The sequence below is a fragment of the Delphinus delphis genome, chromosome X (genome assembly GCF_949987515.2).
Source record: "Delphinus delphis chromosome X, mDelDel1.2, whole genome shotgun sequence".
Lineage (NCBI taxonomy): Eukaryota > Metazoa > Chordata > Mammalia > Artiodactyla > Delphinidae > Delphinus > Delphinus delphis.
This window is the reverse complement of record NC_082704.1, coordinates 38,938,922-39,083,100: the sequence shown is the minus strand read 5'-3', so window position 1 is coordinate 39,083,100 and position 144,179 is coordinate 38,938,922. Positions and strand designations below refer to the sequence as shown.

The 144,179-nt window shown below is 40.5% G+C and overlaps 3 protein-coding genes and 1 long non-coding RNA gene across 9 annotated transcripts; 2 read left to right on the top strand and 2 right to left on the bottom strand.

Annotated features, from left to right (window-relative positions):
* Positions 1 to 38,640: 38,640 nt before the first annotated feature.
* Positions 38,641 to 69,087, bottom strand: LOC132418921 (thymosin beta-15A). 4 transcript variants are annotated; one of them, XM_060002997.1, is made up of 3 exons: positions 69,004 to 69,045; positions 39,982 to 40,094; positions 38,641 to 39,056 (listed from the first exon to the last, which is right to left on the bottom strand). In XM_060002997.1, the coding sequence occupies exons 2-3, from the start codon at positions 40,079 to 40,081 to the stop codon at positions 39,019 to 39,021; spliced, it is 138 nt and encodes a 45-aa protein (XP_059858980.1). In that variant the 5' UTR covers positions 40,082 to 40,094; positions 69,004 to 69,045; the 3' UTR covers positions 38,641 to 39,018. The 4 variants fall into 4 exon arrangements, with proteins under 4 accessions (XP_059858980.1, XP_059858981.1, XP_059858982.1 ...); XM_060002998.1 differs by lacking the exon at positions 69,004 to 69,045 and adding an exon at positions 41,767 to 41,871; XM_060002999.1 differs by lacking the exon at positions 69,004 to 69,045 and adding an exon at positions 41,681 to 41,793.
* A 1,433-nt stretch (positions 69,088 to 70,520) lies between these two features.
* On the top strand, positions 70,521 to 72,400 carry ZCCHC18 (zinc finger CCHC-type containing 18). The gene has a single exon (XM_060001686.1). It carries the CDS (start codon positions 70,711 to 70,713, stop codon positions 71,917 to 71,919), a length of 1,209 nt encoding a protein of 402 aa, XP_059857669.1. The 5' UTR covers positions 70,521 to 70,710; the 3' UTR covers positions 71,920 to 72,400.
* A 6,200-nt stretch (positions 72,401 to 78,600) lies between these two features.
* On the bottom strand, positions 78,601 to 98,851 carry LOC132418044 (uncharacterized). 2 transcript variants are annotated; one of them, XR_009517967.1, is made up of 4 exons: positions 98,694 to 98,851; positions 84,372 to 84,599; positions 80,685 to 80,734; positions 78,601 to 78,905 (listed from the first exon to the last, which is right to left on the bottom strand). It is a non-coding gene; the product is annotated as an uncharacterized lncRNA (long non-coding RNA). The 2 variants fall into 2 exon arrangements; XR_009517968.1 differs by having other exon boundaries at positions 80,685 to 80,731.
* A 13,276-nt stretch (positions 98,852 to 112,127) lies between these two features.
* Positions 112,128 to 140,977, top strand: FAM199X (family with sequence similarity 199, X-linked). Of its 2 annotated transcripts, none has more exons than XM_060002955.1 (6): positions 112,128 to 112,625; positions 120,888 to 121,107; positions 130,982 to 131,131; positions 131,518 to 131,679; positions 132,769 to 132,906; positions 134,319 to 140,977. In XM_060002955.1, the coding sequence occupies exons 1-6, from the start codon at positions 112,429 to 112,431 to the stop codon at positions 134,487 to 134,489; spliced, it is 1,038 nt and encodes a 345-aa protein (XP_059858938.1). In that variant the 5' UTR covers positions 112,128 to 112,428; the 3' UTR covers positions 134,490 to 140,977. The 2 variants fall into 2 exon arrangements, with proteins under 2 accessions (XP_059858938.1, XP_059858937.1); XM_060002954.1 differs by having other exon boundaries at positions 132,769 to 133,035.
* The last annotated feature ends 3,202 nt before the right edge of the window (positions 140,978 to 144,179 follow it).

The window sequence follows — 144,179 nt, the reverse complement described above, 5'->3', positions numbered from 1 at the left end:
AGGTAGATATTACTATTAACCTTATTTTACAGGTGTGAAAATATGAGGCAAGGAGAGGTTAAGTAACTTCTCTGAGGACCTTCTGACTCTGGGGATTAGGCTTCTATACATGTTATTTTTTTTCCCACTCCAGTAATATCCCTGCATCCAGGCTCTAAGCCATCTGATACACTATGGCCAGATTATTCCTCCTAAAGCATTCATGTAAGGCCCTCTAAGATCTGGCTCCTATCTACCTTTTATCTCCCCTATACTTTCCCTCTGTACAAGCCTTCCAATCAAGTTAAACTGGACTCTTCAGTTTTCCCCAAACATATGATATTAGTCCTACTTTATCATTCTACTCATAAGGTATCCCAAGCCTACTCTCCTCAACCCCATTCTATCTCCTTCTATGGTAGTTTCCCTCTTCCCTTTCCTTTAGGCCCAGCTGAAATTCTCCATTCTCCATAGAGTCTGGCTAATCCCAGTCTTGCCACTTTCTATTTAGGTGACCTTCAGTGAGTCATGCTAACTTCTTTGAGTCAGTGTCCTTAACTGTGAAATTCATATCAGTTGCTGGTCTACTGATCTCAAAATACTTACTAATACTAACTGATCTCAAAGTGGCTCAGCAATGAGGCCACCCAACCTAGGAACCCTTTTCTTCCGTAGCTTAATCAAGATTTTCACAAGTGATGTCTTACGCTGAATATTTGCCAATCATTTTATGGTTGCATAGCATCTGAACCCCCTTCATGTATGGGGGAGTTGTCTATTGTGTGTATCTTGGTGGAAGAAAGTGCCCTGTCTCTCACTACAGAGCTCAAGAGGGGCCAAACATTCTTACTTCCTGCTCTCAACAGCTAGGATACAGATATATGACCTAGGCTCAGCCACATGACCTAGGTGTTTAGCTCCTTCCCAAGACTTTTTTTTTAACTTTCTATTTTATATTGGAGAATAGTTGATTAACAATGTTGTGCTAGTTTCAGTTGTACAACAAAGTGATTCAGTTATATATATACATGTATTTATTCTTTTTTAAATTCTTTCCCCAATTAGGTTGTTACATAATATTGAGCAGAGTTCCCTGTGCTATACAGTAGGTCCTTGTTGGTTATCCATTTTAAATACAGCAGTGACTTTTAATATGGAGGAAGTGGATACAGAGGCACTTGGAAATTTTTCACTAGCCATAGTTTCACCATTCTTCCTAGGCTACAGCATGGTTTAGTGGTTCTCAAAGTTTAGTGTACATCAGAAACTCAGTGTGATGTATGTGTGCGTGTAGGGGGGCGGTGTTCTTGTTAAAGTGCATTCTCTCCTGGCTCCTATATAGCTCTGCTACATCAGTATCCTTCAGAGGGGGGTCCAGGATTCTTCATTTTCATAAACTCCTTAGAGCTTGGTGATTCTAATACACACTAAAGTTTGAAAATCACAGCTCTATAAGGTCTGTAGGTAATACATTATCCTTGCCTTACACATTCTTCCCTTCTTCATCTGTAGATTTCCGAGATCCCTCAATTTGCTTCTACAGAAGAGAAGATCTATTTTCTCTTTAGACTTTGACTTTACTTTTTCCCTGAAAATAATCTTTTTATTGACCACGCACACACACATACATTAAATACCACACACACACACACACACACACACTCACTGTTTGGACACCTTGAAAGATGAACAGGATTTATATGTCATCAGTTATTCCTTTTTACAATATTTCTAATTCCTCTAAGAGTAGGAATTCACTTAACCTCTATACATCTTTTCCAACTTTGTAATCTTTTCAGGAATTAATTTAGGTTCTTTCCACAGCATGATAAGAAGTGATGACATCTTTCACTTCATTTTGCATGACTTCTATTTTTTCTTTCACTTAAGTCCTATCAATTTTATGGCATCTTTCATTTTCTTTTGGTTAAGTGTAAACTGGACAGATGGTATGAATTTATCTCAATCAGTTCTTCTAATCTTTTATCTTACTAATGTTAACTATTTGGCTTCATAACTCATTTTGATTACTTCTCTTTCTCCACCCCATTTGAAAATTCCTCTCTAACTCTTGGCATTTTTATATATTGGAGGAATATATTACTTTCCCTGTCATAGATCTTTTCAAGGGCATATATATTCATAAATTGGATCTCTTATCTTTTCAAATACATACATAGCTATGTTATATCTTATGTCTTTTTTGACATTACTGTCTTGGGTAAGTTAAGAATTAACTTACTCAAGATTTGTCTTTCTGTACACTGAAATTTTTTCTAAGAGGGTAGATCTTACATTGTGTTTTTACCACACACACATGCCCACACAGATAATAATAAAGGAGTGAGAGGAATCTTTGGGTGGTGATGGATATGTCTATGGCTTTGATAGTGTTGATGGTTTCATGGGTGAATAGTTATCTCCAAACTCACAGAGTTGTATACATTAAGTATGTACAGTGTTAAGATGTCAATTATACACCAGTAAAGCATTAAAAAAGAGAATATCCTTAGAAGGTTGTTTTTAAAATGCTGATTCTCAGCACTCCTCTGCCTCCAGAGATCTTTGTTCAGTAGGTTTGAGATCAGGACTAGAAATTTATGTTTTAAACAAGCACCCCAAGTGATTCTCATGATCAGGCAAGTTTAGGAGACTCTGCTAAAAGGATGGAAGATGCTGAAGGGTTTGGTTTAGAGTAAGCTTTTTTTATTTTAATTGAAGTATAACACACAGAAAAGTGCACAAATTGATCCATGAATTTTTCACAAAGTGAACACATTGGTGCAAGTAACACCAAAATCAAGAAACAGAACATTAGCAGGACCATAGAAGCTCTCCAATGTGCCCTCTCCCAATTATTACTTCATCTAACGGGAACCATAAACCTCATTTCTAACAGCATTGATTATTTTAGTCCGTTTTTGAACTTTATGTAAATGGAATGAAACCCTGTGTACTCCTTTTTACCTGGATTCTTTCACTCAACATTATTTTTGTGAGATTCATTTGTGTTGCTGTCTGAATGAAAATTGGTCTTTTTTATTGCCACTCTATTAGGAGAACATACCACAATTTTTTATCCATCTTACTGTTGCATTGCTTTCAATTTGGGGCTATCATGAGCAGTGTGGCTATAAACTTTCTTGTGCATGTCTTTTTGTGCACATATACACTCATTTCTTAGTTAGGTATATACTCAGGAGTAGAATTTCTGGATCACTGGACACATATATTCTTAGCTTTAGTACATACTGCTAAACAGTTTTCCAAAGTGATTGTTCCAATTTGCACTCCCACCTGCAGTGTTTGAGAGTTCCAGTTTTTCCACATCCTTGCCAACACATGGTGTTCTCGGTCTTTTTGATTTTAGGCATTTTGTTGGGTGTGTAATGATATTTAATTGTATTTAATTTTTATTTCCCTCATGACTAACGAAGTAGATGCTGTAGGATTTTGAGGCCTGAAGAAACTAACTAGGATGATGGCTTGATAAGCATGCCACTAATTAAACTTTGTTTACTTGACAGTTGCTGGCAGAGTATATGCCATATATGAGGTGTTAAATGAATATTTGTTATTGAATGAACCTCTGTTTGTAATTCTTCAGTTGTCTTCAGCAAGCCTTCAGAGGTTTTTGTAGGAAACAGTTGTGGAAAACCATTCTTTTTTCTTAAAAATAAATAAATAAATAATTTGTTTATTTATTTATTTATGTCTGTGTTGGGTCTTCACTGCTGCACGCAGGCTTTCTCTAGTTGCAGCGAGTGGGGTTACTCTTCGTTGTGGTGCACAGGCTTCTCATTGCGGTGGCTTCTCTTGTTGCGGAGCATGGGCTCTAGGCACGCAGGCTTCAGTAGTTGTGGTGCACAGGCTCCAGAGAGCAGGCTCAGTAGTTGTGGCACATGGGATTAGTTGCTCTGTGGTGTGTGGGACCTTCCCGGACCAGGGCTCGAACCCGAGTCCTCTTCATTGGCAGGCAGATTCTTAACCACTGCGCCACCAGGGAAGCCTGGAAAACCATTCTTTAATGATGTAAGGGATCACAGTTCTTCAGCAATTGAGAATTATTGACATGGAGGAGCCCGGTACATGTCAAGGTGAATTACCAAATAATTAAAAGACCAGATTAGGTAGTGACGGATCAGTTGAGGATTGCAGTTGAGGATTAATAAGTAGGTACAAAAAATTTTAATCTTTTTTTTTATACTTCTTTAAATTGTTCTATGTAGTGTGCATATGTAATATGTATAATTAGAGGATAGTGGGTGCTAGTGCTTTAGTCATTCATTCAACAAATATTTCTTGAACATCTACTAGATGGCAGGCATTGTGCTAAATCATGGTATAATAAAAAGAGTATGGGCTTTGTACATTAATATACCTGTCTTTCAATCCCTGATCTTCTGCAAGTTATTTAGCCTCTCTAAGTCTCAATTTCCTCATTTGTAAAATGTAATTATAATGCTTATCTTTCAGGTTGTATGAGGATTAAATAAAGGAATGCCTTTAAAGTTCCTGGTACATAGAAGGCAGGCAATAGCTTAATTCGCCACAGAACTTATCATAGTGTGATTTATATTATAATTGTATACATTCTACCTCCCCCTTTAGATTGTGAGTTCCTTAAGTAACTCACAGGGAGAATCCCATTCATCCTTGTACCTTTCAAACCCTAACAGAGTGTCTGGCATGCATTGGGCATTAAATCAGTGTTTGCTGAATTAAAGATATACTCTCTTCCCTCCAGAAATTTATAAGCCAAAGGCGAGCTAAGAGATTCACATAACTAACTGTACTAGAAGGCAGTATATAATGAATAGCATAAGAAAGGTCCAAAGTGCTTTGGGGATTCAGAAGAAAGAAACTATCACTTCTGGTTCTGTAGATCATAGAAGCCTTCATGGAAGTGGAACCATAAGGGCTGGACTTTGAAAGATAGGTAGGATTTTTAATAGGCAAATATAACAAGAAAGATATTTCAGACAGTGGGGTCATTGTTAGCAAAGAGTGTGTTAGGATGAAATATAGGTTAACTTAAAAAAATAAACTTTCTATTTTAAAAGTTTTAGATTTACATAAAAATTACAAAGATAGTACAGAGTTCCTATATACCCTGCACCCAGTGTTTCCTATTATTAATATCTTACATCAGTATGGTACATTTGTCAGAAGTAATGGACAAATACTGATGCATTATTATTAAATAAAGTCCATACTTTATTCAGATTTCTATGGTTTTGCCTAATGTTCATTTTCTGTTTCAGTATACCATCCAGGATATCACAGTACATTTAGCTGTTATGTCTTCTTAGTCTCCTCTTGGCTGTGATATTTTTCTCAGATTTTAATTGTTATTGATGACCTTGACAGTTTTGAGGAGTACTGGTCAGGTATTTTGTAGAATATCTCTCAACTTAGATTTGTCTAATGTGTTTCTCATGATTAGATTGGGGTTATGTGTTTTGGGGAAGAAGACCACAGAGGTAAAGTGCCATTTTCATCACAACATATTAAAGGTGTATAGTATCACGACTTACTCCTGTTGATGTTAACCTTGATCGCCTGGCTGAGTTATTATGTATCAGGTTTCTTCACTGTAAAGTTATACTTTTTACCCTCTTTCTATACTGTACAATTTGGAAGGAAGTCACTATGCACATCCCATACTTAAGTCATAGGGAGATATGCTTCACTTCTTTGAGGGAAGAGTATCTAAACTATCTGGATTCCTCAACATGGGAGATTTATCTCTTCTTCCCAATTATTTATTTTCATCATTTATTTATAGTAGTATGGACTCCTGGATAGTTATTTTATACTTTGAGTTATAATCCAATACTGTGTTCTTTATTTTCTTGCTCAAATTACTCTAGCTCTGGCCATTGGGAACTCTTTCAGTTGACTCCTGTATCCCTTTGACATACACTAAATTTTGTGGGATTTTTTGAGCACCTTATTACTTACTGGCACTACAAGATACTCCGGGATCATCTTGTATATTTTCTGCTCCAATTCTAGAATCAACGCTTTGTCTAAGGAGTCCTGGGTCCTTTCATTGGAAAATGGTTTTAGAAATCAAGATCTGGGCACTAGGTGTGCTCATTGTTATGGAGATATTAGGTTAAGTTGTACATAATTTCCTAGAAGCCGAATAGCTTTCTACTTTCTCTTCTTGTCGGGTGAGAGTTTCTTGATGTCATATTTTCTTTTTTCTTAATCCATGATCTTTGATGCCACTCTTCCTTTATCTAGGTAATAAGCCTCATGGCCTAGGCCTAGTGATTTCAGGGTAGCAGAAGAAGGATTGATATTAACAACCCCTACTTACCCTCATGCATACATATGTGTCTCATCCTTGTTTGCCATTTTCCAATCATGTAAGAGGGATTTTTCTGAATGCCAGCAACTATGTTATTTAACCTCCCTTCCCAACAGATAGGCACCAAAAAGCTATTTTATTATTTGCAATTTTGTAACCTATACCATAATACAGATCTCTTATAAACCAGTTTTGAAAATACCATACTAACTTGTTCAACTTGCCTATTTTCCTTTTAGAAGCACATTTTAACTCAGCAGTCGCCAACCTTTTTGGCAGCAGGGACCAGTTTTGTGGAAGACAATTTTTTCCATGAACCGGCTGGGGGGATGGTTTTGGGATGATACAAGTGCATTACATTTATTGTGCACTTTATTTCTATTATTATTACATTGTAATATATAATTAAATAATTATACAACTCACCATAATGCAGAATCAGTGGGAGCCCTAAACTTGTTTTCACTTGCCACTCACTGTTAGGGTTTTGATATAAATCTGCAAGCAATTGATTTATTATGGTCTCTGTGCAGTCAAACCTCTCTGCTAATGATAATCTGAATTTGCAGCCACTCCCCAGCACTAGTATCACCATCTCAGCTCCACATCAGATCATCAAGCATTAGATTCTCATAAGGAGCACGCAACCTAGATCACTCCCATGTGCAGTTCACAGTAGGTTCACACTCCTATGAGAATCTAATGCCGCCACTGATCTGACAGGAGGCAGAGCTCAGGCCTTAATGCAAGTGATGGGGAGTGGATGTAAATATAGATGAAGCTTCGCTCTCTCACCGAACACTCACCGCCAGTTCTGAGGCCCAGTTCTAAACAGGCCATGGGCCAGTGCTGGTCTGTGGCCTGGGGATTGAGGACCATGTTTTAACTGACCATCAGACATAGTGGATTTCCTATAGATTCAAAATAACTCCTCTCTGCACTGTTGGTGAGAATATAAATTGGTGCAGCCATTATGGAAAATAGTACAGAAGATCCTTAAAAAACTAAAAATAAAACTGAATTATGAGCCAGCAATTTCACTCCTGGGTATACATCTGGAAAAAATAAAAGCATTAAGCAAAAAGATACATGCACCACAATTATCATAGCAGCATTATTTACAATAGCCAATACATGGAAGCACCCAAATGTCCATCAACAGATGAATGGATAGAGAAGTTGTGGTATATATGTGTGTATATATATATATATATATATATATGTATATACACAGAAGGTGATTAAGGAGAAAGGGCACCTAGTGTGCAATCATGATCTAACAGTGTGCTTTATTGAAATGATAAATTAAGGGAAAGAACTTTACTGCATAAATAAAAAATGATAAGCATCAACTCTGAGTTATAAGGACAAACATACCCCATTCAAACGTTTTCAACATGACTAGTGTCAGGGAAATCATTTAAAAGCAGAATCGAGGACCCAAAAACAGCACAGGAATAATTAAAACAAAATGTCCAGGAAAAAATACCTATCTAAGGTGGAAGAAACTGAAGTTACTAATCGGACTGGTTCAGATAAATTGTAGGTGGTTTCTAACCCCAAGAGTGCATTCCCGTGTTTTTGAAAATAGAAACTTTCTTGACATGCCCTTTGGCATCTTGGGGGGATGCTGGAAGCACTGAATCAGAGCAGCCTAAGCACCACTCTGGATCGGCTCAGCCAGTGAAAAGCCTGCAACTCCTGAGGCATGGCCATCAACTCAAAGTGTGAAGAGTTGTCCTGGGCTTGAAGCAAAAAGAGTCTTCACGGCACGTTCAGATTTTGACATTGAGCGGGGAAAGGGATGTGATTTCTTGCCAATGGGCCAAAATACTACACTGTGACACAGGGTAAACCAATAAGGGCCTTCTTGGGAGATGTGGGCTTTAGAGATGATGGAGTATACTGGAAAGTTTCATTCACCCCGGTTTACTTTGCTGGCTGGTTGTTAATCACGGTGATTTAATGATATGAATTCAGAGACTGTACCGGATATGTTTTTGGCTCTTCCATCAAAATACGGCAAGATTCATTACGAGCATTTCAAGTAAGATTTTTATATCCTCATTTGTAAAAGGAACTCTTCAGATATTTGAAATAGTAAGCGATTTTCACTGGTTGTATCATTCCATTCCATTTTCTAGTAATAAAAATTGTCTTTTTCCCCTTCATGATTGACACCATTTTCTTAGCAGTAGGATAGCTGTCCCTTAAAATTCCAAGAGGAAACGTTATTGGAAGCCTGGTTATTGGGGATGAAACCACAATGATGACCCACATTTCCTCAATTCTTCTGAAGTCGCTTTTTGATTCAATTACTGTAACTTATTTCTCCATGAATACCTATTTTTTTTTTTTTTTTTTTTTTTTTTTTGCGTTACGCAGGCCTCTCACTGTTGTGGCCTCTCCCGTTGCGGAGCACAGGCTCCGGACGCGCAGGCTCAGCGGCCATGGCTCACGGGCCCAGTCGCTCTGCGGCATGTGGGATCTTCCCAGACCGGGGCACGAACCCGTGTCCCCTGCATCAGCAGGTGGACTCTCAACCACTGCACCACCAGGGAAGTCCTCCATGAATACCTTTAAGTATGCCTTTGATTGAATTATCTTAGGCTCTTGAAAGTAGTTTGATTTTAATTTTTAAGTATTTCCAATTTTTTTAATCCTATTCTCTCCTCTGGAGGTTTCTGAAAGAATAGGGAAATTGTTGAGTGCTTTTTTCACTTTTTTTTCCCAACCAACCTCTCTTACATACATCATCCATGCAAGGTATTTTAGGAAATCAAATAATGTTTAAAAAAAGAATTTTAAATTTGTGAAAGATTAATTATTTTAATCGTTTTATGAGTAACCATTTTTCATTTGTGTTCTCGGTGTGAGGACTCTGATATTGCCATTTCTTCCACCTGTATATAGCAGTATCATCCGGAGATTCTTATGTGGGATATGGTAGCCGATAAAATGCAGAAACAGATATAAAAACCGAACCTACCCGTTTATTCTCCTTCGACATATCTCAAATCCTAATTCAGTTAAATACATAAAATAGGACTCCAAAGCAGTGTAAACTGAGAGAAAACTGATTTTCTAGAGTCAAGCTTGTGACAATAATTGTGAAATTTCTTTGTACCTAATTCAGATTTCTCTGAATCCTTTTTTTTTATTTTTAATTTTTACAGTCTTTACCTTTTCGGTTTTCATCCAAAAATCATGACTGAACTGCAGTTGTGCATGGATGAAGGGATCATCCACTGGCAATAGCTGTAACCAGTATCTCCAGAACAGCAACCCACGAGGGACTGGCAGACCGTGAGCCAAAGCAATTGGCCCAGAGTGTGGTGGGATGTCCACAGCTGATCTAATAACAGCGTTCCTGTAATATTCAACAAGGAGATCAAGTTGGAAAGATGTGTGATACTTCATTTGTTGTTTTTCCCACCAAGTAGCTGCTTTTAAACATGGTGATGTAAGTACAGTCATCCAGATCTGGTAGTGGGACATCTATCTCCTTGCATGAAAATAAGAGGAGGGTGTTCAGCAATTAAGATAACTAAGAAGACTCCTTCCTCTACCTCAAGTAATTTCAATGTTAATGCTTCTAATAATATTTATTGAAGTTAATATACACTGTGTTTTCTTCTTGGTGATTGAATTTTCTTGTTCTATAAATATGTTGCTGATTTTCAAAGGATTTGCTGATTTTTCTATTCTTTTTTTCAAAAACTGTATTTCTGGCTTCCCACATCGCTGGAGAGAGAGAAGGCACTCCATGATTGCAGACCTTTGTAATTTACTATGGTTTTTAATTAGAGATTAATATTTCATATTTTACAACTATTCACTTGGTATTTGAAAATAAGTCACAAGGATATGCTGTACAGCAGAGGGAAATATAACAGTTCTTTAATAATCACTTCAAAAAAGTATAATATATAAAACTTTTGAATCACTTGTTATAAAACTGAACAGGTATAATATGATAACTCGCATATACTTGGAGAAAACATCGGAAAATTAAACTAAATTCTCAGTACCCCTGGAGTAGGATGTACCAAACTGTGAAGGATGTCACTCTCAGCCACACAAAGAGAGAAAAGCTAGGTAAACTACAATATTCCAACCTTTTCTTGAGCCCAGTTTTAGTGCTTTCTCTATGTCGGGCTTCATAGAGTTTTGTGAGGCCAAACTCATTTTCCTATGAATGTCATCTCCCAGTTTATTCTCATCCTCCCGTGAGCGTATGATGGAATTTTTCACAAGTATGTTATGTGTGACATGGAATAGAAAATGTGGAGGAGCAGTTATATACATCAACTACCCCTATTACACAGTTTCAACATATCCCAGTTTAAGCACACATCTAAATATATAAATGGGGACTGATGATAGCTTACAGAAGTGGCAAAACAGAATGTTCACAAACATTTCACTTTTCTGATTACCTGGTTTTTGGAACTATTTAAAGAATTCCCACAGATGCATCTAATAAGCTCTTCCCTAGCAGAGAATCTTTCCATCTTTAAAAGGAAAACTTTCATGACCTGCAATTTTTCATCCTTTGGAGAATGTCCAGTGAGAGCAGCTCATGCTCCGGTCTCCACTGGGGGTCTGGCAGCCTGTGAGCTACAGCCATTGGCTCGAAATGGTGTCCAGTGACCAGGGCTGAACAGATGATAGCTTTTGTATGATAGTCAACCTGGAGATTAAGGGGAAAGGAACTGTGGTAATTTACCCTATTTTATTTTTATTTTTTATTTTTTTGGTTCCTTACTTATGTTTAATCAGGGGGATCTAAGGAGTTAAATCCAGAGGAAGTCATTTCTTGCATCAGTCAGCCCCTTGCGTCCATTTAGAGGAGGTTTATCAGCAATAGAAGACCTATTATGTCTGCTTTTACCTCAAGTGGTTTGAATGTTAAGGTTCATATCTGTTCTTTTCCATTGTTTTATCTTTGTGGCCCAGGAAGCTTTCTATTTGTGTCATTTTTCTCTAAGTGTATTGCCAAATTACAAAGAAGTTGCCAATTTACTATGTTTTCGAAAGAGATTTCTAGCTTCCTACGACTGCTGAGAGGACGAACTGTGGGATTTCAGTCTTGTGCAGTATATTCTGATTTGCTTTAAAGCCCAATACTGCATCATGATTGTGCAGTGTTTCATTTGAACATGTAAAATAAGTTGTAAATAACCCTTTTGACTAGGATGTAGAAGCTGGTAAAGGTTGTGTCTCTCAGGCAAACATTGAGACAAAAGACATATAAACTACAAAATTCAAAAAATATTTTGAGGTCATTCTGTGGAGAGACCAGAAACCAAATATTCCAGCTTGGACAGAGCACCACTTGCTGAAGAGTCAAATGTGGGGGCAGGACAGGACACTAGAGAGAGTTCACGCACAATTGCAAGTAAGAAGGGGGCCAATCTTGCCTCCAGCGATCTCTTTGAGATCTCTACAAACAGGATTTAAGCAAATAAGCCCCCTCATGAAGCTCATTACTTATTATTATTCAGGAAAGGTGAAACTTAAAAGGGTTTCGAAAAAGGAGCACTTGCTGCACAACTTGCCATTAAAATCTACCGTGAAATCAAGTGCATACCTTCCTCTGTGTAGGAACTACAAATTGTTGTACACACTGGGAACACAAAATTTCAGAACTCCAAACTCTTGGTAGAGCCAGGTGCCTTTTCTGAGAAGCAAGCGTGGACCACTTTGGAAAGAGCTGACCACAGAAAATCACGTAATGTCTGTCATGGTAATGGTTGCTGCATCAAAATGCCAGTTTCTCTCCATATGAAACAGAGATGCATCACCTAGGTTATTTTAGCGTGCTGGTCTCAAGGCTGTGGTCTCTGTAAAAGCATTCTAAGTGATCTAATACACCAGGACACTGCTACTGTGCTTTGCATGTTTTGCATTTGTGGATTCAGTAATGAAATAGGGTCATTTTCGTAACATATTACAAATTCAGCATAATAGAGCTGAAGAGTGAAGACTGGGCGTGCAAGGGTGAACAACACGTGGGAAATCGAGAAAGGAACCAAGATGGTGGGAATGTAGTTATTTATGCCGTTGAATTTGGGAAGCGGGAGTGAGCGATTGTGATTATCCACTTCAGTGGGTGCTTGAGGAAAGAAGGGCACCTAGTGAGCCGTCGCGATCTAACGGTGTGGTTTACTGTCAAGACAAACTGAGGGAGAGCCTTCACTGCCTAATCAACTAATTAGAACCATCAACGTGTGGATCATAGTATTGCTAGGACAAAAATACCGCATTCAGACTCTTTTCTCCACTACCCGTGTTATGGAATTCATTTAAAGCGTGGATCCAAACATGGTAAACGAATAACTAAATGCGAAAGTTCCAGGAAGAAAATCGATCGCAGATCCCAATCTCCCCGGAAAAAATTTAATCTTGGAACTGAAGGGTCTGCTCCAACTTGTTCAGGTAATCTGTTTCTATTCTTTTCGGTCTTTACTCTTGTTAAAAACCACCTTGTTGATACAGGGCTCAGAGGATGGGAGGCCCAATCAGAGAAGCTGAAGCACCACTCGTCTCTGAGTCAGCCAGTGAGAGGCCAGCAACGGTGAGCCACAACCCTGGGTCCTAAGTTCAAGCTGATTTCTGCGCTGAAGGGGTAAGTGCCTTCGTGGATGTTCAGCCTGGGTAGCAAAGAGGGTATCAGGTGTGATTATTTGCTTGCTCTTTGCTTGCTTCGTTGTATGTTTCTAATCGTGCTGGTTCCCTGGGGCTGACGTACAAAATGCCAGAGATTGGTTTCCTTGAAGGACACACGTACATAATATCTCACATTTCTGGAGATCGGAAGTCGAAATCACGAGGTCAGCGGGTTTGGTTCTTTCAGACTGGTGTGAAGGAAGCCTGTGTTCCAGGCCTCTCTCCTTGGCTTGTGGAGATGGCAGACACACCCCTCCATCTGTTCCCAGTTTTCTCCCTCTATGAGGGTGTCTATGCCCATATTTCCCCTTTTAATGTGGATACAGGTCATTTTGTATTCGGGGTCATCCTAATGAAGGCAGTTTAAGTTGATTTCTTCTGTCGAGATCCTATCTCTGTATAGAATCACTCGTCAGGTGCCAAGATTTAGGACATCAACATAGGAGCTTTAGGCAGAAAGCATTCAACCCGCAAAGACGTGAATTTTGAGATATAGGTGGGCATGTCTCCTGATTCTTCCATTCTCTTAAGAGGACACTGGTTCTGTTCACACATAAATGCTGGTTTGATGCTTACGAGGTGGTATAGTAACAGATTTGAGTTCTTCCAACACATGTAAGCATAGAATGTTGATGGAAAGTCTTACTTAAGCAGATCTTTATGGTGAATTAATGCATTCAAATCCCTGAGTTTGTGGGAAAAAGTGAATCTTTTCATCATAGTGCATCATTTACCAATTTCTGCGTTGTAAATTACTTCAATACTTAGTGGACTAAAGCAGCCATTATTTATTATTTCTCATGTATCTATGGGCCAGCTGAATGCTTCTGCTGTTATGGGTGGTACTTGTCAGGATTTTTGTGTAGCCCTCCTTTCTTTTCTCATCATCCCGGGTACGGTTCATCTCCCATTGCTTCAAATTTAATAGTGTATCGAAAGGACTTTTCTCTGTGTGCTAAAATTGATGTTTGATTGTAAGCAGTGTTTTGTCGATACTCCTATAACCATAATAATAAAAAGGAGAACACTGCTGACTGCGTATGGGAAAATCAGGTGACACATTCCACGTAATTTTCCTCAAGAATTTGAAGAGTGAATGGTTTTTAATCACCTTTTCAAAGTTTCTGACTTTCCACCACTGTGAAGAGGGAAGATATTCTATCATTTCAGTCCTTGTAAGTGCTTAAAAATGTGAATTGTGATTTGTTTTAGACACCAGTGTTTCTTCAGTTATGTTTGGCCTTCGTTTTATACTCTGAAAATAATTTGTAAAATTCCCTGTTGATTAGCATGTGAAAACATGAAAAGTACGTCACGCACCCAGTGAGATATATTATGGACAACCTACTGAAATCAGGCCCTGAGAAAAGAGACAGCACCATCGGGGTGGGACAAAACAGAAAATGTTTTTTTAATGTTTTCAGAAACCCACAAACTCAGGAGAAAGAATTGGGCAAGGCAGGATACTAGAGGGAGCGTGACCACTCTGAGGTGTGTGGCTATGCAGGGGGCCAGTGCCTGATCGAGGAGAGCTCTAAAACTCTTTTTTCTCTGGTCCAGTGGAGGAGAACTCTGTCGGGCCATTAGCCCTGAGAAACTGTCCTTGGGGCCATCAGATGAAGGATTTATGATAAATGAGTAACCGGTATGAGAATCTTATTTTTTTGCATTCTTGTATATGATAAGGATCGTAGGAAAATATTTCAAAGAACCAAAAGGATTAGACTCCCAAGGAGACCAGGACAAACTACCACCAAAGGACCTGCAGGTAAATCCCTCTCTGTGGTACCTCAGGATGATCTTACACACGGGAAACAAAATTTTGGATGAGAAGAGCTCTAGGAAAAGCACGAGGACGACTGACACACAGGAAATGTAAGAAAGAGAGGAATACAGGGGTATGATGTTCAAGAGGCTAAGACCAAAGAAGTACATGTGTGATTACTGATTTCCAAAGGTGATTAAGGAGAAAGGGCACCCCGTGAGTAAACATGATCTAACAGTGTGGTTTACTGCAATGGTAAACTAAGGGAAAGAGCTTTACTGCTTAAACAACTAATGATAAGCGTCAACTCTGAGAAAATAGTATTATAAGGACAAACATAACCCATTCAACCTTTTTCAACATGACTAGTGTCAGGGAAGTCATTTAAAAGCAGAATCGAGGACCCAAACACAGCAGGGAAATAATGAAAGCAAAATGTCCAGGAAAAAATACCTATCCAAGGTGGAAGAACCTGAAGTTACTAATCTGACTGGTTCAGATGGATGGTACTTGGTATTTTTCCCCCAAGAGTGCCTTCTCCTGTTCTTGGAAACGGAAACCTTTTTGACATGCACCGCAGCACCCTGGGGAGGATGCTGGAAGCATCCAATCAGAGCAGCCCAAGCACCACTCTGGATCGGCTCAGCCAATGTAAAGCCAGTGAAAAGCAGGGAACTCACGGTAGGCCTATACCAGGCACTGCACCTGTCATGCTACGTCTATTCTCTCATTCAGTCCTAATCACAGCCCTTCTGAAATGGCGTTGTAAATAGTACACCCATTTCAAAGTTGAAGGTCCTGAGGCTCAAGGAGAGAGAAGTCACTGTAGGCTGGGATGGTCAAGTCATCTTCACAGAGAAGGTAGGATTTGAGCCAAGACTGGGAATGTGAATAGGATTAGGAAAGGGAGAGGGTGAGGGGCCGAGGCTTCACGGGAGTGAGGAGGAACAGCTGGTCCACAAAGCGCTGAGTCGGCCATTCCCAAAGCCAGCGAAGTAACGAGGCACTTTCCACCTGCTCCCTAGCAACTTCCCATCACAACTCGGAGCTGCGTTATCTCTGCCACTTCACTAACGTGAGGCTCTGGAGGGAAAAGTCATCCAGCCTTATCTCGCTGTCAGCCCTAAGCAAACTGATGGGGCCAAGGCAGCCAGGAGAGCGTGTCCATACAGCTGTCTGGGAGCAAGTCTCACCCCCACCCCTCCGGTTGCCTGAGGGCTTGAATCTCAGGCCTGAGAATAAGTATAACCTCCATTCGCTGGGCACTCCATCGGCATTGTCTCACTGAGTCCTCACAACAGTCTTGTAGACCCTATTCAACAGAGGAGGAAACTGAGGTCCAGAGAGGCCAAGTCACTTACCCAAAGCACCACATCTAGTAAGAGGGACAGCTGGAGTTTCAACCCAGGTCTAATCTGACTCCAAAACCTGTGTCCTTAATCACTCTTGCTGTGGAGCCTGGTGCTACTAGCTCACAGCAGCTCCAGGACCCAAACAGACACCGTCACCATGTTGTGTGCCTTTTCCTTGTTAACGCAGCTTCGCAACTCTATTTGTCTCCAGAAAACAAAGGCACCAGAATTCTGAGGAGAACAAATCAAGAAAAGGTGATGCATTCTCATTTTCCCACTCACCGTTGTGCTCTCCAAATCCCCAAGCCCCAAGAGATGTTCTTACTCTTTCCCCAGGTCTTTTCCCTTAAAGGGTGTCCACACACCCTGATTTTCCCTGTTGTCCCAGCACAATTATTTGTAGTGGGCCTTTTATTCTCAAAAGTGTCTGCATTAATTGGACAAGAAATTACAAGGCCACTGTCCTTATGAAGAGGCGAAGCAGCCTCACACATCATGTCCTTTTGTAACCCTGACACACCTGCCAGGCAGTGATCTGCAGCTCCCCTGAGTGAGTGTGGAGTCTGACCTTGGCAGAGTAGCCAGCCTCTCCATGAGGATGGAATAAGGAATAAACAAATTATAAATGTGCCTTTTGAGGGCTTTCTGAGTACATTCCAGCTTGCTGGTCCTAGAGTGGTCAAGAAACAGGGGTAGAAGACTGCCTGGAATGCAGAAATTGCCCTAGTTGGGGGCCAGTGGGGTTGAGCACAGTGGCCCTCTCAGCACAGCTGTGCGGCAAGCATGTGGAGCATAGAGAGTTGAGGACTCAAACAAAAACACGTGAAGGAAAGACTAATTAAGGGGTCAAGCCCACTCTCCTAGCCCACTCTGCTTTGCCTTAAAGCAGAGTCCAGCTAAGCCCTGGGTGTGGGCGGCTACAGGGAAACTGAAGCCCCCAGGACACAATCGGACTTCGGGTCACCTTGAAGAAGCACATGGCCAAGGGTGCAGAAGTCATGAGAAATCAGAGCTCTGACATGCTGGTGACCATGCTCGTGAGACCGCATGGGAAAGGACCTATTTCCTTCCCAGAATGCTAACGTGATTTAATAGTGGAAAATTTATTAATGTGATTTATATGAATAAGCAGAAAGATAAAAGACATGTTAAGCTCAAAAGTTGCTACATTGCTTTGAGTGAATGTTTGATAACTGCTAGATACCTAACATGCTCAGAAACCAAAGAAAGATGGTACTGTGAGAACATGGACCTCAAATGAAAACCCAATATGATGTTTGCTGATGAAATGCTACTGTCATTCCTATTGAGAGTTAGTAAGGTGACAAGATAATTTCCTGGCAGCACTATGATTTGGAAGTTTTGATGAACAATAGGCATTGAAATTTTACAACTCTAGATGATACTGCTGTACTAGGTGGCAGAATGAGACTAAAACAAGTAAATGAAGTTATTAGGAAAATAATTTTGACAATAAAGACCCCTAAAAAGGCTGACCTAGAGATGTAACTAATAGAAACGACCATTTAGAAGATTGGTGAAATAAAATATGGTTAAGTAAAATCCATGATCTTCCTTGGAAAAAACTGCTCTAGAGACATATATTCATGTAGATTTGATAATGTTTGATAGTGTTTCCTTTACCATAAAAGGGTTTTTAAAAGAGGAAGAATGGCACAGGTCCAAAAACTAGAGCACATCCCACTTTTGTGAGCTACAAGTCTTTTCCCGCCAAGTGAGTGGCTCTGAAAAGGGCCTTTGGTGTGTGATGCTCAGGTGGTCCGGAGGCAGCTCATTTGCTGGTGGTGTATCTGCTGACGGCCTTGGTGGCCTCAGACACGGCGTGCTTGCCCATCTCCCAAGGCAGCAGCAGGTGCATGGACGTCTGGATCTCTCTGGAGCTGAGGGTGGAGCACTTGGTAGAGTGGGCCAGTAGGGAAGCATAGCCTCAAATGCACTTAATGATATCTTTAAAAATAATTCACGATGAACATAACGTTCAATTAAATTCCAAAATTAGTGAGAAAGTGCTTCACAACCTGGTAGACACAGGTGGACATGGGAGTGCAAAGTCTGCTCCTCGTAGACATAGGGGTGCTCCTGGAAATCAAGGGAATAATTGGCCAACCATTGTCTCCAGGTATGAGCAAAACCCTCAGGGCATCAGAAAATGAAAAATGGCAAAATCACAGCCTCCACAGAGAGAATACAAATGGAAATATATTACTCACAAAATTATTTAATATCTACCAAATTTAAAAATTGGTTTTTTAACATTAATTATGCTCTGAAAATACCCCACATGCTGAATATATATAATACCTGTTGGTTGAAAAACAAAACAAAACAAAACATTACCCTATTCTTTAAGAAACCAACATAGGGAGAAAAAATGGAATCAGTAAATGGGAAATATTTAAAAATGAAAATCAAATTACTTTCAAGAGTCTAGGTTAATACAATCAAAGGCATACTTAAATGTATTTATGTAGAAATAAATTACAGAAGTTGAACCAAAATGGGACTTTAGAAAAATTGAAGAAATGGAGGTCATCAGTGTGGTTTCATGCACAGTGACTAGGCGTCTAATCATGTTTCCTCTTGGACATTTAAGGGACAGCTAATTCTACTGCCAATAAAATGGTTTCAGTCATGAATGAGGAAAAGCTAATTTTTATTATTAGAAAATGTAACGGAATGATACAAGCAGTGAAGAAAGCTTACTATTCCAATTTCTGAAGAGCTCCATTTACAAATGAAGATATAAAAATCTTACTTGAAATATTAGTAATCAACCTCTTGCCATATTTGATGCAAGGGACAAAAGACATGTCCAGCGCAGTCTCTGAATTCATATCATTAAATCACCATGATTAAACACCAGCCAGCAAACAAACCACAGGGAATGAAACGTTCCACTATACTCCATAATCTCTAAAGGCCAAATCTCCCAGGAAGGCTGTTACTGGATTACACTGTGTCACATTGTAACATTTGGCCCAATGGCAAAGAATCATATCCCTTTCCCCTCTCAATCTCAAAGGCTGCATGTGCCGGGAAGACTCCTATTACTTCAGCCCAGGACACCTCCTCACACTTTTGAGTCAACGGCTGTACCTCAGGAGCTGCAGGCTTTTCATTGGCTGAGCCGGTGCAGAGTGGTGCTTGGGCTGCTCTGATTGGACACTTCCAGCATCCCCATGATGCCGAGGTGCAAGACATGAAGGTTTCCGTTTTCCAAAAACAGGACAATGTACTCTTGAGGGGAAAAAAAAACAAGTAAGATTAATCTGAACCAGTCAGAAGTGTAACTTCAGTTTCTTCCACCTTGGTTAGTTACTGTTTCTTGAACATTTTGCTTTAATTATTTCCGTGCTGTGTTTGGGTCCTTGATTCTGCTTTTAAATGATTTCCCTGACGCAAGTCATGTTGAAAAAGTTTGAATGGGGTATGTTTGTCCTGCTAATAGTATTTTCTCAGAGTTGATGTTTATCTTTTATTATTTAAGCAGTAAAGCTCTTTCCCTTAGTTTATCATTTCAGTAAACCACAGTTAGATCATGATTGCTCACTAGGTGCCCTTTCTCCTTAATTACCTTCTGAAGTCAATAATCACATGTACTTATTTGGCCTTAGCCTCTTCAACATTGAACCCCATCATTCCTCTTTCTTAGATTTCCTTGAGCTTTACCTAGAGCTCTCTTGTCATCTGAAATTTTGTTCCACGTGTGGAAGATCATCCTGAGGTACCTGCGGGATTTACCTACGGATACTTTGGTGGTAGTTTTCCTTGGTCTCCTTGAGAGTCAAATTCTTTATCTGAAATATTTTCATAAGATTCATATCATGTTCAAGAATATAAATAAATAATATTCCCATTCCGGTGGCTCATTTAACATAAATCCTTAGTCTGGTGGCCCCAAGGACAGTTCTTGGGGGGTACTGGACAATCGAGTTCTATCAATACACTGAACCAAAGGAAAAAAGGCCTTTACAGTCCTCGATCAGGCAATGGCCCCCTTCATAGCCACACAACTCAGAGTGGTTAAGCTCTCTCTAGTTTTCTGCCTTGCCCAGTTCTTAATCCTGAGTTTGTGGGTTTCTGAAAACAAACACTTTCTGTTTTGTCTTTCCAGGATGGTGCAGTACCTTTTTTCAGGTCCTGAAGAAAAGTTCTCATTTCTGTAGGTTGTCCATATTTTGTCTCACTGTTTAGCTGAGTGACATCCTTTTCAGGTTTTAGCATCCGAATCAATAGGGAAATTTACATTTTTTTTCAAAAGCAAAAAAGGAATACCGAACAAAACTCAACAAACGTTGTTCATCAAATCACAATGCATTTATAGGGACTACGATGAAAGAGTTTCTTCCCCCTTCACCGAGGTGGAAAGTCAGAAACATTTTTAAAATAAATAAAACTATTCACTGTTCAAATAGTTGAGGAAAATTACATGAGAGGGTTCACCTTATTTTCTCTTAAGCAGTCACGAGTGTTCTCTATTTTTAATCTAAGTATCTACAAAACGTTGCTTAAAATGAAACATCAATTTTAACACACAGAGAAAAGTCCTATCTATGCATTGCTAATTTTGAAGTGATGTGATATGAACTCTACCAGGGACGATGAATAAAGAGAGAAGGGCTACATGAAAATCCTGAGAAATACCACCCAGGTCAGCAGAAGCATTCAGCTGACCTGTAGATACATGAGAAACAATAAATAATTGCTGCTTTAATCCACTAAGTATTGAAGTAATTTGTAATGCAGCAATCACTAAATGATACACAATTATGAAAACATTACATTTTTTTCCAGATTGCTCAGGGTTTTGAATGCATTTATTCATCAAAATTATCTGTTTAAGTAAGACTTTCCATCAATAATCTATGCTTACATGTGTTGGAAGAATTCAAAAACTGTAACTATAACACCTCGTAAACATCAAACCAGTATTTATAGGAGAAGAGAACCAGTGTTCTCTTAATATAATGGAAGAGTCAGGAGATATGCCCACCTATAACTCAAAACTCATGTCTTCTGTGGGTTGAATACTCTCTCCCTAAAATTCCTATGTTGATGTGCTAAACCCAAATACCTGATATGTGATTGTATACAGAGATAGGATCTCTACTGGGAAATCAAGTTAAACTGCCTCCATTAGGATGATCCTTAATACAATATGACCTGTATCCGTATAAAAGGGGAAGTATGGACACAGAGACTGTCATATAGGGAGAAAACTGTGAACAGAGAGAGGAGTTTCTCTGCCATCTCCACAAGCCAAGGAGAGAGGCCTGGAACAGAGGCTTCCTTCTCAGCAGTCTGAAGGAACCAAACCAGCTGACATCTTGATTTGGACTTCCGGCCTCCAGAAGTGTGAGACATTATGTACGTGTCCTTCAAGTAAAGGGACCTCTGGCATTTTGTATATCAGCACCAGGTAACCACCACCATTAGAAACATACAACCAAACAAGCAAAGAAGCAAAGAGTGGGCAAATAATCAAACCCAATACTGTGTTTTTTTTTTTGTTGTTTTTTTTGTTGTTTTTTTTTTTTTTTTTTTTTACCAAGGCTGAGCATCCAGGAAAGAACTGACTTCTTCAGCCCAGAAAACCAGCTTGAATTCCGGACCAGTGGCTGTAGCTCACCGTTGCTGGTCTCTCATTGGCTGACTCAGAGGCGAGTGGTGCTTGAGCTTCTCTGATTGGACCTCCCATCATCCGAGGCCTGTATCACCAAGGTTTTCAAAAATAGTAAAGCGTGGAAAAGAATAGACACAGATTACCTGAAGAAGTTAGAGTAGACCCTTCAGTTCCAAGATTAAATATTTTCCGGGTAGATTAGAATCTGGGATAGATTTTTTTCCCTTGAACTTTTTGGTTTACTTATTCGTTTGCTGTGTTTGGATCCACACTTCAAATGAATTCCATAACATGGGTAGTGGAGAAAAGAGTTTGAATGGGATATTTTTGCCCTAGCAATACTATTTTCCACGCGTTGATGGTTCTAATTTGTGGATTAAACATTACACTCTTTTCCTCAGGCTGTCTTTACAGTAAACCACACACACAATTAGATCACAATTACTCACTAGGTACCCTTCTTTCTGCAAGAACCCACGGAAGTGTGTAATCACAATCTCTCACTCCCCCTTCCCATCTTCAACAACGAAAATCACAAAATTCCCTTTATCTTCTTATCTTTCTAAATTTCGTATGTGTTGTTCACCCTTGCATGCCCAGCCTTCACTCTCCAGACCTATTATGCATATTAGGTAAACATATTACCTATTATATAATATGTATCAATAATGATCCTATTTCATTTCTGATTTCACAAGTGCAAAACACCCAAAGCACAATAGCAGTGTCCTGGTCTATTAGAGCTCTTATACTTTTTACAGAGACCATAGCCTTGAGACCAGCATGCAAAAATAACCTTGGTAATGAATCTCTGTTTCATATGGAGAGAAACTGGCATTTTGAAGCAGGAACCATTAGCATGATAGACATTAAGTGATTTTCTGAGGTCAACTCTTTTCAAAGTGGTCCACGCTTGTTTCTCAGAAAAGGCACTTGGCTCTACCAAGAGTTTGGAGTTCTGAAATTTTTATCCCAGTGTATACAACAATTACTACTTCTTACACAGAGGAAGGTATGCGCCTGATTTCATGGTAGATTTTAATGGCAAGTTGTGCAGCAAGCGCTCCTTTTTTTTCAAACCCTTTTAAGTTTCATCGTTCCCGAATAATAATAAGTAATGAACTTCATGAGGGGGCTTATTGGCCAAAATCCTAATTCTACTGATCTCAAAGAGAGCGCTGGAGGTAATATTGGCCCCTTTCATACTTGCAATTTTCTGTGAACTCTCTCTTCTGTCTTGTCCTGTCCCCCAGTTTGCTCTTCAGCAAGTGGTGCTGTGTCCAAGGTAGAATACTTTGTTTTTTGTCTCTCCACAGAATGAGCCCAGAAATTTTTGAACTCTGCAACTTATATAGCTTTTGTCTCATTGTTTTCCTGAGAGAGACATCCTTTACTACCTTGTACATCCCAGTCAAAAGGATTATTTACAACTTATTTTACATGTTCAAATGAAACACTTCACAATCATGAGGAAGTACTGTGCTTTAAAGCAAATCTGAATATATTGCACAAGACCGAACTCCCACAGAACATCCTCTCTCTGCAGTCGTAGGAAGCTAGAAATCTGTTTTAAACAAGAAATAGAAAATCAGCAACTTCTTTGAAATTTGGCAATACACTTATACAAAAATGACACAAATAAAAATCTTCATGGGACATGAAGAAAACACAATGGAAAAGAACAGATATGAACCTTAACATTCAAACCACTTGAGGTAAAAGGAGACATATTAGGTCTTCTATTGCTGATAAACCTCCTCTAAACTGATGCCAGGGGCTGAAGAAATGACTTCCTCTGGATTTTGGTCCTTAAATCCCCATGATTAAATATAAGTAAGGAACCAAAAAAAAAAAAAAAAAAAGCAAAGTTCCACAGTTCCTTTCCCCTTAATTTCCAGGTTGACTATCATACAAAGGCTATTATCTGTTCAGCCCTGGTCACTGGACAACATTTGGGGCCAATGGCTGTAGCTCACAGGCTGCCAGACCCCCAGTGGAGACCGGAGCATGAGCTGCTCTCACTGGACATTCTCCAAAGGATGAAAAATTGCAGGTCATGAAAGTTTTCCTTTTAAAGATGGAAAGAGTCTCTGCTAGGGAAGAACTGATTAGATGCATCTGTGGGAATTCTTTAAATAGTTTCAAAAACCAGGTAATCAGAAAAGTGAAATGTTTGTGAACATTCTGTTTTGCCACTTCTGTAAGCTATCATCAGTCCCCATTTATATATTTAGATGTGTAATTAAACTGGGATATGTTGAAACTGTGTAATAGGGGTAGTTGATGTATATAACTGCTCCTCCACGTTTTCTATTGCATGTCACACATAACATACTTGTGAAAAATTCCATCATACGCTCACGGGAGGATGAGAATAAACTGGGAGATGACATTCATAGGAAAATGAGTTTGGCCTCACAAACCTCTATAAAGCCCGACATAGAGAAAGCACTAAAACTGGGCTCAAGAAAAGGTTGGAATATTGTAGTTTACCTAGCTTTTCTCTCTTTGTGTGGCTGAGAGTGACATCCTTCACAGTTTGGTACATCCTACTCCAGGGGTACTGAGAATTTCCTTTTAATTTTTCCATGTTTTCTCAAAGTATAGGCGAGTTACACTATTCTATCAGTTCAGGTTCATAACACGTGATTCAAAAGTTTTACATATTATACTCTTTTTGAAGCGATTATTAAAGAACTGCTATATTTCCCTCTGCTGTACAGCATATCCTTGTGGCTTCTTTTCAAATGCCAAATGAATACTTTTAAATATGTGAAATATTAATCTCTAATGAAAACCATAGTAAATTACAAAGGACTGCAATCATGGAGTGCCTTCTCTCTCTCCAGCGATGTGGGAAGGCAGAAATACAGGTTTTGGAAAAAGGAATAAGGAAAGTCAACAAATCCTTTGAAATTCAGGAACATATTTATAGAAAAACAAAAGAAAAAAAACCTCAATGCACCAAGAAGAAAAGACAATGGATATTAACTTCAATAAATATTATTAGAAGCATTAACATTCAAATTACTTGAGGTAGAGGAAGGAGTCATCTTAGTTATCTTAATTGCTGAACACCCTCCTCTTATTTTCATGCAGGGAGATAGAGACATGTCCCACTACCAGATCTGGATGACTGTACTTAGATCACCATGGTTAACAGCAGCTAGCTGAAGGGAAAAACAACAAGTGAACTATCATACCTCTTTCCAACTTGATCTCCGGGCTGAGTGTCACGGGAAGGCTGTTATTTGTTCAGCTCTGGACGCCCCACCGCACTCTGGGCCAACTGCTTTGGCTCACGGGCTGCCAGTCCCTCGTGGGCTGCTGCTCTGGAGATGCTGGTTACAGCTGCTGCCAGTGGATGATCCCTTCATCCATGCACAACTGCAGTTCAGTCAAGATTTTTGGACGAAAAGTGAAAAGGTAAAGACTGCAAAAAGTAAAGCTAAAAAAAAAAAAAGGATTCCGAGAAATCTGAATTAGGTACAAAGAAATTTCACAAGTTATTGTCACAAGCTTGACTCTAGAAATTTAGTTTTCTCTCAGTTTACACTGCTTTGGGGTCCTCTTTTATGTATTTAACTGAATTAGGATTTGAGATATGTTGAAGGAGGAAAATTGGGTAAGTGTGTTTTTTATATCTGTTACTGCATTTTATCGGCTACCATATCCCACATAAGAATCTCTGGATGATACTGCTATATACAGGTGGAAGAAATGGCAATATCAGAGTCCTCACACCGAGAACACAAATGAAAAATGGTTACTCATAAAACGATTAAAAATTAATCGTTGACAAATTTATAATTCTTTTATTTTAACATTATTTGGTTTCCTGAAATACCTTGCATGGAGGATAAATATAAGAGAGGCTGGTTGGAAAAAAAAAAAACACTCAGCAATGTCCCTATTCTTTGAGAAACCACCAGAGGAGAGAAAAGGAATCAATAAATGGGAAATACTTAACCATTAAGATCAAATTAATTTCAAGAGCCTAAGAGAATACAATCAAAGGCATATTTAAATGTATTCATGGGGAAATAAGTTACAGAAATTGAACCAAAAAGGGACTTTAGAAGAACTGAAGAAATGTGGGTCATCTGTGTGGTTTCAGTCCCAAATGACTAGGCTTCCAATAGTGCCTCCCCTTGGACTTTTAAGGGACAGATAACCCTACCGCTAAGAAAATGGTTTCAATCATGAAGGGGAAAAAGACAATTTTTATTACTGGAATATGGAATGATACACCAGTGAAAATAGCTTACTACTCCAAATTTCAGAAGAGTGCTTTTTACAAATGAGTGTATAAAAAACCTTCCTTGAAATACTCGTAATCAACTTCCTGCCATATTGTTGTTTTGTTTGTTTTTTTCTTTTTAAATTTGGGCCCGCTGCCGGCCAAGCTTCTGCTGCCTCAGGTTGCTGCCCGCCTCATCTAAGACACTGTAGGGTATCCAGTGGGAATGCGGCTTGAAAGTCACGTCTCTAGGGAGCCGGGCGGCAGCTGCGGCTCCGGAGGCCGGGGCCCGGGGGGTTGGGGCTGGGGGTGGGGGCGGGGGCGCGGGGGCCCTGCTCAGCTCCCGGGCCGCCCAGGGCCGCATCCTCCCAGGCGGTGGCGCTGGGCCCCGCTGAGGCCCGCGCTACACGCCGGGGCCCCGGCCACGGGCTCGGCGAACGACTGCCTGCGCGGCGCGGTGGGCGAAGCGCCCGAGTGCGCGGGGTCGCCGCGGGCCGGCGCGCGCGCGCGCGTGCGCGGAGGCGGGAGAGGCCGTGCGCCGAGGCGGGAGAGGCCGTTCGCACCACCTGGCGCCGCCTGAGGGCCCTCTTGCCATATTTTGATTCATGGGACAAAAGACATGTCCGGTACAGTCTCTGAATTCATATCATTAAATCACCGTGATTAACAACCAGCCAGCAAAGTAAACCGGGGTGAATGAAACGTTCCAGTATACTCCATCATCTCTAAAGGCCGAATCTCCCAAGAAGGCTCTTCTCGGTTTACACTGTGTCACAGTCTAATATTCCTTGCCCAATGGCAAGGAATCACATCTCTTTCTCCCCTCAATCTCAAAAGCTGCACGTGCCCGGAACACTCTTTTTTGCTTCAAGCCCAGGACAACTCTTCACACTTGGAGTCCATGGCTAGGCCTCAGGAGCTGCAGGCTTTTCATTGGCTGAGCCGATGCAGAGTGGTGCTTGGGCCGCTCTGACTGGATGCTTCCAGCATCCTCCCCAGGGTGCTGCGGTGCATGTCAAAAAGGTTTCCGTTTCCAAGAACAGGAGAAGGCACTCTTGGGGGAAAAATACCAAGTACCATCCATCTGAACCAGTCAGATTAGTAACTTCAGGTTCTTCCACCTTGGATAGGTATTTTTTCCTGGACATTTTGCTTTCATTATTTCCCTGCTGTGTTTGGGTCCTCGATTCTGCTTTTAAATGACTTCCCTGACACTAGTCATGTTGAAAAAGGTTGAATGGGTTATGTTTGTCCTTATAATACTATTTTCTCAGAGTTGACGCTTATCATTAGTTGTTTAAGCAGTAAAGCTCTTTCCCTTAGTTTACCATTGCAGTAAACCACACTGTTAGATCATGTTTACTCACAGGGTGCCTTTTCTCCTTAATCACCTTTGGAAATCAGTAATCACACATGTACTTCTTTGGTCTTAGCCTCTTGAACATCATACCCCTGTATTCCTCTCTTTCTTACATTTCCTGTGTGTCAGTCGTCCTCGTGCTTTTCCTAGAGCTCTTCTCATCCAAAATTTTGTTTCCCGTGTGTGAGATCATCCGGAGGTACCACAGAGAGGGATTTACCTGCAGGTCCTTTGGTGGTAGTTTGTCCTGGTCTCCTTGGGAGTCTAATCCTTTTGGTTGTTTGAAATATTTTCCTACGATTCTTATCATATACAAGAATGCAAAGAAATAAGATTCTCATACCGGTTGCTCATTTATCATAAATCCTTCGTCTGATGGCCCCAAGGACAGTTTCTCAGGGCTAATGGCCCAACAGAGTTCTCCTCCACTGGACCAGAGAAAAAAGAGTTTTAGAGCTCTCCTCGATCAGGCACTGGCCCCCTGCATAGCCACACACCTCAGAGTGGTCACGCTCCCTCTAGTATCCTGCCTTGCCCAATTCTTTCTCCTGAGTTTGTGGGTTTCTGAAAACATTAAAAAAACATTTTCTGTTTTGTCTCCCACGACGGTGCTGTCTCTTTTCTCAGGGCCTGATTTCGGTAGGTTGTCCATACTATGTCTCGCTGGGTGCGTGACGTACTTTTCATGCTTTCACATGCTAATCAACAGGGAATTTTACAAATTATTTTCAGAGTATAAAACGAAGGCCAAACATAACTGAAGAAACACTGGTGTCTAAAACAAATCACAATTCACATTTTTAAGCACTTACAAGGACTGAAATGATAGAATATCTTCCCTCTTCACAGTGGTGGAAGTCAGAAACTTTGAAAAGGTGATTAAAAACCATTCACTCTTCAAATTCTTGAGGAAAATTACGTGGAATGTGTCACCTGATTTTCCCATACGCAGTCAGCAGTGTTCTCCTTTTTATTATTATGGTTATAGGAGTATCGACAAAACACTGCTTACAATCAAACATCAATTTTAGCACACAGAGAAAAGTCCTTTCGATACACTATTAAATTTGAAGCAATGGGAGATGAACTGTACCCGGGATGATGAGAAAAGAAAGGAGAAAGCCCTCTGGTCTGAGTGAGTGAGACCTCTGGAAGATCTGGCAGGACCAATGAGACAGCTCATAAACCCCTAAAGCACTCACCTGTAGAAGACCCGCCTCTACCCGACCCAGGCAAAGCCTCACTGAGCACAGTCCCACCTGCCTGATTTGCTCAGGCCCAGGGCCAGTGGTTTGGGCACTGTGTTTTGCCGAGGAGCACCAGCCTTCTAGCCTGTGACGTCATTATCATGGGTTCCCAAGCCATTGTCAAGCCATAGGGGCTTTGGAATCTGCCGAATTAAATGTCAAATCCCCTCTGCTCTCCCCATCGCCATACCTGGGGCAAGCACATAGCACAGTTTATCCCCACAAGTAATCATACATTGCAGGCTTGATATTCTCTCGCGATTTTCACCAAGGACATACTGGAGTGAAATGCCCCACCTTGACTCCAAGGGAATTCAAACCTTTCTGGGTTAACAATCCTCTTCAAAGGAGGTTTGTTTAACCTGTGCTTATTCTACAATTCACCTTGAGAATGGACATTGGGTGGGTTCTCCACAGCTGATTTTTGGAATCTTGGAGCCACCATGGAATTCCCTAGGACAATTTCCCTGGGGTTCAGCTTGGCTCATCACCCCCCCCTCTTTTTTTCCTGTCCAAGTGGCACTGTATCCCCTTAACTAAGCTTGGGGACCCACTGAATTCAAATACCTAGAGGTTTTTGTCAAGCAGGACTCCCTCTACAAAGTCCAAGGAACGGTACAAGCACTCCTACTCTGGGTTCTACTTCTGTCCATCCTCCCACCCACCCATTCAGAGCTATTCACTGCACACTTAATCTAGCGTACAAGTCAAACTCAGATCTGATTCTAAGCTAGGCCGCTTACTTAGTTGTGGGAGCTTGGGTGGTAGTTAACCCAACCTCTCTGAGCCTCACACTTCTTGACAGGGAGAATTACACTTACCTGTCCAAGAGGAAAATATAAGGGCAAAGGGTAAGTACTAGACATATGTGTATAACATATGCAGCCAAGTGCCTGCCACATAGAATCATATAGTGCTCAATTTAAAAAAAAATGTTTACTATGGCGATTTCTATAGAGCTGGCTACTGAAAGGTGAGGAGGGATAAAATGTGGCCCCCAAACTCTGTGACATTACAATTGAATGGAGAGCTAGCACAAGCATACTCCTGAAGGGTTGGCAGTAGAAGGCTGCATCTGATCCCGAGCATGACGCATGCATCATGGCGTTTCAGAGAATAGGAAGAGGAAGAGGCAGGGAACTCACGGTAGGCCTATACCAGGCACTGCACCTGTCATGCTACGTCTATTCTCTCATTCAGTCCTAATCACAGCCCTTCTGAAATGGCGTTGTAAATAGTACACCCATTTCAAAGTTGAAGGTCCTGAGGCTCAAGGAGAGAGAAGTCACTGTAGGCTGGGATGGTCAAGTCATCTTCACAGAGAAGGTAGGATTTGAGCCAAGACTGGGAATGTGAATAGGATTAGGAAAGGGAGAGGGTGAGGGGCCGAGGCTTCACGGGAGTGAGGAGGAACAGCTGGCCCACAAAGCGCTGAGTCGGCCATTCCCAAAGCCAGCGAAGTAACGAGGCACTTTCCACCTGCTCCCTAGCAACTTCCCATCACAACTCGGAGCTGCGTTATCTCTGCCACTTCACTAACGTGAGGCTCTGGAGGGAAAAGTCATCCAGCCTTATCTCGCTGTCAGCCCTAAGCAAACTGATGGGGCCAAGGCAGCCAGGAGAGCGTGTCCATACAGCTGTCTGGGAGCAAGTCTCACCCCCACCCCTCCGGTTGCCTGAGGGCTTGAATCTCAGGCCTGAGAATAAGTATAACCTCCATTCGCTGGGCACTCCATCGGCATTGTCTCACTGAGTCCTCACAACAGTCTTGTAGACCCTATTCAACAGAGGAGGAAACTGAGGTCCAGAGAGGCCAAGTCACTTACCCAAAGCACCACATCTAGTAAGAGGGACAGCTGGAGTTTCAACCCAGGTCTAATCTGACTCCAAAACCTGTGTCCTTAATCACTCTTGCTGTGGAGCCTGGTGCTACTAGCTCACAGCAGCTCCAGGACCCAAACAGACACCGTCACCATGTTGTGTGCCTTTTCCTTGTTAACGCAGCTTCGCAACTCTATTTGTCTCCAGAAAACAAAGGCACCAGAATTCTGAGGAGAACAAATCAAGAAAAGGTGATGCATTCTCATTTTCCCACTCACCGTTGTGCTCTCCAAATCCCCAAGCCCCAAGAGATGTTCTTACTCTTTCCCCAGGTCTTTTCCCTTAAAGGGTGTCCACACACCCTGATTTTCCCTGTTGTCCCAGCACATATATACAATGGAATATATATATAAAGAAACGAAATTGAGTTATTTGTAGTGAGGTTGACGGACCTAGAGCCTGTCATACAGAGAGAAGTAAGTCAGAAAGAGAAAGACAAATACCATATGCTAACACATATATATGGAATTTAAGAAAAAAATGTCATGAAGAACCTAGGGGTAAGACAGGAATAAAGACACAGACCTACTGGAGAACGGACTTGAGGATATGGGGAGGGGGAAGGGTGAGCTGTGACAAACCGAGAGAGAGGCATGGACATATATACAGTAACAAACGCAAGGTAGATAGCTAGTGGGAAGCAGCGGCATGGCACAGGGATATCGGCTCGGTGCTTTGTGACCGCCTGGAGGGGTGGGACAGGGAGGGTGGGAGGGAGGGAGACGCAAGAGGGAAGAGATATGGGAACATATGTATATGTATAACTGATTCACTTTGTTATAAAGCAGAAACTAATACACCATTGTAAAGCAATTATACTCCTATAAAGATGTAAAAAAAGAGAGACAAAGGAGAATTTTCAACCAATTTAACAATAGAATTAGAAAACTTATCACAGTTAACCAAAAATTGAGTTTTAAAGCAAATCATAATAAATTTCCAAGGTTGACATGACAGAACATGTTCTTTCGCCACAGAAATCAGAGACTACAAATCAATTAAAAATAAAAGTAACAGGAAAATCACCAACTACTTCTGAATTAAATAATAACTCACAGAAACACAAACAAAAAGCCATTGGGCTAAGAGGAAAATTCAATGGAAATTAGATTATATTAACAATATAATTAATATTAATATTGGAACACTGCAAGGACACGGAGAAAGTCATCTTAGTTCTTTTACTGCTCACCATCTTTCTCTTAACTTAATGCAAAGGTCAAGAGAGATGTTCCTCTTCCAGCTCTGGATTCATATTACTAAATAACCATGTTTGAAAAGAAGTTTCAAGGAAGCACACCCAGGTTCATCCCAGCTCACCTCCCCACACACTTTGGGACAATGCTTGTGGCTCATGGGCTGTAGGACCTTATTGGCTGCTCCAGTGGACACTGGTGCTTAAGCTACTCTCATTGAACACTGCTGTCATCCTATGATACATAATTGTGGGTCATAAAGTTTTGTCTTTTAAATGTCATAAGAAATAGAATGTAAAAATTTAGAATTGGATAAGTCTGAACATATAGAAATAGTAACTTCAGAATTTAGGGATATGGAGAAGTAAATTGGGTCAAGAAATTTTAATTGAGATATTTGTGTACTATTTTTGGTTCCTCATTTATGTATATTAAATAATTCTGAATATGGGGTATGTTGAAAGAAGTTTGATTGTAGTACCTTTGATTTTTCTTATCAGTTTCTTCACTTTACCTTTAAAAACTTCTGGATTATTGTACCCTATCTCTTAGGGAGTTAAGGAATGAAAGAGGTAAATAAAATGTTTACAAAAATAATAATGACCTTAGAGATTACCAGAAAGGCTGGAACAGGAATTGTTTTTTGAACTTTCAAATTCAGTTATTTCCACAATGTGTTTCCATTTTTGCTTATGTTTTACAGTGTATTCTGTGATACAGATAATGTTGAAAAAAGTTTGAATGAGGTATGGTTGTCCTATTAATACTATTTTCTTAGGGTTGGAACTTATAGTTTGTTATTTAAGCAGTAAAGTCCTTGCTCTAATTTGTATTTTCAGTAGCCAGCACCATTAGATCATGATTGCCCTTTAGGCATCCATCTTCCTCAATCACCCTCTGAAGTGAATAACTGCATATGCTCATTTCTCCTCCAGGTCTTCAACATCAAACCCCATTTTCCCTCTCTCCTTCCTAGATGTCATGTATGTCACTCACCCTTGCACTTCTGCCTTCACAACCTATATGCTGCAGTTGTAACATTGGTTTACTAATGCCTGTGTTTGATTATTGGATTTACTAAATGTAACACACACCTAGCACAATAAAAACATCCTAGTTTCCTCACAGGAATTCACACATAATTGTATATGATCAGTGTGCAAGAAAAGTTCTGAAAAACATTTGTATATCATATGGGCAGACACTGGGATATTGAAGAAGCAACAATGAACACAATAGAAATTATGTAATTTTATAAAATATTGTTTTTATTATGGGTCCACAGTTCTCTTTTGAAACTGTGATGGTTCTGCAGTGAGTTTTTCACTTCCAAAACTATGTTCTGGTTGTATAAGACCATCTCGAGGTCCCATCCAGAGAAATTTAACTGCGGTTGATTTGGTGGAAGTTTTTCCTGGTATCCTTGGGAACCATATCCTTTTTTCACATTCTTTCTTAAGATTTTTCTAATATTCCACAAAAATAATAAATAATAATACTGATAAGGGGATTCATTTATCCTAAATCTGTACTCCAATGATCCTGAGGAGATCTGGAATGGGTGGTTGCAGGCCTGGGAGTCCCAGATCTAATGTCCACTTGCTGGTGGGAGGGGCCATGTCCCAGAGGTGTCCTGAACCTGGTGTTAGCCCATTGGTGGGTGGGACCAAATTCCAGGGCCACTGGCTGAGCAGCCCAAGGTGTCCTGAGCTGGTGTCTAGGGACAGGATCCTTGGGGTCCTGGGGCAGGTGCCAGCCTGCTTTGGTGTGGGATGGGTCCTGATATGGCAGGATGAAGGGCTGTGATGGTCCTGGGGCTGGTGTCTCCTCACTGGTGGGTGGTGGCTAGTGCCAGCCTGGTAGGCAGAGCTGGGTCCTGGGGTGTCTGGCTGCAGGGCCCAGGGGTCCCAGAGCTTGTGTTTTGGCCTACTTGTGGGCAGGGGTGAGGCCCAGGGATTCCCAGGACTAGTGTAGGTTCACTGGTGTGTGGAGCCGGGTCCTGGGAATGTGGGCTGCATGGCCCTGAGGGTCCTGGAGTTGGTGTTTCAGCTTACTGGTAGGCTGGACTGGGGTCTAGAGTATCATGGGATGGTGCCTACCCATTGATGGATGAGGTTGGTGCTGGGGCTAGTTCCAGCCCAGTGAAGCTGGGCCAGGTCCTGGGGTGGACTGGACTGGGTTCCAGGGTAGGTGTGGGCTTCAGGGGTCTCAAGGCAGCAGGCCTGCTGGTGGATAGGGCTGTGTCTCTGCCTGGGCTTTTGCTTGGCCTGAGATGTCACAGTACTGGTGCTGATAGGCTGCTGGTCAGAGCTGGGTTCCAGCACTAACAGTCTAGAAGGAGGATTCCAAAATAGCACTTGCCAGTACCAGTGTCATGTGGTAGAACCAGCTCCCCCAAATGGCTGCCGCCTCTGTTTATATCCCCATGGTGAGCTCCAGTTGCCTTCTGCCTCTCCAGGAGGCTCTCCAAGATCAGCAGATTGGTCTAACACAGGCTCCTTTCAAATTACTGCTTCTGCCCTAGATCCCCAAGCTTGTTAGATTTTGTGTGTGCCTTTTAAGAGTGAAGTCTCTATTTCCCACAGCCCTCTGGCTCTCCTGAAAGTAAGCTTCACTGGCCTTCAAAGCCAAGCGTTCTGGGGGCTCATCTTCCTGGTGCAGGACCCCCAGTCTGGGGAGCCTAATGTGGGGCTTGGATCACTTATTCCTTGAGGAGAACCTCTGCAATTGCAATTATCCTCCCATTAGTAGGTTGCCCACCTTGAAGGTATGGGTCTTGACCATGTCTCCACCTCCTTAACCGTGTACCAAGTTTAAAATTATTTTCTTCACAATACTTAGATTCTAAAAGTATTCCAAAGGCTAAAATTGGTGAAGATCTATTGGGTGAAAAATATATACTCACCTAATTCTCTAAGAAACCTCCTTAGGGAGAGAAAATATATCAATAAAGTGGGAAATATTTTAAAATTAAAAGCACAATGCTTTCAAGAATCTTTGATAATACATGCAAAGTTATTTATACATGTATGAATGTAAAATAGTATAGAAATTGAACCAAATTATAGAAATTGATCCAAACAAGGATTTAAGGATAAACAAGAACTGAAGAGATGGAGATCATCAATGAGCCAAATGGCCAAGCTTCCAGGGGTGTATATGGTCAGACTTTCAAGGAGGAGTTAATTCTGATGCTAATTAAATAGTTCGAGATTATGAATGAAAAGACTATTTTATTTCAACAAATACAATATGATGATAAAACTTATTGAAGAAAGCATGCTAAACAAATTTCTGAGCAGTCTCATTTATATATGAGGATACAAAAGTCCTACTTGAAATATTATCAAATAAATCTGGTTTCACATTACAAAAAAGACTAATAAGGGAAATAGCGTTACTGCTGTAAATAAGAAATTACAAACAAACAAACAAGCAAAATGGTTATGAAGAACCTAGGGGCAGGACAGGAATAAAGACGCAGATGTAGAGCATTTGAGGACACGGGGAGGGGGAAGGGTAAGCTGGGACGAAGTGAGAGAGTGGCATGGACTAATATACACTACCAAATGTAAAATAGATAGCTAGTGGGAAGCAGCCGCATAGCACAGGGAGATCAGCTCGGTGCTTTGTGATCACCTAGAGGGGTGGGATAGGGAGGGTGGGAAGGAGATGCAAGAGGGAGAAGATATGGGGATATATGTACACATATAGCTGATTCACTTTGTTATACAGCAGAAACTAACACACCATTATAAAGCAATTATACTCCAATAAAGATGTTAAGGAAAAAAAAAAGAAATTACAAGCACCAAATCAGGGGATCATCATTCATAAAACAGAATATGCCATACAAACTTTTTTCAGCATGACCCTTATTGTGGAATTTATTAAAATAAATAATACATAATATTAGAGTCCAGAATTTTAAAAGTTCATGTAAAGGTACCTTTTTCAAGCTTCCTAGGAACTGAAGGTAACTAGGATAACTCATTCAGATTTATCTGATTCTATTATTTTCTGGTCTATACTTTTGCTTTTTAAAATGCAAAGCTTCATGACCTGCAAATATGCTTCACTAGATGATGAGAACATCTAGTCAGAGCAACCCAAGCTCCACCCTTCACTGGCTCAGCCAATGAAGGACCTGAAGACCCTCAGCCACAGCCGTTGGCTCAAAGTAGGAGCAGGTGACCTGAGTTGAGCAAATAAGTGCCTTCCTGGGTGTTTTCTTGGAGACTGAGGAGAATATTGGTGTGGTATTTTTTTTGACTGTGGTTTGCTCAGGGCCCTAAATCTCAATCCCTGCTAATGGCTATTGGAGAAAAAGTATTTCTCGGGTTAGACAGGCTAGAAAAGTAACCCCACATATATTTAAGAAATGCTGAGTAAAACTACTCTAGGTGAGCAATTGTTTTCCCTATCTCATGTATGTATGAGTACTCACTTACCAGCTACTGGTCTTTCACCTGCCACCATGTACGTCTCATATGTTCCCACTAAGTTTAATACTTAACACTGCTCAGGATGGAATCAATATGTCAATGAATAGGATGATTACCAGATGCAACTGAACAGTGGGAGTTATTATCCAACCCCAGCTCACCTGACAACATTCATTCTTTCCTTTAGGCCCACTAAAATCCAATCTTGTGGTGGATTACTGTACAAATACAGAGGTTGCTGAATCTATCATGGATGTATAGTATCTTTCTCAAGTTTGCAAATGGCAATGTTGAAAGGAGAGCAAATGTGTGGGATGACAGAATCAGGATACAAAGATATCTGATCATGAGCAAATTTGAGCGTGTCAGCAACCAGGATGTTTCCTCATCATGTAATTTGGATCCAAAGGATCCGGGAGGTATCATCAGGAGAAGACAGGGGCATAGAGGCAGGCACACAACTGCTGATTTCAACTATAGGAGCAGGGATTAACTACGTGGTGTGGGACTCTAGTACAGTCCTAGGACTATTGGATAGAAATTACATGGAGGCAGGTTTGGGCACAGTGTAAGCAGCCTGTTGCAGCAAGGGGCTGAGTAACTCTATTGGATAATTATTTCAGGCAAGAGGTAAGGTATTGGTGACCAACATGGTTACTTCCAACTCTCAAATCCTCTGGCTACTCTAAGCCCTGTGATGGTGTCACCTCACTGACTTTTGAGCAGAGGTGACCCCCCACCCCCGGTTTTGCTTAGGGAAGTTTATGCTATTGCAGAGACCATAGTTTTCACCTCCTTTAAACCCAGTGATTATTCAAGAATGTCAGCTCTTAGAAGGGAGTGGTAAGATAATACTTGAGATTGCAAATAGGTATGGACAGCATAATCCCTTTTAGTCAGAAAATATATGAATATTAATAGACCACAATCAGGATGGTTATACACTCAAAGGTTAACGTGTAATTGGTGGGATTACAGGTGATTGGTTTTTATAACTTTCAAGTGAAAAATGTATTGTTTTAAGGCAGTGATCTGTACTCGTCTATTTATATGTATTCCTTATTATATTAGCCAGCTAGGCTTGCCATAACAAAATACTGTAGACCAGGTGGATTAAACAACAGAAATTAATTTTCTCACAGTTCTGGAGGATAGAAGTCCCAAAATCAAGATCCAGCAGGGTCATTTTCTGGTGAAAACTCTCTTCCTGGCTTGCAAGTAGACACCTTCTTGTTGGGTCCTCACATGTTGGGGAGAGTGATGTGGTGTCTCTTCCTCTTCTTTTATGGCCACAGTATTATCAGATTATGGCCCCACCCTTATGGTCTCAATTAACCTTAATTACCTAAATACACTATCTCCAGATCCAGTCACATTTGGGGTTAGGGCTTCAGCATATGAAATTTTTTGAAGGGGAGACAATTCAGTCCAGAGCACTTATGCTCACCACAAACACCAAAAATACTTGGTTCATAAGACAATGAATTCTGTTCAGAACAAGAATGAAACCAGAGGTTCAGTACTGTAGGTCATTAGAGGTTATCAGACGTCTGAGTTTATGCTCGATAGAAGATGTGATGTGCTTAGCACAGTATGGGTTAGCAAGTGTCTCTTGCCCCCTTCCCCATTCAACCCCAACCTTGGGTGACCCCTAACTTTAGTTGAAAAGCACTTTCCAAAAAGCAAGAAGAGTCCAGCTAAAATTCCAGCCCTTATACACCTTAGAAGATTAAATCAGACCCTGTGTTTTAATTTCCTCATTTCTAAGATAACGGAGTTAGTCCACGTGACTTCTTCTCCCAAGTTTCTCTATCTCTATGATTCCAACTCTAAGGAAAAAGCACTTAGCATCCCTGTTGGGAGGCAGACATACTGAATAATATCCTGCAAACTGAGAAGGAACTTTGAGACTGAAAAATGAAGCGAGCAGCTCCATAAAGTGCAATTATGAAGTTTCCTGTGGGTAACTTACATACAGGCATGGTAGATAAGGCAGACAGATAATCCAGAGGCATTCACAGCTGCACTGCACTGCCAAAAAGGGTACAGGGGAATTTAAAGGGGCCAAAACTAAAGTAGAATCTGACTACCAAGAGAGAATCACGTCTGCACCAACTAGAATAGGAGTTTTTTCCTCTCCCCAGGGGCCTCATGACCATTAACCATCTATGTCAGCAAAAGGCACTCTTCCAGGTTTCATATCAGATGAAGGCAAGGGTAAAAGTTGATAGGGAACTCATCTGGCTTGGACTCACTCCTTGTAAATTAGGCTAAAGCTCAGTCACGTGGAAAGAGGAGGAGTTAGGACTGTGTGGACTAAGATGGAGCTGACAAAATGGAGTCAGTATGGTTCAGCCACACAATCCCCAAAGGCCCTCCTCTGTCCAGATCAGACAGAGGAGGGCCTTTCCCATGTGCCAAATCTGCTGAAGCAGCTTTCCTGCACCCATTTTTTTGGCTGAAAAGTACCCTTGTGCACTTTCATTCCTTAGAAGACCACCAGGAATGAACCACAGGAGCCTATTATAAACATACTGATTATATTTATTATTTTATTGCTCCATTACAAATGAAAATAAACTGTGAGAAGATGCAAAAGCATGCAACTTCATGAAGATTATAAAGCAATAGAGGGAACCATTGTAGAAAGTTAAAAGTGGCTTATCCGGTAGGGGGTGCAAAGACTACAAGCACAAAGGTCATCAATGGTTAGATTATTGACAGCATCTGCCAACTGGAATTTATGCACCAATAGAAGTTTTAAAATGAATGTCAGGGAATGTAGGCTACCCCTGACCTCTTAGCCAGGGATTATGGGTGAGAAGACATCAGAAGATGCCTAAAATCTCTACAAAGTTTTACCAAAAACAAGACACTCAAGCAATGTCGAAATTTGCTCTTGCAAGGAGATCCCCATTTTACGATGTTTGACCACACTCTTTCTCCTGCTGGATAGCTGGGGAAAAAATAAACACAAAGAAATCATTAAGAGGGTATTTACCTAAGATTAAGTTCAGTTTCTTCCAAAAGAATTCCTTGCCAAGTAATTGGAGGCTGCCATACCTTCTTTAAGTTTAGAATGCCAAGGCACTACCCACAAATCCTTAGTCAGGTATGTGTGTGTGCAAATTAATGAGCTGAACGTTTGTTAGACTCAACTGTGTGTTTCTTTTTCCCCATTTGAGAGGTAGATTTATGCCGTTGCCATTTTTACCATGGATCACTCTGAGACTGGGGGGCATGTGAAGCACTTTCTTCAGATTTATCTATCACTATACAATTAGGAAGTTATGCCATTTCAGACAATTTTGACTAACTTTGGAACTTTCAAATAATGCTACATGACAAAACGTTTCCCTTGGCTTGGGGTTTCTCCTGCAGGCTGTAAGCGGGGAGGGCAAAATTGATCCCTTGAACCCTGGGAGACTTGAGTATACCCTATAACTAAACTGATTAGCTCACCTCATCTTGTCATCAGGTAGAGAAGGCCAAAACCACAGTTTGCATGGCTCATTAGGGATGAGATCAAAGACCCAAATAGCTAGATGCAAAAAAATGCCAAATAACAAAAATCGGACAAAACTAAGATGTTTCTAATGCTATGTCCAATATTCCAAGATTGGTTTCAATGTGGGTTTTAGTATTTTTCCACCAAAAACCAGCTTTTTAAAATTCCCCCATTACTACTGGGGCCTATTTTGTGAGAACTACTTATATAAGCAAAGTAAAAAAGGCAATTATTTGATATTTTTTAATGTTATACATTAAATAATTCATACTCTGGTTATTGCTTCCTTTGTGGTAAAATTTACTAGAAGAGTTTATTTACTGAACCTATTAGTTTTCACCATTGTTTGTCTCAGAAAGTCCCCATGACTTACTTTCCTTTGAGGGAAGAGTGTTTTTTTCTTTAGTGTTAGTTTTCTTCAGTTTTGACTTGTCAAACTTCTCCACTTCAGACAAGTCTGGCTTATCACTCATCTTGACTAAAAGACTAAAAAAAAAAAAAACATAAAAAAAACTTATCTGGTAGAACTATTATCACACTAAGGAGTAACAGCCAAAATTCTCACATTTAATATCAATGTGTATTTTACCTGCTGATTTTCAACAGGAAAACAGCAACAGATCTTAGAAAAGTCATATTTTTATTAGAATACTTTTATTACCCCACATCATTACCCCATTTTTTTTTTTTTTTTTTTTTTTTTGCGGTATGCGGGCCTCTCACTGTTGTGGCCTCTCCCGTTGCGGAGCACAGGCTCCAGACACGCAGGCTCAGCGGCCATGGCTCACGGGCCCAGCCACTCCGCGGCATGTGGGATCCTCCCGGACTGGGGCACGAACCCGTGTCCCCTGCATCGGCAGGCGGACTCTCAACCACTGCGCCACCAGGTAAGCCCATTACCCCATTTTTGATAGACAGCAAATGCCATTGGATCAGGATGCACTAGAAACCAAGATGTTCTAGAAACCGGGAGCCAATATGTCTGACTTTTAAAATCACAGCAAAAGTAAAATGGAGGTGATAGAAACACATGAGCAGTTAGGGATAGAAGAAAAAATAAGGACTGGGTTTAACCAGCTAATGAATTTGTAAGGAGACAGCACTATTTGAGCACGTTCACTTTGTATTCAATTACTATGAGAGGGCGGCATTTTTCTTGGGGATTAGGGAGCAGCACACAAAAAGGGGTAGCACAAATTGGACTAGTTTCTTTCCATTTTATCTGCCCAAAGACAGTAGATTAAGGGGCTACAATAAGAGGAGGAATTAAATCCAGTCATAACTAATTACATGTCTCACAATAACTCCTTATGGCACTAGTTTGTAAACGCTGTAAGACGGCACAGCTAATTATGATCAAACCAAGAACTTCAGCAGAATGGGATAAACTAGAGCTCATTTCTATTTCACCATATTTTCCCCTCAAGAGGAGAGGGTAGTAGATGAGGCTAGGAGATGAGGTGCCATGTGATCATTCCGGGTTTGTCCAGAAGAGACAATAGGAGACCCCTGAGCCCGGAAAGCAGAGCTCTCCTGCGCGTGCCTGGCCCCACCCTGGTGGGGTAAGACACGTCTAGTGCCCAAACTAGCACTGAGAGGCCCCCAAGCAGCCAGACGTCCCCAGAATGCCTCCCTTCCGTCGAGGTCACCCTAAGACCTTCCTTTGACAAGCGATCAGCCGCCAATCTCCAGAGGGGGGAAACAGGGACTTCAGATACTAATAACAGGGCTGGGTGCATAGACCAGTTTGTTAGCAGCAATCTGCTTACATTTCAAAATAAATATCATCATCGTCGGGAGCCCAGTCCAACCTAACAGCCACGGGAGGGGAGAGAGCGAAGGGCCAGCCCCAGAGAGCCCATTCCGAGCCCCACATTCCTCATCCCCTCAGCCTCGGACTTGCAGCCACAGCGGACTGGCCGCTCTGGGGGCTCCCCCCTCGGACCTTCCAGGGACAGACCCAGGGAGGATTCCGCATCGCGCGCAGAAGGCGGCGCTGCGAAAACAAAGGCGCGGACTCGCCAGGAGGCGCAGATACTAATCGCCCATCCCAGCCCTCGCCCCTCCAATACCAGCAGGCCCAAGACGCCAGCCCCGCGGCCGCCACGCCCTCCTGTCCCCACAGTCCTCTGGCTCTGGCGGGGCCGCACGTCCTCACCCGAAGGCTTGAAGACCAGTGAAAGGTAGACCGCTGAACTGAGACCGCTTGGTACACAGGACGAGGTTAGCCTTCCCATGCGGAACCCCGCAGTTATAAGCTGCGTGACAGACTCCGCCCCCAGACCCCTCCCCAGTCCTCTCCGATTGACCAAGGGATCCTAGACCCGCCTCCTCGCCCCTCCCACCTATTTAGACTTGCTGACCTCAGTCTACTGTCTCCTCTCCACTCAGGACCTCACCCTCGCAACTGGGTGTTGATAACGTCATACCAGATCCGCCTATCCAGACCCCATCCAAGCCCACTGATTGCCCAAGGGATCAGTGGCTGGCCTACCTGCCCTGCTTCTCCCACTACTTTCATCCTGAGAGTCCACTTCCCTTCCTCCCAAGTATACTCACTCCTCCACAATAATAGGGGCCTCTACAATAAGCAGACATATTTTACCCAGTTAGCTTTGAACGTCCAAAACTCCGAGATCCAAGCTGAAGGAGCCATAATCAGGTACTCTTGGCTTTTTATATTCAAAGGACCCTAAGTATGCGGTGACAACGAGTGATGCTCAATGTCTGTTCTGATCCTTGGCCGGGTGTTGGAGGAGGGGTGCTCATGGAAAGGGTGGGTAGTTCAGGATCATTCACTCCCACAACGGGGCATTTCTGTGACAGTGCTACGCTCCTATGTAAAAGTCACATTTTCTAATTTTTCAGTCACTGAACATGGTAGCAGTGTAATCAGAGGAGAATCTGCTGAGGCTATTCATCTATATATCTCTAATCCCCAGCACCTTGCTTGGTCTACAGTAGACACTTAGATAAATACCCGTCTTTAGATTGAAGTAATAAATCCAGGATAGAGCAGAATTTTTGGACAGCAGCACCACCCAGTGTCTATGTTGGGAGACAAAAAGGAGACTCCAGTAGTTACTTGAAAGAACTAAATATTCAAGGTCATTTTCTGGATACTCACCCAGAACCTTAGAGCATTAAGGTAAAATGGAGATAGGACTATGTCTTTAGCTTGCACGCCATATTTTCCATAAGGCTCATGTATGGTGGTAGAGATCTGCATAGATCAGCAATTACTCTCTCCTCAAGCATTTCTTAGGCCTTCCCCACTTCTCTCCATTTTCTTTTCTATGCTCTTGTAGCACGATGTGCTAACTTGAGAGTTTTGTATGTTCATTGGAGGAACTGTTAATACAGAAAGGCACACTCATTCAACAAATAACATTCACTGAGTAGCTACAACGTCCCAGGCATTAAATATAACAAACACCAGTGTTTCCACCACTCAGATTTGGATGCTGTTATATTTAGGTATATTTACTTTGTCTTTTTTTAAGGAATAAAAACATTACAGAAAAATTGAGGTTTCCTTGACCTTCACCCCATTTCCATTCCCCTCCCACTTCCCCAGGGTTACTCCTATCCTGAATATGATATGTAGTTTCTAGCCCATTTTTCTTTCACTACAGATTTATGTGATCTGTTTCCAGGAGCAACATGGACCATTCTGTGGACCAGTGCTCCAGGTGTAAGACTGAATTTCCATATCTCTTGGGGTTGACAGCAAGCCTCAGACACTCACCTCCCCACACCTAGCTGAAACTTCAAAGTCTATCTTGAATCTATCTGCCTCAAATCCATCAGAACTCATCTCATCAATGTCCAACCCCACTTGTGTCAGTCACCACAAGAACCCCCATATCCCCGTGATACCCCTCAACTCCCACATTCTAACTTCCATAAGGCTGTGACCACATTCTCTCTTTAGCTCACTTCTCACACCCCTTCCTTACTCCTAAAACACAATGCAACCTCAATAATTCCTCCATATCGCCACCCTCTTCTCTGAATGTGCCTTTCATTGTCTTGCCCTAACAGAAACCAGGCTCTTCCCTGAGGACTCTGTGTCCCCTGAAGCCCACTCAAGAGAAGTAGATGATTTTTCTCTCCCATCACCATTGTACCACAGAGCCTGAAGCTCTGGTAAATGTCTTCCTTGCTTCTCACTGCTGCCTTTAGAGCATTCCTCTCCCACATCCCTGAAAACCTCCAGCTTTTGACAGCTTGTGTCACCAACTAGACTTCATTGTCATCATCTACCAAACCTCAGTGCTCCTCTCCCTTATTTCTCAAAGATTTTAGCTCCTGGAACTGTGTCATTCCCAACGGTAGTAGTCCTGTCTTAATTCCTGGTGAGCTCAAGAATGATCATTCTGATACACTGGCTCCTTCATTTCTCCTTCACGACATCGACCTTGACCCCAACTCAGCTACTCATTTGCATGGCCATACCCTAGGCCTTGTCACAGCAATTACAGCAATCCCTGCATAATCTCAATTTCAAACATCCCTCTTTATGACCATCACCTCTTTTTCCAACTCATTCCCTTTGGTACCCAGACCCCACTATCATTTTTTTTTTTTTTTTTTTTTTGCGGTACGCGGGCCTCTCACTGTTGTGGCCTCTCCCGTTGCGGAGCACAGGCTCCGGACGCGCAGGCTCAGCGGCCATGGCTCATGGGCCCAGCCGCTCTGCGGCATGTGGAATCTTCCCGGACCGGGGCACGAACCCGTGTCCCCTGCATTGGCAGGCGGACTCTCAACCACTGCACCACCAGGGAAGCCCAGACCCCACTATCCTTTAACCTCACAAAAATCTCCAGTCCATTGGTTTTGCCAGATTTCACCATCTCTCGGTCCCTTATTGTTTTCTCTCCCCTCCTTCCCTAGCTCAAATGTCATGCTCAGTCTTTATAATCACTCATTGGCATATACCCTCCAGTCTCCTGCCCCTCTCTCACTTTGTTTGCTTCCCTGGCAAAATCATAACTCTAGCTAAGTCCAAATACACCTCAAGGAGCCTGAACTCACACAGCTAAACCTGGTAGAGGAAAATACACAACCACAAACTTTTGAACTTTCCCCGAGCTATCAATACGTGGTATGATACTCTCTTGTGATGCTGGGCAGCAGCAGAGAGCTGCAGCTCCCAGTCAGCCACATGATTATGGGGTAAACAACTCATACTGATATACTTCCAATCATTCTGTACCCATTCAACCATTCTGTTTTTCACTTTCAGTACAATATTCAGTAAATTACATGAGATATTCAACATTTTATTATAAAAGAGGTTTTGTGTTAGATGATTTTGCCCAAATGTAGGCTAATCAATGTAAGTGTTCTGAGCACGTTTCAGGCAGGTTAGGCTAAGCTATGACGTTGGGTAGGTTAGTTGTATTTAATGCATTTTTGACTTATGATATTTTCAATTTACAATGGGTTTATCCAGATGTAGCTCCATCATAAGTTGAGGAAGGTCTTTAGATCTCTTTCTCTCACACCAGTTCAACAATATCACTACCATCTCTCACCCCTTTATCACCACCATCAATGTTGCGCTCTCTACTAGGTTGTTTCTGTCAGGATACCATCATGCTGTTATTTCTTATCTTCACGTAAATACATTCTCATCATTATATATGGAATATATATATATATATATATATATATATATATATATATATATATTCTCTTAACTCCACTTTTGCAACTGCTAGCAACCTATTTCTTTGCTGCCCTTTGAGGCACATTTTTCTTTACAGATGTATGTAATATACACCTCCACGTGCAATATTTGAACATGAATATTTGAAGGCATCGTTTGAACCAGTTCTTGGTCTAAGACCACATTCCCTTAGGCTTTCTACCTACATCAATCTGGTGTCAAGAGGGAGCCCCAGACAACTTTCCTTCCATAGCCCCCTACCCTCTCTGCCTGCTCTCCACCTCACTCACTCTGCCACAACGATGGTCTCTCTGCTGTTCCTCAGAAAAGTCACAGTCACTCTTGCCTAGGGCTTTTTCAATGTCCATTCCATCTGTCAGGAACATTCTTCCCTCAGATATCCACTTGGACTACTCCTTCACCCCTTTGTGATAGTTGTCTCTATTCAGTGTTTCCAATTTTTCTCCTCCTTCCTATTCTCATTTGAACACATTCCAATCAGGGGTCCACCTCCACCACTCCACTGAAATTGCCATCCTCAAGGTCACGACTAGTTTCTACATTGATCAATCCAATGGTCAATTCTTAATCCTTACTGGACCTATCAGCAGCACTGGCACAGCTGATGAGCCCCTCCTCCTCAGTTCACTGTCTTCAGTTGGCTTCCAGGACCCCACATTCTCCTGGTTTCCTCTGACCTCACTGGCTGCTGCTTCTCAGTGACCTTTACTGGTTCCTCTTCTCCTCCCAGACCTCTTAAAATGGAAGTGCCCCCGGGCTTGGTCCCTGTTCTTCTCATTTCTATCTACACTCCCTTGGTGATCTCTTCCAGTCCTATGCTGTAAAACACTTTCTATACTGATAACTCTTAAATTCAAGTCTGCAGACCAGATCTGTATTGCTGCCTACTCAGCACCTCCACTCAGATGTCTAATAGACATCTCAAACTCAAAATGTCCCAGATTAAATTCCTAATCATTTCCCCCCAAACCTGCTCCTCCTACAGCCAGCCCCATCTCAATTGATGGCAATTATATCAGTCCATATGCTCAGGCCAAAAGTCTTGACATTATCTTCAATTCCTCCCTTTCTCTTCCACTGTACATCCAACCCATCAGGAAATCATTTTGGTTCTAATTCAGAGTGTACCCAAAATCCAATCATTTCTCACCATCACCATTGCTACATATAAGGTCTAATACACCATCTTCTCTCATCTGAATAACTAAAATAGCCTTCTAAGAGATCTCTGTTTTCATTCTTGATCCTCTATGGTTTATTCCCTACACAAAAAAATTAAGTGATCATTTTTAAATATAAATGAAATCCTTGTACTTCTCTGCTCAAAATCCTGAAAAGATAGCCAGTTCCATTCAGAGTGAGAACCAAAGTCCCTACAAAAGCCCTACATTTTCTGGCTCTCCATTATATCTCTAACCTCCCCATCTGCTCTCTTCCTTACTCACTCTGTCCCATCTGTGGCCTCCTTACAGTTCCACTGAAAAGCCAAGCTCACTGTTGCCATAGGGCTTTTGGAGTGCTCTTTTCCAAGTTATCCATTTATTTAAATTCTCTCACCTCCTTCAAGGCTCAAATCTCACCATTTCAATGAAGACTATCTGAACTATCCTATTTAATACTGCAACCTGCCCATCCCTATTCTGTCTTACCCTGCTCTGCTTTCATCATTCTCTAACACACTATACAACTTATTTACTTGCTATGCTTATTGCTTTATTTCAGTCTTCCTGCATTGAAATGTAAAGTCCACGAGGGCAAGATCTCTGTTTTGTTCACTGATTCTAAGTACCTAGAATTGTGCACAAAATGAAGATTTGTTAAGTGAATTGTTTTCTCATGATTTTTGCTTCATGGTAAATTATATCACACTGTGTGTAATCATCTACAACTTGATTTTTTCACCCATTATGCTTTCTAGATTTATCCATGTTCATGCATGTTCATGTTCATATGTACATCCTTTTTAACTGGTATATAATATTCCATTGTATGAATAATTTCCTTATGCGTTTCCATTCTTGTGGACATTTAGGTTGCTTCCTTTTTTTCTATTACAAACAGTGCTTCAATTAATATTCTTGTTATAGCCTCCTATTACTCTATAAATGTGTTTCCTAGAAGTGGAATTGCTAAATGACAGAGTATGTTCATCTTCAACCTCACTGGACATTGGCAAATAGCTTGTCATAGTAATTGCACCAATTTACACACATATCAGCTATAGAAGAGTCCCCATTTCCCCCACATTCTTGCAGATAAGTATTTTAAAATTTCTTTTTACCAATCTAAGAGGTGAAGATGAGCATCTCCCTAGTGTTTGAATCTGCCTTTCCCAGATTATTTCATGACATGAGCACTTTTTATAGGTTTTCTGGCCAAAGTCATTTCTTCTTCTGTGAATTACCTTTTGATAACTTTTACCCATTTTTCTTTTGTTTGTCCTCTTAATATTGCTTCTTATGGATGCTTTACATATTCTATATTCTAATTATTTGTCTGTAACATGTTTTGCAAAATTTTTTCTGCAATCCTATTTTGTTGGTTTGGTTCACAAACCATTCCTATTTGGTTTACAACAAGTGTAACTGGAATAAACCTGTTTAAGGAAAGAACAACTTTTGGTGAGCATGCAACTCTACTGGTGGGAAAGTATCCTATTAGGCAGATGTTGAAAAGGTTTTACTTAAGTATAAAATACATACAGAAAAGTGGACATATCTTAAGTGTGCATCTTGATGAATGTTCACAAAATGAAGACACCCATATAACCAACCCGCAGATCAAGACCATCCTTTATCCATCAATTATCCATCCTTTCTCCACTCTTTTGCAGTGCCACATCCTTCATAAATCAATTTCCTGTATATGCCATTTCCAATTTTGTAATCGATTGTCAAGTTCCACAAAAATAGGCCTGTTAATATTTTGATTGGAACGTTATTGGACTTATGGATTAATTTGAGATGAATTGCTAACTTATTGACATGAAGTCTTCCCATGCATAAATGCAGTATTGTTGGGAGACCCAATCCACCATGGGCCCTGAGCATCCCTGAGTTTTATTGCTGAGTATGCCAAAAATGCAAGTCCCTGAAGACTGTTTATCTGAGCCATTTCTCAGGGTCATGTTTGCAATAAAGGATGAAGAAGTATCTCCCCACAGACAAAGAGCAGGCTTGCTTCTACTTTCCATAAAATCAGTGGAGCTTCCAAACTCATTGTTCCTCTCCTGTAATGCAATCCACTATGTGTGCAGCCATCTATCATGAGTCCTTTACATCATCCTTGTGGGACTTGGGGGAGCATTAGGAACAGATGCAAACCAACATGAAGCTCTGGTTACTGCTTTTGTTGTCAATAATAAAGTTCTTTGTCTCTCACCCAAGAGTCTCATGTCTTATGCCAGAATCCATGAAACTAGGGCAGGCTAATGTCTTAACTTGTATATAGGCAAAATCCCAGACCCTGTGCAGGTCTTGACAAGTATATTTCTTCACTTTCAGATATATTTTAAATGTCCTTTAGTACAATTTTATACTTTTATGCGTAATGGCTTGTTCATATTTGTTAGCTATCTTTTTAGCTGCCTTATAGATTTGGGGGCTACTGTGAATGGGTTATTTTTTCTACTGAATCTTCTAATTGGTTGTTGAATTCTACATCCTTTTTAAACATCACTAGTGTAGCTATTCATACGGAATAATGTATTTTTCCCTCAACAGACTGTTGGCTTCTCTTGAGAGCAGAAACCATGTCTTATTCATGTCTGTATTTTTCCAATGAAATATTTAGTTAAGTTAACATTTATTGAACATCTACTATGTATCAGTTGCTAAATAAGGAGTGAGAGGCATTTAACCATCAATAAAACAGGGTACCTGCTCTCAAGGAGTTTATAAAATGTGAAGAAGACCAAAACATCCACAGACTATTACCATTAAGAAAGTTATATTATGCATGATAGCAGAGATATAAACAAAGTACTATGGAAGTAGGGGCAATTCAATGTGATTTGGAGGATTATAGAAGTTCTCGTACCATATGGTGTATTTGAGTTGGGCCTCACAAGGTAATCAGCATCTGGACTGGTACAGATGGAAAGCAGAGGAAGGGAGATGACTTCTCATACCATGCCTGGCATTCAAAGTCATCCACAATTTAGCCCCAAGCTATTTTTCTGAACCCAGATGTTTAGTCTTCGAGGAGATAGGAACTAGCCTCTTATCTGTTAGCCCTTTCCCAAATTCATAATATTTGAGTTCCACCTGTTGCTTTACATTGTAACACACTGATTAAAAACAGAAGATTTAGAATCAGATAAATTTGGATTCTGGCCCAGGCTCTACAACTTACTGACTATGAGATCTTGGGCAAATGAAAACTAGTAATGGTGCTTATCTCACAGGATTGTGTGATAGATTAGATAATTCTTGTAAAGCTTTGGTATAGTTCCTGGTACAGAGTATGCACTCAGTATACATTAACTGTTATGAATGGTAAATCTATTTTATCCATCCCTCTGGTATTAATTCTCAAGTCAATCAAAACACACTTACTGGGCTTCCCTGGTGGCGCAGTGGTTGAGAGTCCGCCTGCCGATGCAGGGGACACAGGTTCGTGCCCGGTCCGGGAAGATCCCACATGCCGCGGAGCGGCTGGGCCCGTGAGCCATGGCCACTGAGCCTGCGCGTCCAGAGCCTGTGCTCCGCAATGGGAGAGGCCACAACAGTGAGAGGCCCACATACAGAAAAAAAAAAAAACACACACACACTTATTGTATATCCACAATGTGTAATAGATTGTATTAGATATCATGGAGAACACAAAGATGAATAAGACCCTTCCTCTGCCTTCAGTGACCCGTCAAGTAAAGGATATAAAATGTGTACACAAATAATCATTAGGCAAGGCAAATTAAAAGACCTGGATTTTCTCTCTGGCCCTCCATAGCATGAGGAAGTTGGAACATGATCACCAAGATTACTTCCAAGTCTAACATGATTGTATGACTTCTATGACTGTAAGTGCTACATCAAGGTTACTAAGTACCAGGGGAAAGTGGAAAAGAGGTTAAACCTGATTCTACCTGGGAGAGTCAGGGATGCCTGCAGAGAGGAAATGACATTTGAATTGTGTTATAATACACGGGTATCATTTGGTGAGGGAAGAAATGGGAGGAATGGAATTCTGTGAAGAGAGAAAAATAAGAACAAAGGGAAGTGTAGGGCACACTCAGGGAATACCCAGTAGTCTTGTATGGTTGGAACATTGGGATTCATAATGTTTAAGTAGGGAAAAATATAGTGGAAGCAGTAAACTGGTGTCAGATCATGGAGAACCTTGAATGTCATGTTAAACCATTTGGATTTTATCTATAAGCTGTTCACATTGGAAGCTGTTAAAAAAGAGTTGTGGCAATTGTTCAGGTGTAAAATAAAAAGGGGCTGAACAAGGGCTGCGGGTCTAATAATAGAAAAGAAAGGACAGAAATCTTTCAGCATTTTCTTTTTTTTTTTGGCTGCACTCCGCGGCTTGTGGGATTTTAGTTCCCGGACCAGGGATCAAACCTGGGCTCTCAGCAGTGAGAGAACAGAATCATAACTACTGGACTGCCAGGGAATTCTCTCAGCTTTTTTCATATACTACTTTGTGTGTATTATTGAATAATTTTTAATCAAACATTTCTTCAGGGCAGGAACCATTCATTCAATCTAGAAATATTTATTGAGTACCCACTATATGCAAGCCACTCTTCTGGGCACTGGAAATACAGTGGTGAATGAAAGAGTCAAGGTTCCTATGTTAAGACTCTTTCTGTTGAAAGTATCAAAAAATGATGATACCACTGGAAGTGAGAAGACTAGGTTCAGGTGGGTAGGGGAAAATAGAAAGTTCAATCTTTGACATATTAACTTTGGGATGCCTACAAAATATCTCAGTGGAAATGTCAAGTAAGCAGTTGGATATAGATACCTTGAGCTTTTTCTGTGCTCCATCCCACAGTTTTCTCCATTAACATAGTAATTTGTTTAAGGTGAAATGTTTACTTTTTGAAAACTTGATGAATGATTGGCATCTTTATAGATAATACTATATTATATTAATCAATATATATTATATTACAATGACTATGTCAATATGAGGGAGCAACACATATAAACTGATTTATTAACACAAGATATATATTCTTGCTTAAAACAAAACAGAAGAGCATTACCTATAAGAAACATATTAAAATCCCATTCCTGAGAATCCTCTTTACTGTTAGCAATTTTTTTTAATTCAGCAATTAGTAAAAATCCAACAAAAGATATGTTAGACACTATGAAAAATACTATGAAACTTTGAGAAACATTAAAATTAGAGTCTTAACCATTATTTTTGCTTACATTAAAACTCAACAGTTACTCAAATTAAAACAGTTTGCTCAAATTAAAATCTCAACAATAATTTTTGTAGAAAATAAAATCTCAGCAAATATTTTGGTAGATATTGATAAGAACAGTTAAGAAACTCTTGAAGAACAAAAATGAGGTGCGAAGACTTTCCCTATCAGATAGCAAGACTCATTACAACGTTACAGTAATTAAGGCAATGCCATATTGGCACAAGATTAGACAAATAGATAAGTGGAACAGAACAGAGAGGCCACAAATATTCTGAAGAATATATGAACACTTGATATTTGACAGACTTGGCATTATGAATGAGTGGGGAAAGGAGAGATTTTTCAACAAATGATATGGGGCAATTGGGTATTTGTAAGGAAAAATAATGAAATTGGACGTCAATTGTCACACTCCATACAAAAATTAATTTCAAGTATATTAAAGTCCTAAGTGTAAAAGGCAAAATTAGAGAAATTTCAAATGTTAATAAAGGAGAATATTCTCATGATGTTGGGATAGGGAAGGATTTCTTTGAAAAGACACAAAAAGCACTATGGATAAAGAAAAAAAGATTGATAACTTTGAATATAGTATAATTAAGGACTTCTGTTTGTTGAAAGAAACCATCAGGAAAATGACCAAAAAATAAGAGACAAAGTGGGAAAAGATATATGCAACACATATAAAGGACAAAGAAATAAAGTTAGAATATATAAATAACACCTACAAATTAATTTTTAAATGGCACACTACCCAATAGAAAAAAATTGGCAGATGTATTGAATAAATGCTTCAAAAAATAATAAATCCTAATGTCTGATAGGCTTATGAAAAGATGCTCAAGAGAAGAAAAAGAAATAAAAGGAATCCAAATCGGAAAAGAAAAAGCAAAACTGTCACTGTTTGCAGATGACATGATACTATATAGAGAGAATCCTAAAGATGCCACCAGAAAACTACTAGAGCTATTCAATGAATTTCGTAAAGTACCAGGATACAAAATTAACGCACAGAAATCTCTTGCATTCCTATTTCTAACAACAAAAAATCTGAAAGAGAAATTAAAGATACAATCCCATTTACCATTGCAACAAAAAGAATAAAATACCTAGGAATAAACCTACCTAAGGAGACAAAAGACCTGTATACAGAAAACTATAACACACTGATGAAAGAAATTAAAGATGATACACACAGATGGAGAGATGTACCATCTTCTTGGATTAGAAGTATCAACAACGTGAAAATGACTATACTACCTAAAGCAATGTACCGATTAAATGCAATCCCTATCAAACTGCCAATGGCACTTTTCACAGAACTAGAACAAAAAAATTCACAATTTGTATGGCAACACAAAAGACCCCAAATAGCCAAAGCAGTCTTGAGAAAGAAAAACGGAGCTGGAGGAATCAGGCTCTCTGACGTCAGACTACACTACAAAGCTACAGTAATCAAGACAGTATGGTACTGGCACAAAAACAGAAATATAGATCAATGAAACAGGAGAGAAAGCCCAGAGGTAAACCCACACACATAGGGTCACCTTATCTTTGATAAAGGAGGCAAGAATATACAATGGAGAACAGACAGCCTGTTCAACAAATGGTGCTGGGAAAACTGGACAGCTACATGTAAAAGAATGAAATTAGAACACTTCCTAACACCATACACACAAATAAACTTAAAATGGAGTAAAGACCTAAATGTAAGGCCAGACACTATAAAACTCTTAGAGGAAAACATAGGCAGAACACTCTATGATATACATCACAGCAAGATCCTTTTTGACCCACCTCCTAGAGAAATGGAAGTAAAAACAAAAATAAACAAATGGGACCTAATGAAACTTAAAAGGTTTTGCACAGCAAAAGAAACCATAAACAAGATGAAAAGACAACTGTCAGAATGGGAGAAAATATATGCAAATGAAGCACCTGACAAAGGATTAATCTCCAAAATATACAAGCAGCTCATGCACCTCAGTATCAATAAAACAAACAACCCAATCAAAAATGGGCAGAAGACCTAAATAGACATTTCTCCAAAGAAGATATACAGATTGCCAACAAACACAGGAAAGAATGCTCAACATCACTAATCGTTAGAGAAATGCAAATCAAAACTACAATGAGATATCATCTCACACCAGTCAGAATGGCCATCATCAAAAAAATCTACAAACAATAAATGTTGGAGAGGGTGTGGAGAAAAGGGAACCCTCTTGCACTGTTGGTGAGAATGTAAATTGATACAGCCACTATGGAGAACAGTATGGAGTTTCCTTAAAAAACTAAAATTAGAACTACCATACAACCCAGCAATCCCACTACTGGGTATATACCCTGAGAAAACCATAATTCAAAAAGGGTCATGTACCACAATGTTCATTGCAGCTCTATTTACAATAGTCAGGACATGGAAGCAACTTAAGCGTCCATTGACAGATGAATGGATGAAGAAGATGAGGCACATCTCATCATGGAATATTACTCAGCCATAAAAAGAAACAAAACGGAGTTATTTTTAGTGAGGTGGATGGACCTAGAGACTGTCATACAGAGTGAAGTAAGTCAGAAAGAGAAAAACAAATACCGTATGCTAACACATATATATGGAATCTTAAAAAAAAACAGGTTATGAAGAACCTAGGGGCAGGACAGGAATAAAGATGCAGACATAAAAAATGGACTTGAGGACACGGGGAGGGGGAAGTGTAATCTGGGACGAAGTGAGAGAGTGGCATGTACTTATATATACTACCAAATGTAAAATAGATAGCTAGTGAGAAGCAGCCGCATAGCACAGGGAGATCAGCTTGGTGCTTTGTGACCACCTACAGGGGTGGGATAGGGAGGGTGGGAGGAAGACGCAAAAGGGAGGAGATATGGGGATATATGTATATGTATAGCTGATTCATCTTGTTATAAAGCAGAAACTAACACGATTGTAAAGCAATTATACTCCAATAAAAATCTTAAAAAAAAAAAGGAATCATGTACCACAATGTTCATTGCAGCACTGTTTACAATAGCCAGGACATGGAAGCAACCTAAGTGTCCATAGATAGATGAATGGATAAAGAAGATGTGGCACATCTATACAACGGAATATTATTCAGTCATAAAAAGAAACAAAATTGAGTTATTTGTAGTGAGGTGGATGGACCTAGTGTCTGTCATACAGAGTTAAGTAAGTCAGAAAGAGAAAAACAAATACTGTATGCTAACACATATATATGGAATCTAAAAAAAAAAATGGTTTTGAAGAACATACAGGCAGGACAGGAATAAAGACACAGACGTGGAGAATGGACTTGAGGACACACGGAGGGGGAAGGGTAAGCTGAGATGAAGTGAGAGAGTGGCATTGACATATATACACTACCAAATGTAAAATAGATAGCTAGTTGGAAGCAGCCGCATAGCACAGGGAGATCAGCTCAGTGCTTTGTGACCACCTAGAGGGGTGGGATAGGGAGGGTGGGAGGGAGATGCAAGAGGGAGGGGATAATGGGGATATATGTATATATATAGCTGATTCACTTTGTTATACAGCAGAAACTAACACAACATTGTAAAGCAGTTATACGCCAATAAAAATGTTAAAAAAAAGAACAAGAAAAATCATTAAAATCAAATGAGAGGCCATTTTACACCCACCAGGTTGGCAAAAATTTTGAAGTCTGATAATAACAAATGTTGCCAGCAGGTGGAGCAATGGGAACTGCTAGTAAGTGTAAATTGGTACACAGCGTTAGGAAAAGTTAGTCATTAGGAAAATTTAGGCATTATCCAGTAACATTGAAAGTCCCCATACCCTATAAACCAACAATTCCACTCTTAGGTAAATATCGTAGAGATGTCTGTAGTTATATACACTACTAAGAATATTCATGGTAGCACTGTTTTGTAACAGTCAAAAACTGGAAACAAGCAGGATGTCCCTAAAAGTTTTCATGGATAAATTGTGGTACATTCACACAATAGTACATACAAAAATAAAAGTGAAATAACCAAACAACAGTGAGATACCACTATACACATACTTGAATGGCCAAAATTCATAACACTGACAGCATCAAATGCTGGCAAGGATGTGGAGCAGCAGGAATGCTCATTCATTGCTGATGGGAATGCAAAATGGTATAGCCACTTTGGAAGGCAGTTTGGCAGTTTCTTACAAAACTATACCATATGCTTACTATACAATCCAGCAATTGTGCTCCTTAACATTTATCCAGAGGAGTTTAAAACTTACGGCCACATAAAAACCTGCACACGGATGTTTATAACAGCTTTATTCATAACTGCCAAAGCTTAGAAGCAATCCAGATGTCCTTCGGTAGGTGAATGGATAAATAAACTGATAAATCCTGATGATGGAATTTTTATTCAGTGCTAAAATGAAATGAGCCACAAAAAGCCATGGAGCAACCTTAAATGCACATTACTAAGTGAAGGAAGCCCATCTGAAAAGGCTACATACTGTATGATTCCAACTATATGACATTCTGGAAAAGGCAAACCTATGGAGATAGTAAAAGGTCAGTGGTTGCCAGAGGTTGGGCGGGGGTCAGAATAGGCAGAGCACAGAGGATTGGGGGGTGCAATGAAACTACTTTGTATGATACTATAATGGTGGATACCTGTCATTATACATTTGTCCAAACCCATACAATATACAGCCCTAAGAGTGAACCCTAAGGTAAACTGGACTTTGGGTGATAATGATGTATCAATATAGATTTGTCAGTTGTAACAAATGTACCACTCTGGTGTGGGAGGGTGATAATTGGTGAGGCTATGTACCTGTGGCAGCAGGGCGTATATGGGAATTCTCCCATACCTTCCTCTCAAATTTGCTGTGAACCTAAAACTTCTCTTTAAAAAATCTTTTTAAAGTAAATTTATCACAGTTTAGAAAAATGAAATAACTACAACTACCTGCAACAATATGGATGAATCTCACAAATAATATGAAAGAAGTAGTCACAATTCCAAGTATATAAAGTATATAGAGTTCAAATATCTGTAAAATAAAACTGTGCTGTTTAGGGATGCTTATACGGAATGTTAGGGAACCGTTGACTGAAACTGCCCTCCCTGGCCAGGCAGGATAATAACTGCTTGCATGAGTTATCTCACAACAGGAGGTCCTGATAAGGAACATAGAACTGACAAGCTACAGCCAGCCAGAAGAATTCAGGAGGGGCCAAAAGGAAGGAGGAAATGCCAGCCCATAATATGTTCTGCCAACCTCCCAGAAACCTTCACGGTGGAATCCATCTTGGCTGAGAGATGCACACGCCACCAGGAAGGACCCTGAGTCAGACTAAATATGGGCACAGACAAGATGACTGGCCAGAGACAACCCGGAAACTAACCCCACCACCATAAACCCTGAGACTGCGAGCCATGTGGCAGAGCAGTTCTCCTGTGTTTCCTTACCCTGCTGCCCAGGTGCTCCTCCCCAGTAAAGTCTTTTGCTTTGTCAGTATATGTGTCTCCTCGGACAATTCATTTCTGAGTGTTAGACAAGAGCCCACTCTCAGGCCCTTGAAGGTGTCCCCCTTCTGGTAACAAGAAGATAAATCTATAAAGAAAAGTAACGAAATGATATCATAATAGTCAGGATAGGAGTTATCTCTAGGATGGGTGGAGGAAGGTCATCAGTGAGGGGCCTGGAATGCAGGAGGACTAGGGGTGGGGGTTATCAAGATGTTGCATTTCTTGTCTTGGATGGTCATTACATGGGCAATAGCTTTATAAATGTTCTTTTAACTGGCAGTTCTCTTCTGAATGCTTCTCTTTTCCTAATGAAATAGAAAGTAAGGTCATGAAATGGGACTGAGGATGGGGGAGGAGGTGTTGAAGATTTGAGGAAAAGGAAGTTGGTATGAAAGAAACAGAGAAGTTGGAGAGTAAACAGAATAGGGAAATACAGTATTTTTTACCTTATTCTTTTAGGAAAACTTTTCACTTTTTTCCTGAGTTATCATGTTTTTTATCTCCTATACAACATTATTTTATTAACTTTAATATACTACACTATATGCAGTTATCCCAAACACATTGTTAAATTATAATGCTGTTTAATGTTTAAAACTAAATGTTAAAAGCAAAATTAAATCTTCATAAACCATATACTTATGATAATAGTTTTAATACATTAGTTACTCATTATTTCACCTTGAGCGTTAGGAAGCTGATGTAGTTTATATTTAGACAAAAATACACAGAGCTCAGACAGGGATTTTTATTCTTTTTCTTTCAACTTTCTGTACCAAGTAGCTTTAGTGTCAACTTCTATATTTTATAAGTTTTAAACAGACGTAGGTTTTTATTACCTCTTTATTTTATTGATCTCAAGTCCAAACGCCATTTTTTAAATGTCAGAAAATATAATATTAACACCACAAAACTAAATATTGATATTTAAAATTACTAGAAAACCATTACACTCTTAAATTTTACTTAGAAGATTTAAATGGGGAAAGTTGATTGGTCTATATAATTTTAGAATTTTACCTAGGTTTTTATATGAATCAATCTGTAAAAATAAACTATTTCAATTATAACATGATTTAGTTGTAAATTCATGTTTATAATTGCATAGCTTCAAGTATTAACACACATAATGTAAAGTATTTAAAAAGGCAAATATAGTAAATTTAAACAATTATCACTAATGTAGCTTTAAAATATGCCATGAGTTTTCATTTTCTAATATTCTGTAATAACTGTGCCAGTGTCATAGAGATAAAGCTCTTAGTCTTTTTAAAAGAATTTGAATCTACAAATACTGAATCTAGAAATATTAAAAATTACAACTCAGATAGTTCAGGAAAAACTACCATGTGTGTGTAGACAGAGAATGAGTTCTCAAATAATAAAGCAAATGGTTTATGGGTATTCTTTAAACTCTACTTATGCTGGCAACTTTTCTAGAAGTTCAAAATTATTTCTAAATAAGAATTTTAAATGAAGAACTGACACATGGACTGACACAGTGACATAAGTGGAAATGGACAGTGTACTTGGAAATAAATGCATCTCTTGAATAAGAAAAGTGGGGGAGTACGAGAGTTTATCCCCTTCTTTTCAGCTTAAAAACCAAAGCCATTAGCTAAGTAATGATTTTTGTAAATACTTTTTTTCATTCTGAAAGCTAGCCTTTAAATAGAAATAGCTGCTCTTCTACTTTTCCTTCCCTTGTACAAACTCTGTGTTCCCCATACTTGAATCTGCAAGCAGAGTACTGTCCCACCCCATCTAAGTCTGCACAGGGATCAGACATGGGAACTCATCTGCAGCGATTCTGGACCAGCCATTTTCTGTTGACCTTGCTGGCAAATGCTTTCTGATCTCATATTGCTTATAGCTGTGTCTTTAATTTCTTTGATATTCAGTGAGGAATCCCCACAGCTAGGATCTACAGTCAGATCATTATAAATGGCAATTTTGGTTTGGTAAGGAGGTGCAAGTGGAGATCATTACATGATATCATCTATAAGGGAAAAACTGCAACATATGTCATCTTGGAAATCCTCAAAATTCCAGAGTTAAAATGAATCGGACCATTAGGCAATGTCTCTGTGAAATTTCAGATCCTACAGTGCTGTCAACAACAAACATGTCACCAATAACACAAACTCATCAAATGTCCCAGTTGAAAGTCATCTTTAATTACTGTTGTTACTATTATCATCTGCAGCAGCATCATTATCATTAGCACAAAACTAAATCCACTAATAAAGCAAAAACCACACCCCAAAGGCAGGTCTTAATGACAGTGAATCAATAACATTATCTTCATGTACAAGGGACAGCACCCTGAGGATAAAGACCATATCACAGCTTGATAATCAATTCAATAATTCAGCCAACATTATTGAGCACCTAAGCACAATGGGAGATTTAAAAATGTGTACAAGAATCCCTGCTTTCAAGGAGTTTTACAGTCTAGTAGGAGGTATTGAAGAACATCAAGAACACAGCCCACATGAAATCAGTGACATAATGGAATCAGTGCCACATATGAATATTGGAGAGGGGCATCACACGAGACTAATGTCACATTCAGTTAGGGGCAATCACATTCAGTTAGGGATAATCAGAAAAGGCTCCTTAGAGAAGGTGGCATCTGAGCTGGGCTTTGAGAAACCAGAAGGATTTTGGCAGACTGGCATGTGGAGAATGGATATTGCAGGTGGAGAAAATAGTGTGGGCCAAAGCATGGCCATGGGAAAGCTAGTGGCATGTTTGGGGAGGGAACAATAGTCCAGTTTGGCTAGGATATAGGATCTATGTAAGTGGGAATGGTGTGATAAAATGCTACAAGTTTTATGAGGACCATATTTTGAATGGCTCTGAATGACAGGCTATAATTTCAGATCTTTAACTTATGTCACAGTAACTATATTTATCCACAGCAATAAAATATGCAATTATTTATGAAGAGATATAGTCATTCCAGTTCCAGATTTCTTAGGGAACCTCAAGTGGTTTCTAGGCAATGTTATTGCCTTGCTATCAAAAATGTCCCAGCATTTAACACCAATCAACCTATAGTAGAATTATCTATTCTGCATGCAACTAAACCTATTCCCTCAAAGTCTATTCTTCCCATCCATCCAGGGACCACACTTCTTCCCACTGCCCTCAGTTCTTGTGGCACATGATCAGTTGAGGCAAGTCTAACTCAGGATTTCCAGCCATAACTGCTACCCTGAAACTAGTACCCATAGCCTTGAGAAGTGAGAGTGGTGGTGGCAGGAGTAGTGAACAATGTCATGAAAATGTAGCCATCTGAGAAAGTCTATGGAATCCCCATCCTAAGAGTCAAGCTTAGTTCTCTGAAATTGGAATTCCTGGTCCTCCACTCAGTTTGGTCCAGAGGACAACTGGAGGGGTCCCAGAACTCACAGTGCCTAATTAAGGTCACCTTTTAGAGTTTCCTCTTATTCATATCTTTTAGAGTCAGTGAATTCCTTAAAGGAATGACATTTCATGTGGGTTACCAGTTACTTAAAGGCTTCCTGGGTCTGAGCCTGTTGAAGCTGTGGATAGACCGGGGTGAATTTCTTTTGCTAACCAAGGAACACTGTTGGCTTTGTCTTTGCCCAATAGGCTGGTAGTTGGGGACTTCTCGAGTGCAATGACAGTTGAAAGATTCTAAAGAATAGTTGTATTAGGTGACCAAGCTAAAGAAGTAAGCTATTTAAACCAACCCAGGAAAGCTTAGAATAACAAGTTGCCATGGCCACACTGCCTGCAGCTAGTCAGTCTTTCAGCTCTTTCCTGGAACGATACCTCCTCTGGAGGAAGTCATGGATAGCAGTAGTGATGCCCCATGTCACGCTGGACCTTAGGATGACCAGGGAACCTCCACGGTAGATCAGGAACACCTTTCGGCCCCGAGTGTCCCACACGTCCTGGGCAGAGGCCCACAGGCTTGGCATGCTCTGCCAGCCAATATGGGACTGCATATTGGCAACTAGCACAATCAGAGGATACAGAACTAGGCAGGTGATTGTTCCATTGACACTCCCAGACACCAAGGCAGGAACCCAATGGGGCAGGCCTTGCTCTGCCAAGCTATCCTGAATGGGATCCTTGAAGGAGAAATACAGAGCACTCCCCAGGCTGTTCCTGAGAAGGACAGGCCAGAAACCGCGATAGTAACCCAGCGACAGCCGCCCCCAAAGCCCATAAGAGTGGAATTCCTTGAGAATGCTGAAGGTGCTGGGAAAGCGAGCTTGCTTGCGACCATCCTGGAGCACATTTTGCACCCTTTCAAAGGGGCTGAGTGCCACAGCCTCCACTACACCAGACATGAGCCCTGCAGCCCAGCGGTGTCCCAGGGAGTGTGGCCCAACAGGGGAGAGACAATACAGCAGGCTATCATAAGTCCCAAACAGCAGAGTCCCTTGCAACGTCTTGGAGAGAAGAGGCGGGTAGATTCCCCGGTAGAAATATTGAGGGCCTTCATGCCAAAGCTGCCGCACAGCCTCTGACACCGCCACAGCATGGATCTGTTGCCGGAACACAACCTTATAGATAGGAAAGGTCAGAAAAGTAGACATAAAGTTGGAAACGGCCCCAAGGGCGTAGGCCTGGGAGTGCCAGCTTCTCTTTCCCGGAGACTCTGTTCGTGTCCAGTGCTGAAGCTCCTTCCCAGGAGAGTGGTTCTGTTCCCCCATGCTGAAGATAACTGGGTGCAGAGGGAAGAGACTGGCAAGAGTGGAAAAAAAAGAGGTTAGACTGACCAATGAAATCTGTTAGTGAGCATTTTCACTGCTTAGTTAGAAACAGAGTTCCAAGAAACTCAGCTCTAAGGGAACAAGCGACTTGGGGGGCCAGTTTCTGAGAAACAAGGGCATTCTTAAGAAAGAATTCATCCACTTTAAATTAAAACAAAGGCAGTCAGTTTTGCTGAACAGAGACACCTCTACAGTGTTTTTCTGATCCAGCAAATACTCTCATATTCAAAGAAGGTTGAAGGTTGAAGAAAATAAAATTGGGAAAGGAGGGCTCCGAAACGTTACTGCATTCACCACATGAAATCTTGCATTTGATAAACTGTTAAAATAATAAGTTGCTATTCTCTTTCCAAAAAGTGGCACTATCTTGTAGAGACAGAAAGGCATTCAAAAGTTGTAGTCCAGTACTTTCTCTAAAAGTTGGTAGTAAATTGAGGGAGCGGGGAATCTCCTTGCCTCTCTTTCTGCAGATTCCTGATAATGTGGTAGCTGTTTCATGGCAACACCCCGCCCCCCTCTCCCAGTTGAGGAACAGAAAGATTAGCTGTTCCTGGAAGTTTAGCATGAAAAGGTTCCGTATCTGACAGTTTCCAAGCTTAACCTTGTAGATCTGTAGCTATATAACAGTGCAGGGGTTCTCAGCGTACATGCTACTGACATTTGGGGCGAGATAATTCTTTGTCGTAGGTGCCTGCCCTGTGCATCGTGCAATGTTTATCAGCATCCTGGTCTCTACTCACTGGATGCCAGTAGCACAAGTTGTGACCTGCCCAGCTCTGACAGACAAAAATATCTGAAAACATTGCCATATGTCCCCGGTGGGTAGGGAGGAGGTAAAATTGCCCCCAGTTCAGAACCACTAGACTAGATGGAAGAGGCCATTCAAGGATTCCAGAATACTGCTCCTACCCTAGAATGGTCTGGGAGCAGATGGAGTTGTATGAAAGGTAACTGGGGAGCCAGGGTCCATGAAGGAAATTTGGGATAAAGAAGAAATGAATGTTCAGTGCAGGTCTGAGAACCTGAGGGAGTTTGTCAGGAAGGAACTAGGGGTGAGAGGACCAGGTGTGATGTACGGGGGATGGTGTGTGGAGGAGAGAAACAGGAAGCTGTGTGGGTAGGGGAGGCGGGGAGTGGGGGACAGGCATGATGGTCGGGCAGGGGACTCACATCTAGATCGACAGGAAGCCTGGTAGGAACTGCAGACCCAGAAGTTTCACACAGAACCCTGGGCTGTGTGGTCCCAAGAGGAGAGGGGTGTTGAGGCTCTAATTACGCTAGCCTGTTCAATAGAAACAAAGGGGGGGTCCCCCAGGCTGAGGCACTGAGGGAGGGCTAGGAGCCAGGCACTGCAAGAAGCCCACTGCAGGCTTCCCTGGGCTGCCGCACTCAGAACCTGCCTTGAAGCGCTTCTCCTTCCAGAATCGCCCCCCTTAAGCTCCTCCCTGGTTCTTCCTCCTGCTCTGTCCATGACTCCACAACTGACCTTACAATCCACCTCAGCCACAGTCTCTCTAGGTGGAGGGGGTGGAGCACAGTCTCCTGTGCTCTGCCTCCACCCCTCCCCCACCCCCAGCAGTCCAGATGTGCCTTAAGCCTCAGCTCCTTAACCCTCATGGCCAGAAGGAGGCTGGGAGAGTTCCTCTGCCTTGGACCCTTTAGCTGAGAACTGGCCAGGAGCAAAGGCTCAAGAGGCCCACTCCTTGCATCCCTCTGGGGCACTTCTGGGCCCCTGGCAGCCACCTCCATCTCTCTGGAGCCAAACGGGACCCCTCCCGCCTGCCTGGGCAGGAGGTAGCTCCAGTCAGGCCCTCAAAGCCACAGGGGCGCCTGATATTACCCAGCATTCCTACCAAGGATTTCTTCCCCAAGTTTTACCTGCATCTACATAAGGTCAGGCGGTGAGGGAAACGTTTGTCCCCTCTTCTATCTCAGAGTGCAGTAATGTTCCACTTCCTCCCCACATTTTCCTAAGTAACCTGTAAACATGTGTTGATTGACTGTATAGGGAGAGCTGACTTAGCAGAAAGAAAACTGGGCTAGAATTTGGCAGACCAGAATTCTCAGTGCCAGTTCTCTTATCAACTTCTTGTGTGACCTTTAGAAATATATTGACATCTTGGAGTGTAATGCATCTTGGAGTGTAAAATCAGCAGACAGGGAGGAATGCTCTCTAGGCATCCTCGTACTGTGCATGTGGCAGGCGGCTGATGTGGGGGAAATCAGGCCAGTATTTGATAGAGGAATTGTGCTTTTTCCATCACTGGTTCCTTCTGCCATTTTTGCCAGTCATTTTCAGGGATTAAAGCTGAACAATAATTTAGAAACAATTTACCTTAAATATCTGTCATCATTTTATAAATCTAATTCTTCCTGTTTTATGGGGGAGGGGGAGTCTACTTTACTCCCATGTGTTTTTCCGTTAAAATGCCAGCCTTTGGGGGCAGACAGACCTGAGCCTGAATTCTCCCTCCACCACTTGCTTAGTTGTGTGACCTTAGGCAAGACACTTCCTCAGTCTCAGTTTCTTCAGCTACAAACTAAGGACAACAGACCTCCCTCAAAAGGTTGTTGCAAAGATCAACAAAATAAAATGAGATAAAGTGGTTGACCATCCATGGCATGGTGGCCTCAGTAAACAATATTTTTTTTACAAAAGATGCTTCCCGACCTCATCGTCTGTGAGGATGCTGCAGACACTCCTGCAGGATACTCAGAACAAGATGAAGTGGTATCTTGTGTTCACATGAGAGGCAAGGAAGACCTTTCTTCTGTGAATGCAAAGGTGCTATATAAACCATCCAGGACAGCCTGGTCCCTTAAACAAGAATTTCTAAATAGAGGCCACAGAATGAGTCTGGAGTCAGCCTACAGCAGTTACCCCCTGGACCCCATAATGTGTCTCCTATGTTTACAGCCTAGTAAAGTGAGCCAAGGGGATTCTAGACTCCCCTGGCCAGTCTAGCCCAGATGCACAGCTTGCATGACTGCGCCAAGATCCAGCCCTACATTTCTCTGTTCATTCCGGCATCCTTCAGCCATTCCTTTGGCCAGCTCACAAACACATATTGATCATCTACGAAATCACTGTAGGTAAGTCACTGTGGAGCCAGAGGTGAACAGGACTTGGTACCTGCCCTCGAGGGCTTGGGAATCTAGTGGGGGAGACAGGTCAACCATGAGCTAAACTATACTGGGAGGTAAAATAAAGCGTACACTAATCAAGGTCAGAGCAAAACGTAAGAGCAATTTATTTCACCTAGGATAGGAAGCAGCCAAAAATTTCTCTGAGGAGGGGCAGCTGACTTGATCCTTAACCAGTGAGCAGGCACTTGTTAGGTGGAGGAGTGACAGCAGGAGTTCTAGGCTGAGGAAGAGGCCTAAGGCACAGATGCCTAAAACATGAGTGGTACCTGGCTCTGGATACAGGCTGTGGGAAGAAGAGAGATCTGTGGGTGACAGAGACAAGCTGATGTAAAATGAGGGCCTTGTTTTCCCCACTGCAGTGCATTATAGCATAAAGATACAGCCTCTGGAGTCAGACAGCCCCGGGTTTGAATTTCTCTGTGCCACTTCCTAGCTTTATTACCCTTGCCAAATCTCTTCCACTCTCTGAGCCTCAGTATCCTTATCTGTAAAATGATTGTCATGAAGGTTTCACGTTATGAAGTATATAAAATGCTTAGTGCATTACCCGGTATACAAGTTGGTCCATAAATTATATTAGTAGCTTGATTTTTAAAAATGAGATCCCAGGGTTTCCCTGGTGGCACAGTGGTTGAGAGTCCGCCTGCCAATGCAGGGGACAAGGGTTCGTGCCCCAGTCCGGGAAGATCCCACATGCCGCGGAGCGGCTGGGCCCGTGAGCCATGGCCGTTGAGCCTGCGCGTCCGGAGCCTCCGCAACGGGAGAGGCCACAACAGTGAGAGGTCCGCGTACCGCAAAAAAAAAAAAAAAAGAGATCCCAGTAATATAAGTAAGATTACAACAACATTGTTTTAAAGGCTGAAATCAGTCTAATGCACTGGGTCATCTGCAGAGTACATTCTGAATTGTTTGTTTGAAATGAACCTATCTGTGAAACTGAAACAGAATTACGGACATAGAGAACAGATTGGTGGTTGTCAAGGGGGTGGGGATTGGGAGAGGGATGGCGTGGGAGGTTGGGGTGAGCAGATGTGAGCTTTTATATATAGAATGGATACACAACAAGGTGCTACTGTACAGCACAGAGAACTATATTCAATATCCTATGATAAACCATCATGGAAAAGAATATATAAAAAAGAATGCATATATATGTATAACTGAATTACTTTGCTGTACAGCAGAAATTAACACACCATGGTAAATCAACTATACTTCAATTAAAAAATATTGATAAAAAATAAAATGAAGGAAGATTTTTTTTTTCATTTCTTGTTTGTAAGACAACAGAGAAGCGTCCTTCATGGGCTTTGCAAAATGGGATAACAATGCCTGTCTCAACAGTGTTGCTGAGAAACTTAAATAAGATAACAGATGGAAAGTTCCTGGCACAGAGGAGCCAGGCAGCCAAGGGCAGCTATTGTTGCTTCAACTAATAGCTTTACCTCTCTAACCTTCAGGCTTTTTAGGTTTCTTTGTCGAAATTGGAAAATGTGGTCTCATTAGAGCCATGAATTAGAACACACTCCCACACACGAGGCCAGAGATCAGGGATGCCCTATATCTAATAGGAGCTAGCTTAGCAAATCCTCCTCCCAGTCTTGCAGGAAGAGACCCTCACTTTGTTCTAATGGCCCAATCCAGGCACCTGTACACAATCTGTTTCCTTCCACTATTTTTTGTCAGAGCTATAAGATCTATTCTTTGTCCTGTTTGATCCCACACCCACCAGGTCCAACTGCAGATCACCTACTTTGGCGATGAAGCCAATTTAAACACAGAACAAGAATCTGCAAGAGACCCAGGGTCAGATGTCATGATATTGGGGAGCAGAAGCAAGAGTCTGAAGGAAACCCTAGAGCTGCTGCTAGCATCACCCCTGATTGTGTGAAGCGAGTCTTCTCTTTACTTCCTACACCCTCCACCCTCCAACTCCCCACACTCTTCCATCCACGAACAAGCCCACAGTCCTCAGATGGAAGGTGCTTCATCTCCAAATGTTCATTGTTTACTCCAAGGAACTCTAGGTATTGAGGTAGTCAATAAGAAAGCAGAAAGGAGAAGGTGAAGTATGCAGGTTGAAGACAACCCAACAGCAGTCGAAGGGTATCAGATTGTTCACTTGCTTCAATGCATCAGGAGTCAAGAACAAGCCCTGAAAGGGGCCTCCTAACCACAATCTACCTAAGGGAAGTAAGACCTGCTCTTCAAGAACCAGAAATCATGGAAAATGGTACAGATTTCTCTGCCACTGATTTCACAGCCCATTCACTCTGGACAGCCCTGCATGCCGTTTCCATGGAGTTGCTCCTTCTCTGGGGCCAGTGATGCCAAATCCAGCAAAGGAGAGGTCCTCTCAAGAGATCACAGAAGGGCAACCTAGCAACGTGTCCTCAAGCCAAGAAATGAAAGAGCTATTATCAGCGGCAGAGAGCTGTAGTTCGGGGGTTAGGTCAAATTGTGTTTCATTTCTCACACTTCTTCCTCAAGTACAAGTTGAGAGAGAAAATGTTAGGAAGAAAGATTGTAGGGGAGTGGTCCTTAACCATTTCTGGGCCACAGACTCATTTGAAAATCTACAAAGCTAAGACTCAGAAGAATATACAGAGTCCAACTTCTACTCTTTGCAAACAATTTCAGGAAGGACCCTAGATAGGAAACTCTGCTCTGGAGTTACATTTCACGACAGATATGGTATAGACAGATACATTGGCCACAGCCCCATTTACTTATTACCACCAGCATAACGTGGTGTCTCCAGCAGTTGTTCACAAACCTCTCTACACCTCAGAATTAACTACAGCACTGGTTAAAAATATAAATCATCCTCCCCAGCCCTAGTCCTAGTAAATCCGAATCCCCCAGAGGTAGAGCTTAGGAATCTACATTTCTAACAAGCTTTTCAAAATGATTCTGAGGCAGCCAGCCTTGTACCCATACTTTGGTTAACAGCATGGATTCTGGTGTCAGGGAGACGGGATACAAGCTTTGGCTTCACCTTGTAATTTCAGGCAAGTCATTTCACCTCTCTGAGTCTTATCTCCTTTGGGGGTCATAAGATGTAAAAATAACTTTTTACTTAAAGAAAAAGCAGGCAGCTTGTTGTAGTGTAAAAATGAGAAAGAAAAGTGCCTCAGTTTCCTCTTCTGTACAATAGGTACCATAAAAGTTCCCTACCTCTTCCCCACTGCCCTCTTCCCACTGCCTCCCCAAGCCCTCTCTCAGCACTACCAGCACACCAAGACTGCTGTTGAGCTGGTTTAAGACCACCCGCTTAAAAATGCCGCCAAGGCAGCTAAGCGGGGCAAATCGTTGGCATCTGGAGAACAGACTTGGGTGTAAAACCGGATGCTGATACTTACTTGCTGTATGATGTCGGGCAAGACGCCTAACCTTTCTATGACTGTTTCCTCATCTGCAAAATGGAGATGATAGTCCTTGCTCACCAGTTCTATATAGTAGTTCCAAGTGGGCCTTCCCATCTCCACTTTGGCTTTGGCTTTTCTCAACTAACCCTCAATCTGAGAGTAGAGAGGAGTGTTTACAAGGGGCAGCCTTTGAAATCAGTCAAGTCGACTTGGGTGTGAGCTCGTAGCTCTGCATTTCCTAACCATAGTGACTGGATGCTTAAGTCCCCTCTCTGTTAAATGGGCATACTGCTACTCCTTCACAAGGCTGCTGAGACGAATAAATGAGATGTCCGTGCAAGCGCGTTTGCACGCAGAAAGCGCTCAGTAAATGATTTTCATCCCTTCCCCCTATACAAAGGTGAGGAACTCTTATTGTTCACTTGATTTCTGTCCCACCTCGTGTTGAAGGCATCCGGTCTCAAAGCGCGGAGGACCACAGAGGTGTAAGGGGAGAAGGAGAAAGGAAGCGAGGGGGAAGCAGCAAACTCACGGGTAAAATGCAAATCGGCCCAGTCCGAGAGTCCGAGCTGGACTTGACACCGCACCGGCTCCCGCGCCTGTGTGCCGCAGCCCCGGCCGACCGTCTCCCCCCTTTGGCTAGCAATGGCCTCGGGCAGGAGGCTGCGCGGGGAGGCCGCCCCCTCGCCCCGTTGATTGGCCGCGCCGCCCGACTCATCTTGCTCTTTTGTCTCAATGGGCAGAGGCTAAAAGAAGCGGCGGCTGCTGGGAGGGCTCAGCGGGTGGGCGGGGGCGGCCGCTGCTGCCTTGGGAACCGCGCTGCCTCGACTCGGCTACCCTTAGCTGGGCGAAGCGGCTCTGTCTGGCGGCTCCGGGTCACTTGGCTGCTTAGGAGGCGTCATCTTTTTCCCCTGCAGGGCCACGGTGACCGGCAGGCGGCATCCACAGCTGTCCACGCCGGAGCATGGGCTGTCCACCAGCCCAACACAGGTAAAGAAAAGGGGCGCGATTGCCAGGCCCGGAGAGAGGAGAGAGTAAAGCCCCATCAGGACTGGGCGGCTCCCCGTTTGCGGAATCGGGGACTGCGAGGCAGGGGAAGGAGCACTGCCGCGGCCCCGCTGCGCTGAGGAAGGAGGTGGGTTCCACTGGATGCTGCCGAATGGGTAGGATTTGCCAGGATTGGCGGGAGGGCGTTTTCAGGGGGTAGTAATGGGGCGGGAAGGGTGGGGGGAATCGCAAGCTGTCTGCCTTGAATCCTCTTTGCATCTCCTGGTCCTTCCTGGTGAGGGATATGTGGGTGTGCGTGTCCAACTCCCATTCCCTTTCTCCGTGGCAGGCCATCAAAGCCGAATCCGAACTTGAATTCTGTGCGGCTGATTGCGGAGCTGGTAGGCCAACGATTTCCCGGAGTGGGGTGTGGGGAAGTCGCTTTGGCTTGTATTCACAAGGTGGGAGAGGGAATTTTCCGTCTGGCTACAGCGGAGGAGAGGTCGAGGGAGCAGGATGAGGGGTGAGACTGCTTCTTCCCTTCCCTGCCCTGCCCTCCGTGATGGTCCTGAGGACTGGGATCTGCAACCTCATATGGACAGAGGTAGACCTACCTCGGAATCGAGCTTTCTCACGGAGGCACCTGTTGCAGAGACTGAACGTGAAATGAAGGCCCGCACTTGTTTCTGAGCTCATATAAGAATCTTGAGAAATAACAGGGCAAACTTTGAGAAGGGGATGTGGTTGAGACGTGAGACCATGAATTTAATGGAGATCTTACTTGCTACCACAAATCTGTGAGACTTAGACCATTGCACTCTATTTTGAGAGCCCAATATCGGCTCCACACACTGACTATTTCACCTAGAATTCTAAGCAACAGTTGCTCTCCCACGTGGAGGCCTGGCAGGAGGGGATGGTTGTAGCTCTGAAAAGCACCCTGCTAGCATGGGGACACCCATTAGCTCCTGAAGGTTGTAATTGCCGGTTTCCTGCAGGATATTTTCCAGGCAGTGGACAAATGGAAAATGTACCTCAGGGCGTTCAGGAAGGTAAAGAAAGCGACCGCAGACTGCTTTCCTGCAGTCTACTACCTTACTGACCTTTCCCACCCCCTTTTCTTTACAGTTCCTACTGAGATAGAAGGAAGGCAGAGCCCAGGAACTTTGCTTTGGGGATTTCTCCTAAAGATTAGGCTTTTCTAAAAAGCCTGAGCATTTTGTTATATTCAGATAGACGATCATCGTCCATCATGGCTAGCATCATTGCACGTGTGGGTAATAGCCGGCGGCAGAACACACCCTTGCCACCTTGGGCCCATTCCATATTGAAGTCCCTAGGGAGGAGTCTTGGTCCTTTAAGGGTCAATATGGCAGAAAGAAACATGAAGTTGTTCTCGGGGAGGGTGGTGCCAGCCCAAGGGGAAGAAACCTTTGAAAACTGGCTGATCCAAGTCAATGGGGCCCTGCCAGATTGGAATATGTCTGAGGAGGAAAAACTCAAGCGCTTGATGAAAACCCTTAGGGGCCCCGCGCGGGAGGTCATGCGTTTGCTGCAGGCGGCCAACCCCAACCTAAGTGTGGCAGATTTCTTGCGCACCATGAAATTGGTGTTTGGGGATTCTGAAAGCAGTGTCACTGCCCATGGTAAATTTTTTAACACTTTGCAGGCACAAGGGGAGAAAACCTCCCTTTATGTGATCCATTTAGAGATGCAGCTCCAGAATGCTATTCAGGCAGGGATCATAGCTGAGAAAGGTACAAACCAGACTCGCCTGCATCAGCTCCTTTTAGGGGCTGAGTTGAATGGGGACCTGCGCTTCAGGCTGAAGCATCTTCTCAGGATGTATGCAAATGATCTGGAGCGGCTTCCCAATTTCTTGGAGTTAATCAAGATGATAAGGGAGGAAGAGGATTGGGATGACACTTTTATGAAACGGAAGCGGCCCAAAAGATCTGAGCTAATCATGGAGAGGGCAGCAAGCCCTGTGGCATTTCAGGGCTCCCAGCCAATAGCCATCAGCACTGCTGATTGCGACGTGATAGAGGTAGATGATACCCTCAATGACTCAGATGAGTATGTGATCCTGGTGGAGTCTCAGAACCCTCCACTTACATCCATAGGTGCCCCTCCCCTCAGAGTCAGGGCCAGACTTCAGGCTCAAATACTGATCATCAATTCCCTAAACAGTTCTCAGGCTCAATCTCCTTCTACCAGTGGTGGTTCTGCATATAAGAATGATGGTCCTGGAGATATACGTAGAGGCAGGAAGAGAAAATATACAGTCCGCTGTTCATACTGTGGTGATGAGGGCCACTCAAAGGAAACCTGTGACAATGAGAGCAACAAGGCCCAGGTGTTTGAGAATGTGATCATCACCCTGCAGGATCTGACACACACAGAGGAGAAGAAGTCGAAAGAGGTCCCTGGTGAACACAGTGACCTCTCTGAGCCACAGTAAGGAGCTAGACCCTGCCCTAAGTGAACCCTTAACTGTATTCAGAGACTGGTGATGGGGAAAACAGGGGAGGGGGTGGGGGAGGATTCTAGGTGCATGAATTAATCCACAAAGTGACTTTCATTGGGGAAGAAGAGGTTGTGAATACCAGCAAAATGGAGCGGACAGCCTGACCTCTGTCCCTGCTCCCCCCTCCATCTGCCTAAGGATCTATTCTGTGTGTGTGTCTATTTCCTTGATGACTTTATTCTTTTTGTGAAAGGAGTATAAGTCATTGTTAAACCTTCAAAAAATGAATGAAAATACAAAACTAAAGTAAAAATTACCTGAAACTCTCCATCCTTGTATAACCATTGTCAGTCCTTGGATAAATGTCCTTCTCGATATTTCCCTATTCCTGTGTACCTAGATAGATAATAGATAAAAGTGATCAAATGTAAGTGCTTTTCTATTCTGTGTATTTTTTCACCAAACTATGTTGTGGATTTTTATGTCAATTAATATATATAATCATCAAGTTTACTGTCTCTATGTGTGATATTACTTTTAGGAACATAGAAGGAAAATAATAAGAAAACTACATATAGAAACTATAAATGGGGGAAGCTCATACTGTGAAGTGGTGGTTTATCAACCTCATTTTAAGATGAGGAAAAGAGAAGCTGAAAGGAGCTATCTCGCAAAGAGTCCCTTATCACAACTGACCTTCCTCCTATATCACAGAGTCAAATTTGCACCCACTAGTTAATAATGCCCCAATGCTTTCTTAGCTAATGCACCTTGAGAAATCTGATGACAGGACAGGGCTGGGAGCAAAAATGAGAAATGGGTATTTCAGGGGCTCCATTCCTGTTCACTTTGGAAAGGGGTGGCTCTCCCTTCCCTGTGCAGATTCCCTAGATTGCTGCTACTACTGCTTCTGGACACCACCTGGTAGCAACAACAAGACTGTCCTTTGGGTTGACACTACCCTCTGGCTCCTCTCCAATTACAGAGAAAGCAGCTACTTATGAGAGTTCAGTACCAGGAGGCTTGGCACGGCCCAAGCCTTACCCTAGCTACATGCTAGGGGACACCAGAAGCCCAAGGACTCCCAGCTAACCTCCCTCTGACCTAAGAAATGGGAATCACCAGGGAAAGATGAAAAGCAATCTGGATGCCAGGGCATGTGAAAACAGGGGAATTAGAAAGCCAGAAAGCCCACATAGCCTTTCAGAACTGAGGGCATTAATAGGGGAGACACCTTCCTGGACACCTGATCCTGCCCCATTTCATGGCTTCAGATTGGAGATGATTTTTAAAAATGACTGAAATGACCTCAGTCCTTGAGGGTCCCATGTTCTTTGTAGGTATATCATTAGTTCCTATCCTTGTGAACAGGACAAGGTTGGTAGGGGGATGATTTCATTTAAGTCAGGGTGTGGAGTGAAATGAATGCAGACCTGAGGGAGTTTGTTAGGAAGGAACTAGGGGTGAGAGGACAGGGTGTGCTGTGCGGGGGATGGTGTGTGGAAGAGAGGAACAGGAAGCTGTGTGGGTAGAGGAGGCGGGGAGAGGGGGACAGGGCATGATGGTTGGGACTCACATCTAGATCGACAGAAAGCCTGGTAGGAACTGCAGACCCAGAAGTTTCACACAGAACCCTGGGCTGTGTGGTCCCAAGAGGAGAGGGGTGTTGAGGCTCTAATTACGCTAGCCTGTTCAATAGAAACAAAGGGGGGGTCCCCCAGGCTGAGGCACTGAGGGAGGGCTAGGAGCCAGGCACTGCAAGAAGCCCACTGCAGGCTTCCCTGGGCTGCCGCACTCAGAACCTGCCTTGAAGCGCTTCTCCTTCCAGAATCGCCCCCCTTAAGCTCCTCCCTGGTTCTTCCTCCTGCTCTGTCCATGACTCCACAACTGACCTTACAATCCACCTCAGCCACAGTCTCTCTAGGTGGAGGGGGTGGAGCACAGTCTCCTGTGCTCTGCCTCCACCCCTCCCCCACCCCCAGCAGTCCAGGTGTGCCTTAAGCCTCAGCTCCTTAACCCTCATGGCCAGAAGGAGGCTGGGAGAGTTCCTCTGCCTTGGACCCTTTAGCTGAGAACTGGTCAGGAGCAAAGGCTCAAGAGGCCCACTCCTTGCATCCCTCTGGGGCACTTCTGGGCGCCTGGCAGCCACCTCCATCTCTCTGGAGCCAAACGGGACCCCTCCCGCCTGCCTGGGCAGGAGGTAGCTCCAGTCAGGCCCCCAAAGCCACAGGGGCGCCCAACATTCTCTGACTCTTGCAGGTTTGTAGCCTCCTTTGTAACCTTCTCTAAATCTACCCTTGGAGGGAATCTGCCTACTCATTTATCCTAGATTAAAATATTACTCTTTCTGCTCACCTTTTCTCAATTTTACCCTATAAACACTTGTTGAATGATTTACCCAAATAAAGTTTATGCTGTCATAATTTCTTTCTGGGACCAGGTAGAGTAAAAAGAAAAATAAATAAATGCTACACCTACCAGGGCCTTCCTTTTCACTGGAGTTAGCTCGGGGGTTCAGTATAGACCACTGCTTTGAAATCCTCTAATTCATTCCTTTTTCTTCCCGCCCCTAGTCCTTCTCTATGTCATATAAACTTGAAGTTGTCTAAATTTTTATTTCACAAAATGATGCATACCCGATATTTTATTTCAATTTGTGTGACATTGGCTTTTCTTTATTTGGGAAGTATGTATTTTCCCTATTTGGAAGAGATGGGAGACCTGGGCATTCAGATCAGTCTGAGGGCTATAGCCAAAAGCAAGCTTTTAAATAATTTTGTGTCTGATAGCCTTCATTTAAGATTATGGGTTTTCTCCCTTCCTTTTTCCCTTCAGTCTCATTAGACGCTAAGAGATGAAATGAGTCTTTTGTCAGGAGAAACTAGCCATTGAATGACCTTCTTTTGCATTATCTCCCTCCTTCTAGATACTATCTTTCCTTGGTTTCCATGACACCTGTCTCACAGCTCCCCCCCAAGATCTTTTTTTTTTTTTTGCGGTACGCGGGCCTCTCACTGTTGTGGCCTCTCCCGTTGTGGAGCACAGGCTTCCGACGCGCAGGCTCAGCGGCCATGGCTCATGGGCCCAGCTGCTCCGCGGCATGTGGGATCCTCCCGGACCGGGGCACGAACCCGTGCCCCCTGCATCCGCAGGCGGACTCTCAACCACTGCGCCACCAGGGAAGCCCTGAACAGTTTTATATCTTGACTGTGGTGGTTGTTACACAAATCTATACATGGGGTAAAACTGTATAGAGCTACATGCACTCATGAAAATGAATGCGTGTAAAAAGTGATGACAACTGAATATGGTCTGTAGTCCAGTTAACAATACTGTACCAATATCAATTTCCTGGACTTGATATTTTATGGTAATTACATAAGATACTGTCATTGGGGGAAGCTTGGTGACAGGCACTTGAGCCTCTCAGCACTGCTTCTGCAACTTCCTGTGAGGCCATAATTATTTGAAAACAAAAAGGGGGACTTCGCTGGTGGTCCAGTGGTTAAGACTCCAGGCTTCCAATGCAGGGGGTGTGGGTTCAATCTTTGGTCAGGGAACTAAGATCCCACATGCCTCGTGGCCAGGAAATAATAATAATAAATAAAAGTATATAAAATGTAGCATTAAAATGTTTTAAAAAAATAAATAAAAACAAAAAGGTTTCTTTAAAAAGCTACTGTGGGATTTCCAGAGTTTCAAAAAGTAGCCTTGGTGACTTTAATTACTAGAATCATTCTGTGCTAGTTCCTTTTCATGCATAGCTGGAGTAGTTTAAAAATTCCTTTTCCTTTTGGCAAGTTTTGCAAACATGTGCTCAAAGGAAGTGCACTAGTGCTTCTTTTTAAAATTCTGACAGCTTTTTTATAATACAGTTTAAAATAAAATTACATGCACATGGTAAAAAAAGATCCTACTAAAAAAAAAAAAAAGATCACTACTATGTTTTTAGACCCTAAAGACTTTTGCTTATATAGGTTATAGATCTACCAATGTTTACTATATTCAAAATCAAAACTTAAAATATCTAAAAACATTTAGTAATTCATTAAATAATAATAAACCCACATGTTAACATAAACAACATATTTTATTAAAATAACTATTTTCCAAAACAAAAACTAATTTAGAAATATTTTATATTTTTGAAAATCCCTGTAATGTCTGCCATAATACAAGACAGCTAGACTCTCGTATTTGCTTCATCATTGTGTTATGATTGTGGTTATTTTGGTTGATGTGTATGAAGAAAATCCAACCTTATGGAGATATGTAGTGGGAAAAAGGAGGATTTCCCAGAACTTTGAATGCGTCTCAGGTGTCAGGTGTCTTCAGGGTCCCTAGACCACATCACACTTGGAGAACCACTGTGCTGGAGATACATACTGAAATATTTACAAAGGAAATGTTAGGATGTCTGAAATTTGCATTAAAATACTCCAACACACACACATACACATATACACGTCAATTCTTGTTATACATGGTAGTCATGTTTAATAAAATTACCTTGAGCAGTGAACTAGCAAATGCTGAGTCACTGCTCCTAGCAGACAGACAGGGTAAGTTTCCTGCAAGCCCCTGGTCACATTCTCATCAACCAATCAACATATAACCTTGTTTCACTTGTGTTTCTGTTTAAAGACACCTTATTTTATATTTCTTAAAATAATTATATGCACTGTTTTTTAAAAAAAATTATTTATTTATTTATCACTGCATTGGATCTTCATTGCTGCACGTGGGCTTTCTCTAGTTGCGACAAGTGGGGGCTACTCTTCATTGCAGTGCACGGTCTTCTCATTGCAGTGGCTTCTCTTGTGGTGGAGCACGGGCTCTAGGCACATGGGCTTTGGTAGTTGTGGCACACGGGCTCAGTATTTGTGGCTCACGGGCTCTAGAGCACAGGCTCAGTAGTTGGGGCACAGGAGCTTAGCTGCTCCGCAGCATGTGGGATCTTCCCGGACCAGGTCTCGAGCCCGTGTACCCTGCATTGGCAGGTGGGTTCCTAACCACTGTGTCACCAGGGAAGTCCCTGCACTGTTTCTTTATAATACCAAGAAGGGTCTAACATTTTCCTGACCCAGGTAACATGACCTTAAATTTCTTTGGCTCTCAGCCTCACAAAAATGTCGTTTACTATCCTTTGTAAAGTTTGGCTGTCATCTTATGAACCTACAAATTTAGCTGCTTTTCCATCTTTGCCATAGCTTCATCGCACACAAATGGTATTTTAGTGATTTCTGGAGTGGCGTCACATATAGGTCAGCAAATTTCCTCTTCCCTTTTCTGGATGTACCGTATTGTTAAATCAATAAATTGAACTCACAGTCAACATCACTAACTCACACCTGAATGAAGCTTATCCAATGCATGCATTTTCTCTGTAAGGTACACCACAGCCTTCTTGCTGTGTCAGCTTCTGAACTCTGTTCACTCCCTTATATTCATTGAGGGTTATGGCATCCCAATTAATTTCTTCTTTTCCACTCCTAAGTTTTTCCATTACCTAAAGTAATTTCAAGTTCCATGTTTTTACTCATCCAACACCCTGGCCTGTCACTCCCTTGATCATCTTGTCTCCAATGACCTTCTTTCATGGTCATACCCTGAACTTTGTGATCACCTAGAATTCTTTAAACAGTGAACTTTAGTTTACTCCTGTCTCTCCAGCTCATTCTCTCTCTTATCCCCACTGCACTAACTCTTCAACCTTATCAGGACTTCCTTGATCCATCCATTTTCCTCCCAGCATGGCTTCCCATTTCCTTGTTTTTTACTCTATATCTCACAATCAATCGCTTCTACCTCTCTGACCAATACTCTCATCAAATCTTGCCCCCCAAGATATCAGCTCTGAATCCACACAAGGATTGTCTTTTCTATCTTATGCCGTGTATTCTAAGAACTGATAATGAAAATATCATGGGTATAATGATCAGTACACTCTCATTTTGGTGGTTTTTCAATCCAATACCACCTGGAAATCCTCCCACAAAACTTCAGTCAGTTCCTGCTCTCACTTCTCACAATAGCTCTTCCAAATCTTCATCACTATCCTCAAGCCCAATACCTATTCCTGCTCCCAACATTCTCAGTACACAGAATAAACTCTTTGTTAACAGGAAAAATAGAACTAAGGATATGAATTCTAGTCACTTCCTGGTCTAGGTAAAGTGAGTAAGCAAAAGAAAGTACCACAGTCAACCAATTCTTGCGAGATCCATTACTGTCCAACCAACCTTCATATACTCTCTTATGTCCAGTACATGGGAAAGCCTGAGATTTTTAAAGATCCAGAGGAGGGAATACATCTCCTGTTTTAGAGATTGAAGTGCCCCACTACCCTTATGTCTAACATCAGCTCCTCTATTGGAGTTTTGGATCTCATCCCTTCCTTTCTCAGAAATCTCATGCCTCAGTCATCACCTCTCTCTTCTGTATCTTCAACCTTCTCTGTCTCCTAGCTCCTGCCCCATTAGCTGTAAACATTCTCAAGTCCCTACTATCTTTAAAAAAATCCTACCACAATCTTATGAGACCTTCCAGCTGCCATCTGATCTTTCCCTTTCCAAGCTTATTGGAAGTATAACATGCATTTACAATCTCTATTACTTCAATGCCCAACGTTCCAGTTATACATTGCTGTGTAATAAACCACCCGCAAACTTGGGACTGAAAACAATAATCATTTTATTATTGCAATGAATGGATGGGTGAGAAATTTGGGCAAGGCTTACTGGACAGATTTTCTGCCCCACGTGGCATCTACTGGAGCCACTCAGCGGCATCCAGCTGGTGGCTAGGTTGATCTGGTGGAGCCAAGATGGTTCTGGTTTCCTTTATGCTTGGTGTCTTCGTGGGGATTTCTGGAACCCTGGGTGCAGCTGGACTTCTCTCTCTCTCTCCATGTCGTCTCACAATTTTTCCATGTGGTCTCTCTAGTAGGGTGATCAGACTTCTTAAATGATTGCTCGGAGCTCCAAAAGACCAAGGCAAAAGTTACAAGGCTTCTTATGACCTACTCTCATAAGTCAAGCACCATCACTTCCCTGCATTCTATCAGTTAAACTTATTTAGAGACTTTACCAGATTCAAGACTAGGGGACTATACAGGAGTATGATTACTGGAAGGAATGGTTAACAGAAAACACATGTTAAAGTCTACCACACCCGTGCACTCCTCAAACTGCAATCTGGCAACACTCCTTGCCACTCCACCGAAATTGCAATTTCTGAGGTAAAGACCTCTTAGTTGTTAAATCCAATGCCTGTTTTTCAGTACTTGCTTTGCTTGCTTTTTCTGCTGAACTGGACCCTACTGACCACTAACTCCTTCATGAAATTCTCCTCCCCTGACTTTTGTATACCACCTTTCCTTGTTTGTCTTTAATTTTTCTGTTTCTCAGTTTCCTAAAGTGACTCATTTCTTATGCTCTCCCCTTAACTACTGGGCTTCGTTATCAGTTCTCTTCTCACCCTGTACATGCTATTTGATTACATTATCTAGACCTATGGCCTCATCTATCACTTATCCACTGGAGATTCTCCATTATACATCTCCATCCCAGATCTCTCTCCAATCCTCAGACTCAGATGTACTCTGACTGGATGTCCCACAGGTACCTCAAACATGGCCAAAGCTGAATTCATCTTCCCCCTTAAACTTGCTCTCTTTCTTACATCCTCTATTTTGTATTGATCATCCTTCCAGATGCCCAAGGCAGAAATTCGGAAGTCATCCTTAACTCTACCCTCTAATTCCACCTCATATACTTTGTCACCAATCCCCAACCATTCAACCTGCTAAAAAGTTTTGCAATTTATCCACTCTTCTCCAACCCAGATACTAGATCTGGCAGAGGACTGGGTAGGGGCCTTGGCCTCTCATTCTGATCTATGAATTATATAGAAGTTACATTTATTACAATAAACTCAGATAATTTTTTTAAAGATGAGGTGACTAAGAGATATCAGGACAGGGGATATTTAAAAAGTGAATCTCCTTATGGAAACAGGCACTCAGGTTTGTGGCAGCAGGACCCTGCCTGTCCAGAATGAACTCATTTTAGCTCATGGGAAAGCCCAGGTGGGGGCTTATCAAGCATCTCATACCTCCAAACCTGTCATCCTGAAACTTCATCACATTTAGCTTATCTGGTTATAAAACTGCCTTTTTCAAGTCACATCATTGAGAGCTAAAATCTGGTTATAATCTGGGTATAATTTCTTATTACCTGACTAGAAGAGTCTTGCTACACTGGCCACAGGTTATACAGTAGTGACCAGGCAGGTTCTGGCTTCCAGTAAATGACCGAGTAGCTTCTATCAAGCCGCCTTTCCTTCAGATATAACAATATACTCTGGACAAAATATTTAAAAACAACTACCTGAAAGTACTGACAAACAACCTGAAGCATGCAGAAACTGGAAAAGAAACTACAGTTAAAGGATAGGATTAGAACTAGGTGAGATTCCCAATTTTTAAGGCTTTTAGCCACAGAGCAGGCCCCAATCAGTCACCGGATAGGTGGTAAAACTGAGTCTTTACCGGAAGACAGAATTCAGGATTTCAGCAGCTGGAGCCTATGGAGGTAAAATACTGGAATGGAGAGATCTTGACAGGTGGAGCCCTAAATTCTGTGTATAAACTCTGTCCAACTCTCTGGCCAACCTCTGAACCATGCACGCACAGGGCAGTCTCCAAATAGCTCAGATAAAACTAAAAGAACTAAATAGAAATTTCAGCTGGTACTTACTGCAGGGGAAATTGAGTATGGAGTTTGAGTTCTGTCAAGTTGACCACCTGCTAAAACAAAAAAATCAATACTCTTCAGAGGGACACAATGGAATCCAGATTCTCTACAACATGTCCTCTGACAAATCCAAATGACTGGGCATATCGGAAACAGAAAAATGTGACCCATACCGAAGAAAAAAGGTAATCAATGAAGACTAGCCCCCAAGATGACGTAGATGTTGGAATTAACAGAGAGGAGTTTTTAAGCAGCTATTATACCTATGTCCAAGGATACAGAGGAAAACATGCTCAAAATGAACAGCAACCTGTTGCATTCCATCCAGGTAGAGATGATCAATATGTAGATATGGGCAACTGATTCAAGGTGTAGAAGAGACATGGCAAGACTGGCCAGGAGCTACAGTACCCACTGACATCCCCTTAGTTCAGATTCTCATTGTTTCTCATGTAGACTATTAAAACAGTCTCATAAATTATCTTTCTGCTTCTGGTTACTATTTACTATGACCCCCCCCCCACAAACCCTAAGCACATCTACATTGATTCCAGAATTAACTTTTAGAATACAGCTTTAATCAGGACTTTATTGGTTGCAAGTGACAGAAACACAACTTTGACTTGAACACAAGAAGGAATTTATTGGAAGTCTCACATAATCATACAAAGGGCAAGGATGTGGATGGGCCTCAAGGACAAGACCAGAGACTTGAACACTAATAGGAATTTACAGCTCATCCTGCATGCTGACTGCATTTTCTCAGACAAGCTTCCTCCCTGGAGTTGTAAAAGGGCCACCAATAGGTCCTGGCCACACATCTCCAAGCTGTGCCACAAAAGTGGGACACAATACTTTCCCCCATTTAAGTTGGTTTAAAAAAAATTGAAGCGAAGGATTCTGATTGTTCTGATCTAGATCACATGCCCATATGCCAACCAATCAAATCAACTGAGACTGGGGAGATGATAGGGTACTTGGAATGGAAACACCAACTAGAACTCCATGGCTGGACAGGAGAGGAGCAGCACTCCCCCTGAAAAAATAGGGTTTTGTTTCCAAGGGAAGGGAAAGACCCTGGGTAAACAAACAAAAATAATAAAGGTCCAACAGGTTTCCTGTACTCTCTACCTCAACTCCTGGTAACCCCATCCTCCTTGCAATCACCCATGGCAGAGTTCTGGAACTTCTCTTATAGCAGAGACTACCAGTTGTCCCAAGTATCTGTTCTTTCCTTCTCTCTACCCAGCATTTTGCTGCTTAGAACATGAACGTGATGACTAAAGCTCTATCTTGTACCATGGGGACAAGTGTCACACTGTGGAGATGACAGGCCATTAAGCCTTCTAGGGTTTAATGAATTTCTTTCTTTAATGAAAGAGAAATGAATTTCTATCCTGTTTAATCCACTGTTATTTTGGATGTCTGATAGCTCACAGCTGAACCTAATCCTAACACCCTCACTCCCCACATCTAATCAAGGCAAAACAATCTAGAAGTTAAGAGTGGCATTCAGAGAAACAGGTTAGAGTGGGTTAGAACCAACCACCTGGACTTAAATCTAGGCTCTGTGGTTTACCCGCTCCATGATCCTCCACAAGTTGCTTTATCTCTCTGTATCTCAGTTTCCTCAGGCATAAAATGAGGTCAATAATGTTATCTACCCCATAGATTGGTTGTGAGAATTACGTGAGATAATTCACATAAGCACTGAGAGTAGTGCCTGGCACATAATAAAAGCTCAGTGAGTGTTAGCTACCGTTTTCAATGCCTGCCAATTTTACCTACTAAAAGTCCTGGAAGACAGTCCATACCTCCACTGCCTAAGTGCCACTTTATTCCACGCCAAGGAGCCCTGCCTCCAGTCCTATTCCTCCACAGCATCCTCCACACTGCCTCAGCCTGATTTTTCTAGAGCACCCCGATCTGACCAGGTCACTCCTTTTTGAAACCTCTTGATGACTCCCCATTAGCTACAGAATGAAGTCTTAACTCCACAGCTGGGTGACCAAGGCCTTTTTGGATGAGGGACCAACTGGCCTTTCTAGGCTCACCACCTGCCACTCTTCCACCACCGACCACACCCTGGCTGTAGCACTGAGCTATCCTCTACCACTACTTCCTTACCTGCCTCAAGAGTGTCAACCACTCCCTCTCCCTCTCTCCTGAACTCTTTCCTCTCTTGGCTTCTGTGGCACCACACTGTCCTGATTTTTTTCCAGTCTCCCCAGCTGTTCCTTTTTCATCTCTCTCATGGGCTTCTCATTTTCCACTCCCTTGGTAAGTGTCAGGGTTCCCTCCTTAGTCCACTCCCTGTTTCACTGCATGTCCTCTCCCGAGTGATGACATCTACCGTCAGGCTTTCAAGCTCCACCTACACGCTGTGATCCCCTGATCTTCACTCCTGACCGCCGACCTGGGCTCTGGTCTCACACATCCTCCTGAAGATCACATGGACACAACCTTAGCATGTCCAAAGTGGAGCTCATCTTCCACCCCAAACTCGCTTCTCCTCTTTGCACTGAATCTACTGGTGGCACCACCATTACCCAAGCCAGAAACGTTCATTCTCTACATCTAAGAAATTACCAAATACTGCTGAATTCACATCCTCAGTAACTCTCCAGTCTGTCTTCTCCTCTCCATACTCACCGCCATTGCTTTAGTCTGGCACTCCTCCTCTGTAGCATGAACTCAGCAATAGCCCCTTCTCTGCCTCCAATCCAAATGATGACGTGTGTCACCTACCTACAGTGATAACCTTATCATGTCACTGCCCTGCCTGAAACTCTTCACTGGTTCCCACTGCCCAGTCAGACAAAATTATTCCTTTCCCCATAGTTGTTAAATATCTACTATGTACCAGGGACTACGTTAAGTATTGGGTTGGCCAAAAAGTTCATTCGGGTTTTTCCGTAAGATGTTACAGATTACAATGTTGACTATGAACTGGCCCCTGCCTTCTAAGGAATTTGCCACCTATCTGGGAAGACAGATACACAACCACATACTAATAACATAGTGTATTAAGTCTTGTGATAGATATATTCACAGAGCATTACAGGAGCATAAGACTGAGTTCCTTGAAGCAGAGACTTGGGTCTTCCTAATCTTTGTATCCCCAACATCTGGTACCAGGTCTGATTCAATAGAGAATTGTTTTTGAATACTGAACTGATGATCCTCTCTGATCCTCAGTTTCCCTCTATGTAAAATGGCTCACAGCTCATATATCAAATGAATTAAATCTATGAACTTTGATTGAATCCAGATTTGAATGAAACAAATACAGTTTTAAAAATGAGACAACTAGGTAAATTTGAATACTTGGTATATATTTGATAATGTTAGGATATTATTGCTTGGGTTTTTTTAAAGTGTTATAATGATACTGTGGTGTGTTTAAAAGTCCTTACCTTTTAGAGGAATGTAAGAAAGTATTTAAAAACGAAATTATGCAGTGAAAAATTATCTGTGATTTGCCTGAAAATAATCCAGTGGTGTTGGATGGGGGGGTATAGCTGAAACAAGCCTGGCCACGCCTATGTTAATAATTGCTGAAGCAAGATGATGGACAAAATAAATTACAAAATTAATCTCTCAGGGTTCTGTGGCAATTCAACAACATGATTATATTAAGTTTCTGATACAGTGCCTGCTGTCTCAAAAAATGTTAGTTTTGCTTCTCACCTCACTCTTTTAATTCCATCCAGGGCATAGCAGGAGAAACAAGTTGGTGGTGTGGGAGTTAGAAGCCCAACATGCAAAGAATTGGAAATATACTCAGCATGGTTTCTCTCCTCTGCCTGGTAAAGACAGAGCGGCTTGAGCGCCAGATGACTCCCAAGCAGCCTTGGGTAGGAATAGCAGTGCTCCAAAACCAGCAGAACAAAGGGGAAGAAATCATGGCTTGAATTTCTGTGGAGAGGAGAGAAAAACAGCGTCAGACATAAACATGAACTCTTGGCTGGAAAGGGCTCTTTTCCTCTTCTACCTGAATCCCTGTGCAGTACTGCCACCTGGTGACTCTCTAGCATCACTTTACCTAGTTCCTGGATGCTGTTGGCTCTCATAGATCTGACTGCACTGAAAATTCTAGAAGGGAACAGCCCCTCTCAACCAAATGTTCCCTGAATTGCTCAAAGTTGAGCATAACATATCATATCCCTCATGTCCTGCAAAGTGCCTTGTACTCAAGCTCTGTTATAGTACCTCTCACTACATTAGGATTGTTTACCAGTGAACATGCATTCACCTAACAAAATTACTAGGCATGGGAGATACAGAGTGAACAGTTGAATTCTGTTTAATTGAGCATATAAACAGAGTTAAACATGTAAACAGAAAATTAAAATAATCACCTTCCCACCCACTATAAAATTAGTTACATTTAACATTTGTTGAACATTTACTATATGCCAGGAACTTGTCTAAGTCCTTTATGTACACATGTATTAACTCATTTAACTCTTACGGTAATTCTATGAGACAGATATTATCCTCCAGAGGCACAGAAAGGTTAGGCAAATTGCCCAAGGTCACAGAGCTAGGAAATGTTAGGGCTCAGATTCAAGCCTGACCTGGGTCCAGAGCCCCTGCTCTAGTTAAAAAAAACTACCACTGTGCCTCCACCCTCCCCAGTGCCTGTTTGATGAGTGAATAAATAAAAATCTTGGACCTCTGAAACCCAAAGAGAGAAAAGCTCAGGTAGTAGAATCTACTCCCAGGAGGTTAAGCTGATCAAGGACTTGATTCCATCCCTCTGAATCTCACCTAGGCCCTGGGGGTTCTCTCTGTGGGATTCCTGCCTCTATTGCAGTGCCCTGTTTAACGTTCTGTCTCTCAAACATAAAACAAAAAACACTCCATACAATTCTTCCTAACATATGGAAACATGCTGGCATTTTCAATAATATGTTACCAAATTCTAAAGGTGAACTGAACAGAAATAAACAAAGCAATTGCAGGAAGCATTTAAAAACAATTTCAATTCTGACCATACCGACATGGTTTCCAGCTTTGTGCATTTGGTATCTGGATTCGTGGCTGGACTCAGATTAAAAATCTGGCTGCCTTAGGGATATAATGTACAACATGATAAATACATTTAACACTGCTGTATGTTATATATGAAAGTTGTCAAAGAGAGTAAATCCTAAGCCTTCTCATCACAAAGAAAACTGCTTTTTTCCTATTTCTTTAATTCTGTACCTATATGAGATGATAGATGTTCACTAAACTTATTGTGATAATCACTTCATGATATACGTATATCAAATCATTATACTGTGTACCTTAAACTTATACAGCAGTATATGTCAATTATACCTCAAAACTGGAAGAAAAAATTATATGGATGTCTTTTGGTGAGCACTTACTCTGTGCAAGGCATTGTATTTTGCACTATTGATGCATTATCCCATTTAATCTTCTCACCAAACCTGTGAGGCAGGAAAAAGGGGGACCCTATTTCACAGATAAATAGGGTCAGAGAGGTTAAATTGCCCAGGATCATACAGCTAATAAGCATATAAGCAGAAAGTCTGGGATTTGAACTTAAGCAGTCTGACATCAGAACCTGAATTCTTGACCATTATGATATACTGCCTCCCCCATTTTTTTGATCATTGCCTAGTCTCTGGCTTTCTCCCAGGGATAAGCCTGGGATATATTCTTACAGTGGCTCAGTGAGGGGAATTAATTACAGATATCTCAATTGGTTGCATTAAATTTAACTGCTTTCCTACTCACCACACATTTTCTTCAACTAACCAACATGCACCCATTCTTGCAGGATCAGATCAAACCCGTGCCTCCTTCAGGAAGCCTTCCCTGATCTCTCCAGCCCACTACTCATTGGTTCATTCAGTAAGTGTTTGTTTCCCCCTTTTTAATATTATTCTCTCCCAAATTCCTTCTCAAGGAAAGGTCCAAGTCCAATAAACTTTCTGGGGAATGTGGTGAACAGTAAAGGGGAATTGGTGGCCCATCTCTGCAGAAGTTTGGCTCAAACATATCTCCAGGTTTTCAGATGCCTATGAGCACAGAAAGAAACAACCTAGTTGGGGAAAAAACAACATTATCTCACTGGCTGCCCATAGTTTTCACCCACTGTCCTACTCATGATTGTAGCCCAACCTCAGTCCAGGACAGTCTTTTAGAGTCCTGAAGACACAGGAAGAGGCCATCTTCAGCATTTTCATTGTTAGTCCAAATCCTGCCCACTGCTAAGAAGTTCTGACCCAAATATCCATACAAGATTGTTATTTTAGATGGAGCTCTGATTGTACCCTAAACAGAATAAAAATCTGTGAGGAAGAGCTTTCAGAATGGCACAGTAGGAACCTCTGAAGATCCATTCTTGCAAAACAGCAATGAGAACACTGGCAAAAAGTGTTAAAATCAACTTTTTCAGAACTATGGACATGATTCAAAAGTTTGCAGACAATCTGAGGAGCATTTATTCAAGAAAACTACTTAGTCTTGCTAAGAACACTGATCTTTGGGGCCTTTTAACTTGCCCTATTTCAACCCCCTCTCTCCTGTTCAGTGGTAGCCTTGAAAACCAGCAGCCTCACACCCATGGTAAAAGGCCATGAAAGCCAGCTGCCTAACAGTCACTGGTGGGGGCAGAACAGCCTGGAGCTCCTCAAAAACTCCCATCCTCAGAGCACTATGACTATTTGATCTGTCAGCTCCCTGAAAAAGCCTCTTTCCCATGGCTTGTAGTTATTTGACATGACTCAGCAGAGCGTGAGAGAGTGGGAAAAGCCCTATTTACAGGGCATTTGCCAAACATTATCAGTGGCAATTGTTTAACATCACAGCTGCCTAGGCCATGATACCTGTTGGGAAAAACAAAAGACTGACCATAAAACTTAAAAGGAAGATCTGGAGAACGAGATGTCCAAAAAGGTCTTTGAAAAGCTACAATACATTCCTGAGGATCTAAAAGTACACACACATGAAGGGCTGTGCACATGCCCAGGAAAGACATTAGAAGGCTCCCATGTCTCACCTCTGGCTAACCTTGAGAGTCTGTGAAAACAGGAAGTGAAGGCTAAGGCATAATTGTGAACCGCTTACCAGAGCACTGACGGTGTACCACAATACACGCAGAGCCTTTCTGCAAAAAGTGGGAGGGTTACTGGTTCAAGACACTTTAGAAAACCTCTGACCAATTATTAGCTGACAACTAAGCCACAGTGATATAACCGGGCAAGACTTCAGTGGCTACACACAACAGGAAATACAGACTTTACAGAATTAGTCCAAGAAAGACACTAAACAAAGAGCAACAACAAAAAACAGCAACAACAACAAACCCTTGCAGTGTGAATGTGATTTCCAGAGTTGCCACAGTATTCAAAATGTCCACGTTTTTTTTTTTTTTTTTGCAGTACGCGGGCCTCTCACTGTTGTGGCCTTTCCCGTTGCGGAGCACAGGCTCCGGACGCGCAGGCTCAGCAGCCATGGCTCACGGGCCTAGCCGCTCCGCGGCATCTGGGATCTTCCTGGACCGGGGCATGAACCCGTGTCCCCTGCATCAGCAGGCGGACTCTCAACCACTGCGCCACCAGGGAAGCCCCCAAAATGTCCACTTTTAAACAAAAAAATATGAGACACACGAAAGAAAGAAAGAAAGAAAAGAAAGAAAAAGAAAGAGAGAGAGAGAGAGAGAGAGAGAGAGAGAAAGGGAGGGAGGGAGGGAGGAAGGAAGGCCCAAATACAGGAAAAAAATCAGTCAATAGAAACTCCCTGAGGAAGCTGAGACATTAGACTTACTAGACAAATGCTTCATATAACCTATTATAAGTATGTTGAAAGAACTAATTAAATCAAACCATGTACAGAGACTTAAAGTATGATAAGGATGTTTCACCATACAGAGAATATCAATAAAGAGACAGAAATTATTAAAAAGAGCCAAACAGAAATTCTGGAGGTGAAAAGTACAATAAATAAAATATTCACTGGAGGGGCTCAACAGCAGACTTGAGCTGGCAGAAAAAGGAATCATCAAAATTGAGGACAAGTCAATTGAGATTGGCCAGACTGAGGAACAGGAAGAAAAAAGAATGAAGAAAAATGCACAGAGCTTCAGAGACCTTTGAGCATACCAACACACATATAATGAGCCCCAGAAGGAGAGGAGAAAGAGAAAGGGACAGAAAGTATTTTTGAAGAAAATATGCTTGAAATTCTCCAAATTTGATGAAAAACATTAATCTATACATCCGTGAAGCTCAACAAATTCCAAGATAAACTCAAATGAATTCACACCTAGACACATCATAAGACCAGAAACAAGACAAGGATTTCCATTCTTGCCACTTCTATTCCACATTGTGCTGGAGGTTCTAGCCAGGGCAATGAAGGGAGAAAAAGATATAAAAAGCATCCATGTTGGAAAGAAGTATTTGTAGGTGGCATGATCTTTTACATATAAAATCCAAAGGATTCACAAAAATACTATTATAATTAATAAAATCAGCAAGGTTGCAGGTCAACATACAAAAATCCAATACATTTATATACAGTAGCGATGAACACTCCAAACAGGAAATTAATAAAACAATTCCGTTTATAATAGCATAAAAATTACTTAGGAACTAATTTAACAAAAGAAGTGCAAGACTTGTATACTGAAAACTACAAAACAATGTTTAAATAAATACAAACAATCCCGTGCCCATGGATCAGAAGACTTAATATTGTTAATATGGCAATACTCCATAAATTGTTCTACAGATTCAATGCAATCCCTATCAAACTCCTTCCTGTCTTGCAGAAATGGATGAGATGATCCTAAAATCACATGAAAATTCAAAGGGTCCAAACAGCCAAAACAATCTTGAAAAAAAAAAGGAAGAAGTAAGTAATAGGACTCAGAATTCATGCTTTCAAAAATTACCCCAAAGCTATAGTAATTAAGACTGGTACTGGCGGAGGATTAACATACAGATCAGTGGAATAGAATTGAGAGTCCAGAAATAAACTCAGACCTTTATTTTCAACAAGGGTGCCAAGATCATTCAATAAGAAAGAATAGTCTTTTCAACAGATGGTGCTGGAACAACTAGGTATTAACAGGCAAAAGAATGAAGTTGGACTCCTACTTCACGTTATATGCAAAAAGTAACTCAAAATTGATCAAAGACCTAAATGTAAGAGACTAAAATATAAAACTAGAGGAGAACATAGGTGTCAATCTTCCCAATCTTAGATTAGGCAGTTGTGTCTTAGACATGATTCCAAAAGCACAAGCGATGGCTTGTAACTGAGATTTGTTTTTAGTAAAAGATTAAAACAACCAAAATAAAACTCCCAAAAACACTCTCTTAGATATAGCTCCTTAATTCTTTGGGTCTGTTCAGCATGTTTGGCTTCTCTAACACCTATTTATTACATATGTGGGGTGCCACTCACGTCTCCCCTTAGGCTTCTGATGGTACATACACACAAGGGTCTGTTTTAATAATTTTAATAATAATAATAATGACAGATATAACACTTAACATTTAAACAGCACTTACTGTTTAAACATGGATGAATCTAGACATTATCATACTAAGTGAAGTCAGAGAAAGACAAATATCATATATCACTTATATGTGGAATCTAAAAAAAAATGATACAAATGAACTTATTTACAAAACAGAAACAGGGAATTCCCTGGTGGTCCAGTGGTTAGGACTCTGTGCTTCCACTGCAGGGGGCACAGGTTCGATTCCTGGTTGGGGAACTAAGATCCTGCATGCCGCGCTGCACAGCCAAAACCAAACAAACAAACAACCCAAAACAAAACAGAAACAGACTCACAGACTTCGAAAACAAACTTATAGTTACCAAAGGGGAAAGGTGGGGGAGGGATATATTAGGAGTTTGGGATTAACATATACACACTACTATATATAAAGTACATAATCAACAAGGACCTACTGTATAGCACAGGGAGCTCTACTCAATATACTGTAATAACCTATATGGGAAAAGAACCTGAAAAAGAATGGATATATGTATATGTATAACTGAATCACTTTTCTGTATACCTGAAACTAACACAACATTGTAAATCAACTATACTCTAATACAAAAAAATAATAAAATAAACAGCACTTACTGTTTGCCAGGCACCATCCTAAGTGCTTCACCTATATTAACTCTACAAATCCCCCTAACAACTCTCTATTTTACAGATAAGAAAACTACAACACAGAGAGGTTTAATACCTTGCCCAGAGTCATCAAAGCCTATGGGGTGTGGAGCCCAAACTGCAACACAGGCAATCTTCCTCCGGAGTCTGTGCTCTTCATCTGGGCAAGCTCCCTTAACTCCTCAGATGGAGAGTTTTTTATAAACCATGTGGCTTAGGACTAGACTGAGGCCAAAGTGCATTTCCTACTCCCACTGCCCCAGATTTTAAATCTTACAAACTGTACCTTCAGGTACCACAGATAAGGAGATACTTTTCCTATATAAATTTAGTCAAAATCACTTTGGCCCTGGGTGTGGGAATCAGGAAGAAGAAAGATTGGAGTAGAGCTAAGGAAAAGATACCTTTTTCAGAACCGAATAAGCAAAGGCAAGGAAACAAAAGATCACTATGCCAAAGGAGGAAGAATTCAGATTGGGAAGGGAAAGCATATGGGATTTTCCTTAGTGAGATTTGAGGTAGGAGTTATCGGGATGATGACCACAGGCCAGTAAGTACAGGGGCTAAAATGTATATGGTTTTATCCATCCTATTTCCTGTTTTTCAGCCACACCTATGGCCTCCATTACCTGGGGTCAGCTCTACTGAGAGAGCAGGACCTCTTGGGCAACCATAGACTCCAGCCACATTGTCCCACTGTGATGCCCCCAGCAAGGCCAATAAAAGGCAGCCATTAGTAATGAGCTCTGCTTTTTTTTTTGCTTTTAAAGAAATACTAACTTTCCCAAGGTTTTTACATAAAATGACATTTTGTGCCCAGTGCATCATATTTTTCTTTTATCAGAACATTAATGCAAGAGTTCAGTGGGAGCTGTCTCAGATTCCTCAGAATTGCTACCAGGGAAAGATAAGTGGTGCAAGAGAGCAGTGGAAAAATACAAGCGCAGGAAAAGCTGGGGTTTTCTGGCTTTGTGTTTCTCCTTTCATGCATCAAAGCAATGCATGAGATAAGAACTTGTGATAAGTAAAAAATACCCATGCCCCCTAAGGTCATTGTTATCATCCTTGTACATGAATGCTTATTTACCCCAATTGCTTATTATTTCAGTAAATATTTACTGAGTGCCTACTATGTGCCAGGCACTGCTCTAGGCACTGGGGAATGCATTAGTGAATGAAACAGATACCAAAGGTTTGCGCTCATGAAGCATACTACTTCCTCCTGCTTTTCCTCTCCCCCGCTTCCTCTTCTTCTCCTTCATCTAGTGGAAAACATCAAGCTGTGAATTAGGAGACCCGGGTTCTGGCCCTAGCTCTGCCACTGATTGGATATATGATGTTCATTAGCATCTCCAGGCTCAGGTGTCCTCTCTGCAGATCCTAAAGATGAACAAAACATCCCTCTTGGAGCTGTGAGGAACCCCCAAATCAATCTAATATAGATTCTGTTTTCCAGGGGCTCACAGACTGGTAGGAGGGCCAGACACATGCCCAGATAACTATAATGCAAACTGAAGGTGGCAGAAAAGAGAAACAAGGAAAGGTTATGAAGAGGAGAACATGAGATCTAGGTTTCCAAACAAGTGGCGCTCACTGACTTTGGGCCTTGAGTGTGTGAACAGACAGGAATACTTTTCGAGGAAGAATGTAGAGGGAATAAGAAGAACCAGCAGTAGGAGAGGGGTGATCAAGGTTCAAATGGGGGAGTTCAGTGTGGCTGGAACACATTGAAAGAGCCAAACACCAAATTCACAGGAATTTTTACAAGGAAACAAGAGACTGAGACATTCTGTACTTGGCCAATAACCATGAGGTCAGTTGGTGGTTGTACTCAACATTTATAACCAATACCTTTTGAGTGCTCACCGATTACACAATTCCAATAATAGTACTAGGACTTCTATTCTAACTTACAGATTGAATGTCTTACCCAGCAAGAGCTATTCGTGTGTGTAAAATATAGACACATATGGAGGCTTTAAAAGTGAACCATATTCTGCCAGATTAAAATAATAAAACTTCTATACATGTCATTGGAAATAACACTGTGATTTCCTCCAACCTCGTACAATGATATAGAGGAGAGTATCGTCCCTCACCCTCTGGTTATTAAATACTGTTAATTAGGGTCACTACTTGTTTCCTTATGGAAAAAAACCCCCACATACTTCTGTTAATCAAGATGTTCAATTAAAGAAATAACTAAATAGTTCCAGATCTTATTTTAAAAGGAGGTGCAATTATCTACAGAAGTTTCATTTAGTGTACTGGATAACTTCCCTTTCCATTCTTCCCTCTTCTGTCCACTCTGGAATCAAAGAGCTCAGCAGCAGCAGGAGCAACAGCAAAGAGAAATGCTTTGTCCCTAGCCTGTTTTCCCTCTTACAATTACTTGCCTTCCTTGCTCCTTTCACTCCATTTCTTCTGTGTTAACCAACATTTCTACCTCTGTTTGGGTTACTATTGCTTTGTGCTAAACCAATCCAAAACTCAGTGGTGCAAAACAATCATTTTATTTTGTTCTCGGAATCTGTTCAGGAACTCAGTATACAGCAGGGATGTCTTGATTCTACTCCGTGATGTCTGGAGCCTCAGCTGGGAAGACTCAACAGCTGGGGGCCTTAATCATCTAGATGTCTCTTCATTAACTGGTCTCCTGCTATCAGCTGGGACTGCTGACCAGAGGACCTGTAGGTGGCCTCACCATGAACTTGGGCTTTCTCAAAGCATGGCAGTCTCAGGGTAGTCAGACTTCTTACATGGCAGCTCAGGACTCTAAAGGTCAATGTCCCTGCAGATAAGGCACAAGCCACACTGCCTCTTACGGCCTAGCCTCAGAAGTCACAGAGTCTCATTTCTCCCTATTCTATTGATTTAGACAATCAAAGTCTGCCTAGATTCAAAGCAGAGGGGATGTCAACCCGACTTCTCAATGGAAGGGTGGCAAGGTCACATTATAGAAGAGAGCATGGGATGAGAGGTACTGTTATGGCCATCTTTGAAAAATATAATCTGCTATATTCTCCCATCCACTTACCTTGCTTAAGTATACTCTTATGATTTTTTTAAAGGGAAACAATCTCAGGAGACTGCTATTTCTCACTGAGGCTCCTAAGTTCTGTTAGAGGGTAACCAGATGCTTTAATCCACACCCAGCCCTCAGTCTTTCCTGTTCAACACATCTAACCATTTCTCTGCTACATATGGCTCCTGGCAGAAAGGGAATTTGGTCTCCTACAGGCTGCTGGACCTGGCACTGATCACTCTGAGGAGAAAAGCAGCCACTGACATATGTGAGCTGTCCTGGCCCTCACAGCGAGGCCTTGTTGTTCTCCTGATGAGCGTAACCAATTTCACAGACCATCAACATCAGACAAGGCCACTCTGTGACAAAAGCAAGACTACTGCATAGTCATGTCTGAAAAGAGACAAAACATGAACTTTGACCAAACCACAAAATAAGCAGACGTCCTCCTATCCTGGCTAATAGCTGCTACTTTACAAATTGGCCTCCTTCTAGTCTATCCTCCTAGATAAGATTCATTAAGATACCCAATCATGGGGCTTCCCTAGTGGCGCAGTGGTTGAGAGACCGCCTGCCGATGCAGGGGACACGGGTTCGTGCCCCAGTCCGGGAAGATCCCACATGCCGCGGAGCGGCTGGGCCCGTGAGCCATGGCCACTGGGCCTGTGCGTCCGGAGCCTGTGCTCCACAACGGGCGAGGCCACAACAGCGAGAGGTCTGCGTACCGCAAAAAAAAAAAAAAAAAAAAAAAAAAAAAAAAAAGATACCCAATCATGGAATTACCCCTATGTACAGTCTGTTACTTCCTAACAGAATCCAATCCAGAGCAAAGCCTCGCTTCTTTAAATCCTCCCCCAAATCACCTAACACAAGTCCAAATCCTATAATAAGTCCTTTCTAACACCCTCTGAGACGTTTCATCAGTTCCCCGTGGTGTGCATTCTCCCTCAACTCACTAACTAATCAACCCAACTTGTTAAACCATAGATATGTTCCTGGTGGACTTTGGCTGCAGGGCACTGGAACTCCTCTAAGGACCTTGAAATTAGAAAACACATTTCTGGCAAGGCCATTTCTGATCTCCTGAACTCCAGCTTTCAGTAAGACTTTGGATTTGGCTCTTTTACATGCAGTTTTGGAAGACAATTATATGAATTCCTTGGATCTCCAGAGGCTATTAAAATGCTTCCATAGTTTTAAAAAATACATATTTATACGAGATTAGGTTATCAGGGTTTCTTCATCGCCTTATCAAGTGCAGAAAAGTTATGATAAATAGCGGCAATAGCTACCCTGTCCCCAACAGATCACAGGACCTAAGGGGAACCTGGCTGCAGGCACATGGGTGTTTAGGCCTCTATTGTGGGAAAAGCAATAAGTTATACACCCAGCAACTGGCTCATCAGTTGCAGATTCCAGATTCTAGAATATACTTCTGCCTCTTCTTCCTCCTAGTGAGTTCTTCACTTTTATCTAATCTTATTTTGCAAAGAAACGTGATATTAATTATGATAATTACCCTTCTCCCCTCTACTTTATAGTTCTCACTCACTTGATGTAAGAACTCTCATCCTCAGAAGAACCATTCCAAACAAAACAATGACATCCATAGCCTTGTGGTTAAGTGCCAGACCTAAAACCCCACTCCACTCCAGGTGAGAGATACACACTGATTTAAAGTTGTTTAGGGAATCAGCTGTAACAAGCAAGAAGTCTGAATCTGCTGAAACAGATTCAGGACTGCAAACAATCCTGTCTGAATCTGAATTCTGGAGTAATCATGTGTTTTCTGCTCTGACACAGATGGCCCCAAATTCTCTTCAGCATCCATCTGTCTGCTCACAGGGTCCATAAGCTATTGAGTGTTCAAGCAACAAAATTAAATCATTCCTACTTAGGAATCACTTAGGACACAATGATACATAGTTCAAAATCATAGGTTTATTTTATTCCTTTTTATCTCCTCATATTTCATAGAAAATTATACTGTCTGTAAGACTAAGTGCGAATTAGGCAGAGATGAGGACTGGTGAGGAGGGGAGGAGTCAGTGCACAAGTATAACTGAAAGGCTCACCAACCATAAGTGAAATTTAATTGATATTCAAGAGTCGTGTGTGTGACTGCCGACAAGGTTCAGAACACGCTACCCCAAAATATGGCACCGTAGCACACTGAATATTTTAAAGCTGAAGGAATTTGAGTAAATGGCAGAAACAAGGACACTTGACCTCTTGCCCCTCTTCTCCCCTGAGACAGGTCATAAAACCCTCATGTGAGAGGTTCCCTCCCTATATCCAGAGGAAAGGAGAATCTTTATCTCCAAAAATACAAAGGGATGTAGAGAAAAATCCTAACAAACAGGACTTGTTAAGTCTCCCCCAGTTTACTACACTTCCCTCATACTCCTTAATTTGTCATATTTCTCCATGACTTCCCAATCTTCGTCAAACCTAGCATAAAATACTCAGCTCTGTTTCTCTGGGTCTTCATTTCCCTATGCCGGCTCCTGCGTCATGGAAAACTTACATTAAATACATTTGTATGCTTCTCTCTTGTTAATCTGTCTTTGTCAGTTTAATTTTCAGACCCAGCCAGGGACCCTAAAAGAGCCAAGGAAAACTTTTTCTTCCCCTACAGTGTCCTGCTGACTCCCTTGCAATGTGGATATGACAGACCCTTAGATTTCTGAAACATCCAGGGTACTGGTCATCCTAGCATCTTGCTGGCCCCTGAAAAGGCTCACAATAGACCAAGGCCAGTTTATTTGGACTTTTTTGTGTGTTTTATGTGGGTCTGCATGTTTGGTTTTGGGGCTTGGTTTGGTTTTGTAACTGGCCTGTGGGGAAATTTGGGATCCAACACTGACAGGTCTAGAATGAGTGACATTTCTAAAAATCTGTCCTGGCCTTTTTCAGGCTCATGGGAGGGTATGGAGGGTAGGCAGAACTGAGGACTGCCACCCTCCAGTAGGCTGTTTAGGTCAGTCCCTCAAGGAAGGTTTCAAGTTAATCTCTGGCACAGTAAGAATTCTGGTCCCTTCTGTGCTTTACAGTGAATAAACTGATTATTTCTTCTGAAGAGGAAGGGGTTTCATTGAGGGTGGAAAAATAAATAAAACTACTTATCACACCATCTCAATTCTGGCTGCTTATACAAATCTTTGTGTTGAGTAGATTGTCCCAACTGTCTTTTCATGTTTTAACTTCAAACATAATTTATTACCAGAAGTTAGAACACCTCATTTGGGGGGGGGGTGATGACACAAGCAGGGGTGTGAGTTCTGTAAATAACTAGCTACTTGAATATAACTCAGAAAGGGGTCTGAAAAGGAAATAACTACTTTGTTTTTTAAACAATTTAAGGAACTCTGAACCCCATGAGTGAAGAAAAAGCTGATGCAAACCTTACTTTGTTTAGTTCAGGAAGATTCATCTTTGCTCTTCCATTCAAAACATACAAATGAACAACAAAAACACATCCGTTTTATTTCATATCTACCATGACTTATTTCAGACTTGTCTAACCTTTAGAACTGTGCCCAGTCTTCCCTAGAGATGTCCATTCTGGTTTACTAATCTCAGTTCTGTTGAGACCAGTACTTCTCCAAGTGTGGTCCCGGAACCAGCAGTATCAGCATCTCCTGGGAACTTGCTAGAAATGTAAATTTGGGGGCCTACCCCAGACCCACTGAATCAGCAACTCTGTGGTGGAATCCAGTAATCTGTGTTTTAACAAGCCCCCCAGCTGATTCTGATGCACAGGAAAGTTTGAGAACCATTGACTTGGACTGTCTGCTATACTGTTTTTTCTCTGGTAAACAAAGCAGCAGGTTTGATGATTCAAACTTTTAAAAAGATTGCTTAGGATTCCAGGTAAATTCACAATTCCCTGCTATGAACTGAGTATGCTAGAAAACCAAAGAGCTGGCACAGAAGTGTTTCATATGGTTAAGGCAGAGAGCCCTTGAGTTCTGCACTCTGGTCCTACCCAGAGCTTGCAGGCTATGCGTGCAAGGGGAGGCCTTGATCTCAAGTTAAGAGTGACTCTCCAGCAGGGGTCCTGGAAGTGCCACTGTGATGGACAAATGCTCTCACCAGGAATAAACGAGTTTGGGCCTTAAGTGCTACTCAGTCCTCCAGGTAGCTGCACCTGAGCTAAACAGGGAGGGAACACGCTTGGAGAAATTGCACATAGTTTTTCCCTGCTTATTTTATCTTTAAAATGTATGTCAAATCACCACATCAAAGATCATCCCAGACGGCAACCTCAGGAGAGTCTGTGGCACCCAGTAGGTTATCAAAACACTTGGGGTATCTCTATCTCCTTGTATTGTAATTGCCTGTCTCCAAATGCATATAGTAACTGACAGGCTGTAAGTGTCGAGGATAAAGGCTAATTCCTTTCCTCATACAGAACTTCTAGTACAGTACCCAGCACAGAGCAAGTACTTGGTAATTTGTTAAAGGGAGTCAAGCCATCAAAAGTAGAATCTGAAACCAGGAGCCCAATAAAATCACTCCAAAGTCATCCCATATAGGTACGATTCATATGTGCTGGTGTCCCGCCAACAACACGTTTTCACCCTGCTGATTTTACCCTCCATTCGTCTATCCGCCACCTCTCCCATCCCAAAAGATTCACACAACTCATCACCTACGTAACATATTTACACGCCCCCTTCCGACACCCACGCCCTCAATTTTCGCCGCCGGGTCCGTCACTCTGTCAGTTCCCCCGTCTCCTCACCCCCTCTCACTTCCGTTCCCCTGTCCCAGCGCGGCTGGAGGCAGGACATGCCTACGCCTTCAGCCCAAAACAAGTGCTACAAACCTCCGCCTCGTCCGCCCTCCCGGTGGCGGCCGACGGCCCATGCCTTCCGGCCTCTGAGAGCAGCTGCGCCGGCAGTGGCCAGACCCAGCCTGCCGATGGCCCTTACTTAGGGTCGGTCATAATAGAAACGCGCACTGGATATTTCCCAGGCGCCCTGGGGCGACGTACAACGGAGCTCCCAAAATCCTCTTCGCCTCCGCTCGGTCCACCCCCAAACTCCGGTATTAACCCCTTCACGTCTATGTTCATTGGCCCATCGACGCCCCTGGCACGCAGATTGCTTCGTGGAGATTTCGGACACTTAATTGGTAAAATACATAAAAGACCGGGCCTGTCCCTTAGTTATAGTTATCTATTGAAGATTTTCTCAACTTGCTTGTAAGTTGACTTGTAAACTTACTAACTCATTTTTAAATAGGAGCTTAACTTGTTGACGACATGAACGGTTTATAATGATGCGTTTAAGCTTCCGGACCTACCGAAACTCTCAATTTCCTGTTTCTAACTGTTCACCTTGAACCTGTGCCTTTTCTACCCTCCATTCCCCATCTCTTTTTGGTTCTTGACTGATTATTTAACTGCATACCTCAATGGTTAAGGGCACAGGCTTTGTAAACCTGACTTTCTGGGTTTGAATCTCCATTCTACCACTATGCAACCGTGGAATCTTGGGCAAGGGATTTAAGCACGCTATTCCTTGGCTTCCTCATCTGTAGAATGGTTATGATAGTAGGTTGTAGTGAGAATTTTAAAAGTCACATGCAAGCAGCACCTAAAACATTGCCTAGCACAGAGTTAAGCGGTATATTGAAATAGAAATTATAATTATTGACGCTAATGGATATGTCTTCTTAGCTAAGACCTTCTCGCTGATAAATAATAAACAGCAATCATGGTTAACGTTTGAGCGTCTGTGGACCAGGTACTATGTTAAGTGCTTTACACCCATTTTTGTTGTTGTTGTTTAATCCTCATGATCATTGGCGGTAGTTGTAAGTACTGTCCTTCTCTCTCCTCTTTGTTTTTCTAAGCAGCTAAGAAAATTCAGGCCAGGAGCTTCCCTGGTGACGCAGTGGTTAAGAATCCACCTGCCAATGCAGGGGACACGGTTTCGAGCCCTGGTCCAGGAAGATCCCACATAACGCGGAATAACTAAGCCCGTGTGCCACAACTACAGAGCCTGCGTGCCACACCTACTGAGCCCGTGTGCCACAACTACTGAAGCCCGTGCACCTAGAGCCCGTGCTCCACAACAAGAGAAGCCACTGCAATGAGAAGCCAGTGCACTGCAATGAAGAGTAGCCCCTGCTTGCTGCAGCTAAAGAAAGCCCACGTGCAGCAACAAGGACTCAACACAGCCAAAAATTAATTAATTTTTTAAAAAGGAACATAAGGGTTCATATATCTTAAAAAAAAAAGAGAGAGAGAAAATTCAGGCCAGTGAGATAGCAGATAACTCAATAACTTGCCCACGGTCACAGAGCTAATAACAAATAGAGCCGAGACTTAAACTCAGAGATGTCTTGGCCCTTCTCAAATATCACTGAGAAAATGGCCATAAATTCTTTTGGAGTGTTCTTCTTTTCCCTAAGAGTTGCCTCAATATCCATGCAGGTCAGGAAGGCTAGGTTCTCTTCAGAGACAGAAGGGACAGCAGGCGATAAAGCAAGGGTCTCTCCTTTGGAGGCTGACAGCAAAGATGACTAAAATAGCAAGTCAGAGTGAGCTCAATTATTGTGCCCTATTGTGCCCCACAGGCCCCATTACTGCCCAAGGCCACCGGAGATAAAATGTGCAGGATCCGCAACTCACCCCATCAGTCTCTAAAACTTGGGTATTATAAAAGATTTTGCTTGTTTTAAGACATCACCAAGAGACTCTTTAATATACTATTCTGACTCCAGATAAAGTGGTAGTAATTTCCACATTAGCAGCAGGTAGAATAAGGTATTTCTACCTCAGCCCAGGAGCACAGGGAAATCTCCTCTTTCCCAGATAAAAACAAAAAAGGAATACCCTCCTTTCCCTCAGAGCCTACAGTACCCAGGGTCTTGTTACTCTTTCTCCACATTTTTCAGGAGAAACACTGGTGATGATAAAGGGACTGGTGAAGGAGAAGAAGGTAAGTCCCTAAATTTGCTGAAGGTAAACCAAGTACTGCTTTGTCCCCACTCCTGTACCACTTTTGTAGCTCCCTGACCTTCTTTACTCCTTTATGGCACTTCAGAACACATTACCCTGCACACCCAGGAAAGCCTCTGGGCTTGAATTGCAGAAGAATCAACTTGCCTTTCTCTCTTCACAACACCCAACAATAGCACACATGTCTGGGCTTGGTTTTCTACTTAAAGTGGGTCAACTGTACTCCAATAAATTTTTTTAAGTGGCTAAGTTTAAAAAGAAAAAGGAGAGATAGCATGAGAAAGCTTTTAACTTAATTTCCTCCATTATTTATAGTGTCAAACTATTAGAAAATGTCAGCATAAGGGTAAGGCTGAGAGAAGTCCAGTTCCAGAGGCCTGGTGCAAAGCAGAAGTGTTGACAGAGGGAAAACAAGCAGACAAGAGTGTCTCTAGGGCCAGTAGAAATAAACAAAGCAGAGAGGTTGGGTGCAGATCTCAGACACAAACAAGAGACCCTACCCTTACAGCTCCTTTCACCCTAAACCACATATCCCCATTCCAGAGACTTCATCTGCTTTAAATTCTCCCAACCAACTCTGTTCTTTCACTGCTGGGCATCTTGCCCTGATCACAGAAGCCACCACCAGCTGCTATTGCTTAGCAAAGAGAGTAGGTAAGGGGAGAGGATATTCCTAAATCGAATGTTAGAAAGGGAGATGTGTTCCCATCATCTCATCCCAGTTTTTCTCATAACATAATTTTAGAAAGTGTCATACATAGTTTGTGTTCAAGTTCTGCAGTACTTTCTGTGGTATTTTTCAGTTATATGTTTCTTAAGGGCTGATCTGGGGTCCTGATACACATATGACAGTGTTTCTATAGTGTACACACACTGCTGGTGCCCAGTTCAGGCCCCCTTTGCAAGGCAGATGGACGCACCCCCAGAAGCTGTGGGTGTTAGCAGCTAACTACACCCGCTTCCTTTTCTGGATAATTGTACTCTGCAGAATAAGAGCTTCAGTACTCTACAAGACTCCTACTCCCCACACACCCCTGCATCCTGCAGTCAATGACTGATGATGAGAGTACATAATGCCAGACTTTGCCTCAAGGTAGACCAATTTTGTGGTGCAAAATCTATCCCAGCACTCCTTGTGGGGTCAGGTTGAAGCTGGTTTCCAGCTGGCTTAAGTTTTTTCTCCCTGCTGTATCCTGCTTCCTTCACTCCCCTGCACTTGAGAGCACTCCCCTGATAAATCACATGAAGAACCCCCCTCCCCGCACCTCAGTCTCAGGCTTTGCTTCAGGCAACCCTCCCTAAGACTTTTTTTTTTTTAACTGAAATATAGTTGATTCACAATGTTGTGTTAGTTTGGTATACAGCAAAATGATTCAGATATATATAGATGTATATTCATTTTCATATTATTTTCCATTATGGCTTATTACAGGATATTGAATATAGTTCCCTGTGCTATACAGTAGGACCTTGTTGTTTATCCGTTTTATATCTAATAGTTTGTATCTGCTAATCCCAAATTCCTAATTTATCCCTCCCCCACCCCCTTTCCCTTTGGTAACCGTAAGTTTGTTTTCTGTGTCTTTGAGTCTCTCTCTGTTTTGTAAGTTCATTTGTATCATTTTTTTAGATTCCACATACAGCTCATATCATATATTTGTCTTTCTCTGTCTGACTTACTTCACTTAGTATGATAATCTCTAGTTCCATCCATGTTGCTGCAAATGGCATTATTTCATTCTTTTTTATGGCTGAGTAGTATTCCATTGTGTATATATACACCACATCTTTATCCATTCATCTGTCAATGGACATTTAGGTTGCTTCCATGTCTTGGCTATTGTTAAGTAGTGCTGCTGTGAACATTGGGGTGCATGTATCTTTTCAAATTAGAGTTTTCTCTGCATATGTGCCCAGGAGTGGGATTGCTGGATCATATGGCAACTCTATTTTTAGTTTTTTGAGCAACCTCTATATATACTGTTTTCCATAGTGGCTGTACCAATTTACATTCCTACCAACAGTGTAGGAGGGTTTCCTTTCCTAAGACTTTATTTTATCTCATGTTTATCAGAGGACTAAGCAAGCAAGGCCCTCTGTAGGCCCCCCATTGTAGGCAGAACAGTCGTAACCATCTCTGGGGAAGCCAGGGGTGAGTTAAGGTGCAACTAGATAGGGACCCTCAAATTAAACTTGGATACATGACCTAACAAATGAAAATGAGGCTCAGCCTATTCATAACATCTCTTGTCTTGCTGACATTAACAGACTACATTCACTGAAATTAGAATAAAAGTAAATTCTTTCATGCTTCATTGTAGTTCTCTTTCAATACAGAATCTGAAAAAAATCTTATAATTGTTAGAAAAAGCTATGTGACACTCCTTAAAAATTTGGTTAGATTGTAATTATTTTGTGATAGATATTCTTGCTCTAATAACACGCATCTTAAATTTATCAGTTGTTGGTTGTTTCATTTCTGTTAACTGTAAACCGTTACTGAAGATGGCCAAAGAACAAGCCCAAGGTTGGATACCCGATAAGGATGCTCTTATTAATCTAGAAGTGTTAAAAAAAAAACACGCCAGATTACCAGTTTGCAAATAATAAAAATATATCCTAATTTAATAATTCTGCTATGACTCAGAAGACATATTGGGGTCATTATTATAAACCTTGATCATAATATTGTAGAAGTATATAGGTATTGGTTGAGTAGGGTTCAGGTTGAAAAAGGGTTTAGGTTGAAAATGACCAGATTTTTAAAATTACATTTGCAGACATACAAAGTCCTTAACTTCTGGCATCACATTCAGTTTTTTTCCTCCAACACATAAATCCTATTATATATCCTTTGTAAAGCCACCCATACCAAAACAGTTAACTAAATATCACTCTTCTGGCTTAAAATAAAAGAGCCAAGGCAATTCTTTTCACTGGGATTATCCTCTCAATTAACTTCCATCTAAATTAAGACCTAAACATATCTGAAAACTTATTTCTGTATATTTGAATATATTCCTTTTAGTGTGACCTCTCATCATTAATTCCCTTTTTTATTTATTATTTTTATTTATTTACATGTATTTATTTGTATGTTATGTTATTATTTATTTCAATTCCTTTTTATTTGTTATTTAGCGAAATATATTGATTGTATCCTCCCTTGAAAAAAGTCAGGTTATGGAGGGTCTTTTAAGTGGTTGTTTTTGATTTGGTAACTGAAATAACCATTTCCTATTTCATAAGAATAAAATATCATTATTAAAAAATTTATACTAATCTGAGAAATATTGGTTGTTTCTGAAAAGCCCTTTCTACATTAGTCAAATAAATCTCAATGTTTATAGGTCTTATGTATTATTTTAGTTCTGTACAAGATTTTCAGTATAGCATAGGAAAGAATACTATTTTAACTTGCATAACACAGGTATACTGAAGAGGAGAGATGACTTTCCTAACTTGTAATAATGGTTAAATGAAGTCTTGGTAAGAGCAATTGAAGAATGGAGAATTACTCATTAAAAATTTTAAAGTGCTAAAACATTGGAATGGATAGAATTATACAGGGGAATAATATATCTTATTTCCTTTTCAGAAATAATAAGAAAATTATATGAGGGCAGATATGTACATTTTATTACAATAGTACCCTCTGTTGGTATTTCTCAAACATTTTCTGGCCACCAACCCTTAAGGGTTTCCATGATTGTATATGATTAATATCACATCATCCATTTCTAATAAAAAACATTTGCTAAGTCCTTCATCTTTCAACATTCACCAGTTTCACCACAAAAATTATATGAAATTTCAGTGTCACTGTTTGATCCAAAATGCCCATCTTTCCTGGCCTAGTTGACAGATACTCATATTCTAAAATCCCAGGCCAAGTGTCACTCCCTCTGTGAAGACCTTCCCAGTCTCCTTTTTCCTATGCAGAATTCATCCTTTCCTTAAATGTGCACTCATAGGTCTTTATACATACCTCTTTTAAACCTTACATCTTACTATATTATAATTATATGTTGTATCAATTAGCAATTGTGTTTGCCTGTCATTAAGAAACCCATTATTTTTCTATCACATAAAAGAAATCTGAAGGTAGGCAGTTCAATATTGTTACAGCAGCTCCTTTGATCTTTTTGCTGTGTTTTCCAAGCTCAAGCTCTGCCTTCCTAACTCAAAGTTTCCTCAGTGTAACAATATGGTTGCTGTAGTTCCAGCCATCACACCCGTGTCCTAGGCAAGAATGAGTAAAAAGGTAATGCCTCCCAGCTTAGCAACTTCATAAGCATCATCACTCCTCCTCCCCTACCCCAGTGCATGTATGTGCACACACACATACACATGGACAAAATTATGGAGCTTTCTAGGAAGCCCCACCCAACAACTTCCACCTATGTACCATTGACCTATATTTAGTCACATGGGCACCCCTATCTGAATGGAAGGCTGAGAAATTACATTATTTCCCATTTGGGTACATAGCCACCCCCCAACAAAACCACATTTTATCACTTAGAAAGAATGGGGAGAAAGGTATGTGATAGACAACTAGCAATCTCTGTCACATTTTTTTCACTTTTAAAAAAATCATATATGTTTCCTTACCTAGATTGTAAAATCTTGGATGGTTTAGAGTGTGTCATATTTATTTTGTATTTCCAGGGCCTAGCATAGTGCAAGACACTGTTCACTGTTTATTTCCTTCACCTACAATATGAAGGGTTATTCTATGTAATCTGCCTAGATAAAAAAGATTTCATGTTTTACCAGAATAATTTTCCGTGCTTTGTATTGACTTTATCATGTCCTTGATTATTTAAGAAAACAAAGTTTCCTCACTTATGAAAGAGCTAATGTTCTTGATAGTCATATTACTTCTGTTTATTTTTAAGTGCTTTATTGTTCCTTTCACATGAATAGCCAAATATTGTTTCTTTTCACCAACTCTCCTATTTTAAGTATCCAAATCTCCTGACTTTTGATTCTGTTTCCTTCCTAAGATTGACTCCTAAATGTAAAATGAAATAAAATAACTTTCAGGATATATTTTCTACCAGGCCCCTGGACAATCAAAAACTTGTTCTTTCACCTTAGAAAAAGATGCTAGAAACTATTATGTTTATTCAATATTACTATTGATGAGATGCATGGGAAGAGTTTTCTAATCAGAAGAGATGCTCAGCCTTCTCCAGGTTAAATTTGTATGGGCAAAATGTTATTAACATAAAAATTTCAAAATTGTATGCTAAATGGGAAGCACCTAGAGATTTCTCAAGGCCCTTGGTCTCCATGATGTTTCTATTTGTCAGAGTCCTGGTGATTCTTTGCCTGAGAATATTAGGCAATAGCAGTATAGCATGATCAGTTATAATTTCAGTTACTATTTTAAACTGCTTCTTGGCCACAACCTTCTTATTAATTTGAATCTAGCATCTTCAAGGCCAGTGGTTTTTAAATGAGGATGTGCATCAGACTTAACCTATGGATTTCCATTAAAATAAAGTTTTTTTGGTAACTACTCCAGATTTACTGAATCTCTTTAGTTGGTATTCTTGATATCCTGTCAATATATATTCTTCCTGTATGTTTGGTATGTTCATGGTATAGAATGTACATTATATCTCTATTATTACTTTTCTTACAGTTTTTTCCTCTAAAAAAACTATGTTCATCTCTTTTTGTAAATCATATGTAACATTTACTATCTGATGAAAATAAGCTCAATCATTATCCTTATAGATATTTTGTCTAAAACTTTGGGAATTGGCTTTATTATTGGGATTGTCTCTTATATCATACATTTTGGCCCATTGGTTTGTCTTCTAGGAAAAAGGATAAGCAGATAATTTAATTCAAGAAAGAAAAAAAGGGAGGGGGACTCTGACTAGAGAACTGAAGCCCTAACTACTTTTGGGGAATTCTGGATTTCTTTTTCCTCTCCTCAGACCTCTTAATTTCATGCTTTATAAGAGGCCCAGAAAGTAGAGGAAATCTTACATGCTGTGGTTCAGGGAATATCAAGCGATTTAGACAATGCCACTGCAGTGGGCTGAATGGTAACCCCCTGAAACATATTTCCACTTCCTAATCCATGAAATCTTTGAATATTACAATATATGGTAAGCAAAAAAAAATGATAAATTTAAGGATTTTGAGAGGAGACCTCATCCTAGATTATCCAGGTGGGCCCTACATCCAAAGACAAGTGTCATTATAAAAGTGAGGCAGAGGAAGATTTGACAGACACACAAAGAAGGCAGTGTGATGAAGGCAGATGTTGAAGAAATGAAGCTACAAGCGCATTAATGCCAGGGCAGCTACAAGAAGCTGAAAGAAGCAGGGAACCACTTCTCCCCTAGGGCCTCCAGAGTGAGTGTGGTCCTGCCAGATTTCAGATTTCTAGCCTTCACAACTGTGCAAGAATAAATTTCTGTTGTTTTAAGCCACCAAGTTTGTGGCAATTTGTTATAACAGCTTTAAGAAACTAATACAGCCACTAAGATGATAGAACTTCTTGCCTCAGAAGTTCATAAAATTGAGCAGGCCATGGTTCAGAATTGAACTGTCTTAGATATGATTGGCTTCTTGAGGGAGAATGTGAGCTACTTTAACAGTAGAATGTTGTGCTTACATCCCTGCAGACTTCTTTGAGATCTGTGATACTACTAAAAATCCAGGAAGTAAACCAAGAAATCAGAATTTGGGTAATCTGGAGAATGACCTCATAGCTGGTTCAGCAGACTCTTCAGATCAGGGATGGGATATATTCCCTTGGTTTAATATAGGCACTCTTGGCTCCTGACTGAGAAGTGTACCACAAACTCTGATCATAATCAAACATACAAAATCTGATCATAATCCTTCTTTTAGTATTCAGTATTGTTTGTTTTGCAGTTTCAGATTGATGATCTCCGTCACAGCTGTTGTTCCATCAAACAATTGAGCAAATGATTATATAGCAGAAAGAGCAGAAAAACCTGATACAGAGATATAAACCACTGTGGGAAACTTGGAGACTGGAACAACCATAGACAGAAACTTGACATATGATTGTGACACCTCAAGCAACAGTGAAAATCCAGAATGATCACACCTTAGACATTAATGATGTATTTAAGGAAAAACTGAGAGCCCAAACTAGCCCCACACTCAGCCTGGACTCTGAGAATCAAAACTATGCTTTACTGTCTATATTAATATAACTTTGCTGTTCCTCTGTCTTCATGAGCATCTCTTTATTTTCAGGACTGTCCTGCCCAGGCAAATGGTTTGATTGCTCATCCCAAGAACTTCCCCAGGATACAAGGTTAATATACAAAAGTGTCACTTTCCTGTATACCAGCAATGAACAAGTGGAATTTGAAATTAAAAACACAGTACTGGGGCTTCCCTGGTGGCGCGGTGGTTGGGAGTCCGCCTGCCGATGCAGGGGACACGGGTTCGTGCCCCGGTCCGGGAGGATCCCACATGCCGCGGAGCAGCTGGGCCCGTGGGCCATGGCCGCTGGGCCTGCGCGTCCAGAGCCTGTGCTCCGCAGCAGGAGAGGCCACGGCAGTGAGAGGTCCGTGTACCGCAAAAAAAAACCCAAAACAAAAACAAAAACAAAACCCCCCACAGTACTATTTACATTAGCACCCCCAAAATGAAATACTTAGGTGTAAATCTCACAAGATATATATAATATCTATTTAAGGAAAACTAAAATTCTAATGAAAGAAATCAAACATGAACTAAATAAATGGAGAGATGTTTCACATTCATGGACAGGAAGACTCAATATTGTCAAGATGTCAGTTCTTTCCAAATTGATCTATAGATTCAATGCAATCCCAATCAAAATCCCAACAAATTATTTTGTGGATATCGACAAACTGATTCTAAAGTTTATATGGAAAAGCAAAAGACCCAGAATAGCCAATGCAATGTTGAAGAAGAACAAAGTCAGAGAACTGACACTACCTGACCTGAAAACCTACTATAAAAGCTACAGTAATCAAAACAGTGTGGTATTGGCAAAAGACTAGACAAATAGATCAGTGGAACAGCACAAAGAGTCCCAGTTTAGACCCACATAAAATAATCTTTAACAAAGGTGTAAAGGCAGTACAATGGAGAAAAGATACCCTTTTCAGCAAATAGTGCTGGAACAACTGGACATCCACATGCAAAAAAATTAGTCTAGACACAGATTGTATACCCTTCATAAGAATTTCCCAAAAGACTCACCAATTCTTCACTGGAAAGCATCAACAAAGTTTGCACCCTAAGTTTCTCTGAATTTCTTACCTCAATTCTTGCCTTGCTGCTTCCACCACTCTTGGACTGTTGTATCATGATTCTGAATCCTAATTGAGTCTCCACACTGAAATCTCTACTTTAAACCAAACTTCCAATTTTAATGAATTCTATCCTTACCTCTTCCCTCTGAGACACTGCCAAATCTTTGTGGAATAGATGTGCTCCCTTGCTGTGATAAGTAATATCCTCAAGCTTTGTTTTTCAGGTTGTGTTGGTGATATTTGGGGAGCTGATTATATATATATATATATATATATATATATATAATATATATTATTATTTAATATATATAGATGTAGATATAGATGTAAATACATACACACTCATACGTTGCATCCATCAATCACATGAAAAAATTATAAGGGTTAGATCATAGATCATTGGGTCAAGTTCAATATTTTTCTATCCAATAATAACTACAACGATAAAGATTGGTTGGCAATTCTCAATCCTGTTCAGTCTCTCACAACCCTCTTGCAGTTCATCAACTATCTGGGTACTAAGTTATGCATCTGAGGAAGGTAGATCACTCCAGAGTTTCCTTCCAGGCCCAGACCCTCAAAGAAGGTAGGGAACTAATACATACATATTAGAATTATTCCATTCCATTATAATGGAAGGGAGGGACGAATTGGGTAAATGCATTCAGACTAGGTACACCCAAGGGACAAACCAAACAAATTGAAGTGGGGCAAGAAGGGAGGATGCACAACAGTTATCAACTCCTAGTGGCTAAGAGCATAGTAAAGATGTATTAGTACATAATTACCACGTATTTAAGTAAACATTACACACAGTGCGCATACTCTATGTACTGTCATTATATCACTGTTTCTCAGCTGAAAATTATATTCAAGGGAACTCTTAAAAGAAAAACATTCTCTCAGACCCAATCATTTATGTAAATTCTTTTTATACTACTATTTCTTAAATATAAACAAACAAAACTAAATATGAACTCTGCTGTTCATAAAGCTATTATACAAATTCAACACCAAAGTAAATTTACAAACTATGCACAAATAAAAAATAATGTTCATTTAATGTGATACATGATGTTTGCTGAGACAAAACTGCCCTTAGAAACCTGAACATACTACTGACTGGCCAGTGTGTGCTCTTGACCTTCAGCATGCTTGTATGTCTTGTGAGGACTCTCCTTTCCCATCACTTTCCTCTCGCAAACTACTGGAAAATCTTCATTTGTACAGTAAGCCATGAAGTAGGAGGTTCACCTCACTTATTTTCTCACTAGCTTATGACAAAGTAGTATTACCTTGTGCCAACTTGATTTTAAAAACAGACCCAAATACATGTCCAAATTATGTGGCAGCTGTTATCATTCAGTCATCCAGGTACTCCAGAATATGCTTGAAACTGGATGTAAAAGTAAGACATACTTGTAGAAAAACTCAGACTGTCATTGGATTCCAGTTTGAAAAACACTGTCCTATTAAAGTATGTGTACAAAATATATGTTTAAATTAGGCTATTTTGTTAGCTTCTTATTAAGACTTTCTGGTGCTATTACCTGAGTACCTACATTATAATGCAGCACTTGACTCTTGCTTCATTTGGACAATCAAGTCTCTTGTTTGTGGGGACTAAGCTATGGGCCATTCTATCTCACTAGTCCCAGGCCCCTGAGAATGGGTGCATTGGGACCGCAGTTCAAACCATCATCACTCTCACCTCTACAATCTCTAAATTAAGTTAAAGAAGACACACATACTCAACAGTTGGGTAAACAAATAACTGAAGCAAGATGTAAATTTTAAGGAGTGGTTGAGGAGTTGTTTTCATTATAAGTTGCATTGGTAGGACAAGGCACCGAGTTTAAGACTGTTTGGGGCTCGGGTGAAAACTCCCCACTTCTCCAACCCCCTTTCTCCTTCCCTTCCTCCTGCATTCTTTCACTGTTCCTCTTCTTTCCACCTACTTTAGTTCTATGCTTCCCTCAAAGTTCATTGTGATGTTTTCCCGTGAAGCTAAATATATTTTTTATTGAGAGATTATGTCCTTATCATTTTATATTAAAATGTTCTTCCTTTTATGAAATAGTAGGTAGTTTTAAAAATTGTCTTTGTTTGGCAAAATAAGTAATTGGCAATGTTGTGTTTTCCTCTATTTTTAAAAATTTTACACGTCCAAGATCTGGAACCACTGTCTAGAAAACAGAGAAAAGGGAAACAGGTAGGAAGAAAGAAAAGCATGTAAGTTGATTTAAGTTGAACAAGTTTAGCGCCATAATATATCTTCTACGGGAGCATTGGCAGAAATACCTAAGTCTCATTTGGGAGTCAGGGAAGGCTTCACAGAGGAGGTAACGTTTGAGCTGGGCTTTAAGGATTAGCAGTGGAGAAACAGCAGGGCATTCCAAGCAGAATGCATAATGCGTGCAAGAGCACAGAGCACAAAAGAACACTACGTGTCCAGCAACTCTAAGTAGCCTGGTGGCTGTTGCGCAGTTCTGGGGTTAGGTGATCAAGGGTGAAGCAGGGACTATTTCTTCCTACTTGGCCCACTTCCCCTGCAGGTCATTGCACAGTGCTGGGCACACACACTTCAGGAGCTCAATAATTACTTGTTGAATTGGGACAGGGTGATCGAGTGTGCTGGGAACCAGAGCCTCCGGATTCTTTCTCACGCACCGCAGTGTGACCTTGGCCAAGTCCCTTTTCTCAGGACTGCGGCTTGCTGCTTAGTAATCAGCCGAGGGTGAGAAAGCGGAGGAGGAGGTTGGCCTGAAGCGCCTGGCCTTTCCAGCGTCTGGAATCCCTGATTCGACGCGTGAAGGGCAGGGCGGGGCGGGGCGGAGCCGGAGGCGCGGGCTGCGGCGGGCGGAGATTCAGTTCCTCCTCCGCGCCAGCAGGGGGCAAAGGGAGCGGCTTCCCGCCGCCTTTCCCTTCCCTGCGGGTGTCGGGCAGACTGCTGCAGTTGCGAGCGGCGAGCGCAGTGGGCGGGCCGGGTGGCGGCGGCGGCGGCGGCGCTGCACTGACTGGGTTGGGCCGGGCAGCAGCGGCAGCGGCAGCGGCAGCGACGGCTGAGGTGGTTGCAGAGACCACTGAGGCGCTGAGTGGCCGGCAGGCGCCTGTAGCTTCGAGCAGCCCCTTCGTGCCGCCCGGCAGTCCCCGGGCAGCGGTGGGCCGCGGTGCGCAGCCTGCCAGGGAGCTGCGGCGGGCACACCCCGGCGGCGGCGACAGCGGACAGGTTAGAGTGGGGGCAGGGACGGTCGCGGGAGCAGCTGGGGGCCGGAGAGGGAGCCCGAGCCAGGCCATCTCCAACCATGTCCGACGAAGCGTCAGCCACCACTTCGTACGAGAAGTTTCTAACCCCTGAGGAGCCCTTCCCGCTTCTGGGACCCCCTCGCGGGGTGGGCACCTGCCCGAGCGAGGAGCCGGGCTGCCTGGACATCAGCGACTTCGGCTGCCAGCTCTCGTCTTGCCATCGCACGGATCCGCTCCACCGCTTCCACACCAACAGGTACAAACCTCCGCTGAGGGCAGGGGCAGACTGCCCACACCCCTGCTTCCAGCCGGAGAACGCCGGGTTCCCCCCATTCTGGCCCTCCGCCTCGGGTCTGCGTTTCCAGTCGCCCCCTCCCCCACCTTCCTCCGCCCAGCGCTCATTCCCGGGCTTCTTCCCTCTTCCCCTCCCCATTTCACCCCTGTCCTCCGATTTTCCTTTTGGCCGGCATTTTACTCTCTCTCTTTTCCCCCATTCATCTTCTGACCCAGCGACTCCTCCCTTCCCCCTCCCGCCCCATCTGTACCCTGCGAATCCCAAGCCCCAACCCTTGATTCTTAGATGCTTCCCTGTTTTCATTCACCCTCAAAAGTTTAACCCCTTCCATTTCCGGTACAATCCAATCCTCCATAGAGAGGATTTCGGATGGATCAAAATCAAAAGTCGATCTTTTTGAAAGGTGGCACTTTAAAAGCTAGAATCTTCCTTTTCCCAATTTTTAACCTGTCTCATAGCCCTATTTTCACCCCCCAACCCCTCATTTTTTTAGTGAAGCTCTAGGAAACCAGGCGATTCTTCTTTTTTTCTTTGCTCTATGAACTCTTTGCCCTAGCGCTTTAGGCCCTGCCAAAATGTATAAGCTTAAATCTGGAAGATTCCTTCCTGAAGCACATCCTTTGGTTTGCTCCCCCAGTGGAAGGATGCAGCGAAGCTTAGGATGGGCTTGCTTATACAAATTTATTCAGAGGGTGCATCCCCTAACTGGATTTATTGGAAGGTAGAATGTTCTGGAGAATTCTCTCATGCAGGCATTTGTGTTATATCAAATGTGGGGGATTTGAAGATGTTTTACACATACCCCAACCTATAACATAGGTGCATATTATATGTATATGTGTGTACACACACACACACACACACACACACACACACACACAGAGGCCTGGGGGGGTGGAGAACAAGGGAGGAGGGAGAGAGAGAGGGATTCAGCTATGGAAAATACTGGAGTTGAATTAAGGAGTCTAGTTCTGATTTCTGGTCCACTTTAAAATATGAACACGAACAAATCCTTCCACATTTTAATGACTTTTGCATGCTCCCCCCCAACCCCTTAAATCAATCTACAGAGTTACCAACCTTCTACCAAGTACAAGGAATATATAAAATATGATTCTTACCTAAAAGAAAGTTATAGTCTGGAAACAAGGTGTTACGATTAAATAATCATACAGAACATCGCTATAACACGTGTGAAAAGAAAACGGTAGTAAACTTGTTACAACTGTTCCAAGTCCTCATTGCAAAAATGAGGAAACTGAGGCCCAGAGAGAAAAGACTGTGCCCAAGTTAATAAAACCGAGTCAGGCAAAGCCAGGATTACTCCTTCGGAGCCAGTGATGAAACTTGGAACAGAACTAATGGCTCTAGTGTTATAAATGGTTGTTATGGTTTCTTAGACTAACTCACAGAAACCCATGATGTGACTATAGCATGAATGTAACATATTTATGAAATCAAGTGTGCTTAGAATTGTTTGCATTGGAAAATAAGGTAAAAGAATACTTATGCACATATTTGATGTTTTAAGTTTTGCAGCACTGGAATAAATCATATACACAGGAAAGTTAAATGATCTCAGAATTAGCCTGCTCTGATCATGAGGGCAAGGGAGTGGGGACAGAGGCTGAGGGTAAGTGCTGCCAAAATGTGTGGGGGTGATGGGGAGTGAAGCATGGTGAATAATACATTTCTTACAGCTTGTTCTGTTCTTTCTCCTCCTCCCAATTTTATCCTTGTGTTTTTCTACCCCTTGTCTTACAGACCTTGGTAGGGTCAACGTTGTTTTCCAGCATGAGGTGGTGAAGATAGAGGGGGAGGTTCTTGTTCAGCCCCAGTTTTCCCAAGTCAAGCATTTTTTCTAGTTACTGCCTGCTTTTTTAAACCGCCCTCTCCTACCCTACTTTTCACAAGGCTTGGAATGGTAGCAGGTCTAGTGTATCTTGCTCTGTACCCTCCTCAGCGGAGATAAGGGGAAGCGGAATTAGCAATTCTTACAGCAGGTGATGTTTCTGCCCTAGGCTACCTTGCTTTTTAAATCTTTTCTCCTTCTGGAACGTTCTGCCTTCTTACCCGCTCCTCAGGATGGCGTTTGAGAGGACCATATGCTTCCAGTCATTTCTTTTCAGGGAGAAGAAAACAGCTAAATCATGTATGTGGGCAAAGTTTAGTTTAGGGAGTTCTTTTATTTTGGAGTTGTATGGGTCACAGCACATTCACCAATTCAAGCAACAATCCAAAACAGAAATCAGATCTGAATAGTTGAGTTCTGATATCGTGCCTTGGGTTTAATCATTATAAAACAAGTTTCATTGAAAATAGAAAGCTTGTCAATGGGTAGGTACTTGATTTACCTTTATTTTGCTTCTTCCTTGTTACCTGATAACAAAACTATGGAGATTGTTTAAATAATGCTGTTGATAAGGGCCTTATGATGATGATGATTTTGTGTCTGCTCATTTACTGGACTCTGGGGTATCTATGCAGTCTTCGTTAATCAAGAGAGCCAAGGCACTATTACTTATGATTCCTAAGTTTGAATGTTCGTTGCGTTTAGAGTCACCTGTGACTTAGATTGGTGTGTCACTGGTCTAGGTTCAGTGGAAAATAAATTACATGAACATAGCCAGCTTCCTGAGAATTCACTTTTCTAGGAGTATCTTTTAGGATTTTATGACCAAGTTGGGTTTGTCTAGAATTTGGGGGGAATAAAATAAACGTCAGTAAGCCAAAAAAACTTAAAACTTATTTCATTTTTAATTGAAATATCAATATGGAATATATATATAGTTTTAAGGCTTTTTTTTAGTTTGGGGGACAGGATTTTTCTGGTGTAATTGTGGGTTTTCTCTTAGCATTTGTCCACGGTAACTTCCACTGTCATCAAAAAAGGATATCATTTAGCAAATTGAAAAAATATAATGATATTGGTAGGTCCTATAATTAAGTTGCGAGATGAAGGAGGTTAGTATGAACTAATCAGTGTGTTATTCTCTTCCTCTTTCAGGAGTGCATCAGTACTTTGACATTGAACAATTGTGAAAAGCATGTGGGAGGACAGTGCCTCACTTTTGTATACCCTATTGGCAGGATACAAAATGAACTATGTATTGTATAAAGCAGTTACTCAGTTCTGTGATTTCAGAGCCCCATTTTCAATCACCATTAACTAGAAAAAGCCCAAGACTACCGTGTGCCTTTTGTTCTACCCACAGTTTTCCTGTCTTGTTAGAGAATTAGAGGTGCAGAAGAGTTGTGAGTACAGGTGGGAGAATGACGTTTCATGAAGTGAGATATATTACAGAGGCAGGAGGAATTTGGTTTGGGGGCTTGTTGTGACAAATTGAGAATGGGGATCAGGCTTTGGGAAGTATTTAGGCTAGAAATGTCGATTTCTAGAACAGAGATTCCAGTAGTGTGATAGGAGTGGAACTGTGGGGTTACAGAGGCTGAGAGAATAGAAGACACTTTTCAATAAATTTAGCAGGGAAAGGAAGGAGAGATGTGGTAATTTGAAAAAAAAAAGTGAAGGTTTCTTCATTTGTTTTTTGCCTTGTTTATTTATTTATTTTCCAAGAACAGATGTTTTAGCTCCTTAGAAGCAGCCCACAGGAAAGAGAGAAATTGAAAATACAGGATCAGGTGGGATGACAGGAGATGGATGGGATTAACTCAGAAGGCCAAATGGAAAAATTAGCCTTAGAAATGACATGGAATGTTGTTTACTTCCCAGACTGTAGAGGGGGTAGGAGGGATGGGTAAGGATCCCAAGACAATGGAGGTCGCTGGGAGGAGAGTTGGAAATTTGAATGAGTAAGTAGGGGGGTTGTGTCATCTGCTCTAACTTGGGACCTTGATGGCCTGTTGGGCTCCAGAGGAGTAGCAGAAGTCAGGGTGGCTGTATGGGGATTCTGGCAGGGAGTCAGTGATGAATACAAAGAGGACTGTTAACTGAGAATAAATGGCATGGATTTGGAATGGCTTTCATCAACTTGACAGTAGGACTGTATTCCACAGTGCTCATTGCCTGGATTCTTATCCTGAGAGGTAATAGGTCTACCTGAGAGAGAAAGGGCTGCAGAAGAATGTATGTGGTGCACATGCTTTTCTTAATTTTAGAAAAATACCACTGAAAGCCCTTCATCTGTGTATTCTTGCTGAAAAGCCTTGCAGATAAATGTTCTTGGCTTTTTATTTTTAATTAAAATTTGGGCAGCAAGCCTAGTTATTGAGTTAAACCCCATTTCATGGATTCTTTTCAACATTTCTTTTAAAATATGGAGAAAGTCTCCTTTGTGAATAATTGCATGGTTATAGCTAGGATCTTAGTGTTAGGTAGTTTTCTCTTAGTGGAATAAGATGTAAGGGCTTTGTAAATTTGAAGAGTTCAGTGCTGAGCACACGTACACAGTGCTCTTCCATTACACATTTGAAACCAACAGAACAGTCTAAAAGCATCTCTTAAATTTCTGTTATAAAAGTTCATTATAGAAAATTGTCGGCATATACGAAACTATAAAGACCACTTATGATCCTTTTCACTAAAGATAACAGCTGTCAACATTTTGATGTTGTTAACCGTTTTTGTTTTTGTTTTTTGGCTGTGCCACATCGCTAGCAGGATCTTAGTTCCCTGACCAGGGATTAAACCCCCACCCCCGGAGTGGAAGCACCGAGTCCTAACCACTGGACCGCCAGGGAATTCCCTGTTGTTACTTTTAATGTTATTTCTTTGTACATACATAATTTTAAAAATCAGGATCCGGCTATATATATAATTTGTGACTAGGTTATTTGCAGTTACATTTTATTTTCTTTTTCAATAAATAGCCTGAAAATATGATTTTTAATGATTTTTAAAACACCATTATTCAGATATAGAGATATCATTTAATTATTCCCAGTGTTTTGGGGGCATTTGTTTTTCCTTTTTTTGCTATTGTAATATTGTTTGGACATGTTTGTATATACATCTTTTTTCCAAAATTCTATTTGGGGAAAGGAATAGATTCTTTTTTTTTTTTTTTTTTTTTTTTAACATCTTTATTGGGGTATAATTACTTTACAATGGTGTGTTAGTTTCTGCTTTATAACAAAGTGAATCAGTTATACATATACATATGTTCCCATATCTCTTCCCTCTTGCGTCTCCCTCCCTCCCACCCTCCCTATCCCACCCCTCCAGGCTGTCACAGAGCACCGAGCCAATATCCCCGTGCCATGCGGCTGCTTCCCTCTAGCTATCTACCTTACTACGTTTGTTAGTGTGTATATGTCCATGACTCTCTCTCGCCCCGTCACAGCTCACCCTTCCCCCTCCCCATAACCTCAAGTCCGTTCTCTAGGAGGTCTGCGTCTTTATTCCTGCCTTACCCCTAGGTTCTTCATGACACATTTTTTTTTTCTTAAATTCCATATATATGTGTTAGCGTACTGTATTTGTCTTTTTCGTTCTGACTTACTTCACTGTGTATGACAGACTCTTAGCAAGGCAATTACTGAGTCCAAAGGAATGAACCTTTTTAAAGCTCTTTGTATATACACTACCAAATTGCTTTTCAGAAAGATTATGCCAGTGCCAATTTAACATTCCCACCAGCAGTGGATGAAAGTACTTCCTACTTGGTTTTTATCTACCTTGTCTTAAAATAGTATTTGCATATTAGAAGATAATAGAATTTTTAAAAAACTCAAAGTACTAGTTTTCTATTTTGTAAATGATTGTTTCAAGTATGAGACCAATTTCCTTGCCACTGTTAATTTAAAAAAAAAAAGAAAAGAACAAGGAGCTAAGGCTTCTAAGAATACCCAGAACCTTGCAATATCTGTTATAAAGTTATAGATCTGGAAAACTGAGGAACATCCTGATTTTGCCCTAAGGTAAGAGCACAAAACCAAGCAAATTCCTGACTCCCTTGTCAGTGATGTAATGATTAGGTTATTAAATATGGCTTAGTTTTTAAAAAAGAGTCATTATTACTCATGAAGGGAAACACATTTCTACTAAGTTTTCGAAGCTAAAAAGAAATTCTTATTAAAAACAATTATCTAACAGCTTTTCCTAGTACACATGACACAGTGCTTTGGCACATTGAAGATGCTGACTAAATGTTTGTTGAGTGTGTGAAAGGACAGAACTTTCACTGTAATTGTCATTCACAGCTTTCTATTGCCTTATTGCATGACTGAGGCAATTTGGTTAATTCTACCAGGTTTGTTGATTTTTAAAAAATGAAGATACTGCTTACCTAGCAATCACGTGATGAAACTAGGTAATGTTACAAGGTATTCTAGGATTCTTAGGTGAGTTTTAGGTTTTTGCCTATTTATAAAAGTTTGTTGACTTCTGCTTTTATATTACTGAACTATAATAGTTTAGAGTGTGTGTGTGTTTCAGTACTTTAAAATACTTTACCTTTAGTACAAAGGAAAAGGTGCCATAAAATTGTCAGGATGCCCAAATTTTGTAAATCAAGAACTTTGGAATTAAGATTAGCTATATAAAATAAGAGGGGAAGTTTAAAAAATGAACACACGATTCAGGAAAAAACTGGATTTAATGAAAGGTGAGAAACAACCTAATGATAGGTAATAACAAGCTTTTATTCAGGAAGTCATTATTTTAGTACCTTATTAGTATCAGATATACTAAATCATGTCTTAAGGGTTAATTTCCCTAGGCTACTGCCAAAGCAATGAAGATTATCTCATTAATAATATAAAGCTAGTGGAAATTTATAAGAGAAAACAGATTTGTAGATTTCAAGATAAAAAAATTTAAAAAAAATATAACCCTGCAACAAATAATACAGACAAAATGTTAATATCCTTAACATATAAAGAACTCTAACAAAATCAACAAGGAAAATATTAACACCTAGTAAAATGCTGTAGCAAAATAGCTAATAATTATTTTTAATTTTGCTCTTGCCAGTAATCAAAGAAATAAAAATTGATATAAAAATGTTTTTCTCCTAACAGCTAGGTAAAATTTTTAAAAATGAAAATTTCGGTGCTGTTAAGGTTGTGGTGAAATGAGCACTTTTATGGACTGCTTTGGGGAGGGCAAATTAGTGCAGCCTTTTCGGAAAAGGCACTTGGCTAAGTATACTGTCACCCTTAGAAGTGTTCATATTCTTTGACTCAGTAATTTCCTTTCAAATAATCTATGTTGAGAGATTATATATATTTATATAAATAATTATAAACAAAACGGTTTCATCTCAGTATTATTTGTAATACCAAAAAAAGAATTGGAAACAGCCTGAGTACCTATTATTGAAGGAATAATGTTAAATAAATTATGATACATTGAATCAGTGGAATATTATATAGACATTAAAATGTTTTCAAGTAATATAGTTGTGTAAATGTTCAGTATATAATGTTACGTGAATAAAAGTAGGATACTAATATCTATCTACACACACGCACACACACACAATGCTGATTCTGTAAAAATGTACATATTCTTGTAGAAAAAAGTGCCAAAACATTATGGATCATTTATTGTTAGTTAGTGGAATTATTGGTCATTTTAGTCTTATTCATCACTCCTTTCTTGTTCCAGCATCTTTGCAATGATCCTGTATATCATTGATAGGTAAAAGTTATTTAAATATAAGAAACACTTTGAGCTTCTACCTGTGTACTTTGTTGGTGCTTTTCTCTGCCCTGCACTGGCTACTCTCTTCCTTTAATAATAATAGCTGCCATGTATTGAGCACATTTTATGTCTGCTGAGTGCTCTGTATGCATTCTCATATAATGTAAATAGTAACCGCGTTTTAAAGATGATGACCCAGACTTGGGGAGGATTTGTTTCGCTTCAGATCAAACAGCAGGCAAGTGACAGAGCAAGAATTTGAACTCACTCCGGCTCCAGTCAGACCGATAGGAAAGTAGAGAATAGTGTATTGAACCCCATATACCCATCATGCAGCTTCAACAATTACATATGGCAGTGTGCTTTATCTATACCCCGACTCATTCCTCAACCCCTTCCTTATAATTTTGAGACAAATATCAGACATATTCATTCATAAATATTTTAGTATGTATCTTTAAAAGATAAGAGCTCTTTTGAAAATAATCACAATATCATTGTCGTATCTAAAAATATGCTCATATTCCTCATAAATGTAATAATCATATCCTATTTGTATCTTAAAATTGTGTGGGTTCTGTAGTTTCTGTTGTGATTTCTTTTGTGTTGTTTTTAAGGTGGAACTTAACTTCCTGTGGAACAAGTGTGGCCAGCTCAGAATGCAGTGAGGAGCTGTTTTCATCAGTTTCTGTTGGAGATCAAGATGATTGCTATTCCCTATTAGATGATCAGGACTTCACGTCTTTTGATTTATTCCCTGAGGGGAGTGTCTGCAGTGATGTCTCTTCTTCTATTAGCACATACTGGGATTGGTCAGATAGCGAATTTGAATGGCAGGTAGGATTTTTTTTCTTATATTGCCATCATTACTCCATAAGTAGAAGTATGAATTTCTGTTTTGGTATTTTCATCTCTACCTCAAAGTAAATTTCTCCAATGTTTATTCAGTCCTGGAGATTCTCTGACAGCATTAAGAATTAGAAGAAATATGTATCCTTTATTTTTGCTAACGTACCTTTTAGGCGTCTCACGCTACAGATACCTTTTGTACATTTTCATGTAATTTAATTGTATAATGTTCCTATTATTATATATCATTAGTACCTTTGTGTGCATTAATCCAAGCAAATTTTCTCTTTACTGATAAATGGCCTTCATGTCCTTATAGGCACAATACCTTTACATCAAGGTCACGTTATGTATCTAAGATCACAAACCACTGCATAATACATAATTTTTCATTGTTATTAGGAATATAATTTCTCATTTTGTATTCTCTTCATATGTAGAGTTGTTTTTCACCTAACAATGTTTTTTCTTCTGTGGCACATATACCACATAAAATGGCTTTGTGGCAAATTGCACTCATCATAAGGCAGCATTTCCAAACAGTCTTTCAGAAAATGTAGATCATGTTATGGCAACATCCGTTTTCTGATTGTAAAACACAATAACGTTTGAAGAAGCGTTCCTTGCATACAGCAACTGTTATATTCAACAAATACTTGAATATCTACTATGTTTGAAAGCCATCTAAATACTTGAAGTTGTTTTCCAAAGGATGAATCAAACATTTTATTTCAAAAAAATTTTTTTTGATTTTTTATTTATTTATTTTTTTGCAGTGCGCGGGCCTCTCACTGTTGTGGCCTCTCCACAACAGTTGCGGAGCACAGGCTCAGCGGCTATGGCTCACGGGCCCAGCCGCTCCTCGGCACGTGGGATCTTCCCGGACCGGGGCACAAACGCGTGTCCCCTGCATCGGCAGGCGGACTCTCAACCACTGCGCCACCAGGGAAGCCCTATTTCAAACAATTTTTATTAAAATATCAAATAATACCAAATAGCATAAAATTAAAAATAAGTCTCCAAGTCCCACTCTTCTGTGGTTACCACTGATAAGAGCTTGTGCAGATACAAGTGTGCTTGCACAGCGTTAAAAACACACAGAGGGACTTCCCTGGTGGTCCAGCGGTTAAGACTCTGCGCTTCCACTGCAGGGGCCACAGGTTCGATCCCTGTTCGGGGAAATAAGATCCCGCATACTGCTTGGTGAGGGCACCCCCCCACCAAAAAAAAAAAAAAAAAAGACACACAAAAATGGGATCACACTTCAGCCACTGTTTGGCCCTCTGCTTTTTTCAACTACCTGTACTATGTCTCATTCTTTTTGGTAACTGCATCATAATTTAATCAGTTCCCTAATGATGAATGTTTAGGTTGGTTTCAGTTTTTTCTTGTTATAAACAATGCTATACTGAAAATTAAGAGGTTTTTAAAGAGGAAAATATAATCCACAGCCCCTCTGTTTTTAAATTTTATTTTATTTCAAATGCTTCTATTTCATATACAGTTGTAAATATGATTTGGATAAAAATTTTTAAAAATTGAGATAAAATATACCATTTTAATAATTCTAACATGTATAATTCAGAGATTTTTAATATATTCACAGTGTTGTGCAGCCATCACCACTATCTAATTCCAGGACATTTCTATCACTCCAAAAGAAACCAATGCCTGTTAGTAGATAGTCCCAATTTCCCCCTGCCCCCATCACCTGGCAACCACTAATCTACTTTCTCTATGAATTTACCTATCTGGATATTTAATATAAATGTACTCATATAATATGTGGACTTTTGTGTCTGGGGTCTTTCACTTAGCATAATGTTTTCAAGGTTCATCCATGTTATAGCATATAGTATTTCATTCCTGTCTTAAGTCAGCTCGAGCTGCTGTAACAAATACAATAGACTGGGTGGCTTAAACAACAAACACTTATTTCTCACAGTTCTGCAGCCTGAAAGTCCAAGATCAGAATGCCATCATGGACAGGTTCTGGTGAGCACCCTCTTCCTGGTTTGCAGATGATTGCCTTTTGCTGTATCCTCACATAGAGGTGGAAGAGAGAGATAGCTCTGGTCTCTTGGTCCTCTTATAAGGTCACCAATCCCATCACACAGGCTCCACCCTCATGACCTCGTATAAACCTAATTACCTCCCAAAGCCCCACCTCCAAATATCATCATGTTGGGGATTAGGACTTCAAGATATGGATTTGGGGGGTGACAAACATTTAGTCCATAACAGTTCCTTTTTATGGCTGAATATTCCATTTTATGGATACCTAACATTTTGTTTATTCATTCATCAACTGATGGATTGTTTCCACTTTGGGGCTGTTATAAATAATACTGCTATGATCATTCAGGTACAAGTTTTTATATGGATGTATATTTTTAATTCTCTTGGATATACACTGGAAGTTGCTGGGTCATGTGATAACTTTATGTTTAACTTTTTGGGGAACTGCCAAAATGTTTTCCAAAGTGGCTGTACCATTGTACATTTTCACTAGCAATACATGAAAGTTCCAGTTTCTCCACATCCTTTCTAACACTTGGTATCGTCTGTCTTTTTTATTATAGTCATCCTACTGTGTGTAAAGTGGTATCTCATTGTGGTTTTGATTTGCATTTCCCTAATGGCTAATGATGAAGAGCATCTTTTCATGTCTTATTGGCCATTCGTATATCTTCTTCAGGGAAAATGTCTATTCAGATCCTTTGCCCATTTTTAAATTGCATTGTCTTTTATTGTTGAATTGTAAGAGTACTTTATATGTGATGGCTACTAGGCTCTTATATACATGATTTGCAAAAATATTTCCCATTCTGTAGGTTGTCTTTTCATTTGATATAGTGTCCTTTAATACACAAAAGTTTAAATTTTATAGAAGTCTAATTTATTTTTTCTTAGAGTTCTGTTCTTCTGATGTCATATTTTAAAAACCATTGCTTATTCCAAGGTCATGCAGATTTTTCATCTTTTTCCTTCTTAGAATTTTAGAGCTTTAGTTCCTACATTTAGATCTTTGATCCTTTTGAGTTACTTTTTATATATGGCATAAGGTAGGACTTCCAAGTTCATTCTTTTGCATGTAGATATCCAGTTGTCCCAGCACCAGTTGTTGAAAAGACTAATTTTTTCCTTATCTAATGGTCTTGGTACCCTTGTGGAAATGAATTGGTCATAGATGTTTATAGGTTTAGTTTTGGACTCTCGATTCTATTCCATTGATACATATATCTATCCTTATGCCAGGATATCCTTATCCTTATGTTTTGATTACTCTAGCTTTGTAATAAGGTTTGAAATCAAGAAGTGTGAGTTCTCCCACTTTGTTCTTCTTTATCAAAGTTTAGGATCAGGTTGTCCATTTCTGCAAAAAGGGAAGTTGGAATTTTGATAGGGATTTCATTGAATCTGTAGATCAATTTGGGGAATGTTACTGTCTTAACAGTATTATTAAATATTTCAGTCCATGAACATGGGCTGGAATGTATTTAAGCCTTCTTTAATTTCTTTCAATGATGTTTTATAGTTTTCTGTGTTTAAGTTTTATAGTTCCTTGGTTCAGTTTATTCCTAAACATTTTATTCTTTTGATACAGTTGTAAATGAAATTGTTTTCTTAATTTCATTGTTTGGATTATTCATTGCTAGTGTATAGGAATACAGTTGAGTTTCGTATATTGATTTTGTACCTGCAACTTTGCTGTACTTATGTATTAGTTTTAATAGTTCTCTTTTTCTGTGTGGATTCTCTAGGGTTTTCTATATTTAAATCATGTCATCTGTGAATAGAGATGGTTTTCCTTCTTCATTTCCAATCTGGATAGTTTTTTTTTTTTTCTTGCTTAATTGCCCTGGCTAGATCTCCAGTACAGTGTTGAATAGAAGTGGCAAAAGCAGGCATCCTTGTTTTTTTTCCTGATCTTAGGGGAGAAGCTTTCAGTCTTTCACCTTTGAGTATGTTAGCTGTAGGTTTTTCACAAATGTCCTTTATTACCGTATTGAAGCATTTCTCTTTTATTCCTAGTTTGTTCAGTGTTTTTATCTGAAAGGGTGTTAGATTTTTTTGTTTGTTTTTTGTTTTGTTTTGTTTTTGTTTTGCTGTACGCGGGCCTCTCACTGCTGTGGCCTCTCCCATTGTGGAGCACAGGCTCCGGATGCGCAGGCTCAGCGGCCATGGCTCACGGGCCCAGCCGCTCCGCGGCATGTGGGATCCTCCCAGACCGGGGCACGAACCCACGTCCCCTGCACTGGCAGGACTGTCAACCACTGCGCCACCAGGGAGGCCCCTACATTGATTTTTGTATGATGACTCACCCTTGCATTCCTAGAAGTAATCCTAATTGGTCATGGTATATAATCCTTTTAATTTGCTGCTGGATTTGGTTTGCTAGTATTTTGTTGAGGACTTCTGCATCGGTTTTCATAAAGGTTATTGGTCTGTAGTTTTCCTTTCTTGTGATGTCTTTGTATCACTTTGGCCTCATAGAATGAGTTGGGCAGTGTTCCCTTCTGGATAAGATACTATAATAAAATTCTCATTTAACATATAAACTTCTTCATGATCTGCAAATTATTCACCTAATGACTACATAATAGTCCTGGTACTCTAGTATGTCAGAACTTATGAAACCATTCCACTATTTACCTCTGTTTCAGTTTTTTTTTCTACTATAGATAACACAGCAGTGAGCATCTTTGTGTGGGTACTTTTTTTATTTTTCAGTGCCTCGTTTTTAAAAAAATTTATTGAAGTATAGTTGATTTACAATGTTGTATTAATGTCTTATGTACAGCAAAGTGACTTGGTTATACATATATATATATATATATATATTCTTTTTCATCTTCTTTTCCATTATGGTTTATTACAGGATATTGAATATAGTTCCCTGTGCTATACAGTAGGACCTTGTTGTTTATCCATCCTATATATAATAGTTTGCATCTGCTAATCCCAAGCTCCCATTCCTTCCCTTCCCTACTTCCCAGTGCCTCATTTTTTTAAAGTGCACACTTTGTATTGAAAATAAGACCACAAGGATTCTTAACACAGTATAAGCAAATGGAGTTCTGATAATTCTGATAAATATTTTTTCTGCTTATTTCATGTGACTTAATTTAGAGTTATCATCCATAATGTTGCAAAATGGCAGGCGCTTTTTAATTTTAATTGCTGACTTCTTCACTCATTTTATGAGTAGAGTGGAAAACTATCCCCGACCACTCACTGTTAATGCACATGACTGACAACACTGAAACAAAAATAAGGCCTGCCTTAGTAATGTGTTTTCCACTTCTGAAATTGGAGTGTAGGTACTCTGTTACCATGGATATTTGCTGTTTAAATATGCTGAAAGGTTTAAAATGCTCTCTTGTCTTTGTGGGATCTCATAATCATGAACAGTAAATTACCCCAGAAGATAATTACAAATTATGTATTAGGATTAATGTAGGCTAAAAATCATTGACTGTAGTTTAAAAATTCGTATTACCTCTGTTGTGATTAAAATCTGCATCTGTTTAAATCTTTCTTTTAGACAGATGTTTCAGTTACTACTAAAGTAAATATAAATGATTCATAGATTCTCTGGGAAGAGAAATGCTAACTGCTTGGCAAGGCAGGATTTTAACCTTAGAATGAAGTAGCATTTTAGCATTTGAAGTAGCATGAAAACATCTTGCCTTGTTGATAGTTTTCTTTGCTTGCAGTCCTTTTACTATTAAAGATATATTTGACTAGTCTTAGAACTTGAGAAATTATTTTATTGTTGAGCAGGAAAGCATAGAAAATTTAAAGAGTGAGTAATTCAGCTGTCATGCTTGAAACCTAGAGGTACAGTTTGAAATTGCACATCAGCTGTTAAAGAAATGAGCTTACTCATAAAATTTTGCTGCATACTGCAGAAAATATGGCAGAGGTTTGATTTAATTCTCCTTACTTGTCACAATTACTGATTCTAATATAGATATACCAAATATTGTTGTCCATGAAAAATACGAGATGAGAATTATTAAGCATTTTTATCCTGAAATATATTATCAGTTATAAAATGGAAAATTGCTGGTCTAATAAATACACAGGAGCACATACAGTTAATTCTCCTGTATATCTGCAGCTCTAATCCCCTATCTCCAATTGACTACTTGACATTTCCAGTTGAATGACCTTATTATTTAATGCTAGCCCATTATCTGATGCTGAGTCCTTGATCAGTGATGCAACTTCCAATTACAGTGTTTCCATGGGGGGAAAAAAAGACTCTGCTTTGTGACATGTCTTACAGTGTATTGTAAAATGATTATTGTCATTTCAAAGGACACTTGTACTTGCTTTTCTCATTATCACTGCAAACTCTCCATCTCCCAAATTGCATTCTTCTCTCATTCCAAACTACCTGCAGGGCAGGACAGCCTGACATAGTCGAAAGCACTGGACTTGTGTCCTTCTTTGGATGGTGCCACTAACCGTATGACCCTCCCTGGGTATCATTTTTCCCTTATTTGTACAATGAGGTGTAGGACTAGAAGATCTATATAACATTACTTCAGGTCTCTTGCCATAAAAAATGAGGTCTTTAAGGGTTGTATGTTAACCAGGGTGGGTTGTATGACCATGAAATGTTGCCAGTTTTCTTCTGGTCTCACATATGGCCATTTGACTATTATCCTTATCCATTCAGTTATCAAATAGTCTTATAAATTGTATTTCATTTGAAAATTTCCCTATCTGCTCCCATTTTTCTTTCCATTTTTGCTTATCTTAGTCCAGGCCCAGATCACAAGAAAAGAGCTTCCTAATTCCAGTCTTTCCTCTATTTTGTCCCCATACTGCTTTTTAACTCATCTTCCCTCAAGACCAATTTCATCATTACTACTTCTACTTAGAAATGTTATTGGTCTACTTCTTCATATCATATAACAGCTCTAGTTCGTCTGTTAAACTTTCAAATCCCTAGCACTGATTTTCTGTTTTAATTATATTGGTCTCCTTAACCTCATCCTGTGTTTTTTTCTTCCACCTATGGTTTTATTAACTTATTCTCCTTACCTGAATACCTTTTCCTTTTCCCCATGCTGTCATTCCAAGAGACTACCTTGTGAAATTTAACCCAGCCACTTTAGCAACATGAGATATTCTCTGAGGGTTTATGCTCCTTTTTAAAAAGGGTTTAAAACCATGGCAAGGTATAGAAAAAGGGACATACTGCGATTTATTGAGTATCACCCATGTGCCAGACATGTTACCTTTTGTAAATCTCTCAACAGTCCTTTGAGATGGATGACAGTAACCATAACTTACTGAAGACCCTGAAGCTCAAAGAAGGGAACTAACCTACACAAGATCACATGACTAGTGAGCAGTGGGGCTGGGATTTGATTTGAACTCTGTTTGGGGTCTTTTAACCTCTCCCCAGAAAAAAATGGCCAAAGAACCATTAATTGCCTATCTTTTTCCACCCACCCCCCCAACAAACATGTAAACATAATTAAAGGCACAAATTAGGGGGCTTCCCTGGTGGCGCAGTGGTTGAGAGTCCGCCTGCTGATGCAGGGGACACGGGTTCGTGCCCCGGTCCGGGAGGATCCCACATGCCGTGGAGCGGCTGGGCCCGTGAGCCATGGCCGCTGAGCCTGCGCGTCCAGAGCCTGTGCTCCGCAACGGAAGAGGCTGCAACAGTGAGAGGCCCGTGTACCGCAAAAAAAAAAAAAAAAAATAGGCACAAATTAAAATGCTTAACATACAGTCTGGCACTTAGCAGATATAGGCTACAGGTGAATTCTTTTCTTAAGTTTTGAGAGTATAGATACTTTGAGAGTTCCTTTCTCTACCTAATTTATCAAAGGAGCTTGAAGTAGGGGAGACCTTTCATCTGACAAGGAGCATCTCATTTTGTTTTAGGAACCCCAGGGAGATCTTTAACATAGTAATGTTGTGATTTGAAGTTTTTCAAAGGGAAAATAGCAAAATGTTTTACTGACGTTAAAGGCTGAAAAAGAGATGGCCTTCATGTGTGCATTCAGCAATCATTCTTTCATTACACTGACTAGATAACATTTGAGCTAAGGGTGAACAAGAAGTGTTAGTGAGATTTTAAAGGAAGTCATACAGATTGTTGGATGTCACTTATATGCTTAGATTCATCAATGACAGTCAAAGTGAAAATGTGGTTTTTAAGAGTAATAGCTAACTTGGATAACTTCATTCTAAACATCATGGTCACCTTGCGTAGTGATCAACCCCCTTTTTGTGGCTTCACTCATCTCTTCTATGCAATTGACTCCCCAGTGCCTGCCCCCTTGTAGTTCTCTAAGCTTTAATCTTGTAGCTTCAACTCACGCTAGGTATTTCCATTGATGACTTGTCATCTCAGACATGCGTTTGTTATTTGCTATATTTATATTATAGCACAAAAATTATATGTTTGTGCTATTGTATTATCTTTCCAATTAGAATATAAAGTTCTTATGTAAGGACCATGACTTAGGCTCCTTTGGATTCCCTGTACCTGTTACAGTGCTGTGGGTACAATAGGAGGCCAAACACATGTGATTGCAGTAATCTGCATGGATAAAGTGGCTTTTCTTTTTGGTAACTTCAAAAGCCTAGTAATCACCTAGAGTTCAGATATAATTGCAAAGTCTGTAGAACCAAAACAACAAAAAGGTGCTGTTTTGTACATTGTAAAAATGAAAACATTATTTTTTTTTAATTTTTATTTTTTTGTGGTACGTGGGCCTCTCACTGTTGTGGCCTCTCCCATTGCGGAGCACAGGCTCCGGACACGCAGGCTCAGCAGCCACGGCTCACGGGCCTAGCGGCTCCGCAGCATGTGGGATCTTCCCGGAGTGGGGCACGAACCCGTGTCCCCTGCATCGGCAGGCGGACTCTCAACCACTGCGCCACCGGGGAAGCCCGAAAACATCATTTTTGAAGATTGTTATGTACTCATTGTAGAAGAAAATATTTTATCTTTCTGAAAAATGACTTAAACACATTTATTTAAAATTAAATCCATTCTGACTTTTGGAGGTGATGGATATGTTTATTACCTTGATTGTGATGATGCTTTCATGGGTGTATGCATATGTCCAAAGTCATCAAATTGTATATATGAAATATGTACAGTTCTTTGTATATCAGTTATAGCTCAACAAAGCTGTTAAAAGATTAAATCCATTCTAACTGATTTTTAATAGGCAGTATAAAATTATAGCACATATTTTTGCTGATTTGATTTTCTGTGTGTTAGGCTTCTTGCTTTCTCCTTTGTCTACACGTTGTCTCTTGCCATTTTTTTCCAATTTTTCTTTTATAATACTTCTGGTCTTTAAAGTATTTTTCTTTATATTAACAACATATTTTAAATTAGTTTAATTGTCTCGAGGTTATGAATACAGACATGAGGACAAGGGCCATGATTTGTCTTTATATTGGCAGTATGTCTAGCACAGTGTCTGGCAAAGAGCCAGGTGGTGGCAGATCACTCAGGTCTCTTGAGATGGAGTCTACTGCTCCTTATTCATTATGCTGTGTGGGTCCTAGCCTACATTCACATTATGAATTTAAAACCTTAATGATGATTGACTCTCAAGTTAGCATTTTAACAAGCCTTGATTGTGACTTTAAGCTTTTGGAAAATATCTCTCATTGAATAAGTGACTGTATATACAAAGAGTATGTTGATGTTGCTGCTTTGTCTAAAATAGGAGTGGATCAGAGTTAATGTCTTCTGATTCTGTATTTGTCATTAGTCTTTTATTAAAGTCATTTTTAATCAATACAAAACATGTGGCATTTACATTTTTTTAAATTTTTCTTTCCCTGCCCCCTTCTCCTTATTTTTATAAAGTTACCAGGCAGTGACATTGCCAGTGGGAGTGATGTACTTTCTGATGTCATACCCAGTATTCCAAGTTCACCTTGCCTGCTTCCTAAAAAGAAAAACAAGCACCTGAATTTAGATGAACTTCCTTGGAGTGCAATGACAAATGATGAACAGGTAGCGATCTCAACATTCTTAATTAAAAGCATATATGTGGGGGACTTCCCTGGTGGTCCAGTGGTTAAGATTCCGTGCTTCCAATGCAGGGTATGTGGGTTTGATCCCTGGTCGGGGAACTAAGATCCCACATGCTGCCTGGTATGGCCAAAAAACAAACAAACAAACAAAAAACACATATATGTGAAACTTGATTTATTGCCTATTTAAAGCTACTGGATAAATGTGGATTGCTTAGTAAATATGAATTTGAGTTCTAACTAATTGCTTTGCAGGGAACAAATATAATATTAAGTGCTTCTGATATTTAAAACATTAAAAATTACACACTAAAAGATCAGAGGTTTTGGCATTGATCTTGTTTATTGTAATTTTTCATCATTTAGGTGGAATATATTGAGTATCTGAGTCGTAAAGTCAGTACTGAGATGGGTCTTCGGGAGCAACTTGATATTATTAAAATAATTGATCCTTCTGCTCAAATATCCCCTACAGACAGTGAGTTTATTATTGAACTTAACTGTCTCACAGATGAAAAACTGAAGCAGGTATGTAAAGAAAATACAGATTGTACAGCTATTGAAAATACCATTGTTTTATAACATGTATACTTGAATAGTCATATGTAAATACATAAATAATTAAGGTCAAAATCACTGCTATGAAATGTGATATTAGAACATGTGGTTTTAAGAGGTTTCATGTACATCTTACCTGGCTGTACCTTTCTGGGACCATGTGGATCTAGAACCTGCTTTTTAGTTATGCAGGTTTTGAAACCTAATTTCACAATTTTAGGGGTGGTTAGGCTAAATTATAGATTTATTCTAACTCAGTTTACAGAAGACCAATTGACAGAATCAAAATATTGATTATTGAGAGCTGTACTTGAGTGAACACCTGAGCTGGGGGATTTGAATAGTCTTATGCAGTAATTGAGCCTGGCTAGGGTAAAACAATGAATTTTCCTTCTCCTATTCTGAGGTACACATTTCTGGTAACTTCTAAATATAGGCTTTACTTCTCTTTCTCTGATACATAGCTGAATGAGTACTTATGTTCTACTTTTTATTTTTTTGCATTTATCATGATTTATGAAAAATTTCTCTCAGTATTTCTCTCAACAGACATACTATAATTTTCTACATTCCAGCCCATTTTTCATTAGTATGGTAAATTGATGCCTTGCATTTGAAGACAGGTACTGTGGGCCCCTAGCTAAGATCTAGGAAACACTCTAATCTTAGATATAATCAGCAGCTTACTTAAATCGTCTTAAGGTGCAACCTTTAAAAAATGCCTACTCTTATGCATTTTATTTTATTGTTAGTTTCTATTTCTGAGTGTTATTTTCTTATAATCCTAAATTCTATAGGCTAGTAGCCTTCCATTTACTGATTATATTTTATATGCTTTTAAAAATCTAACTCCATAATATCTATTCTAGAATTTTAAACATTGTCAATTTTTCTGGTACTTGTTTCTACATTTAGAGATTTCTTTTGTCTTTATATTCTACCTGTGTGCATCTGTAGCACATTTGACAATTTTAAGTACAATATTCTTCTTTTCTCCATTATTCTGAAGGCAGAATGTCGAGGAACAGCAGTAACCAATTTTTGTCTGTCTGTTCCAAGGTCAGAAACTATATCAAGGAGCATAGCCCTCGCCTACGGCCTGCAAGAGAGGCCTGGAAGAGAAGCAACTTTAGTTGCGCAAGCACCAGTGGAGTGAGCGGTGCCAGTGCCAGTGCCAGCAGCAGCAGTGCCAGCATGGTCAGTTCTGCAAGCAGCAGTGGGTCCAGTGTTGGAAACTCTGCTTCAAACTCCAGTGCCAACATGAGTCGAGCACACAGTGACAGCAACTTGTCTGCAAGTGCAGCAGAGCGGATTCGGGATTCAAAAGTAAAACGTCTAATCAATACAAAACTTTACCTTTCAATATTAACATTAGTATTCCTTCATATAAATTTCTTGAAGAGTTATAATTATCCTGCTGTATAGATGCCTGTGGGTTTTGGTTTTAATTGAACAAGCAGGATTCTCTCCTATTGATCAAAGCCCTCTAGGCTGAGTGCTTTGAAATGCTGTTTTAACCCACAGCCATATTACCTTCAATTTTATCTGATTTTTATGTCTGTTTTAAGTAAGATAAATTGATGGAAATAATGAGTGAGTCTCAAGATTGCAATACTGACTGCAGCTTACTACTAAGCGGATCTTACTATGTTGCTGATGTTGCTGTCTATTAGCTCCTAAAAATGTTCTGTATGTTTTTTGTGTGTGTTAAATGTTTTCTTAATGTTTTAATCTTGAATGTTTCTTCTTAGCTCTTTTTAAAATGTAATCATGCTTTCTCTAATTTCTGTCTACTCTTCTGACAGTTGAAAAAATTCTGTATAATATTATTGGGCACATAAATAAGAAGTTTAAATGTGTACAGAATGGTTCTGTGATGCTTAGCAGGGGAGTTCGGTTCCTTGCAGTGGCGACAGTGTGGAGCCAACTTATGGATGATAAGGGTTTCTCTATAACTCTGGGAACCCAGTGGTGACAAGGATACACAGTGATTTCTTCCCTGATTCTTACCAAAGTAGCAGAAACATAGCCAGCTTTGTTGGTTGCCACGTGTTTTCTTTGGATATGTGGTCATTCCTTTTTGGCATCAGTTTGCCAGTGACAAGGAATAGAGTACCCACTGGGTTTCTAATGGACTTTTAAGCTGGTATTTGCTTAATACGAAAAAGACATGGTTCTTTCCCAGCCATTGTAAAATTGCTAGTGCTTTTGGATGAAAGGCACCTTAAAAGCATAAGCATTAGAGATTTTGACAATGTTCTCTATATTTGTATTCAGTATTGTTCACTACATGTTTCCTCTGCACTGACACCAGTGTGCCTTAATTTGATATAAAAAAGTCTTAGAAATGATTGGTTGTCCATAACTAGTCAAATGATAAGTTTCAACCCTTCCTTATAAGAAGATTCACTAGTCAAATACCATTGAAATAGAATCTTGAAGAATCGTTTTCATGTCTAAGCTAATGGCTCACTTACTGGAACCAGGATTGTACTGCAGAGGAATTTGAACATCTCTAATCAGAAAATATAGAATTTGATCCATAAAATACTCTGGGGTAGATAGGCCAGAACTGAACCTTACTGATTTAGAAATTTTTATTTTGACAGAAGCGATCCAAGCAGCGGAAGTTACAGCAGAAGGCCTTACGCAAGAGGCAGCTGAAAGAGCAGAGGCAGGCTCGGAAGGAGAGGCTCAGTGGGCTATTCCTTAATGAAGAAGTGCTGTCCTTGAAAGTGACTGAGGAAGACCACGAAGCAGATGTAGATGTTTTGATGTAATAAGGGTGAATTTATCAGCATTCTTTCTAAGCATTATTCTATCTTTATTTGTTTACATGCATCTTGACCAAACTTTTGTTGGTTAGGGCTGTGCTGATGTACTATTCATAATTTAGGTCTGTGCTTCTCAGCAGGTGGTCCTCAGACCAGCAGCTTCAGCATCAGCTGAGAAGTTATTAGAAATGCATACTCTTGGGCCCCACCCCAGACTTAGTGAATCAGAAATTCTGTGGGAGGGGCCTAGCATTGTGTTTTAACAGGCACCAGGTTATTCTGCCACACCCTCTAGTTTTAAGAACCACTGATTTAGTAAATGTTTTAACTATTTAAACTTCAGGGTGGTTAAGTGGGCTTTTTCAAAGACTAGTACTTTTACAGTTTAGAAGACTTTAAGGTACTGCTGACAAATAGTTTATTATGTCAGTATACATATGTAGAGATCATAATTCAGTTTCCTTCTTAATGTTATGATTTCTTAGTTTAGTTTTTCTAAAGGGCCATAGCATAATTCTCATTTCCTAGTGGACATCTTTTTTCCAGGTTGGGGTAGGGTGTGGATTGCTGTTTACAATAGTGCCTTCATTAGGTTTAGTTCTATCTGTTTTCATTAATTATTAACTCAAAGGTGTAAAAACAGGCCCTGATACCTTTCGTTAGGTTTGTTTTTGTTTTTCACTTTATGTAAATTCAGAATCCTTTCTGCAAGTGATGACTACTGAGAAAATAATGTTACTAGTGGCGAATTTTAGACATGATGCTATGTTGATTAATATTCAAAAGGAGAAATCAATTAAGCAAAACAACCAATTCTACTTTTCCACTGCTTTTTGAAATTTTAGGCTGTGAAACTGCCTTAAAGGCAGAAAATATCTCTATCAAGTTCTTTTGTAGGTCTTTTTATTTTCAGCACAGCTCTAATTTTTAAATATTTGGTGTAACAGCTTCTGGCATGTGAACAGGTTAATGTTCAAAATTAACTAAAGAAAACCCTTACAGTTCTGCTAAACTCTATAAATCGCTAGAAATACACTGAGCAGTGAGATATAAAAAAAAACTTAGCTTCTTGGCTACTAATAGAACTCTAATTTTAAATGTGAAATCATGGAGTCCCTTTAAATGTTTTCATGGAGAGTTTGTTATGAACATTAGAAGTAGTGTGATTCCTTTTATTTTTCCACACATCTTTAAACATTCACATGGGTTAAAAAAAAGGAAACTGATACTACTGACAAGCTGCTTTCTGACTTTCATAATTTTCTTTTTGTTGTGGAAACTTGGGAGGTAATCATAATTTTATAGGAGGAGTTGTAATCAATACTTTTTTTTTTTTGCGGTACACGGGCCTCTCACTGTTGTGGCCTCTCCCGTCGCGGACCACAGGCTCCGGATGCGCAGGCTCAGCGGCCATGGGCCACGGGCCCAGCTGCTGCGCGGCATGTGGGATCCTCCCAGACCGGGGCACGAACCCGTGTCCCCTGCATTGGCAGGCGGACTCTCAACCACTGCGCCACCAGGGAATCCCTAATCAATACTTTTTTAAACTCTAGAGTCAGCGGTTGATAGATTTCTACTTTTTTTTTTTTACATTGTATCATATCAAGTAACCTGTTAAAAAGATTAACAACTTAGATTCTTAATTCTCAGTTGATAGAAAGGCTTAACCTTTTCTTACAGTCATGTGTTTTGAAATTTTGATTTTATTTTGGTTCCTCAAAGGTTAAAGAATTGAAACTGAGGAAAAAAATTGATATATTGCAGCTTTGCTGAGGACTGTGGTATGGTTGTAACATTTCGAAGACTACTAAATTCATACTTTAAATTTTTACTAAAATAAAAGTATATACAGTTATCAGTTGGAGTAGTCCTTCTGACTTTCCTCCTACCCCCTCTTTGTGCTTCTAACTAGCTTAGAGGGCCCAAAGAGAGCTTGGGGATAGATCCCAGAATATTCTGAGGAAGACAGAAAGGGTCCACCTCGTTGTTTTCCCTTCCAAATATATGAAGAGTAAATGGAGAGAAGAGCAAATACAGATGAATTCTCTACCTGCTCTTAGCAAAAGCAAAATTCCAGGGAAGGATTGCCTGTTTTCTTTACCTACTCTTCAAGGAAAACAGGCTACTTTTGGAAATCATAGAGCAGCATTTATCTATTAAATACTTAGAAACAGTTTACTTGACAGTGACCAGTAAAAGAAAATCCTAATAAGACCAATTCCTCTACTCTCCCAACAGTCACATAGTCTTATTACCCTAGATTTAACTTAAGTCACTATTAAACAAGTTTACCAAAGCACCACAGAGCCAATTTTTAAAGTTTATAAAGGTTTGAGTGTTTATAGTAAAGTGCGCCATGAAATTTTGTGTAAACTGGATGCGCTGTTTTTACGGTACCATAAATTAGAGATAGCTCGTTAAGTTGGCTTGGAAGAGATTGAAAGAATGAAAAGAAAAGAAATTAAGCAACTTGGATTTGCTTATGATCGAAGAGGGAGATTACAAAGTTTTTCTCTACCTAACCCCCCCTCAAATAAACAGCAGAAAAAGACAAAAAATTCTCGTCTTTGTTAATGTGCTTTCCTTTTTTTTCGGTTTTATTGCCTCTTGTAGGTAATTCAAGTTTGAATTATTTCTTTCTTGGAATAAGTAATAAATTGAGTCTGGTCTCTTTCTGAGTTCAATTTAAAACAAATCCAACTCAATATTTATTTCTTTTTAAATATAAACCCCAACTAACCAATTAATAAAAATGTGAGATTTATTTGCTCCAGTGTCAGTTCTCATCTGTAGAGAGTTGATGTTGGAGCAAATAAGTCTTTCCTTTTAAAAATAAGCCTTCTTAACTGAGGGCATGATAAAAAATTAGCCTTGTTAACTAAGGGCATGATAAAGTCACATCAGATTTATCCAGAAACATTTTATTAGAGATCTTGTATGTATGTCAGTTATATCTCAACAAAACTGGAAAAGAAAAAGATTTCATAGAAGCCTGTCAGTCCCTACCACAGCTTTTAAAAGTGTGAACCTTGAATTTAAACAAAATGGCATGTCTTTTTCCACAGTTTTGCAACGGAGTTAAAGTAAGACAATGTAGTATAATGTGTAGTGGAGTATAAAGGGCTAATTCATTCTATCCCAAGAAGAACTTAGAGTAAAATAACTTTTTTTTCTTGAGACTTGTCTCATTTTTAGTTAGGTGTGTTGGCAGTTTTGTCCATTTCGTCAGTCCTTTGGGTTAACTAGATATTGCTGAATTAATCCCAGAAACTGACTTGTAATTTGATGACTCCATGAATTGGGTGGACATTTCATTTTATTTAGCTCTTAAAAGTGCTAAAACCCCTCATGAAGGAAAAATTTTAAGAAACTATTGTTATAAAGGTATCCAGATTCTGATGAGCTTTAAAAATTGTGAAATTGATCAAATGTCTTCATATTTAAGCCAAAAATGTTAGTACATGACAAATATAGAAGTCTTGTTCCCAGGATTCTCTAGCAAAATTTTTTGTTTGTGGCTTACTCTATATAGCCTCATGTGCCTTAAAGGTGAACTCTGTACTTTTCGTCAATATCAGGCTTTTCCAAACTCAAAAGTAATCTAAATGTTTTAATTCGTTTTATAAAATGCCCATGCTGTTGGATATCAGTAAGCAAAGGCATTAAGTCGAGCTACGTAATCAATGATAAGAGTGTATAACAAAACAAAAACCTTCAGATCTCAAGTTTCATTTGCATAACTTGATTTTTGGCCCAGCTAGATCATGGAAGAACATTGAAGTCAACTAAAGTATAGCTTAATGTATTCTTTTATCTTTTCCCCTGAAAAAAGTCATAAACCAGAATACTTTTTTTTTTTTTTTTTTTGGCTACGCTGTGTGGCTTGCGGGATCTTAGTTTCCCGACCAGGGATTGAACCCGGGCCCTCGGCAGTGAAAGCACAGAGTCCTAACCACCGGACTGCCAGGGGATTCCCGAGAATACTTTTTAAAACCAGATAACTCTGGAAAGATAATTTTCAAGGCAAAAATACTTTCAAGAACAGAGATTATATGGCAAGTTGATTCTCTTGTTAACTTTAGGGATTCTTTGTATTCATTCATGTAATAGCCGAACATTCCTTTTCCCTTTAACAAATTACCTTTTAGCACTTCTATCTAGAAGAAAAAACGTTTGCTTCAAATTGGGAGGGGGTTACTTAAAGTCAGTATATAGTATGAGATGGTTGATAGGAAAATTCCCAGTTACATTCAAATAATAGTAGTGATGTTGATTACACTGACATTCAACATGTCTAAACTTAGAGGTAAATTTAATCCTTAAAAGGACTATTAGGTAGAAAATAAGTATTTGTATACACATGTACTGTGGTAATTTTGGATTCATTTTAAGTCTGACAAAGTAAGATAAGTTTTATCTTTACAATGAAATTATGCTAAGTAGCAGGAAGTATCTGAGAGATATTTAGACCTAGGCATCCCTGTCAGTATCTGGAACGTAGCTCCTTAGAAATGCTTAATTCTTATTTCTTTGGAAAATAACTTATTTACTTATTCCAAAAGGCTTAGAAGGAACTATGAAAATTCCTCTAGGTTAACTGGCTATTAAGAGTAAGAAGTCAACTATACTTTGATAAAATTTTTTTTAAGGATAAAAAAGAGTAAGGAGGTTGCATGGTATAGCTGAGTTGACTCACTAAAATTTTATTTTCATATTTTTTCTAATATTAAAATTATTTGTTTTCAGCCCCCCTTCACAATTATATTTTAAATTAAGGTTATTAATGTTGTAACCTAGATCACATAATGGTAAATTAATTTTTAATTAGATATTCATACTGAACTTGGAGGAACTGATTTGGTCTTCTCTGATTTCAATATGTAATACTTTTTATTGTTAAATTTCTTTGTTACATCTTTGTGGTCAATGGAACCTGTGGAAATATGTGTTATTTTTTTGTGGTGAGGGATGGGGGTAGAAAAGAGGAGAGTTGTTCTAATTATACATATGCATTTTGATTATATAAAGGTAGATGTAGAATTAATATGTATAAATGACAAGTTAACACTTACTTATTCTGAATTGTTCTAAGGAACAGTGGCCTGAAGCCATGGCTTGTTTTGTGGAGCTGCTTGCTCTTTAATAGTAGCTGACCAATTGGATTTAAGTTGAGACTTTGGGGTTAGGTTATCAAGCTGAGGCTTTTAGGAATGGAGCAGACCATGTCTGTTCCTATAGTGGATCAATTTCATTTCTCCTTTGAGTACTCTAATTTAGATATAGGTATTATCCATTCTAAATCTTTGTGTTGGGAGTTTTATAGAACTGTTTTCAAAAGCTATTAAGGATAAACACAAGTATATGTAAAACATTTCACAGACGGTTAAAATTTTCAATTTTTTGTTTCAGTTTCAAAGGTTAGTTATGTAGCATCAATATCATAACCAAAGCAAGTAGGAAGTTGACTGGTTTGGAGAATCTTCAAGTAGTCTTAAATACTGTAATGTATCAGGTTGTTAACCAGGATTTTTTTCCTGTATTTCTGCTAAATGTATTACTATATTAATGCACTTTTGTATATATAACTGTCTTCTGTACATTCTGTACTTACTACAATGTATATAAAAGCTGTTTTTCCTGAAGCTGTGAGGGAAAAGCAATAGCTGTAATACAAGTCATTTCTATTTTGAGTTTCTTCTTGTACTTGAAAGTAGTTGTTCAGTAGTTAAATCTAAATGAGTATATATGGTTGTAATTAAAATGGCAATGTGGCAGAGCTGTCTTTTGAAACTGATTATCAGAATGAAAAGTGTTTTGGTTATTAAGAACTCTTGTAATATTTTAAACTGTCTCTTTTGATGTACCATGAATTCTTACAAACCCACTGCTGCTTACTACTTTATACTTCTGATTCTACTCCTTTTCATGTCTCATCCCAGAACATTTATCAACAGAGAAGAATTCCTCTCTTTTCTTTTGCTCATGGTTTGGTTAAGGCTCCATAAACTTGTGTTTTGTGAAAGCTCCAATTTCTCAAATGTCATTGGCAAATCATTTTTTTTCCTGGAAAGATCAGATTTCTAGAGAGATTAGCATTCATAGTAAGTGAAAATTAGGTCTAACAGTGTTTACAAAAAACCAGATCTATTTTCCTTATGTATTGTTCTAGAGTCTTTTTAAGTTATAATTATATAAATGTCTGTGAGCAGTTTTATGTATAGGTACAGAAGCAGTTCAGCTTTTCAGCAGCAACTTTATCTCCTGCCACTAGAGGGGGGTCTGTGGTTGCTCTCTCCTTCGGAAAATGTCTTAACTGCTTTGCTTTTGTTTTTAATTTCAGAGGTTGGAATCGACCTCATGCTCAAAATTTCTTTTGTGATATTAAATGCTTTGATTTGTTAGTCAAAGGTAAGTTAATTGAGCTTCTTTAATAAAGCCAATATTATTCATGCTTTTCTGTAATCTTCAATTTTTAATAAATGAGTTAGATATTAAGTGAAGTGTCTGTGTCTGTGTGTTTCTTAGGTAGTCTAGAGCTGTATATGCTGTTCATTATGGTAGCCCCAGCCACGTGTAGCTATTTAAATGAATTAAAATTAAAGTTAAAATTTAGTTCCTTCGTCCCATTAGCACCACTTCAAGTGCGCAGTAGCCACAGACGGTGAGAGGCTACTATATTGGAAAAAATACAGAACATTTCCGTCATCACAGAAAGTTCTGTTGGATAGTACTGATCTAGATATTTGATGTTTTATGCAGCGACCACTATCATCATTTTACCAATAAACAGTAATCAGTGACTCAGAACTGCTGCCCACTAATCATTTATTAGTGATTGGTGTGAGAGGAAGAGTGAGCTGTATTTCATTTTCTACTTCATTAAAGCCACTATCTATGTTGGGAACTTGGTGGTTTAATGGAGAAATTTCTCAAATATTGACTATTTCATTTGACTATGAATACAATTTAATGTTTGAATAATGTGGAAATTGGGTGCCAGTTTCTGTTTTGATTGTTGCAAAGAGTGATACCATGGAGCTTTCTATGAGTTTATCCTTCTCTGATGCAAAATCAATTTTAAGTGACAATACTGGGACATAAATTTTTAAAGAATCCATTTTTTAAAAACTGTGCTTACAGATACGTAGAAGTATAAATTTCAGAATCATCCCTCAGAGTGCTTCTTTATTCTTGTGATGTGAGAACCTTAATAGAATCACTGTTACTTAGGTCTGACAATCTCTACCTTCTCCCTCACTATCAGTTTGAATCTCTTGGTAAGTGGGATGTTTATATTACATTATCTGTGTTTGTTAGTAATAGCTTGATAGATACTAGATTTAGGTAAAATGTTACTTCCCTTTGTAATGGGTGAATAACATTAATATTTTTAACATTCCAGTTTATTCATTTGGTTGCCAGGATACCATTATATGCTTTTTTTTTCCTTAAGAACAGCAGATAATTGAATTGGTACATTTTCTGCTTTGTCTTATAGAAATTTTGAAGTAGGACAGTAAAATGAATCCCCACATACCCATATTTCAGCTCTTCTCTCATGGCCAATCTAGTTTTCTTTTTCCTCTCTACCCACTCACCTTAACACTGATGATACTAAAGCTCACAGGTAGTATACTTCATATATCATCATATCTCATTAAAAATAATTAATATCAAATATCTGGTTTACTTGTTTGAAATCAAAACCATAACCATTAGTCTTAATTTCAAAATCATTCTGCTTTTGTTAGCACTAAGGTTGAATAATAATTTTTATTATTGCTTGATAAGTCCTGATGGTGTGTCTTGAGCACATTTTCAGTGAAAACGAGATACGTGTTGCTTTTAGATAAAAACAAAGTCCAGTTTTTTTCCATACTTCTTTGTTAATAAAGCCATGGAATAATTTGGATAGCAGGCAATAGGGAGGGAAATAACTGTTCAAGATAAGCTGAACCAGGTATTTTCTGTCTCACCTACCTCTGGGTTAAAAAATTTTCTTTTTCAGCCAAATTGGACCACATGGTAAAGATATGAATGTCTAGTATTTGTAAAGAGTTATGCATGGGTACTATAGGGGACATAAGGTAAAAATAGAGATTCTTATGCTTTTATCCCTTAGAAATTAATTTTAGAAAATCTTTTTCAACAGATGTGACCGGGACTATTGGTTCTGGTTTTCTATTTTAACTTACTGAAGTTTATACTTTCCAAATAAATTGTAGAATTTGAGAGCTTGAAAAGACTTTAGAGATCATTTAGCTTGGTGGTTCTCAAACTTGAGTGTACATCAGAATCCCGTGGAGGGCTTGTTAAAACACAGATGGCCAGGCCCCACTCCCGGAGTTTTGATTCAGTAGGCATTTTTAATGAGTTCCTAGGTGATGCTCATGCTGGTCCAATGAACACATGGAGAACCACTGATGTAGTTCAATCCCTTTTCCTCTTCCACTTTGCAAATGAGGAAATTGACACTCAGAGGAAAGTGACTTCTTTGCTCCAAACTGGTTAATGACACAGCCAAATCATCCAAATCCTGAGGTGCCTTGTTCACACCCCAAGCCCAATGCTTTTCGTATTGTGCATTTGTTTCCTTCAGAGAAGGTGCCTCCAAAGGATTCCTTCTGAGTCTTTTCAGAACATTTAGATTTTCTTAGTAGTGGTACATCTTTATTTCCCCAGACTGGGAGTTTCTGAGTTAGAGTCTAGGGCTTAAAATTGTCAGCAAAAATGTTTTGCATGCTGATGTACTTTTCTGGGGAGGGCTGTATATCTTTCATCAAGTTCTCAAACGAGTTTTCTTTCCCCTAATGGCTAAGACTCTGTTCTTTTAGGGCAATTTTGGCTTTTAGAAATAACCAAGGTTCATTTGGAGGGCTGTCTGGTGGTTACGTGCCGGTGAGAAAGCTGGCTACGTTTGGTCAATGAGGTGTGATTTTAAAAGACTGTCTTTCTTGTATGGCCTAAAAACTGGCTTTGATGTATATTTAAAAAAGAGTTCCAAAAGTATTTTGGGCAATGACAACATCATTGGACTAGGTGTTTGGTGATGACATGAAATGTGGATCTTATTAATTTGAATATATTAGCTCTGGCTTATTGATTAAAATAGCCTTCATTACTTCATAATCATAGCATGTATTCTAGAGAAAAATCTTCCACTAATGTTTTAGAAATACTGGGTTAGATTTCATGGAATTGTTTATCAAGTCTGAGATAACAGAACTAGATGGTAATCTGAAAAGTTGAAAGAGGTATAGATTTTTTGATTTAATGGTCATTAAACCAGTCTCTCTGTTTTGTAGATGAGAAGCTTGAGGCTAAGAGAGATGAAGTGCTTCATCCACGTCCTATAGCTGAATGATGACAAATTAAGGACTAGAATCCAAGTCTCTTGAGCTATAGACTAGTGCTCTTTGCACTGTATAACACTGCTTTGTATCATGCTGTTACTTTTCACACTGTTTTGAGAGAAATCACTATAAGATTTTGGTATAGAGCAGTAAAGTGTGGACCCCACACCAGCAAAATCAGCATTACCTGAGAACTTTTAAGAGGTGCAAATTCTCAGGCTCCACCCCAGACCTATCAAATCACAAACTCAGGGGATGAGGGCCTAGCAATCTGTGTTTTAACACGCTCCACCCCCACCCGGCTGAGAATTCTGACGCATACCTGAGTTTGAGAACCACTAAT

Excerpts from the sequence above, each read along its gene's own strand:
- LOC132418921 (XM_060002996.1), bottom strand. The coding sequence starts at position 61,896 with ATGGGGGAACAGAACCACTCTCCTGGGAAGGAGCTTCAGCACTGGACA.
- ZCCHC18 (XM_060001686.1), top strand. The coding sequence starts at position 70,711 with ATGGCTAGCATCATTGCACGTGTGGGTAATAGCCGGCGGCAGAACACA.
- FAM199X (XM_060002954.1), top strand. The coding sequence starts at position 112,429 with ATGTCCGACGAAGCGTCAGCCACCACTTCGTACGAGAAGTTTCTAACC. Across the intron at positions 121,108-130,981 it reads ATAGCGAATTTGAATGGCAG|TTACCAGGCAGTGACATTGC; the intron begins GTAGGATTTTTT and ends ATTTTTATAAAG. Across the intron at positions 131,132-131,517 it reads CAATGACAAATGATGAACAG|GTGGAATATATTGAGTATCT; the intron begins GTAGCGATCTCA and ends TTCATCATTTAG.